General features: G+C 43.3%; 5 protein-coding genes and 2 long non-coding RNA genes across 9 annotated transcripts in view; 2 read left to right on the top strand and 5 right to left on the bottom strand.

The window, feature by feature from the left end:
* Window positions 1-1,063, bottom strand: part of homer2 (homer scaffold protein 2) — a 28,361-nt gene extending 27,298 nt beyond the window's left edge. Inside the window, exon 1 of one of the 2 annotated variants that reach the window (XM_079736536.1) lies at window positions 799-1,063. In XM_079736536.1, the coding sequence (XP_079592662.1) occupies window positions 799-803 (5 nt within the window). In that variant the 5' untranslated portion in view covers window positions 804-1,063. The remainder of the gene's footprint in view (window positions 1-798) is intronic. The other variant, XM_079736537.1, reaches the window with a different exon arrangement.
* Window positions 1,064-8,352: 7,289 nt separating this feature from the next.
* On the bottom strand, window positions 8,353-11,784 carry nob1 (NIN1 (RPN12) binding protein 1 homolog). Its single transcript, XM_079736576.1, has 9 exons — window positions 11,712-11,784; window positions 10,997-11,129; window positions 10,775-10,908; window positions 10,617-10,688; window positions 10,391-10,522; window positions 9,957-10,235; window positions 9,610-9,707; window positions 9,379-9,523; window positions 8,353-8,788 (listed from the first exon to the last, which is right to left on the bottom strand). The coding sequence occupies exons 1-9, from the start codon at window positions 11,778-11,780 to the stop codon at window positions 8,522-8,524; spliced, it is 1,329 nt and encodes a 442-aa protein (XP_079592702.1). The 5' UTR covers window positions 11,781-11,784; the 3' UTR covers window positions 8,353-8,521.
* Window positions 11,785-11,871: 87 nt separating this feature from the next.
* wdr59 (WD repeat domain 59) lies at window positions 11,872-31,819 on the top strand. Of its 2 annotated transcripts, none has more exons than XR_013811856.1 (26): window positions 11,872-11,929; window positions 12,243-12,292; window positions 12,686-12,821; window positions 12,980-13,065; window positions 13,184-13,264; window positions 13,359-13,396; window positions 13,578-13,666; window positions 13,751-13,867; window positions 13,970-14,047; window positions 14,222-14,378; window positions 14,488-14,567; window positions 16,257-16,386; window positions 16,547-16,644; window positions 16,829-16,993; window positions 17,215-17,310; window positions 18,643-18,747; window positions 23,502-23,623; window positions 24,006-24,159; window positions 26,821-26,954; window positions 27,486-27,567; window positions 29,580-29,692; window positions 29,819-29,957; window positions 30,218-30,299; window positions 30,492-30,618; window positions 30,749-30,863; window positions 31,160-31,295. XR_013811856.1 is itself a non-coding variant. In XM_079736271.1 (26 exons), exons 1-26 carry the CDS (start codon window positions 11,876-11,878, stop codon window positions 31,393-31,395), a joined length of 2,892 nt encoding a protein of 963 aa, XP_079592397.1. In that variant the 5' UTR covers window positions 11,872-11,875; the 3' UTR covers window positions 31,396-31,819. The 2 variants fall into 2 exon arrangements, 1 of the variants encoding a protein (XP_079592397.1); XM_079736271.1 differs by having other exon boundaries at window positions 30,721-30,863; window positions 31,160-31,819.
* Window positions 31,820-40,923: 9,104 nt separating this feature from the next.
* Window positions 40,924-59,621, bottom strand: dnaja2a (DnaJ heat shock protein family (Hsp40) member A2a). The gene is made up of 9 exons (XM_079736068.1): window positions 59,488-59,621; window positions 58,420-58,479; window positions 49,589-49,818; window positions 49,431-49,511; window positions 49,148-49,281; window positions 48,877-49,073; window positions 44,619-44,763; window positions 42,601-42,728; window positions 40,924-42,147 (listed from the first exon to the last, which is right to left on the bottom strand). The coding sequence occupies exons 1-9, from the start codon at window positions 59,563-59,565 to the stop codon at window positions 41,959-41,961; spliced, it is 1,242 nt and encodes a 413-aa protein (XP_079592194.1). The 5' UTR covers window positions 59,566-59,621; the 3' UTR covers window positions 40,924-41,958.
* Window positions 59,622-62,908: 3,287 nt separating this feature from the next.
* Window positions 62,909-66,699, bottom strand: LOC307076287 (uncharacterized protein). Its single transcript, XM_079737222.1, has 11 exons — window positions 66,640-66,699; window positions 65,200-65,251; window positions 65,024-65,074; window positions 64,850-64,894; window positions 64,695-64,759; window positions 64,512-64,592; window positions 64,260-64,326; window positions 63,941-64,094; window positions 63,743-63,853; window positions 63,440-63,559; window positions 62,909-62,972 (listed from the first exon to the last, which is right to left on the bottom strand). Exons 3-10 carry the CDS (start codon window positions 65,030-65,032, stop codon window positions 63,456-63,458), a joined length of 636 nt encoding a protein of 211 aa, XP_079593348.1. The 5' UTR covers window positions 65,033-65,074; window positions 65,200-65,251; window positions 66,640-66,699; the 3' UTR covers window positions 62,909-62,972; window positions 63,440-63,455.
* Window positions 66,700-90,295: 23,596 nt separating this feature from the next.
* LOC307075700 lies at window positions 90,296-92,670 on the top strand. The gene is made up of 5 exons (XR_013811863.1): window positions 90,296-90,366; window positions 90,955-91,102; window positions 91,206-91,454; window positions 91,567-91,837; window positions 92,164-92,670. It is a non-coding gene; the product is annotated as an uncharacterized lncRNA (long non-coding RNA).
* A 2,384-nt stretch (window positions 92,671-95,054) lies between these two features.
* On the bottom strand, window positions 95,055-97,083 carry LOC307076251. Its single transcript, XR_013811890.1, has 3 exons — window positions 97,029-97,083; window positions 96,742-96,902; window positions 95,055-95,149 (listed from the first exon to the last, which is right to left on the bottom strand). It is a non-coding gene; the product is annotated as an uncharacterized lncRNA (long non-coding RNA).
* Window positions 97,084-127,115: the final 30,032 nt, after the last annotated feature.

Below are 127,115 nucleotides of genomic sequence, written 5' to 3'. Positions count from 1 at the left end.
GGTGGTTTCACCTCCGAACCACAATCACACACGGAGCAGCGCTGCTCTGACAGACACACGCCCCAAGCGCTGCTCTGACAGACACCCCAGCCCTGGAATACGGCGGAATGTAATATTATAGGGCCTACTAATGAACACCATCCTAATTCGACTTAACTGAGCCCCACTCTTCCATACTTGAAAAGTCATAAATTGACAGAAGGCTACCGAGAACCACTAATACGAGGAAGGACTTAAGATGTGATTCACAGAAAGCCACAGCCCCCCACACGTGTATTAAAGTTACCCATGTATCAAGGTGATCCATGTATCAAAGTAATCCATGTTTTAAGTATTAAAGTGATCCATGTATTAAAGTGATCCATATATTAAGTATTAAAGTGATCCATATATTAAGTATTAAAGTGATCCATATATTAAGTATTAAAGTGATCCATATATTACGAATTAAAGTGATCCATCATGTATCAAAGTGATCCATGTATCAAAGTGATCTATGTATTAAAACTGATCCATGCATTAAAATGATCTATTTATTAAAGTGATCCATGTCTTAAGTATTAAAGTGATCCATATATTAAGTATTAAAGTGATCCATGTATCAAAGTGATCCATGTTTTAAAATGATCCGTATTAAAGTGATCCATGTATTAAAGTGATCCATGTATCAAAGTGATCCATATATTAAGCATTAAAGTGATCCATGTATTAAAGTGATCCATGTATCAAAGTGATCCATGTATTAAAGTGATCCATGTATCAAAGTGATCCATGTATCAAAGCGCGTCGTGGACTCACCCCATTGCGCGTACTTGAAGAACAGAACAGCTCCTTTCGCCCTGGCTATGCTATTTGGTTTTGTGTGAAAAATATCAGTTCAGAACATGAATTAAGTCCACTTGACGATCAGCTGGCAACAGACTTCATTCCTCGACCACAACCTCCAAACAAGTCCTTGGCACAGCGACGGCTGAAATAGGAGACGACTTGGTTAACTCGATCCACCGGTTCGTCAGGGTTCTTACGCGGAGATATGCGTCAAAACCATCCGTCTACTGCTCGGCTCGATGTACTAATACATGAAGTTAGTGAACGCGTTTCGTTCCGGCGGTGCAAGACTTGTTTCTCCAGCAGATTGCGATCATCTGAGGAGCGGAGAGAAGCGACAGCAGCGACACAGAGCGGTTCCACCTGCTCTGTTTCCACCCACACTTTGTCTGCTCTGTGAAGAGTTCATCCAACATCGCACTTCTATACAGCTGTACATCAACATAGAAATCCCAATCAAATACATTCCAATTAAAAATATATACATTCATTAATTCACCTTTGACTCGTGGCAAACGTAAGACACTTACATGTTTATTGCCCTTGATGTTTGATTAAGCAGTTGCACTTGTGCTGTTAGTAATGTTAAGGTTTTTAGTGCTGTTGAATCTGTTACTTCATATACAAACTAATGAAACGATCAGTGTCGCAACAGAAAGCCGTCGACCCTTCAAGCGTTGGAGAACATGCGCCCACGGAACCAATGTATGTGTCTTATTGTTCAGGCGGAGCGGGTTTAGTGGTGCACTTTTGTTACGCTGTTTGCCTCCCACCTTACTTTTCTAATTGGATTAAACGGGCAGGTGAGGATGGTGGTTTTCAATGCATCGCAACGTTCACCTGATCGGAAAAATAAATTAATTGATCAGTTAATTTGAACTGATTTCAGATCATCGTTACGCCGTAATGTGATTTAGTGTAGATCCACTCCGGTTGAGGTTAGGGTTCCTAACTACTAACTAAACTTACTAAATAACCCCAGCCCTAACCTCATGTCGCTGACCAGTGGTTCTTTATTTTGTACGCTTTTTTGTTGTCTTCCAGAATGACGGAGAACACGGAGCACAAACCTGATTATGAGGAGCGGTTTGCCCACAGATTCTCAGCCGACGACGCGATTTACCAGGAGTATCGGAGCCGGCCGGCAGACCCGCCGCCCATCGTGGAGAACTGGAGCTCTAGAGGCAGAGATCACAGGTAAATATCTGTCTTTCTTTGTCTCCATTACAACAGTGCAATTCAAGTAGGGTTCTCTATTGATCACAAAAGAGGAACACATTTGTTGAACCTTTCTTTCCATTGAGGTACTATAGTTAGTATAAACCTTCTGTAATTGCAATTACATATAGCCCACATTATAGGCCTGGAAGTTAACCTTAAACCCATTGATCAATTTGATATCATGCTTTATACCCGGAGATCAGGTCTTTCCTTATCTCGTTCTAGACACCGAGGAGGTGGTGGACGGGGAGGAGGAGGTCATGGCTGGCATGGAGATCGGGGTTGGGGAGGAGATCGGAGTTGGGGAGGCGATCATCGCAGGCAACAAGACCGTCGGGGACATGAGAGTGGCCACCAGTCAGGCCATCAGGGATACAACCCTTACAACCAGAGACCGTACCACAGCTATTAATCCCCAACTCCTTTTCTGGCACTAGAATGTACAGCGCAGTACAGAGTCCCGGTCCAATACCTCGCCCTCATAGTGAAGATAGAGGTTTAACAACTTGCAGGGGTTTGTCCTCTGCAGCAGAGAAGTTAGTTCATCATTAACAAGAAGAATGATTTACACTTAAGTCATACTCATACTGTTTATAGCTGCAGCTATTTTCTAATCTCCACCGGTAATCCAACCAATTATGGGAAGTAACCTGCATTTATGAAGGGGTGTGTTTTCCTTTGTTATATGAATAGGCACACTGTTAGAACTGAAAAAACGTAAAACATAGTATGTTTATAATGTAGCTATAGTTGCTACATCGTTTATACTTCATTTGTATTACTGAAATGTTCAGCCGGTCCGGATGCAGCTGCTGAATCCGACTGGCCACTGAAACTGTATTTTACTTGAGTGTTGTTACTTAAGTGTTATTTGAGTATTTCACTATAAGCTGCCCAAGTGTACATTGGTGGAGAAGCCTCTTCAATAAAAATATGTATTTCCTTTTTCTACTCAATATTTGAGAACAACATGATCAAAGGACAGATATTTAAATTGGTGAGTATGATTCCATTGATGGCTGAAATATGATTCACGGCTTGGTTAACTTTCTTTTATTGAAAGTTTTATTTGATCAGATTGGTTTCATAAGGACTGTTCAGTAGTAGTAAACGAGCTACAACACTGCATAAGAAATTATTGTTACGCATTAAGTCGGGCAGAGAAGCAAGACCAATGAGGCAACACCGATGTAAATTCAAATCAAACTTTATATATGGCCTTTTGTGCAAAATTGCAATACAAGGTGCTTAACAATAAAATAAATAAAACGGATAAAGAGAATGCTGAGCTAAATGGGTATGTCTTAAGGTGAAAGGTGTTCACAGATTGTGATGTCCTCAGCTCCTGTGCCAAGCTGTTCCAGAGGCAAGGACCATAGACACTAAAGGCCGCCTTTCCATTGGTCTTTGTCCTCACCCGTGGAACAACTCAAAGGCCAGTGCCAGATGACCTCAGTGATCTAAAGGGAGAATACATCAGAAGCATCTTTGACAAATATCCGGGCACTAGCCCATTGAGTGTTGTGAACATCAATAAGAGGATTTTAAAATCGATTCTAGAACTGATGGCCAACCAATGAAGGGACTTTAGCACAGGTGAGAAGTGGACTCTCCTGGTCTTGGTAAGTACACATGCTGCTGCATTCTGGGTGGTCTAGCTTATATAGAGCTTTCTGGGATTATATACTAATTATAGGAGTGGACCCTATCTGGTGGACTGGATTGATGATTACCTCACTGACAGGCCACAGTACGTCAGGCTGAAGGACACCACGTCTGACACTGGTCAGCAGCACTGGAGCCCCCCAGGGCACAGTGCTGGCCCCTCTTCTCTTCACCCTGTACACCTCAGACTTTTGTTACAACTTGGAGCTATGTCACATACAGAAGTACGCCGATGACACAGCCATCGTTGGGTGTATCAGGGGTGACAGAGAGGAGGAGTATCGGAGTCTGGTGGGGGACTTCGCTCTCTGGTGCCACACTAAAGCTCTACACCTCTAAGACGAAGGAGCTAGTCATTAACTTTGGGAGGTCCTGACCAAGACCGCGACCAGTCCTGCTAGAGGGAGCTGAGGTGGAGGCTGTAAAATCATACAAATATTATTATACAAATACCTTGGGGTGTGGCTGGATAATAAACTGGACTGGACAACACACACCAGCTACCTTAATGGGAAGACACAAAGCAGGTTGTACTTCCTTAGGAGATTGCGGTCCTTCAACATCTGCAGCAAACTGCTGTGGATGTTTTACAAGTCTGTGGTTGCCAGCGTCCTCTTCTACACTGTGGTGTGTTGGGGAGGCAGCATATACAAGAGGGACACCTCCAGACTGGATAAACTGATCAGGCGGGCCGGCTCTGTGGTCGGCATGAAGGTGGTCACTCACTTGTGACGGTGGCAGAGAGGACACTGGACAAACTACTGGACATTATTGACAATGCCAGCCATCCCCTGCACACCGTCGTCAGCAACCAGAGGAGCCTGTTCAGTGGAAGGCTGCTCCGTCCCATGGTTAGGACCAACAGACTGAAGAACTCCTTTGTCCCTCATGCCATCACACTCTACAACTCCTCACTCGGGGGGAGGAGGAGGAAATGGAGTAAAGAGGAGAGAAGGGAAGGGGTGGTGCACTGTGCAATAACAATAATCTAATCTACCCACATACATACCTGGACACTATTCTTCTTCTTTTTTTTGGTGCAATAACCTAATCCACCGCTTAATTTAACTGCTAATTTAATTTATTTAACTGCTAATTTCTGCGAATATCATTTTTATTTATTTATTTATCCACTGTATGACAACACAATGCCATATACAGCCATATATTTATCTATATTCATCCTCTATACAGTTCTCTACATTTATTTTCTTTAATTTTACTTGAATCCTGTTTTACCTCTATTCTTATCCTACTTTCAATATTAGCTAAGAGTTTATTGTTTTATCTTATATTGTGTTGTGTTTCTGTAAGCTACTGGAAATTCAATTTCCTTGAGGGAGTCATCCCAAAAGGATCAATAAAGCCAAGTCTAAGTCTAAGTCTTAAGTAGAACAGAAAGGAGAGCATTACAGAATTCAAGCCTGCTAGTGATACACTCATGTCAGTCTCTCAGTATCTGCCTGGGAGACAAAATGTTGCACTTAAGCAATATTTATAAGGTGATAGAAGGCTGTTTTAGTTACATTACTGATGTGAGATTCCAAAATCAATCAGGTCTACATTGACCTGCATCAGTTTTACTCACACCTTTGATCATTGACAAATTCCGTCAGAGTGACATATCTTGTTTTGAAGTTCATACCATGTTGTTGACCTGACTGGACTGCTGTCCATGAGAATTTTGGTGACCGCAATAAAGCATTACGCACGTAATGAAATCACAAAAAATCAATATTGTCCGGAAGGAAGTTATTGATTTTACTAACGACTTTTCACATCAACCAGCGTCATGGGCTTACATGCGCGATGCCCTTGTATAGACCAAGCTCTACAGAGTTCAAAATAGTCACTGCTGAAGCACAATCATTAGTATGCATTTTATTTTTATTAAACCTTTTCTTTGTTGCCATGGCAGAAACACGGTTACACGTTCAGCCTGGTGATATTAAAATAAATGAATGCTATGAAAATGATTGGAAGAAAAACCCTAACCTAAAATTTCTCTTCATAACCTGAGAGTTGAGAGAAATCATAAGTTAGGGTGTGTGCACACTTTCATTTAGTGTTTAGAAGATTCTGCTGCTGATATACATCTGCAGTACTGAGTACGATACTGTAAATCTGTAATACTGAGTACTGAACTGAGTACGATACTGTACATCTGCAGTACTGAGTACGGAACTGATTACGATACTGTACATCTGCAGTACTGAGTACTATACTGTACATCTGCAGTACTGAGTACTATACTGAGTATGATACTGTACATCTGCAGTACTGAGTACTATACTGTACATCTGCAGTACTTAGTAGGATACTGAGCTCAAAACTCAACATCCAGTAAATTCAGAGTTTAATGATCAGTAAAACTGGCCTTATGGTTGTTCAGCCAACCAAACATGTTCGCTGTGCTTCTTCTCAAACTGTCTAAGACCCACGCTACCCTGCACCAGGGCTTTTGCAGTGGTATGTGTTTATGTTTAAGATGGTTCAATCAAACCAAGAATAAACTAGGCCTTATGTATGTATGTACCAAATTTCTCCTGCAGGAATTAGCCATTTAGAAATGATGGCATTCAAATTGGGGGGGGGGGGGGGGGTTAAGTCAGAGAGATAATAAGAGAATATATGTCGAGAATATATGTGCTTGTGTGTGAAGGGGAGAGATAGAGCGGGAGAGAGATAAAGAGATACAGACAATGAGGATGGAGAGAGGGAGAGAGATAAAGAGATACATACAATGAGGATAGAGAAGGATGCATGGCAGAAGAAGGTTTTGGAACGAGTGTGTCCGGGTCCCCCGGGGTGTCCGGGTGTTTGTGACGATGCACTGTGACAGCACAGAGACTCTATGCTGGCAGGCATGTCCTCCATGATGAGCATCCATAACACATTCCTCCCTCTATCTCCCCAACACACGCACGCACGCACGCACGCACGCACGCACGCACACACACACACGACACACACACACACACACACACACACACACACACACACACACACATACACACACACACACACACAGCCTTTGTTCCCTGCAGCATTCTGCGACCTACATCTGGTGTTGGAGAGAGCAGAGGCTAAGGTTGGTTCCTGGCAGCTATCCAGCTAGCCAGAGAGCCATCCAGACAGACAGACAGCTATGCCTGATGGAGCACCCACTGGGTTAGGGTTAACCATTACGGTTAGGCTTACCTAACATGCTTGTGTTAGGTTACCCTTAAGGTAAACCTAATAGTAACATAACAAACCCAAAAGACGAATAATTATGCTAGTATCAACCCTAACCCTACTAGGCTGATACTAACCTATCTAGCCCTAAGGTGAATACTGACCTAACCAATCCTAAAGGTGGATACTAACCCTGGTACCAACCTAAGTAGCCCTATAAGGGTTAGCTAAGTGGAAGAGCAGAAACCCTGTTCTTACCTTAACACCTTAACACCATACACCTTAACACCATATCACCCTAACCCTTATAACCATATCACCCTAACCCTATTTCTAAATCCCTGAATCAGGTCACCAAACTAGAATATAGCAAACCATGTTGCAATCAATCCGAACCAACTCACTTTCAGGAAGACAGTAATAATACAGAATTATGCCACAGCAACCGTCAAAGGAGTGCAGATGCATATTATCCTCTACAGTGCAGAGTGAGGGGGTTTTCAGTAGGTGGTGGTCTGAAGTGGAGCATGCAGCCATTACTAATGCGTCTTCCACCTACCCACACACCTAACGACACACAACCCAGCCTCATGAACCACTCTGACACCCATCATGTGTGTCCGGGGCTTTAGAATGGTAATTGCTGTGATACTCAAAGGTGTTGCATATTTCTCTGTTGGTATTTAAGTATATGGAAAGAAAATCTGCCTTCAATCTTTCCATACAACCACATGCAGGGGAAGCTTTTAGTCATGTTTTACATAATCCCTGAAGAATCCATCGGAGGTAGTCAGTCTGTTCATATCCTCTTATTAGGGAGCATTCTCCAGATGACCTGGACTTATTCTAAGTCTGGTTCGGCCTTGGAGGCGTTGTGAGTGGGCAGTCCTTGACAGAAGCTCAGTGACTCACCCGGCCGCCTCCGTGACGACTCGTCCTCCGCTAGAACAAGCGCCTGGGCTGTCGTGTGGGAGCACCCTTCGCTCACCCTTGGTTTGTGCTCCAAAGTGGTTCCCGGTCGTAGAGAGCTCAGCAGTCTGACCGACCCAGAGGCTGTTCCCCATCCAGGGACCTGTAGCGAGCTCCTCCCCAAGCTGGCCCACACACAGGCTTTCTTATGCCCTTCTGGTTGGATGTCAACTGCATTTCATTGGTTCTGTACCTGTACTCTGCTAAAGGACAATAAAGTTGAATCTGATCTGAAAGCCTAACAACTCTTAACCTTAATCTGCAAATCTGTGTGTTGGTGTTCGAGATCATAATGAATCAGCCACTGTCAGGGTACATGAAGCCAAAAGGACAAATCTCTTTCGATGCATTGGTCACCACTTGCTTTCCATAGATATGCTCAAAGTTTGAGAATTGTTTTGTCACTTGAATCACAAGAATGGGAAATCATTGAAAGTTTTTGAGTGTTATTTGTAATTTTTTTAAGCAAATCGTTTTTTTTATTGTGGTTTGGGGCACATTTGAAAGCAATGTGTTTATTTCAAACAGGGTTATTGTTAATATAGTTACATTACACTGATAGACAGCCTACAAAATGTATTGCCATAGAATACGAAATCCTGTCAGCTTTAGAAACCTGCAAAATAAAGGTTGGTTTGAGGTCAGTTCTACACTACGTTCTTCACTTTTTCACAAATTTCTTGCGTGTAGCGTTGGGGTTGGTCCTCTGTCGGCCTCCGCCGCCCCGGCCGTCACTGATCTGCAGGTTGGCCGCCCGGCTGGTGATATCGTTCTCTCTGAAGGGGGAGCTGCCGCTGACGTAGTCGGGGTCGTACACGTTGGTCTTCTGCCGGGCTTTCCTGGAGAGCCTCTGCTGGGGGAAGCGCTGGTCCTCCACCAGGTGGGGGTTGTTGGCGTGTTTGCCTCCTCTGGGCAGCGGCAGAGCGTACTGCAAGGACAGCAGGCCGTCACTCACCAGCAGAGTGCACCGTGACGGTGTATGATGTACATATCTCAAGCAACAACGCATTTTGTAATAAGGCATGAATTAGATCTTTTAATGATTAATGATCGATTTGGAGGCGTATTCTACTGCGTTCCATTGTGTGTGGTCTAGGGTTAGGTCTTCTACTCTCAGGGTTAGGTCTTCTACTCTCAGGGTTAGGTCTTTTACTCTCACGGTTAGGTCTTCTACTCTCAGGGTTAGGTCTTCTACTCTCAGGGTTAGGTCTTTTACTCTCACGGTTAGGTCTTCTACTCTCAGGGTTAGGTCTTCTACTCTCAGGGTTAGGTCTTCTACTCTCAGGGTTAGGTCTTCTACTCTCAGGGTTAGGTCTTCTACTCTCAGGGTTAGGTCTTCTACTCTCAGGGTTAGGTATTCCACTCTCAGGGTTAGGGTTAGTTATTCTACTCTCAGGGTTAGGGTTAGGTATTCTAGGGATGGGTTAGGTCTTCTACTCTCAGGGTTAGGGTTAGGTCTTCTACTCTAAGGGTTAGCTCTTCTACTCTCAGGGTTAGGCTTAGGTCTTCCGCTCTTACCTTCAACCCCTTGGGGTTCAGGACTTTGGGGTTCCGGGAGAAATGCATCTGCGTGCTGCCGTCCTCGTTGATGGTAACTGCGATCTTCTTTAATGTCTTGTTTCCACAGTGAGGACAGAATGCCTTCGTCATGTTTGTTGTAGTTCTACAAAAAGAAAAATAAATAAACATCAGTGGGTTCCAAACCAGAATTGAATGATGAAATGTTTTAACAGACTGCTGCCTACTCACTTGAAGCAGGCGTGGCAGCGTAGGATGTAGTTTCTTGCTTGCTTTATCAGCATCCCGTTGACTGAGAGGACATGAAGGCCGATTTGAATGAGGACATTCTGGACATAATAGTAAACATATCAGTTAAGAACATTTCTCACTTAATATCGTACTGTTTATAAATACTGTCACTCTGCTATTATAACATGCAGAGTCACAGTCTGCATGAACGATATAGCTGATATAGCACATTTGATTATACAGTTGAATCTATAATCTGATACGGGGCATCCCATGGGGACTTTTACTTTGTAAACTATACGTAGTTCCCTTTTAAATCAATAATTTAGATATTACAATTAAATTACCTGCATGGCAAAGTCAGTGGTCAGACATCCCACTTTGATATCGGCGGGGGCCGTCCAGTCCCCCGACTCCAGCTGAACTTGCTTGAGGTTGCTAGGAGTTATCCATCCCTCACCATCGTCCTCCTCCACTTCCTCGTCCTCCTCCTCCTCCTCCTCTATTTCATCCTCTTCTGACAGCTCTCTGCCCTGCTCTCTTTCACAGTATTCAGTCTGCTGCAGTTCTTCCTCCCCTGCTCCGGGACGGTCGTCCGCTCCAGAGCTCCTGCGGTCCTCATCGTCCTGAGAAAAAAGCCTCCACATCAAACCAGAACATCAGCAGCATCGTTTGATCGCACTGGAAGAAATGGTTCCTTTAAAAAATAAAATGTAAAATCAGATAGTAGTTCTAGAGCTTTTAAATACTGATCACTGTGCATAATTTCTTAATTACTTACCAGCCATTCTAACAGGTCAGACACAATGCATGGCAGCGGGTCCCTCCAGAACTGGAAACTGTTAAACTCCCCATCCTCAGCGTGGAGAACAGAGTGCGAGCGTGCAGGCGTCTGTCTGACGTCTCCCGCCTTCTAAACACCAATAACAACAGAATAAGAGGGCATATACAGAAGGGCAGGAAATCCTAGCAGGGTCTGGTTTTACTTTCGGGGTTATAAGGTTTACTTTTGACGGGAAGTGGAAGCCAGCGACGTTGACTGGAGCCTCTGGGTGCCGCTGTGTGTTCTGAACATGCACCTGGAGTAGGAAATGTTTTCAAAAGTTCAGAATAACACCACAACGCTGTGTAAAATATGAGATGATATAGAAGCTGTTGCAGTTACCTTGACTTCTGGCTCCTTCTTCAGATGGTCGGAGCCGACCTGCTCTAGCTCTAGCTGGTAGGTCAGAGCGAGGACCTTGATGTCCGTGGCCGACAGGCTGCGGTAGTCCCCCGTCTTCTTGGAGAACTCAGTCACTAGGAGAAGAGACACGTTGTCGGGTCAATCCGGAACCAAAGACATGAAGGACCGTGTCACAATGTCAAAGCGTGTGGAAGTCTTTACCAAACCGGATGTGTTCAGGATACGGTTCTTTGAAGTTGAGCTGATATGGTAGGACAGACAGACTTCTTCTGGTGTTCTTATCTCTGATCTCCTCCACCACGTCCTTCAGGGTGTAGATTGTTGCTCCGATGTCCTGCAACAAATGAGAACATAATGTGGCCCATTAACTCTGCGTTGTAACACAGCATGATTCCTGCTAGTAGTGAGTTAACCTAACACTTATCTACTAGTAGTGGGTTAAACCTAACCCTGATCTACTTGTAGTGTGTTAACCTAACCCTGATCTAGTAGTAGTGAGTTAACCTAACCCTGATCTACTAGTAGTGGGTTAAACTAACCCTGATCTACTATTAGTGAGTTAACCTAACCCTTATCTACTAGTAGTGGGTTAACCTAACCTTGATCTACTAGTGGTGGGTTAACCCTAGCCCTGATCTACTAGTAGTGGGTTAACCTAACCCAGATCTACAAGTATTGAATTAACCTAACCCTGATCTACTAGTAGTACCCTAACATCGATCTATCAAGTGGTTTGGGTTAGGGTATAACTTATTAATTGTAGTGGTGAGCACTGCATGATCTACTAGTAATGGGTTAATCAACCCTTACCCCTATCTACTCGTAGTGGTAAATCCGGGAGGACGGGATTATGGGTTAGGGTCAGTTAGCTTTATTTACAGCATGCTTATTAGCAAATAAACAATCAAAGACTGACCTGAAGAGGAGCTTTCTTCAGAAACGCTCCTGCGTCAGCGACAACATGCTCCACGAAGGTAGCTGCCATCTTGGATCTGGGTCTGTTGCGAGAATCCAATCACAAGAGAGGCTGGACGTCACGTGTTCTGGCGCACGTCACTTGTTGTTGATGATGTGAGGAAGATGGCGGCCCGCTGGAGCAGCGAGAATGTGGTGGTTGAGTTTAGGGATGCCCAGGTATAATATAAAGATATAATGTGATACTGAAGCTTAATTTATTTGATGACTGACACTATTTGATGTCCCTTAGTGCTGCGGGCTGTCATTTACTGCAGCAGAGTTCACATTAAATGTACACCTTTAACTCAATGTGAAGATGATTACAGTCCACTGCTTTTAAGTTACACTACACACACACATGTGAATTGTATAATTGTAGACTTAAGTATGGATAAAACTAAAAGACTATGTGTAGATTTAAAGTTTGTAGGTCATATCTACACCTTGCCAGTTTTAGTTAAAATAAGATCTTGTTTTGGAAATTTTTCAGGCCACCGCGATGTCAGTGGACTGTCTGGGGCTCCACGCCGTGCTATCGGGGTAAGGGTCAGGGTCAACATGATGATGTCACACTGTTTTTAACACATAATACTAAGAAATATATCCATGGACATAACCCCGTGACAAAATACACCTATTTTAGATAAACAGTAATGGGTCCAAATATAATTGGTTGTAATTGGTATTCTTTGATGGAAGCCCAGCTTTGATTAGATTTACAATGAAGATACTCAACACTTTTAACTTTATAGTGTTGTTTCCATGTATCTATATATGCATCTATGATTTTACTTAACCAGGTACCAATAATAGATCAGATAACATAGTGTCAGATTACATATACAGTATAATATATATACTTTGTTTTCATAAACGTAGGTCTACTGTTCTGTTAATGTAAAGTTCTTCTTTTTTATTTTTGATTTGTCCCAGTCGGCGTTTCCTGTATGTGGTGAATCTGGAGAACCCGTCTGAAGCGCCGCGTAAGATCGGCCGTCAGAGCAAGTGGGACGTGGGCACGGTGCAGTGGAATCCCCACAGGGCTCAGTCCTGGGTTTTTGCTGCCTCTGTAAGTCTTGTACTCTTATTCAAAAACATGTAATGCATAATTATGTTCATGGTCTACACTGAACCACGCCCCCTGCAGATAACTGCTCCTGAGACAGATTGTGTTTAAAATTGATGTGTAATATATTCCTGTCACCGGGGTGGTGTCTCGGGCTGCAGAGTAACCAGCGGGTAGACCTTTATACGTGGAAAGATGGCTTTGGGGAGGTCCACGCATCTCTGCAGGGACACACGCGAGTCATCAGGTAACACCATCAAAAATCACTCAACACAACTTATTAAAAGTTCAAAATAATGAATGTAATTATCCGCAAATACACCTGCAAAGCATTTCAACAAATTCATTAATTTGTTTTAATTAAGTGACCTTGACTGGTCCTGGTTTGAAGCTGAGTACCTCGTGAGCAGCTCTGTGGACACCTATATCTACATCTGGGACACCAGGTAGGATGATCTAATGAAGCTACATTAGCACCTTGTTTACGTAAGACTCCAGCAATCCTTTTTTAATTTAATCCATCAATGTTTGATTTGACAGAGACCCCCGGAAGCCCCTGGTGGCACTCTCTGCAGTGGGTGAGTTCAGAAGGAGGAGGGGCTTAAGATGATCAACATTAATGTCAAACCGCATGAAGAGCATCCATCTTAAATAGTCACCTGGCATAACCTCCGGCAAAGGTGCAATAACTAAGTTTCAACAGGAGAGGGTGCTGTCCTGGCTATCCTCGAGCATACTTGAGCTTCTCTTGTCTTGTAGCCGGAGCTTCTCAGGTCAAATGGAACAGAAAGAACCAGAACGTCCTGGCCTCCAGTCATGACGGAGATGTCCGCATATGGGACAGAAGGGTGAGGGACAATCTGGATTTCTAAACACAGATGTTTTGAGACACAAAGAACAAGCAGTCTATTTATTAGGACTTGTTCTAGTAGAAACCCAACACAGCGGTGGAGTATGTAGCCGCCCATCTGTCCAAGATCCACGGGCTGGACTGGCACCCGGACAACGAGTACATCCTGGCCACGTCTAGTCAGGACAACTCTGTCAGGGTGAGAAGAACGCACCTTCTCCGACCCTGAATCGAACCCTACCGCGCACTTAGACCACAAACAACAACAATCACTGTTTCTATACCTGTCCCATGTCCCAAGTTCTGGGATTACAGACAGCCGAGAAAGTGCCTCAACATCTTATCGTGCCAGGTGCCGGTGTGGAAGGCACGATACACAGTGAGTAAATATTATATTGTAATAATAGTAAGAAATATAGTAATATACTACTACTATGACTATGTTAGAGCATACATCCCGTCATGGTTCAACATGACGGGATGTACGCTCTCTCTTTCTAACTAAACACCATCAGTGACCCTTCCCTTCTCGCTGCCTAACCCTCCATGCCAGCCCTTCTCCCACGGCCTGGTGACGGTCATGGTTCCCCAGCTGCGCCGGGAGAACAGCCTGCTGCTGTGGAGCACGCTGGACCTCAACAGCCCCGTCCACGCCTTTGTGGGCCACGACGATGTGGTCCTGGAGTTCCACTGGCGCCCGCAGAAAGAAGGTCCGACGCCCGTCTCCCTGTTAATAACCAGCTATATCTGAAATTCATCTTAGTTGCCTCACGCTGTGAAACACTGCGTAACGCTTCAATATCTCTCTGCTGCCCGCAGGCTCCAAGGACTGCCAGCTGGTCACCTGGTCCAGAGACCAGACCCTGAGGATATGGCGCGTGGATCCACAGCTGCAGAAGGTCAGTGCTTCTGGTTAGGGTTAGGGTCAGTGCTTCAGGTTAGGGTGAGGGCTTTAGGTCAGTGTTAGGATTAGGGCTTTAGGTCAGTGTTAGGGTTAGGGTGAGGGCTTTAGGTCAGTGTTAGGGTTAGGGTGATGGCTTTAGGTCAATGCTTCTGGTTAGGGTTAAGGTCAGTGCTTCAGGTTAGGGTGAGGGCTTTAGGTCAGTGTTAGGGTGAGGGCTTTAGGTCAGTGTTAGGGTGAGGGCTTTAGGTCAGTGTTAGGGTTAGAGTGAGGGCTTTAGGTCAGTGTTAGGGTTAGGGTGATGGCTTTAGGTCAGTGCTTCTGGTTAGGGTCAGTGCTTTAGGTTAGGGTGAGGGCTTTAGGCCAGTGTTAGGGTCAGGGCTTTAGGTCAGTGCTTCAGGTAATGGTTAGGGTCAGGGCTTTAGGTTAGGGCTAGGGCTTGAGGTCAGTGCTTCAGATTAGGGTTAGGGTCAGGGCTTTAGGGTCAGTGCTTCAGATTAGGGTTAGGGTCAGGGCTTTAGGGTCAGTGCTTCAGATAAGGGTTAGGGTTAGGGTCAGGGCTTTAGGCCAGTACTTCAGGTAAAGGTTAGGGTGAGGGCTTTAATTTTTTTTGTTATTTTTTTTTTTTAAAGGCTTTTGAATCTTGAATCTTAGGTCAGTGCTTCTGGTTAAGGTCAGGGTCAGTGCTTCAGGTTAGGGTGAGGGCTTTAGGTCAGCGTTAGGGTTAGGGTGATGGCTTTAGGTCAGTGCTTCTGGTTAGGGTTAGGGTCAGTGCATCAGGTTAGGGTGAGGGCTTTAGGCCAGTGTTAGGGTGAGGGCTTTAGGTCAGTGTTAGGGTTAGGGCTTTAGGTCAGTGTTAGGGTGAGGGCTTTAGGTCAGTGTTAGGGTTAGGGTGATGGCTTTAGGTCAGTGCTTCTGGTTAGGGTTAGGGTCAGTGCTTCTGGTTAGGGTTAGGGTCAGTGGTTAGGGTGAGGGCTTTGGGTTAGTGTTAAGGTGAGGGCTTTAGGTCAGTGTTAGGGTTAGGGTGAGGGCTTTAGGGTCAGTGTTAGGGTTAGGGTGAGGGCTTTAGGTCAGTGTTAGGGTTAGGGTGATGGCTTTAGGTCAATGCTTCTGGTTAGGGTTAAGGTCAGTGCTTCAGGTTAGGGTGAGGGCTTTAGGTCAGTGTTAGGGTGAGGGCTTTAGGTCAGTGTTAGGGTGAGGGCTTTAGGTCAGTGTTAGGGTGAGGGCTTTAGGTCAGTGTTAGGGTTAGGGTGAGGGCTTTAGGTCAGTGTTAGGGTTAGGGTGATGGCTTTAGGTCAGTGCTTCTGGTTAGGGTTAGGGTCAGTGCTTTAGGTTAGGGTCAGGGCTTTAGGTCAGTGCTTCAGGTAATGGTTAGGGTCAGGGCTTTAGGGTCAGTGCTTCAGATTAGGGTCAGGGTCAGGGCTTTAGGGTCAGTGCTTCAGATAAGGGTTAGGGTTAGGGTCAGGGCTTTAGGGTCAGTGCTTTAGAAAAGGGTTAGGGTCAGGGCTTTAGGGTGAGTGCTTCAGATTAGGGTTAGGGTCAGGGCTTTAGGCCAGTGCTTCCCAATACCCCAGCCTGCTCTGGTGCTCGCTTATGTTCTAATGGTAGCTGCTGCAAATACAGGCAGATGGGAATAACGCAGCACCAATTGATTGTCTGGTTTTTGGGACGACTGCCGCGGTTGCAGCTGTGTGCCAACAACACGGTGGAGGAGCTGCTGGAGGGCGTGTCCCTCAGCATGGAGCCGGAGAGGATCCAGTCCTCCCAGGACCTGGAGCCCCAGCAGAGCACAGCCCTCTCGGGTGAAGACCTGCATGGTGAGATCAGTATGGAGGAGCCTTGTGGAGGCTGTAGGTCAGCTAATGGGCCTGCTGGGTAATGTAGTCCGCTAGGAAGGTACTAGTAACATGTAGGCCAATCTCAATTCCCTGGTGAACCAGTAATAAACAATGCGCGTAATCCTCTAATCTCTCCAAGACTCGGAGCAGGCGGCCCTGGGCTCCAGCGGGGCGCCACAGACCCTGCAGCAGGAGTTCTCCTTGGTCAACCTGCAGATCAGGAACGTCAACGTGGAGGTAGGAGGGGGATGGGGTGAATCCACACCCATCAAGACAGCCTCCTTCTCATCATGTTCATGATATCAGATATTCCTATTTTCCTGATCTAAATAGGAAAATAGGAATATCTGAACCCGATGATGATGGTAATCGATACGACAGGGTTATATATATGATGATGACGGTTCTCCTGTGGGTCCAGATGGATGCTCTTAACCGGAGCTGCGTGGTCTCCGCCCACCTGGGCAGCCACCAGGTGCGGCTGGTGGTGAAGTTTCCCGCCCATTACCCCAACAACGCCGTGCCTACCTTCCAGTTCGTCTCCCCCACCAGCATCCCCTCTGCCATGAGGACCAAGATCCAGAAGGTACAGCCCCTCCTTCCTCAACCAGAGGCACAGCAGTACCCCTCAGACAGGAAAACTTCTTCTTGTGGTGATGGTCGTGGTGGTGGTCATGAGGATGATGATGGTGGGGGTGATGATGATGAAGGTTGTGGAGGGGATGATGACGATGTTGATGATGATGATGATGGGGAGTGAGGATGAGATGGACACTGTGTGCTGATAGTTTGAAACCTGTGTTGTAGATTCTGACGGACACGTCACTGCAGAAGGTAAAGAGGAACCAGAACTGTCTGGAGCCGTGTGTGCGACAGCTGATGTCCTGCCTAGAGTCGGACATGGTGAGGACCCCCTCTTGCTGCAAGCCTCCTCCAGCTTCACACATGTTGTCTCCCCCAGCCTCACAGCAAACACACATGTTGTCTCCTCCAGCCTCAGAGCAAACACACACATGTTGTCTCCTCCAGCCTCACAGCAAACACACATGTTGTCTCCTCCAGCCTCAGAGCAAACACACACATGTTGTCTCCCCTATCCTCAGAGCAAACACACACATGTTGTCTCCTCCAGCCTCACAGCAAACACACATGTTGTCTCCTCCAGCCTCACAGCAAACACACATGTTGTCTCCTCCAGCCTCACAGCAAACACACATGTTGTCTCCTCCAGCCTCAGAGCAAACACACACATGTTGTCTCCTCCAGCCTCACAGCAAACACACACGTTGTCTCCTCCAGCCTCAGAGCAAACACACACATGTTGTCTCCTCCAGCCTCACAGCAAACACACACGTTGTCTCCTCCAGCCTCAGAGCAAACACACATGTCTCCTCCAGCCTCAGAGCAAACACACACATGTTGTCTCCTCCAGCCTCACAGCAAACACACATGTTGTCTCCTCCAGCCTCACAGCAAACACACATGTTGTCTCCTCCAGCCTCACAGCAAACACACATGTTGTCTCCTCCAGCCTCACAGCAAACACACACATGTTGTCTCCTCCAGCCTCACAGCAAACACACACATGTTGTCTCCAGCCTCACAGCAAACACACACGTTTATGTACACACTATATATTATGTATGTAGTATGGGTGGGGTAAAAAAATGTCATATAACTTTATTGTTCCGAATAATACTACAATTCATGGACTAAATACGGTAATGTTTTTAAGATAAAAGTAATATTACTTTTATATAGATTAAAGATAACTTTATTGATCCCAGAGAAAATGATTTGTAACAGTTGCTTAGCTCAAGTCAGAAACATAAAAGTGAATCAAATAGAATGAAGACAACTAGCAATAGAAGTACAAAATACAGAATAAACTGACATTTTAAGGAAAGATATGCATATTAAAATGAAAGATATGCATATTAAAATGAAATCAATATGCATCTGACCAACAACAGAATGGAATAAAATACACATATACATATACATACGTCAATAGCTAACTATATGCAGTATATTACAGGTGTGTGATATGAATGACGTGAGGTTGTTTACAGTATGACATGAGATTGTTTAAGGTATTACATGAGGTTGTTTACGGTATGACGTGAGGTTGTTTACGGTACGACGTGAGAGTGTTTACAGTATGACATGAGGGTGGCTACAGTATGACATGAGGGTGTTTACGGTATGACATGAGGGTGTTTACGGTGTTCCTAGACCCAGGAGGACGGTCCGCCCGCCAACCCCTACGTCCTGTCGAACCCGGTGACCCCCGCCCTGCCCGCCTTTCCCAGGGTCACCAACACCTACGGATCCTACCAGGTGAGGGTCAGGGTCACTGACCCCACCACTGGTATACATGTTACTTGGTTGGGTCACTGAGCTCAACACTGGTATAAATGTTACTGGGTTAGGGTCACTGTCCCCAACACTGGTATAAATGTTATTGGGTTAGGGTCACTGACACAAACACTGGTATAAATGTTATTGGGTTAGGGTCACTGACCCAAACACTGGTATACATGTTACTGGGTTAGGGTCACTGACCTCATCACTGGTATACATGTTACTGGGTTAGGGTCACTGACCTCATCACTGGTATACATGTTACTGGGTTAGGGTCACTGACCCCACCACTGGTATACATGTTACTTGGTTGGGTCACTGAGCTCAACACTGGTATAAATGTTACTGGGTTAGGGTCACTGTCCCCAACACTGGTATAAATGTTATTGGGTTAGGGTCACTGACCCAAACACTGGTATACATGTTACTGGGTTAGGGTCACTGACCTCATCACTGGTATACATGTTACTGGGTTAGGGTCACTGACCCCACCACTGGTATACATGTTACTTGGTTGGGTCACTGAGCTCAACACTGGTATAAATGTTACTGGGTTAGGGTCACTGTCCCCAACACTGGTATAAATGTTATTGGGTTAGGGTCACTGACACAAACACTGGTATAAATGTTATTGGGTTAGGGTCACTGACCCAAACACTGGTATACATGTTACTGGGTTAGGGTCACTGACCTCATCACTGGTATACATGTTACTGGGTTAGGGTCACTGACCCCACCACTGGTATACATGTTACTTGGTTGGGTCACTGAGCTCAACACTGGTATAAATGTTACTGGGTTAGGGTCACTGTCCCCAACACTGGTATAAATGTTATTGGGTTAGGGCAGGGGTCGGCAACCTGCGGCTCCGGAGCCGCATGCGGCTCTTTAGCCCCTCAGCCGTGGCTCCCTGCAGTTTTCTTAAAAAAAAAAAAAAAAAAAATATTATATATATATTTTTATATATATCGTCAACTAAACGAGAGGTCGCAATGGATGCGCAATAGCGCTACCGTGAGGGGGGGAGTGAATGACAAAGCTTCGTTGATTTGCAGGTGGCTAATCCCAGTAGGAGTTAAATCTTTAACTGGCATCTGGCATCAGGAAGTAGCCTAGATGCTGCCATTGGCAGGAGGCGGGACATGCCAGTGAGCCGCCAATCAGCAGCATCCACCGTTGACAGCCAATTGCACGAACGAATACTGAGCGAGAAGGGTTTACAGCATTAAAGTTCGTAGTCAAAAAGTTATTTAGCTGTGTTGAATATTAAAGTTTCAGTACGTTATATTTTGATAATAAAGGTCCTTACAGTTTTTTCATTACTTGACTATTGTATCGCTATGCTATGCTATGCTATCTATTCCTTGTTTACATTGCTGGCCATGACCGATCACGTAGAACGTCAACGGTTGACGCTGCTGACTGGCTACTGTAGTCTACTGTAGGCTACTGTAGGCTATCCCTGATGCCACATGACAGCTAAAGATTTAACCATGTAACTCCCTCTCTGACTAATATTGAGTAAACTTACCATGGATAAATCCAAGAAAAGAAAAGTGGCAGAGGAAAATCGAGATTTTAATTCAGCGTGGACAGATTCATTTGCTTTCAGTACTACTGATGCAGGCTTAGCTATATGCTTGATATGTGGCGAGAAATTAGCCAATAACAAAAAATGTAATGTTGAAAGACATTTCCAGAACAAGCACTCCGCATTTGCTGAAAAGTACCAAGCAGGAGATGAAAGGAAAAGAGCGATTTCGGAACTGCTGCGGAAATGTGAGCAGAGTAAAATTACTTTTAAGAAATGGATCAAGTCTCCAAATTCAACAACTGCTGCTAGTTTTGCGGCAGCTCAGGAGATCGTCAGGTGCGGAAAGCCATTCACAGATGGAGAATACTTGAAAGAGACATTCATTAAAATATCAGAACATCTATTCTCGGACTTTAAAAACAAAACTGAAATTGTTCAGAAAATCAAAGATATGCCTCTCTCTGCAAAAACCGTAAAGGACAGGACCATTAAGATGTCAGAAAACATCACCAGTCAACAAATTAACGACATAAATTCAGCTCCAGCATTCTCCATCGCCTGTGATGAGTCCAGTGATGTGAACGACATTGAACAACTAGCGCTGTTATGCAAATACGTGAACTCTGACGGGCCGCAGGAAGAAATTATTGAGTTGATACCGCTCAAAGGCCAAACAGGGGGGAGGACATTTGTGAGGCTGTGGTGAATTGTTTAAAAGCCAAAGGAATAAATACCACCAACATGGTGTCAGTGGCTACTGATGGAGCACCTAGTATGAGAGGAACACAGAAGGGGTTTATTACTTTACTTCAGAAGTCGCTGGGTCGAGAGCTGCTGACGTTTCACTGCATCCTGCACCAAGAAGCACTGTGCGCTCAAACATTTCCCCCCGAATGCAAAGAGGTGATGGACCTTGTCATTCAGATAGTCAACAAAATAATGGCAAAAGGGTTAAACCACCGACAGTTCTGTTCATTGTTAGATGAAGTCGACAGCGCATATTCGGATCTCCTGCTGCATAACAAAGTCCGGTGGCTGTCCAGGGGAGAAGTGCTTAAACGGTTTGCGGCTTGTCTGGAACAAGTGAATACTTTCCTGGAAAGTAAGGGCCTCACCTATCCAGAACTGGAACACCCAGATTGGCTGGAAAAGCTGCACTTCATGGTGGATATGACAGGTCACCTTAACATGCTGAACAGAAGTCTCCAGGGAAAAGGAAGCACTGCCCTTCAGCTGCTGGAGTATGTTTTGGCGTTCGAGCGCAAGATGACAGTGTTTGCCAGAGATGTGGAGAAAGGTACGTTCTCTCACTTCCCCTCCCTGAGAGAGTTCAAAACGTCACACAACATCAATTGTGAGTACTTGCAGCACACGATCATTGCAATGCAAACTGCATTTGGACAAAGATTCAGTGAGTTCAGAAAGGAAAAAAGCACATTATCCTTCCCCGTCACACCCCTGGACATCGACCCGTCCATGCTGAACATGTCAGCATTCACTTTCGTGAGTCAACCCGATCTTGAAATTGAACTGGCTGACATAGCTGACAAAGAGGTATGGGTGTCCAAGTTCAAAAGTCTGACAGCTGATCTCGAAGACGTCGCCCGTCGGAAGGCTATTCTCGCTCGAGAACACAAATGGAGCGAAATAGAAAACCTTCTCAAACCCGACAAACTTGTGTTTGAGACATGGAATGCAATTCCCGAAACTTATCACAACATCAAGAAGTATGCCTTTGGAGTCCTGTCCATCTTTGGATCCACATACTTATGCGAGCAAATATTTTCTAACATGAACTATGTCAAATCAAAATATCGCTCACGCCTCACAGATGTCAGCCTGCAATCCTGCGTTAAGATGAAGGTCACGTCCTACAGCCCCGACATAGAAAAGCTCAGCAGTGATGTTCAGAAACAGAAATCACATTAAACAGGTGAGGACACTACAATTTAATAGGCTATTATTTTGCACCAAAAAATATATATTTTAGAAACTGAGCTGGTGTGTTATTTTGATTTTTGTTCAGATTCGATGGTTTATTGCTGTGGCCGAGGAAAAATCAAGAGGATGACAACAAACCTATGTTTACCTGTTTAGGTGTTCTTTATGTTTAGACTTATTATAGCCTACTCGTTCTATATGTTTGATTTATTTCAAAGTTATTTCTCCTCTTCATAAGAGTTTGAGGTTTTCCTGTTAGAACAGCAATCAAATGTTCTTCAACAGCTTTCTCTTTGTTGTTTTATAATTTCATGAATGCAACGAACTATGTTCTTTATGTTTAGACTTATTATACTCGTTCTATATGTTTGATTTATTTCAAAGTTATTTCTCCTCTTCATAAGAGTTTGAGGTTTTCCTGTTAGAACAGCAATAAAATGTTCTTCAACAGCTTTCTCTTTGTTGTTTTATAATTTCATGAATGCAACGAACTATGTTTTTTTTTACAGAGTGTCACAGGGAGGGGGTGAATTAAAAAGTTTGCGGCTCCAAACATTTTTTTTTTGCGGGAGATGGGCCAAAATGGCTCTTTTGATACAAAAGGTTGCCGACCCCTGGGTTAGGGTCACTGACACAAACACTGGTATAAATGTTATTGGGTTAGGGTCACTGACCCAAACACTGGTATACATGTTACTGGGTTAGGGTCACTGACCTCATCACTGGTATACATGTTACTGGGTTAGGGTCACTGACCCCACCACTGGTATACATGTTACTTGGTTGGGTCACTGAGCTCAACACTGGTATAAATGTTACTGGGTTAGAGTCACTGTCCCCAACACTGGTATAAATGTTATTGGGTTAGGGTCACTGACACAAACACTGGTATAAATGTTATTGGGTTAGGGTCACTGACCCAAACACTGGTATACATGTTACTGGGTTAGGGTCACTGACCTCATCACTGGTATACATGTTACTGGGTTAGGGTCACTGACCTCATCACTGGTATACATGTTACTGGGTTAGGGTCACTGACCTCAACACTAGTATACATGTTACTGGGTTAGGGTCACTGACCTCATCACTGGTATACATGTTACTGGGTTAGGGTCAATGACCCCAACACTGGTATACATGTTACTGGGTTAGGGTCACTGACCCTAGGGTCTCGAGGGTTAGATGATGGCGTAAGATAGAGGCTAGAGTTTAGAGGTGATAGCTCCGCCTCCTCCTGTCTGTCTGTCACCAGGACGCCAACATCCCCTTTCCCCGCACCTCTGGAGCGCGCTTCTGCGGTACTGGCTGCTTGGTCTACTTTACGCGACCAAACACCATGCACCGCTCGGTCCCGGCCTCCGAACCCACGCCCAGGTGAGGGGATCCCTGCATTCTCAGAGCCAATCATAAGATATTTACATTCTCAGAGCCAATCATAAGACACTTTACATACTCAGAGCCAATAATAAGACACTTTACATTTCCAGAGCCAATCATAAGACCCCTTACATTCTAAGAGCCAATCATAAGACACTTTACATACTCAGAGCCAGTCATAAGACACTTTACATTTTAAGAGCCAATCATAACACACTTTACATACTCAGAGCCAATAATAAGACACTTTATATTCCCAGAGCCAATCATAAGACCCCTTACATTCTAAGAGCCAATCATAAGACCCCTTACATTTTAAGAGCCAATCATCAGACACTTTACATCAGAAGGTGTTCCTCCTCCACTGTGTGCGCCCCAGGTCCCTGTCGGCGCTGTCTGCGTACCACAGCGGGGTGCTGACCCCCATGAAGATGCGCACAGAGTCCCAGAGCACCCTGAGGTTGTACAGCGGGAGCCCCACCCGCTCCGACAAGGACACCGTGTCCATCTCCTCCTTCTACTACAAGGAGCGGGTGAGACACACACACACACACAACTACAAGCACACACATGCACGCACACAAACACACGCACACAAACACACAAGCAAACACACGCATACAACTACACACACACATACACACACATACAGGCATGCACATATACGCACGCACGCACACGCACGCAAGCACGCACGCATGCATGCACATACACACGTACACACATACACACACTGGAAGTGTAGCGATGTGTGTGTAGCCTGCATTGAGCTGTTAGCTCAGTGAATGAGGTCACCTGCAGGGTTTGTCTTTGTGGTTTGTATGTTCCATCTGTGTACCCTCCTCATACTTTGTGTCTTCCTTCCCTGATTGGTCACCACCCTCCCAAATGGGCCAATCACTTGTCTCCTTTTGGTGCCTTGGTCCACTTCTACACCCCCGTTCACCCCCAATCAGAAGCCCCCAATGTCTGCCCTCCGCCGTTGGTCTGTCCAAACTATCCATGACTACCCGGTACTGATCCCTCCCTCTTCCCCTCCAACCCTAACCCTAACCCTATCCATGACTACCCGGTACTGATCCCTCCCTCCTCCCCACCCGATGTATCCTGCAGCCGCGCATGTCGGTCGACGGTAACAGCAACATTGTCCATGATTCATCTGACACACTGTTTGGTCTCCACGAACTAACAATCTTTCAATTTAATCTTATAGCACATCAATATAATCTACTAGCACGTCAATAGAATCTACTAGGCCAATATAATCTACTGTAACATCAATATAATCTACTAGCACAATATAATCTATTAGCACATCAATATAATCGATCACATCAATATAATCGACTAGCACAATGTAATCTACTATCACATTAATGTTATCTACTAGTACATCAACATAATCTACTAGCACATCAATATAATCTACTAGCACATCAATATAATCTACTGGCACATCAATATATTCTACTAGCACAATGTAATCTACTATCACATCAATATAATTACTAGCCCAATATAATCTACTGGCACATCAATATAATCTACTAGCACAATATAATCTAGTAGCACATCAATATAATCTACTAGTACATCTACATAATCTACTAGCACATCAACATAATCTACTAGCACATCAACATAATCTACTAGCACGTCAATATAATCTACTAGCACAGTATAATCTACTGGCAAATCAATATAATCTACTGGCAAATCAATATAATCTACTAGCACATCAATATAATATAGTAGCACATCAATATAATTACTGGCACATCAATATAATCTAGCACATTGGTTCTCAAAGTGTGGTGGCCTGCAGAAACATTCCTGGCGGCCCTCAATGACATACAGATGTAAGTAAAAAAAAAAATAATAATAATAATAATTAATTTAAACAAAAATAAATAAATATAAAGAGAAAAGTCGACTCTCTAGTTTTCAATTAAATCCTGTTACATTTGTTAGTTTTAATCCGACTGTACATTACTTTGAAAGGATGAGCCTCAGTTGTGATTTAGACCACACTTGACCTCACTCCCAGAGGTCCACGGTGCAATGTTTTTTCTCACCACTGGGATGCTGACGGCCAAATTTTTTTTCCTTTGGCGGCCCTCAGTCAAATTCTGGGTTCCAAAATTGGCCCTCAGATGCCAAAACTTTGAGAACCCCTGATCTAACACATCAATATAATCTACAAACACATCAATATAATCTATTAGCACATCAACATAATCTACTATTATATCAGTATAATCTGCCAGCACATCAACATAATCTACTATCATATCACTATAATCTACCAGCACATCAATATAATCTACTATCATATCAGTATAATCTACCAGCACATCAACAAAATCTAATATATCAGTTTAATCTACCAGCACATCAACATAATCTACTATCATGTCAGTATAATCTACCAGTACATCAACATAATCTACTATCATATCACTGTAATCTACCAGCACATCAACATAATCTACTTTTTTATCAGCATAATCTACCAGCACATCAACATAATCTACTATCATATCAGTATAATCTACCAGCACATCAACATTATCTACTATCATATAGGGCTGCTTGATTATGGAAAAAATCATAATCACGATTATTTTGTTCAATATTGAAATCATGATTATTCAAACGATTATTTTTTGAGTTTGAAAACATGATGTATTTATTCAGCATGTCTCTCTCAAAAATACTTTGTAACTGAGAACTTTGAAATTTCGCCTTAAAATAATGCACAAAATGGTCCAAAAGAAAATGTTCAAATCTAAAATAATGTACAGATATGTATCCAGCTGTTCTGCAATTTCTATAAATCATTTCGAAAAATGATCGAAAAATCGATTATGTTAATTCTGTAATCGTTTTGACGCTAAAATCGAAATCAAGATCGAAATTCGATTAATCGCCCAGCCCTACTATCATATCAGTTTAATCTACCAGCACATCAACATCATCTACTATCATATCACTATAATCGACCAGCACATTGACATAATCTACTGGCAGGAATAATAACAGCTTTGACTCCAGCCAGGTCTTCCTCCCAGCCGTGCTTGGCCGGCACACAGCCCTGTTTATCTGTTAGAAACCACTTTTAATCAAGTGGTGCTTGGTTCCTCCTCTGGGGGGCGCTGCCGTCTCCCCGCCTCTCTTTCGCTCCTGTCCGCTAGAAATCCCGGAGGTTCAAGACCAAGCGCGAGGGGAGCGACTCCAGCAACCGACCCATCAAGCTGGCGGGGAAGGTCATCATCCAGGAGATCTCCTGCCTGCTGCCAGTTCACCGAGCACTGGGAGAGAGCTACATGTGAGTGGTCTGCTGGTAACACTGGGAGAGAGCTACATGTGAGTGGTCTGCTGGGAGCACTGGGAGAGAGCTACATGTGAGAGGTCTGCTGGGAGCGCTAGTAGAGAGAGCTACAGTGAGTGGTCTGCTGGGAACACGGGGAGAGAGCTACATGTGAGTGGTCTGCTGGGAGAGCTGGGAGAGAGAGCTACAGTGAGTGGTCTGCTGGGAGCACTGGGAGAGAGAGCTACAGTGAGTGGTGTGCTGGGAGCACTGGGAGAGAGCTACATGTGAGTGGTCTGCTCTGAGGGGGACATGCTCATGACATGTTGACATGTTTTAAATCCAGTTGATAGAGGTATCTTAAGTCCTTTAAATAGGGGGTCATGCAGACTGGTTTGTAGCTGGAGCCAAACTCATGTGTTAACCTGCTTGGTGAAACCAGGCGTTAGATTCTAACGTGCGGCTCCACTTTCCCTGGGCCCCCGGGGTCCGTCTGTCACCACCGTGTCCATCTGTCCCTGCTCACCACCGTGTCCGTCCTCCTTCTAGTCTGAACGTGAGTGACATCCAGGACACGTGTCAGAAGAACGCTGCCGCCGCGCTGGTGGTGGGCCGACGGGACGTGGCCAAGGTGATCCCCGTCCCCTTAGACCACTGTGGCCCAGTGTAGACCCCTGTAGACCCTTATTGACCCCTGTACACTGCTATAGAGTTCTTTAGACGCCTATAGACCCCTGTAGACTACTCTAGACTACTTAGACCCCTATAGACACCTGTACACCCCTATTGACCACTGTAGACCACTGAAGAAACCTATAGACAACTGTAGACTACTATAGACCACTGTAGACCCCTAGACTGTAGATTGATTCAGGGTTAGAAGGCGTTGTCATCATGCTCTACATAGCTGATGTATACATCATAGATGTATATACTGTAGCTGGTGTGTATTCATCATAGATGGATAGATAGTGTGTATATATATATATATATATACAGTGGGGCAAAAAAGTATTTAGTCAGCCACCAATTGTGCAAGTTCTCCCACTTAAAAAGACGAGAGAGGCCTGTAATTTTCATCATAGGTAAACCTCAGCTATGAGAGACAAAATGAAAAAAAAATCCAGAAAATAACATTGTCTGACTTTTTAAGAATTTATTTGAAAATTATGGTGGAAAATAAGTATTTGGTCACCTACAAACCAGCAAGATTTCTGGCTGTCACAGACCTGTAACTTCTTCTTCTTTAAGAGGCTGTTTACCTGTATTAATGGCACCTGTTTGAACTCCTTATCAGTATAAAAGACACCTGTCCACAACCTCAAACAGTCACACTCCAAACTCCACTATGGCCAAGACCGAAGAGCTGTCAAAGGACACCAGAAACACAATTGTAGACGTGCACCAGGCTGGGAAGTCTGAATCTGCAATAGGTAAGCAGCTTGGTGTGAAGAAATCAACTGTGGGAGCAATTATTAGGAAATGGAATACATACAAGACCACTGATAATCTCCCTCGATCTGGGGCTCCACGCAAGATCTCACCCTGTGGGGTCAAAATGATCACAAGAACGGTGAACAAAAATCCCAGAACCACACGGGGGGACCTAGTGAATGACCTCCAGAGAGCTGGGACCAAAGTAACAAAGGCTACCATCACTAACACACTACGCCGCCAGGGACTCAAATCCTGCAGTGCCAGACGTGTCCCCCTGCTCAAGCCAGTGCATGTCCGGGCCCGTTTGAAGTTTGCTAGAGAGCATTTGGATGATCCAGAACAGGATTGGGAGAATGTCATATGGTCAGATGAGACCAAAATAGAACTTTTTGGTAAAAACTCAACTCGTCGTGTTTGGAGGAGAAAGAATGCTGAGTTGCATCCAAAGAACGCCATACCTACAGTGAAGCATGGGGGTGGAAACATCATGCTTTGGGGCTGTTTTTCTGCCAAGGGACCAGGACGTCTGATCCGTGTGACGGAAAGAATGAATGGGGCCATGTATCGTGAGATTTTGAGTGAAAACCTCCTTCCATCAGCAAGGGCACTGAAGATGAAACGTGGCTGGGTCTTTCAGCATGACAATGACCCCAAACACACCGCCCGGGCAACGAAGGAGTGGCTTCGTAAGAAGCATTTCAAGGTCCTGGAGTGGCCTAGCCAGTCTCCAGATCTCAACCCCATAGAAAATCTTTGGAGGGAGTTGAAAGTCTGTGTTGCCCAGCGAAGGCCCAAAAACATCACTGCTCTGGAGGAGATCTGCATGGAGGAATGGGCCAAAATACCAGCAGCAGTGTGTGAAAACCTTGTAAAGACTTACAGAAAACGTTTGACCTCTGTCATTGCCAACAAAGGGCATGTAACGAAGTATTGAGATGACCTTTTGTTATTGACCAAATACTTATTTTCCACCATAATTTGCAAATAAATTCTTTGAAAATCAGACAATGTGATTTTCTAGATTTTGTTTTTTCATTTTGTCTCTCATAGCTGAGGTATACCTATGATGAAAATTACAGGCCTCTCTCATCTTTTTAAGTGGGAGAACTTGCACAATTGGTGGCTGACTAAATACTTTTTTGCCCCACTGTATATATATATATATATATATATATAGCTGATTCCACTTCCTGTGTGCATCCACAGGTGTGGGCCCTGGCGTCCGCAGCCACCAGCCAGGACCTGGGACCGGACCCGGACCCGGACACCGACACCCCCTGGGCCAGGCACCCATTTGGACGACACCTGCTGGAGACTCTGTAGGTCAACCTGGAGAACATAGAGCACCTGGTTCATTCTGTCTCACCCTTTCCACGTTACACCCCCAGTCCAGCCGCCCTGCACTCACTCCTCCTGTCTCTCTCTCTTGCTCTCGCTCTCTCTAGTCTGGACCACTACAGCCAGATGAGTGACGTCCAGACCCTGGCCATGCTGTGCAGCGTGTTCAGAGCCCAGGGACCTCCGGACGCCCCCTGCGGTCAGCAGCCGCCTCGCTCCGCCCTCCTCCCCCACCACTCACGCTACGTAAGCCCTGCCTCCGCTGGCCTCCTAGCTTCTCATTGGTCAGTCTGTCATTGGTCAGGTTCTCATTGGTCATGTTCTCATTGGTCAGTCTAGACTACTTAGGTTGTTATTGGTCAGGTACTCATTGGTCAGGTTCTCATTGGTCAGGTTCTCATTGGTCATGTTCTCATTGGTCAGTCTGTTATTGGTCAGTCTGTCATTGGTCAGGTCGCTATTGGTCAGGTTTGGTGTGACAGACAGCTTGTGTTGACCCTCCCCAGCCCAGCTTCACGTCCAGCTCCCTGACCTCCGGCTCTTGCTCTAGTACGTCCGACTCCGTCCCCGTCGCCCCCTGGAACCCCGGTAGGACTCAGGGATTCAGGGGCTCAAGTTAACCCTAGCATGGGGTCGGGTGACCAGAGTGTACCCCCTTACCCCTAACCTTAGAGCATGGGGTCGGGGGAACCCTTACACTGGGAGTGTTGTTAGATGTTTGAATGGGGTCTACTAGATGGTTCCATGGTGATTTAATGGGATGTATTTCATGGCCCCTAGCAACGGGCCGGGACTCTGAGCATGGGGGTCCTTGGGGCGAGCCATCACCTGATGACTATCGCTACGGCAACCAGGCCTACTCGGACCCGCGAGAACGAGAACGGGAGCAGCACGACATGAACAAGAGGTGATCCCTTCCTTATTAACCCTCTGGTGAGGGCCCCGCGGGGTCCTTCACGCTGTGTCCTGGGAGCCCCGTGGGGTCCCTAACCCTGCGTTGTGACCCCAGGCTCCTGGACCCCACCCATGTGCTGCAGTTTGATGACTTTAAGAAGTGCTACGGGGAGATCCTGCACCGCTGGGGGCTGAAGGAGAAGAGGGCCGACGTGCTCAAGTTCACCTCCTGCCCTCCTGAATCACACAAGGGGATCGGTTAGTGTGCCATCTGAATGATACAAAACAAAAACACACAATAATGAGAAAAATACACACAAACCTACACAATTATGATAATAATAGTACCAATAATACACATAAACAATAATGCCACATTTACATAATACAGCCCATTACCAACAATATGATAATGGGCTGGATTTAATCTGGTTATGGGTTTGATATAATCTGGTGGTGTACTGGATACAATCCGGATATAATCTGGTGTTTTACTGGATATAATTTAGATATAATCAAACCTCCATGTCTGTTATCCTGGCCGCACGCTGCAGAGTTCGGGGTGTTCTGCTGCCACTGCCGCTCTCAGGCGCGCGGGACGCAGTGCGAGGTGTGCCGGCGGCTGACCTTCCAGTGCGCCGTCTGCCACGTGGCCGTGCGCGGAGCCTCCAACTTCTGCCTGAGCTGCGGCCACGGCGGCCACACCAGCCACATGATGGACTGGTTCAGCCGTCACGACCAGTGCCCTGCGGGCTGCGGCTGCCACTGCCTGCAGCAGAGCACCTACTAACCCTAACCCATCCAACCCTAACCCTTATAACCTGACCCTTACCCATCCAACCCAAACCCATCTAACCCTAATCCTTATAACCCAACTCTAACCCATCAAACCCTTGCCCTTTTAACATAACCCTAACCCATCTATCCCCCTCAGCCTAACTCGCAACCTTACCCGGCTAACCCTAACCATTTTAACCCTACCCCTTACCTCACCCAGTTAGCTTGGGATCTGTTTGATGAAGCAGGTCTTTCGGCCGTGTGCTTGCGAGCCGTATTATTGAAAAACACAAGATTGTAATTTCAGTTCTTTGAATATACTGTCACCCACAAATGAAAAGCTGAAGTTGGGCTGAGGTAAATGGAAAAAATAACTTAAAACTGTTTGTTCTATCTGTATATGGAAATGTTATATATGTAAAAACGACTTACTTTTACTGTCTTCTTTTTCACATTTAATTTACATAGTGATGTTTGATTTATCACCTTCGCTTGTGTGCCTCAAAAAACAAGTAGGCTCATTATACACCATTTCGGAGTGGATGACACGTTTATATATAACATTATAGGCCTATTTTACGTTTGGACGTTTTTTAGAGTTCAAAAGGCTAAATGGTCCCAATCCCAATGTCCAGACTCAGGGACTTTGCTGCGCGTTCTCGCGAAATTATTAAGGCTTCAGGGCTCTCCCAATGTCAAATTCCAAAGGGCTTGGGGGTTTGAGTCCACACTTACCGAGCCCTTTCCATGAGTCCGCATCAGTGCAGACATCACCTAAGGGAATTACCCACAGTTCAAAGCGTTGTGGGGTTTACCGCGGAGACCATAGGGAAATCCGGAAATTACATGGACATATTATAGAATGGACACCGGATTCCAAAATGGCGCCCATTCATTCCTATGTAAACTGCTTAATGGCGCAGGGCAACATCAAGGAGAGATATGCTTCCGTATCATGGGAGCCTAGCCACGCCCTAGTTCATGACGTACCGGATGCAGAAATATTCTTTTTTTAGCATTGTAGCATCATAAGCGAGAGGTCTGAGCGATCGCAGTCGCATTGTTTACCGACCATGGAAGTATAAGTTAACTTCATAAATATGAAAGATTGCTCCATATAACATTTAATACCAACAACATAGTAAATGTATGTTGGCCTAGAAAAAAATACAGTTCAATGTTATTGCTAAAGAAACAGATTCCATCCAACTATTTACGAAAAATGCAATCAATAATTTATATACAAATAAATGGTTACATATCGATCAGCAACGAGGTTGGAGTAGCCTACCCACATACATATTTGTAATAGGCCTACACCAACATTGTTAACTGTCATACATACAGTAGGACAACTCGGAGGAACGTGTTGGGTACATATGAGTGAATCAAAGTGTGGAAAACATCAAATGCGAGCAATAGGTAGAATAAAACAAGATTAAGTCATCCAATTTAAATAGTGTAGGACAATCGGGTAGAATAATGAAGGGAATTGTTATTATCAGAAACGGTTAACACAGAAGTGTTATTGAACAAGCAAATTTTAATATTGTGATTTTTCTTTTTACATCTATTTGGTTAAGGACAACAGATGGATTAGCGCTACATCTGGAAGGGATCCTACATGCTAGGTTCTCAATTTAGATTCAGACGTAGTGGGTTTACCCTTCAAATGCCACTACTACTGCTAACTAGCTAACGCTTTGATAAAATGTTAGCATTTGATATTATGATATTTTTGACTCTGATAAGTTACTTTTGGATTCGCCCCATCTTCCGCCCCCACGCACACACAGGGTTATCGCCCTGATGCCATTACACACACTTGGCTGCATGGGTAACTGGGACTGAAGACTCTGTCTCCATCCATCCACTTTGCAATCTACACCACCTTATGGGTGGGGACTGATTGTATCCCAGGCACGGCTTCCTGCAATAAGCCGGTATGGAAGGCTGGTTGGCCAGTGATGGGTAAGATCCCACCTTGACATCTGGGACAACCTAAGACAGGCACAGTCACTATTACTTGTCACTTATTACGAGTCACTGTGAGCACTGGCTCACTTGATCATGAAGTGACGAGCTGCAACCATCATAGGAAGAGCCGGTTGGTGGGAGGTGGAGGAGGAACAGGAGTCAGATATGTCAGCTCAGGCAGCGGAAGTGGTGGAATTGGAACGGGGCATGGCGCTTTTTCATTTATTTGACCTTTGCGGTATAGAGACCTACTGACGCATGTAACGTTTTCGGTATTGTGCATGACTTTGGGAACAGCGTGGTTTCAAGGCGGCTGATGGTCAACCCACTAATATTGACCTTTGGTTTTGGATATACTGACTTTGATTTCCCTTCCAAATAGATTGAATTCATTTAATATTAACATATATTTTATGTTTATAAATATACAATTATTTAGTTAGCCTCTAATATTTAGACCATGTAGCTTTTATTCAATTATTGTTATAACAAGATCTGTAGCCTAATTGACAGTTGAAAATCCACTTCCACCAATTTGTAAGTGTGGTTCAGGTATACCAGAAAATATTAAACTATGCATAATATAAAAACGATGTAAAGAATAAGGTTATGGGCCGAATTCGGTTAAAATTCAGCCTCTGCTGGCACACAACTAGATCGTCTCATTTCCTCGTTACACGCTTTAATTTAATTATATTTAAATTATTACGACCATGGAGTCCATCTCTATTTTCATAGAGATGGACACTGATGCACTATATATTTCTCTCCTATATAATGAATATATAAACATATGGGGCAAAAAAGTATTTAGTCAGCCACCAATTGTGCAAGTTCTCCCACTTAAAAAGACGAGAGAGGCCTGTAATTTTCATCATAGGTAAACCTCAGCTATAAAAAATCCAGAAAATCACATTGTCTGATTTTTTTAAGAATTTATTTGTAAATTACGGTGGAAAATAAGTATTTGGTCACCTACAAACCAGCAAGATTTCTGGCTGTCACAGACCTGTAACTTCTTCTTTAAGAGGCTCCTCTGTCCTCCACTTGTTACCTGTATTAATGGCACCTGTTTGAACTCCTTATCAGTATAAAAGACACCTGTCCACAACCTCAAACAGTCACACTCCAAACTCCACTATGGCTAAGACCAAAGAGCTGTCAAAGGACACCAGAAACACAATTGTAGACCTGCACCAGGCTGGGAAGTCTGAATCTGCAATAGGTAAGCAGCTTGGTGCGAAGAAATCAACTGCGGGAGCAATTATTAGGAAATGGAATACATACAAGACCACTGATAATCTCCCTCGATCTGGGGCTCCACGCAAGATCTCACCCTGTGGGGTCAAAATGATCACAAGAACAGTGAACAAAAATCCCAGAACCACACGGGGGGACCTAGTGAATGACCTCCAGAGAGCTGGGACCAAAGTAACAAAGGCTACCATCACTAACAAACTACGCCGCCAGGGACTCAAATCCTGCAGTGCCAGACGTGTCCCCCTGCTAAAGCCAGTGCATGTCCGGGCCCGTTTGAAGTTTGCTAGAGAGCATTTGGATGATCCAGAACAGGATTTGGAGAATGTCATATGGTCAGATGAAACCAAAATAGAACCTTTTGGTGAAAACTCAACTCGTCGTGTTTGGAAGAGAAAGAATGCTGAGTTGCATCCAAAGAACACCATACCTACAGTGAAGCATGGGGGTGGAAACATCATGCTTTGGGGCTGTTTTTCTGCCAAGGGACCAGGACGTCTGATCCGTGTGACGGAAAGAATAAGTGGGGCCATGTATCGTGAGATTTTGAGTGAAAACCTCCTTCCATCAGCAAGGACACTGAAGATGAAACGTGGCTGGTTATTTCAGCATGACAATGACCCCAAACACACCGCCCGGGCAACGAAGGAGTGGCTTCGTAAGAAGTATTTCAAGGTCCTGGAGTGGCCTTGTCAGTCTCCAGACTCCAACCCCATAGAAAATCTTTGGAGGGAGTTGAAAGTCTGTGTGGCCCAAAAACATCACTGCTCTAGAGGAGATCTGCATGGAGGAATGGGCCAAAATACCAGCAGCAGTGTGTGAAAACCTTGTAAAGACTTACAGAAAACGTTTGACCTCTGTCATTGCCAACAAAGGGCATGTAACAAAGTATTGAGATGACCTTTTGTTATTGACCAAATACTTATTTTCCACCATAATTTGCAAATAAATTCTTTAAAAATCAGACAATGTGATTTTCTAGATTTTTTTTTTCATTTTGTCTCTCATAGCTGAGGTATACCTATGATGAAAATTACAGGCCTCTCTCATCTTTTTAAGTGGGAGAACTTGCACAATTGGTCGCTGACTAAATACTTTTTTGCCCTACTGTATATTTTGAGAAACGCTCCAATCCAAAATGCATGGGTTTACATTTCGTTCTGTGGAGCACTGTTATTTTTATTTGTTTTCAGTTTTTGAGGAGGTGCTTCAAAAATGCTAATTTTTTTAAATATTGACATATATATAACTAGAGGGTGCACTGTACTATCTGCACTCACCCCTTCTAAAGCGAAGGCCCCCTCTCTCTCTCTCTCTCTCTCTCTCTCTCTCTCCCTCTCTCTCATTCTCTCTCGTTTTGTTTTGTGGAGCAGTTAATTGTCTGAAAAGTTTTCGAGGAGGTCTGCTTAAAAAAACTGAAATATTGACATATAACTAGAGGGCGCACTGTACTATCTGCCACACCCCTTCTGAAGCCTCTCTCTCTCTCTCTTTCTCTCTCTTTCATTCTCTCTCGTTTCGTTTTGTGGAGCATGGTAATTTTCAGTTTTTGAGGAGGTTTGCTTAAAAAATCGGAAATATTGACATATATATAACTAGAGGGTGCTATGTACTGTCTGTACTGCACACTCTCTCTCGTCTGAAAAATGCTCCCATTCAAAATGCATTGGTTTACATTTCGTTCTGTGTAGCACGGAAACAAAGGAGAAACGCTCCCATTCAGAATGCGTTGGTTAACACTTCGTTCTGGGTAGCAAGAAAAAAAGTCTGACAATCGTGCTCTGGGACACAATTCAATAGATTAACGTTCGTTTGCATGAGCACGAAATCGCGTGATACCGGGTTGTCCTTCCACAGGTCATGGCGTGTCCAAAAAAAAAAAAACTTTTAGTTATACTTATAATATTAAATGTGCAAACTGTAACTTAAATTAAATAAAATAAATGAACGGGGAAATCGCATCACTTTGGTTGTGCATGCATAGCAGGTTATGCTTGTTCAATGCTCATTGGTTGCTGAGTAAACTTGTTACATTTGATTCAACATAAGTTGAGCTGCAGCGCGCAGAATACTGGTTTGAATCGAAAATAATATGGTAGACAGTTTGTCCGCCTATGTCAAAGACAGTTAGCCTAATTATCAACAAAAAATGGTTTAACGAAATTTGCTTAGCCTTTACACGCAAATGCACAAGCGAGACAAGAGAGACAAGAGCAGCAGTAGGCCTACTCGTCGCCTGCAACTCTTCTGACGGTAAACCGTTTGTTCATTTCACTTCTTGAAGCCAGCCCTGGCTTTCTGTGTATGGCCTTGTGTCATTTCTGCCTGGTGGTGGCTCGTCCAATAGGCTACTTGCTGCCCGAATGCGTGCCGATAGTGTCAGCGGACCTGGGCCCCGTTTCCCGATAACGATGGATCCTCGCTTGTACGATCCATCGTAAAGTTCTTTGGAGCGTTTCCCGAAACTCCTCTTAACATGAACGCGCGTTCACTGCACTCACGACTTTCGTAGGATTGTAAATGCCTGACACGGTGCTGAAATGGGCTCCGTAGACGCAGGAATGTCGCAGGAAAATGGGGTTAAAAAGCGTTAAAATATCTCCCCATCAAGGCCAACAGCAGAGTAGCCTACGAAAAGAATAGACTGCAATAATATCAATGCTAAAGATATTAAAACACAATTGATTAGGTCTAGGCCGATATCAGTCCTAATCCTGAATGCCCTGTGCGTACAATAAACACGGCATTTTCCCCCCTGAAATAATTCCATATTACAAAAATCATAATTAGCTTGTGTGACAACTACATTTATCTTAATGTGCTGTTTTCTGAAACATGCTTTGCGCAGCAAAGAAAGCCGACTTTATCTGATTCCGGTTTCATTGATTGGCGCGCACTCTCTAGTCTAGAATATTAGTAGACTAAAAATGCAACGTTCCATTCATTCGTTATCATTCAAACGCAGAGCCTAGACATTGACACACGGCTATTGCTGACCCGATTAGGAGAGCTTGGTCTAGATCCTGCCCATATTGGGCAGGATGATGTATGCTTTAGCCTAGGTCTTTTTACACTGCCAAGCCGGTTCGGTCGCAGCTTGGCACGCCCGGCGATTTCACCTTCTTATCTCAAGTTTCATGTGTAAAACCGAGGGGGTCAAATCCCTCGTTCGTCAAGGCGCGGGCTTTCTTGGTTCACTGGAGAAGGCGGGGCTGCGCACGGAGTCTAGACCTTTTTAGAATAATTTGTATTATTGCAAACTCCCAAATGTTTTAATTTTTTTATGAATGAAGACATAAATCGCAACAAAAAACGCTTGAAGAAATTCTCCGACACCCGCTGGTCTCAGCACGATTCATGTCTACAGTAGCCTGTCTTCTGCCATTGATCAATATGAGGACATTTTAACCACGATGGTTGAATTAAAATCAGAGAGAGACAGCAAGTGCAGCTCGAAAGCGACCTCCCACACAAGAGCAATGGAATCATGATTTTATTTTATGCATTGTGACGTGGCGTTTGATCGGTACATTTCGGCTGCGCATATATTTTTGGAATTTTTAATTGCTGCAATAAATTATGTTGTTGATGTCTCTATCTTTGCGGTTTAAATCTAACAGTAGTCTATGAGTAATAATTCGGCAGTAACCACTGTTTTTGGCGAAATTGCGCCAGCTGGGCATTCCGTGGTATTGGATGTGTTTTAATAAAACACATCCAATTCATACTTTGCAGTCACGTAACTACCATGGCTACCTGGAGGGCAACAAACGCCGACAAAATGGCGACGAACCGCGGCCAGCCAGGGGAATTGCAGCCTTGTAGATTTCCAATATTACAATCAATCAACTATTTAGACCATATGTCACAATACGTTAAAATTAGATATCAAGAAAAGATAAAAATACTCGGAACTTTTGATCCATACACAGCACCCGCTGATGTGTTCATTGCTTTGAAGCTGGCAACGTCTCTACCAGACTTGGAGTTTGGAGATATTTACATTTATCTTATAGAGGTATAATTCGTCACCTTAAACCGCACAAAAAATGAAAGCCTACAAAAGTACGGATAGCTATCGTTTTTTCAAGAGTGGGTGGGTTAACAACGCTGTCGTATGGGAGGTGAAAAACAGGAATATCTTCATAATCAAAGCAAAGGTGAGTGTTACTATTTAGCTAGCTACGTGCAAAACATCAACAAATATTTTTTTTCAGAATCAAATAGCTTTTAAGTAGCTATTGTATTGACCAAGTATTGCGGTAGCGTCCACAAAAGTTACATATTCTCAAGCATTTGTGAAGTTCAAGCGCAGCGAAGCTTTTTGCTACACTCTTGAAATAAAACTTCTTAGGATCATTAAGTGACGCCTTCGCCATTGTTGCCATATTAGGCCAACACCCATGACGGCAGAGGGAGGGTTATTTTCATTTTGAAATAATCGTAATTATAATGTGTAATTAAACAATATATTACTTATGGCAAATTCTAGACATAATACAGTTTTAACATTGAACAAAATTCAACAAATTCCCTCTACCTATTTTCCTTTGGAAAAGAAGTTGACAATTATTGCAAAAGGGCTCTTCAAGATGCAGATAAAAACTGCAAAACAATGGACAATTTCTCTAGAAGTGTTACACTGTTAAATAGGCATTAATGCTTTTAGAAATGGATTTGTCTATTTAAGTGAAATCAAAATCATGTTTTTTAACTTATGGCCTTGATGCCCTGGCATGTGGCCTTTGTGCCCTCAAAAAACCTGCCCCGCTGCAGGCCAAGTGGCCTTGCCTCTAAAATCACGAAATTCCAGGCCTGGCAGCTACAAAAAGGCAATAAAATGACATCTGTTCCATCGTGTAATGAAGTCTTCATCTGAATACGTGTCTTTTTTTTTTCTATTTTAGGTACATCATTCTTACTGCTTGAATGAACCGCCTCTGACAGCTTGGGTTGCTGTGGAAAAGGAGGGACTGGTTCAATTTGGCCACTGCACCTGTATGGCCGGGTTAGGCAAAGTGTTCTCACATGTAGGTGCCATTCTGTACACATTGCAGGCAGCTGTCAACAAACTATGCAGCACTAATTGGACTGGCGAGGCCTGTACATGGAATGAGCCCAGTATAGCAGCCAGGAGAAAAGTGTACAGAGGGGAGCAAGATAGTTTTTTCTAATGCCCAGAGCAAGAGAGCAGCAGATGGATTTGGTGACCTTCCCCCTGCTAAAATTCCACCTCCAACTCCTGCTGAACGTACAGCACTGTACAACATGCTACACCTTTCTGAGAAGAGTGAGAAGGAACCAATAAGGAGTGCCATTCTAGCTTTAGTTCCTGGCCATGCACAGAAAGCAATGAATGAAGACTTTATTCCGGACTCAAAGCTACGAGCGTTTTCACAACGTTCGTTACCAACGATGCTTTCGTTGGTAACGGGAAACGGTCACACCGGGAAACGGTGTGAAAGCTGTACGATGCTTGTACGACGCACTTCACGATCCACTTAGGCTGACGATGCTTTCGGAAAACAGGGCCCTGTTCTGTTACTTATGTTGTCCAGGGGTGTTTTTGTTGATTGTGGAGGCTGTTGTCTAAGGTTTATAACCAGTGGCAGGCCTACTTAATGATTTTTTTTGAGGTGCATAACCTGTTGAGGTGAATAAACTATTTCTGACATATGTGTAGGTGGGTTAACTGCATTTATTTGCGTTTAGCCTCCACGATAGCCCTCCGCCTTTTATTTTCGTCTTCATGCGTGTGGCTGCGTAAACTGTGTGCATAGGGCTACTACCACATAGCCTCGACAACAAGAACATATTGTTGTTAAAAATAATGAATAATTAGCCTAATAAAGAAAAATGTGTCGTTTTTGATAGCATTTCTGCTGTTTGACTATGAGGTCACCACTGCGTTAAAATATTTCTCAAACGGCAGTGCCCCCCACGCTGGTGACCCATGCCCCTCCAGTAGATCTGCTCTGGCGCCGACTCTGGCTCCCTAACGGCTCTTCATATTACTAACACCTTTTATAATTCAGCCAAATGTAGCCTGTTCTGACTTATAATTAGTATGTGTAGGCCAATAATCACCTAAATTATTCAATACATCCTTTATACTGAAGTATTCAAAAGTAAAAATATATATTTTCTAATATCAATAAATCGGACTGAATTTAGTTGTACATTATATCTATAACGTAACAGTATATCATAAAGTGCTTTCTGGCTCCTCCAGTGGATCTACGGGTCATCTTTTCAGCGAGCGGTCTCATGTAGATGTTGAAAGTAATAAGTTGAAAAATCTGCAAAATTATGCTTGATATTTGAATTTTTTATTTAACAACTTCAATCTTATTTTTCCATAAGTTTGCAGCTTGAATAAAGTGTGTCCCACTGTTTAAATCCAGCGCAGGAACCAAAGGAGTCTTAACAAGCGAATGGTGTCCAATGTCCTGGGTCATCACATCCTAAAGCAGTGAACGCAGCAGCTGAAAAAGTACTGTTCAGTTCATCATATTATACACAACGTTTGAATTAAAACAATAGAAAGGAAATAACAGGTAAAAACAACCTACCAAGAAAACCAGTAAAAATCAAGCAGATATATAAACAATTTCTAACAATGGCTGGAGAGTGAATGAAACCATGAACCAAGTGAGTTAATGAATCCATGAAACAGTGAGTGAATGAAACCCCGAACCAGTGAGTGTCCAGCATCCTGGTCTTCATCTCACGGCTCAGCGGAGTCACGTTGAACAACAAATGACAACGTGAAAAGCCTTCTAAGACGGCCTGTTTCTCCTCGGGAGGAGGTTGAGGCGGAGGAGCAGGAGGAGGAGTAGTAACGGGAGGAGGAGGAGGAGCGGGGGATATGAGGTCAAGGTGGGGGTCTGGGGGGGCTTCCCGCTGAGGGGGAGGTATGATATGGTATAGGGGTCTAGAGGGTCCAGGAAGTCCAACCCTAGAAATATGCCCACTTGTTCGCTGTATTTTCTACAATATTTGACATTTAGTGGAAGAAAAGAAAACGTCCATTTTGTCACATGAAGGATTTACATGCGTTTGCTGTCACATGTCACATCAGGGCGGGGGGGGGGGGGGGGGGGAATCCAAAGACTCATTTATAAACATATGCAATGTATAAATGACCAGGTTTTACAGTCCACAGATAAATAAACAAACCAAGCCCAGAACACAAACCTCTCTTCACAAATCCCTTAATTTAGACTTTCACTTTCTGATTGCATGGGGAGAACTTCGTCAATCTGTCTGAGGAACCAACATGTTGGCTCCAGGTGGAACTCCTACAGGTTCTCCACAGGGTGTGAGTGTGACGGGGGCCGTCCTACTGGTGGGCACACTGCACCCCGGGGCCGTGGTGGCCCCCCTCCTCGTCAGAGCTGTCGTTGTAGGCCTCTCGCCGCCCGCCCCCCGAGGAGCCCTGGCCCGCGTCGTAGTCCTGCAGGTCCACCTCCTCCGTCTCGCCGCTGATCACCGGCTCCTCAGACCGCGAGGGCAGCAGGTCCTCCAGCTCCTGAGGAGAACACACCTCTGTCAGCTGAAGAGGCCTTCAGGGTCATGTAGCAGGGAACCGTAGCTACCCCTAACCCTACTGAACCTTTACTAATCAAACCCCTCATGTACACAACTACTAAACCTTTACTAATCAAACCCCTCATGTACAGGTCTAATAAACCTTTACCATCAAACCCCTCATTTACAGAGGCTGGAGAGCACTACTAAACCTTTACTAGTCTAACCCCTCATGTACAGAGGACTACTAAACCTCTTACTAAATTCCTCCTGGACATTAATCAACAAATGAATATGGAGGCTTTTCGTTTTTTTTCTGATCTGAACGGCCTCTCCATAACCTCTTAACCTTAACCTCAGCTCCTCTAACCCTAACCTCTAACCCCCAGCGCCTCTTACCCTAACCTCTAACCCTTAACCTCTAACCCTAACCTTCAGCACCCCTAACCCTTACCGTCAGCTTCTCCGGGCTGATCCAGTTGTTGCTGGGGAACTGGACGTCAAACTTGATGTAGAGGTCTCCCTTCTCGAAGGGGTTCCGATACTGGGGCATCCCCTCCCCCCGCACCACCCGCACCGAGCCTGGGGAGATGGAGGCACATTTAACACTGATGGAGTAAAACACCCCCCACTGGTGGTCGGTTGGAGTAAAACACCCAGTGCTTGACAGCGTGGATAAAGTCAAGTACATCTGTCCTTTTCAGTGTTTCCCATACATAGAACAATGTGTGGCGCAGCGCCACAGAGTCAACACTGAGTGGCACAAATTGATTCCGCTTCTTATTTTATTTTCTTTGTGATTTTTAAGCATAAATATCATTCCGTTCATTTATCTCCTCATAGCACTCTTTCTCCCTGACATTATCGTTCACACACGCATAATAGGGATGTAACGGTATGAAAATTTCTCAAACTCAGTCATTTTGACCAAAATTATCCCGGTTTTCGGTATTATCGCAGTATTTTTAAATACCCAAATGCCCATACTTCAGACTTAGTCTCTGGGATGGGAAACGATCGTTGAATTGTCGGAGTCACATAGAATATTGAATAATGAATGTGACTATCGTTATTTCTTACACGGCTCTTCTCAATGCTGAATGTTGAACGCTCCGGTCACTTGCATGGGCCTTCACAACTTCTGGTGGTGAATCATTTTTGCTAAGCATATAATGACCGCTGTCAAGGAAAGTTGATTTTTTTTTTCCTATCGTATCACTCCGCATGAAGTCCGGTAACTTATCAACCCCAGCGTCCTCGGTTGCTAAGCGACGTCAACGTCTTTGGCAGACCATTTCTCTGCTGATAAACACTACGAATGCTGGTAACAAATAAATTGTAAAAAGACACCGTGTGAAGTTATTTTTTTGACGTGTCTAGTTCACCATCATGCAGGCTGTGTTCAGTAAAATAAATAAATAGCTATCTGTTTTCGGCGCATGTAGGCCTAATCTGCCTAAGCCCACGTTGAAATAATTTTGATATTGAATGTTGATGGCGCAGTTGTTGAAATAAACAGATTGATTTCATACAAATCATAAAAGCCTCTCCCTGTGTCATTGTGTGTGCATCGTGCGTTCATGGGGGGGTTCTTGATTGACCGATTTTCGAATATTATTTGAATACTTCTCAGTGAATATTGAGTAGTATTTTTGCCAGAAATTCACATCCCTATTAGAAGGCTGATGGATGTCTTGAGTGCTATCGTCTCCTCCTTCCTCCATGATTCCAACTTCAACTTCATGATTCCAACTTCAAACTTAAAAACATTTTGTTGTTGGCTACACAGTGCGCCTGCACGGCAACTTCAGGAGACTCGGATGAAGTGCTGGGAAGGATTTAAGCACACGGTTTCCACACCGCGGGCGCGGTTATCCACCGAGATAATAATTTTATTTGAAATGAAAACAGCAATTGTTATTAACACATTTTTATCAAGGTTTACCGTTACACCGGTGACCGTTACATCCATAACGCACACGAACACGCACACACAGAGACAAGCGCACGCAGTGGTGCGCGGGTAGGCTACACTTATAAAAAATTGATTAGAACACTCCTCTCAACGCGCCTATTAAAGGGAAACCCAAAGCAGCGGGATATTTGGCACAGAGAAGACGGTCGGCGACCGTTTTACCAAGGTTTAGTATGATATACTGTGCTCAAAAACACCTGCCTGAAATTATTGTTCACTCAGATAAGATAATGTTAGCCCTTATGAATTCAACGTTATTGATATTGAACACCCTGCACCCTAAGTCAGCATAGATAACGTTGGTAACGCAGCAAACGATGTGATTAATATGAAATGCGGTTATAGTTGAGATAGGCTACGGTGTAAGACTGGGTACCCCCAGCCCATTCTGCGGCGATTTGAATTCGCTCTGCAGCTGGGGCTTGAGAACAATACACTGCCCACTATTGCCCTACTTCAAGAGTACAGCGCCCCCTACTGTGTTCTTCAGGACTCACCTGGCTCGATGACTTTGCCCGCTGGGTACTTGACGACAATCTGCCGTGCGTCCAGGTGCTTCAGGGTGAACTGGAAGCCACACAGCGCCTCCACCAGGCCGATCCGGTGAGTCATGTGCAGGTCGTTGGCTTCTCGCTTGTAGGTCTGCAGAGGAAACATCAGAGCACATTAAACCTCCCTCCAGCCATATTACTGCATTCATCATGTGACACCCCTAGACACATTCTGTTAACGACTTAAGGTAGGGCCACAGTGAACGCATTACGCGCCTAACCTGATGCTTGATCATTGTGTCACAAAAATGGTTCAACGCACCTTACGTGCTTACGCAGCTAGATGAGCCCGCCCAAAATGTATTTTCCCCCGCTACTTTTCTTTTGCTCCACAAACATGGCTGAGATCACCACCATCACTGCACTGTATTAGTTGTGGGACTTCGAGGTGAGTAGGAAACCCAAACGCCGCCGTGTTTGGGTGCATGATAGAGCTTACATCGGGCCCAGAAAATCAAGCTCCACCCGGCCCGAACCCGTGCATGTTCTGTCCGAGCCCCGCCCGGCCCGACACATTAACTAATTATGAGCCCGAGCCTGATTTCAACCCGACATTCTTTTTAATACACGTGTAACTTTGTACACATTTGTTACTTAGGCCTACTCTGCTGAATATATATGTAAGGGATAATGTATAGAACTTCGGTCATTATCAGGAAAATAAGCACCGACAGGGCGAACAGGACACCGACGCGCAGCGGAGGTGTCTTGCTTTGCGGCCGGTCGGCTCGGGCAGAGAATCTAAACTCTAGTGCATGAGATCCACCACCTCATCGTTTCAGCACACACTGAAATGATGACTTGGTCGTCCATGTTCTTTCTGCTGCTGTGCGACCTCGGCTCCGTCGCTCTGCCAGTGACATCGGGGTCAAGCTCAACGCTGATTGGCTATCGCGTCGAAGCGTCACGCGTAGGAGCGTAAAAAGTTCAATTTTTTGAACTCCGCGTGTTGGTGCGTAGGTGCGTTATTTAGGTGCGTAAAACGCGTCTTATGCGCCTAACGCTCTGCTTTAGCGTGTGTAACGGATCTACGCGCGAAAACCAATGGTTCCCAATGCAAAAATGCCAATTTTCTACGCCTAACGCGCGTAACGCGTTCAGTGTGGCCGTACCTTTAGTCTATTGGAACCATGGGAAGATAAATTAACCCAAGTAACCAGGTTACACTCGACTGACGCGTTACTTTAATGAATGATCTCAGCTTTATGTTTGGATCGTCTACATTAACCGCTCTGATCAGAACAGTGCAGAGCAGAACAGAACATTTCAGAGCAGAACTGTGAGAACTGTTTTTTTTCTATGAGCAATACCAATTCATAAATTTGGAAGAAAATGTCAGCCACTTGAAGGGGGGGGAGGGGGGTTCAATCCAATCCCATAATTAGCCTAACTGGTAGATGAGAGGCCATGCGAGAGACGTCAAAACACATTTTACTTCTTGTGCATTTTGCCATCCCAAAGTGTCAAACACGTGTATATAAATAAATAAATAAATATACATGAATCACAGCGCTCTTGATACAGACATAAGGCACCTCCTGGATTCATTCCTTTTATTTTATTTATCACTCACAATGACCAGTTGCCACGGAAACTGTTTGGTACACTTGAGCCTGTCAAGAGAAGCTGGGGCCTCCTGTCCCTGCTCTCCTGACAGCAGCAGGTGAGCAAACACAACACTACCCTTACAACACGCCTCTGAACAAACCTATTAAAAAGTAGAGCCCGACCGATAAAGGATTTTTAAGGCTGATACGATACAAATATTTGGTGTTGTAAAAATCTGATATTCCGATATATCGGCCAATATATATTTTAAAAAGAAATTCCAGAAATGCATAACAAAACGTAAACAGATTTCCCTAACATTAGTTATTTGTAGTTATGTATGAGTCCTCTCTAAAATAATAAGGTAGTGCAGTTTAAAAATAAAGTTTATTTTATTGTTTTATTGTAACAGAAAACAACAAAGAACATATTAAATGAGATATATTATGGTGTTTTCTCAACAAGTAAACATAGTATATGAGTTCTAGAAAACATCTTTTTAAGGCTGTTTGCTGAAAATAGCTTTTAGGAGATAAAATCTCACCTACCGCTATTCCCCTCTGTTTCAGTCCCTTCAGAATGTGCTGTTTCTGGTGTCTGTAGCTTTAATGCAAATGAGCTGCTACCCATTGAGCAATGAGCTGTCAGAGTCAACCACAGCATGGAGAAGTGATTGTTGCCGTTTGCGGACTCCTGCAGCACTATATCTATATAATATATAGGTATTTATATAATATTATATCTAATATCACGGCCAAAAGCTATGTGCGGCTTGGATAATATTATGAATCATAAAGACTGCGTCTCACGTCTCAGTGTGGTACTTCCACAACAAGTAAAGACTCGTAGTGGGGGTTATCTCGGCCATGGTTGAGGAGGAAGGGGAAGGGAACTTTTGCCTCTCCATTGCCTACTCCGGGGGCTGAGCTGCCGGTCTGCCGCTGAGCTCCCCCCGCCGGAGCTGTTGAGCTCATGCCGGAGTTGCCGGACAGCTCCCGGAGTACATCCGGCGGGTGTACTCCGGGAGCTGAGCCAGCGGAGAAAGGGTTTGTACTCCCGGAGCTGAGCTGCCGGGCTGCCGCCGAGCTCAACCCGTCCGCTGGTCCACAAAATCTTAGCTGTGCTCTGATTGGAGGGGGGTGGGGACATAGGACCCAATACAACACCCCAAATCCCAGGAAAAGTGTTGTTTGCATAATATGTCCCCTTTAAAGTTCTGATAAATAAAATGTATAAAAATACAAACTTAAGATTTGAAACTCAAAGTCCTTTGAACAAAAACACAATAACCAAAAAGACGATACTGATAGTTTGGAAAATGCATAATATCGGCCGGCCAATAACTCGGTCGGGCTTTATTCAAAAGGTTTCATCTTGAAACTTATAATTTTCTCTGCTTTACTTTTTAGTATGAGCATGGCCCATTTAATATGTGAGCCAAAGAGCTGAATGCAGTGCTGGATTGAGCCTATACTAGCTGGTGAGGCTCTGAACACTGGTCCAGGAGAGCGGACTGGTATTATAATGAGGCAGGGAACATGGGCACAGATCTGGGGTTCAGCATTCGACATAAATGCTCGATATTTAAAAAAAAAAGAAAAGAAGTTCTGATATGGATTTACCTAACAGCCAATCACACAGAAGAAATAAACCTCTACAAACATTTGAGATTGTTGCCTCCCTGCCAAAGGAGTTTGATCACTGATAAGATCTGTGAGTTAGTCACTCATTATTTTATGTAGCATAATTTCTGGTTTTACAATGTTTACATTTTGCACTTACGTAAGCACTACATAGTTCATATTTTATATATTACAGTTCAGTTCATGTGCCAGGAACTTTGTTCACCCACTTTTTTACTTTTTATGTATTGGTTGTGCCTCTACAAGATTTAAGACGTTTTCTGAAGCCCTGCCCAAGGAGTTTAATGTGACAGAAGTCAGAGCCTTTATTTTTATTTACATTATTTTCAATCGGTTACCTTATATTGTTCTGTTGGGGGCAGATAAAACATGTTTGTGAAGTTAAATGTTTATATTTAAATGTGATTAAATGTTCCCTTATCACAAATATGGTAATAAACAAAAGTGTATGGTTTAACTAATGAACACTGGTTTCTTCAGGCTTCAGCAGTATCAAAATTATATATCTTGATTAATGTCGATATCGAAAAAATAATCCTGATAATAATTTTTGCAATATCGCCCAGCCCTAGTTCAGCGCAGGGAATGCGTCTTTACGTCCAAGTCACAACACCCCCGCTACAGGGGAGGAGCTAAACATGGAGGGGGCCGTGGTATCCCCATGGTTAGGAGCCATGGTAACTATTTGATACTTTGTTCGTATCATAGTTGTGATTGAGCGTTATAAAGAGCGATGTATTAAATGAAAGGCTACACAAACCGTGACACACATACACACCCCTCGCCGCCTGAGTCCCTTCACTGTGACGTCAGAGTTTACTAAAATCCCTTCGACATCACGAAGACTACACACCCAGTGGTCCAGGCAGAGAGGGCCATTCCAGACGGAGACATAGGATTGTACTCTATTTTCTCTAAAAGACAGTAGATCCAGTTGGTGATAACATGGATGACCATGTTGAAGATCATATGAAACACGCTGGGGTTAGTTCTAGAAGATGTGCTCCACTGACCTCATGTTCCTTCTCCTGTAGGACCAGGACGATGTCTCCTGGCTCCACGCCCGGGGCCTGGTCTGCCTCCCCTCCGAAGGTGATCTTCTGGCCGTGCTTCATTCCCTTATCCACGTGCACCTCCAGGATCTTCACCTCCTTCACCACCTTCTTGCCCTCACACTTTTTACAGCGGTCTTTCTCGCTGATCACCTCTCCTAGGAACATGAGGGCAGACGGTGAGGCTCTGCTCCTGAGCCTGAGAACTCAGTGTGTCGGTCAGCGCGCCCACCTTCCCCGTTGCAGTCTGTGCACACAGACTGCATCTGTTGGACCATCCCGGGGGCCAGCTGTCTGATCATGATCCTCATCCCACGGCCCCGGCAGGTCCCACACTTCTGCACTGCCCCCGTCTTGCCTCCTTGCCTGCAGCGGCACAAACGTCACAACATGTGAGGAGAAGGTGCAGGTAGCCAGCGTGCTGTGATGCCACCTCAGTTTACTGCTGGATACACAGACCGCCACAGGAAGCTGCCGCTGGCAGGAAGAGGAAACCAAGCTCCTTCCAGACTCACCCGTTACAAGTGCTGCAGAGGACGTTCTTGCTAAGTTGTAGTTTAGTAGTTTTCCCGTTGTAAAGGTCTTCCAGGGTGACCCTGTGAAAAGAGAGCAGCATGTTGACTATTACTAGTACTGGTAAACCAGCGTTGTGGAGAGATGTCCCGGGCCTTACTTGAGGGGGTGCACCATGTCCTCCCCTCTCCTCCGGCCCCCGTTGCGGGAGCGACCCCCCTGACCCCCCATGAAGCCGAAGAGGCCGCCACCGAAGATGTGGGAGAAGATGTCGTCCATGCCGGCCCCGCCCCCACCGCCCTCCCGCAGGCCTTGCTCGCCGTAGCGGTCGTACAGCTCCTTTTTCTCAGGGTTGGTGAGCACCTCGTAGGCGAAGCTGATCTCTTTGAACTGGAAGAGACCAGGGGATTTAGTACAACTCATTCTGAATACGGAAACAACCAACCCAGACTACTATGCGTGAAGGGGCTTAGTTTAACTACGGTGTTAAGGGTTAGTTTAACCACTGTGTTAAGGGTTAGTTTAACCACTGTGTTAAAGGGTTAGTTTAACTACTGATTTATAGGGTTAGTTTAACTACTGATTTATAGGGTTAGTTTAACTACTGATTTATAGGGTTAGTATGACTACTGTTTTATAGGGTTAGTTTATCAGGAGACCAGCTGGGTTCCGGACTGGACCTAGCCTGTTCTTCAGCCCTAGTGTAAATAAAATAAAAGCTCAACTCAAAAGCACAGTTTTCGATCCAATTGACTCTTGGCTAAGGCGCTTCCTAGAACGACCTTTGAGCTATGACCAATTCTAGAAACAGGAGGCATATCCAGAGAAGATGGAATCTGGTACCTGATGCTTTGGACCATCTTAATGCCCTTCATCCACAATAATTCTGAAATTCAGAACTATTATTCTGGAAATGTGTGTATCTCGCTGGAATATCTCAAAGACATCAATTAAAACGCAATACTGACAGGCCGGGTGCTTCACAGGCTTAGCAACCGTAACCACAGGGGTCGGGACTTAGCAAAGATTCTCCTCGTCACTACACTGAAGTTGCAGGCGGTTACTGGATAACAGGACCTTTCTTGATCAGTAAATACCAGTGCAACTAGAGCCCGACTGATAAAGGATTTTTAAGGCCGATACAGATACAAAGAAATGGTGATTAAAAAATCTGATATGTTAAAAAATAACTTCCAGAAACGCGTAACAAAACAAACAGATTTCCCTAGCATTGGTTATTTGTAGTTATTTATGAGTCCTCACTATAATAATAAGGTAATGGAGTTTAAAAATAAACTTTATTTTATTATTGTCACAATAGAAAAGTGCGGAACCCGTAAAGGGACATGGTGTAAAACATTTTTTTTTAACGTTTCTCGTGAGCACGAGAAAGTATCTGGTGCTCACGAGAATTAGGCCTATCTCGTACGCATATCACTGGCTCTGTGCACACACACACATCGGCGTGTGTGTGTGTCGTCAGCGAGTGAGTGGACGAGAGAGGAGAGCGAGCTTATAAACGTGTTGTCTGATTACAGTTTAGTTCATTTTTCACAATTTACCAGCTGTCGTTTTGAAGAATAATCACTGCACTAGGGCTGAACGATTTGGGTAAATAATCGAATTACGATTATTTTGACCAATATTGCGAATTAATGCACGATTTTTATAATTTATTAAGTTCTTTATGTTGTGTATTATTCACTAAAAAATAAATAAATCATTCTTTAGTATGACCAACACAACATTGGAAGCAGTCAACATAAAAACTGCTCTTTCCTTTAGGCCAGGCCGATGTGTTGAGATTCATTTATATTATAAACTTCTTTATTTAACTATTGAATTGTAAAATGAATGAATCGTACTGATTTCCAGTCAGTAACGGTAACAAATCACTTTTTTCTTTTTATCGCGGCCTTTGCGATTTGCATACCGCATTCTATTACATCACGATTTCGATTTGAATTTGATTAATCGTTCAGCCCTACACCGCACCGGTCGTTTCAATGGGAATCGCGGTGGTCTATAATTTCAACATAAAGTGTACATATTTATAATTCGAAATCCGTCCCAGCCTTTATACCACAGATACTCTAGGGTCTATAGCATATAACTGCGTTGTCTGATTACAGTTTAATTCATTTTTCACAATTCACCAGCTCTCGTTTTGAAGAATAATCACCGCGCCATTTCAATGGGAAACGCAACGGTCTATACCAGGGGTCAGCAACCTTTTCAACATGCAGTGCCAGTTTGACATTTTCTCGTTAATGAGTGTGCCTTAAGCAACAATATATAAACAATTAAGCTGAATTATGACACAGCGACCAAAAACTTTTCCAGAAGACCTGGAATTGTACTATTTCCATATAGTCCACAATCATGCATCAACATTTTAAATGTTTTGTTATATGTTATATTTGCAACATGGGCTTACAAATTATAATTACATATGTCCCATCTTAAAACACCATTTTCAGAAACTCATTCAAAAACATATTTGCACTTTGGGAAATGTAAAAAAAACTAGAATATATGAGAATGTTGGAACCATCCACATCAATATCTTTAACACCTGTACAGCTTTGCAAAACCATGTGAAGGCGATGCATACAGGCCACTTGCAACAATATTAATTACAACATAGGTTTAAAAACTATTAATTGATCCCATTTCAGAACACTGCTTTCTGTAACTAATTTAAACATATGAACTGGGAGGAAATGCCCGAAACAGAATAAAGTGCAAAAAAGAATCGGTAGTAATGATTATGCTGCCGCATTCTGCTGTGAATTTTTTTTTTTTCAAGTGTGCCAAAGATTATGCTGCCCCGTGCCAGTGGTGGCATGCGTGCCTAGGGTTGCCGACCCCTGGTCTATACATTCAACATAAAGTGTACATATGCTTGGTCCCCTATTGTTTCTGTAAGGTTTTTTTTTTTTCCTCAAATTCTGTAAAAGTCATACTGCAGCCTATACCGTATTCCAATTCTTCAGCCTAATCCAATTCTTGAAATTTTCAGGTATGGTTACCAATAACCCCAACTATCCATAAACCCAAATTTGTGGTACTGCACCCAAAGGTGGCACTATTGTAAAGAATTATTTCTCCTCACCATATTGACCTGGACTCAAAATTCTTTCATAATATTAATCTCTAGAATAAGATGCATCTATAAAACCCCAGGTCTTATGCCCTAAAAATGTTTACTTTTCCCACAATTTCATATTAAAGCCAAACATGATAAAAAGATTCACAGGCTACAAAAATAATCAAAAATTCACCAAAATCGCCACATGAAATCTTTAGACCAAGCCTCACAAAAATCATCAAACAGAATTTGTTTTATTTAGTTCCATTTGAGAAATATTGGCCAATAAATTTGGAGCAGTAAGCTAGGGCTGCAACAACGAATCAATTACTAAAAGCGTTGGCAACGAATTTGGTCATCGATTTGTTTAGTCGCACGATTAATATGTCACTCATAAGCGCGGCACTGTTTACAGCCAGCCACCGACAGGTTGGTTCATGATTCATGCACGCTCAGCAAGCTTTAGTGTGAGCGACCACAGCTTGTATTTTGGTCATATGTTAACACTGGACTGTAGGCCTATATAAAAGTGTTGTACCATCACTGTCTTTGGGTTATTATCTCAGTATCCGTCGAGTCCAACCAAAAACTGTCAGCTGCTGCTGCTGCTGCAGACAGTGTGCAGCGTGCTGGGAGTCCGCACCGCGTGCATCAACAGTCATTCAAAGCAGCGGTAGTAATCACACAACCAGACGGTGTAGAAAGTCCCGTCAGTTAAAAATAGTAATCCAGTTTTCAAATCCATGTTAAAATCGACAGGATATAGAGCTAGTTAGCTTAAAAAAAAGTCGCAAACAATGTCAAATGTGATGTGTTCAGGTCGGCTCTGTAATACGATTGATGTGTCCCAATGCAACACACAAAAAAAGAAATTTGGGATTTTGGCGAAAACTTGTTTTCTCAGCAATATAAAATGGATAGTAAAGATGGAATTATGACCTGTTTAACGTCCTGTCTTGAGCTATGATCATCTTATCAGCAATTAAATCAATAATACAAGTTCTATTTCAACAAAATAGAAAAGTATCAATAGTGGTATCAATAAAGACTTGGATCGTTAAGGAGTCTCGAAAATGGTATCAATATTAATAAAAAATTAACGAACTCCTGTCAGCTGAGAGAAATTAAGATGATTACATTTATTTTTAACCGTTAGTATTTACCAGTTAAAGATCTTATCGATTAACCATGGACATCCCTTGTATACTGTATAAATGTATATCATACATTGTATGTTTTTTTTGTATTATCCCAGTAATGTTTTTTTATTGTATCATTTAATATTACTTTTAATAGTTCCAGGACGTTGGAGCAATAACCTGGTGATTTTACACTTCAGTGAATTTGAAGTAATGTTCAGTTTTTGAATAAAGATGAGGCAATAACAAATGTTTCTTTTTTTATCCGATTCATCGATAAATCGAAAATAATCGTTAGTTGCAGCCCTACAGTAAGCCCATTTTTCTTATATGACCATTTTGTTATTGTATAAAAAAAAATATTATTACTATTATAATTAGGTGGATACCAATACCCCCCACTACCCATAAACCCAAATTGTGGTACTGCACCCAAAGGTGGCACTATTTAAAAAAATTATGAACTAGCCTTATTTCTCCTTACCAGATTGACCTGGACTCAAAATTCTTTCATCATATTAATCTCTAAAATCAGATGCATCTTTTTCACCTTGGTCTTCCGCTCTAAAAATGTTTACTTTTCCCACAATTTCATAGTCCACACATCCACAGTCTCAACCCATTTTGCCTATATGACTATTTTGTTATTATATAACTACCATACGGCTATCATTAGGTGGATACCATTAACAGTGCACATTTTCAGATCTGTACTCTTTTAAGAAAGCCCTTAATTCTCTTGTGAAATATGTGCTTGGAGTTTTTTTGATGTGTGCTTATTAATAGACATTTTCACCATGTGAATGAGGCTTCATGCAGTTCAGGAATCCTGATTACAGCATTATGAACAAGCTGAACATGACATTCGGTCATTGCCACTCATTTAAGAAACAACACTGAACAGCACCTGAAATTCATCAGGCAATCAACATTCCGGCTCATTAGTTTCCAAGAATCTGACTGACAAGACACAGTATGGCATTAAGGGGAACTTCGTCGTTAACCATTTTTCCTTCATAATTAACTGTCATATTTATAGCTTATTTATGACATTCGGCCATTGCGCTGCAGCTCACCTGAAAGCCGAGGCACAGTAGTGCATTAAGTGAAACATATTTCCTTCATAAACATATGTCATATTTATATATCTTCCATTAGTGTGTTCTAGACTTTTAATTTTGCTCGGACCTAGTTAATCACCACTTGTGGTTATATTTATAATTTTGAATTCGGCGCAGCCTTTATACCACAGATACTATAGGGCATAGGTTCTCAAAGTGCGGCCCGCGGGCCAATGGCAGCCCACAGAAACATTCCTGGCAGCCCGCAATGACATACGTAAGTAAAAAAAAATAGAAAAAAAATATATAAAGAGAAAAGTCGACTCTCTCTAGCTTTCAATTAAATCCTGTTACATTTGTTAGTTTTAATCCGACTGTTCATTACTTTGAAAGGATGAACCTCAGTTTCAATGATTTAGACCTCACTTGACCCCACTCCCAGAGGTCCACGGTGCAATATTCTTTTTCACCACTAGGATGCTGACGGCGTTTCCCGCCTGATTTCTTTTTCTTTGGCGGCCCTCAGTCAAATTTTGGGTTCCTAAATTGGCCGTCAGCTGTCCAAACTTTGAGAACCCCTGCTATAGGGTATATAGCATATAACTGCGTTTTCTGATCACAATTGAATGTAAAAGAAAGCTGACAACATCGCAAACTAACACCGCAACTGCAAATTAAGGAGATAACCATGGAAACCGGTCAAACAAATTTTATTTTTGCGATCATTCTGCGCACCCATCTGCCGTGTTGATAAACAAATAATCCCCCTATACACATAGCCAAATCCCACTCCCCCTCCTTCTCGCTCTGCAGGCACACAAACAGCAACTAGAGGATATACATCGGTTGTGGATATTGGACCAATTTTTTCTCACCAGACCGATGCCGATATGTTAAAAAATGACAAACATCGGCCGACACCGATATTAATGTCGATATATCGAACATCCCTAATTGTTTGAGACCGGCCCCCGCCCGCACCCACAAAGTTCAGCACCAGATCCACCCCGTCACCCGTGATAATATCAAAATGAAATCCGCACCCGCCTGGACCCGTTAATATTTGGCCCGTTAGCCAATCTGTGCCCGCGATAAATCACACACAAGCTAAAATCAATCAAATATATGTGCTTTATTTTTAACTTGCACTATTGCAGCGCGTATACCCTCTTGCGCTCTGCCTCCAACTATGAGATGGTTAGTGTTACACCTTTCCTACTGTCGACTCCCAGACCGTAGTCGAGGAGCACAGGGGAGACGTTCCCTCCAGTGCCGATGCTCTCTCGGGGGCAACACCCTTCACTTTGACCGGCAGTGGGTTTGCTTATAGGTCGGAATATGGTCGGAATTTAGCGGCCACTGATTCTTTACAGGCTGGGTACTTTATTCTTCCATTATTCTACAGACCTGCAAACTGCTCAGAGTAAAGAAGGTGACACTGTCGGGGGAATCATCGGTCCAAGGACTGATTGGTGTTTCGAGATATAAGGCTACTCGAATTCTGAGCTACCCTGGACGGGATTTAGCGTGAATATTCATTACAGAGGTTGTAGCACACAATACAATGGAAAGATTTCAAATGACAGATTTGGATGCAAAGTGTAGCCCTTTATTATACAGAAATTTGCTGTTGGCGTATTAGCCTAGGACAACACCCTTACCAGATTATTTATCTAAATAGCCCTATGTTGTTAGAATTTACTAACTTTATGCAAGGTCTACGTTCGTGCAGTACTCGGTGTTGACTTTGTCCTAAAAATACAAAATTGTAAATTATATCACATCAAAAAAGCGGTAGCCTACGTTAGTTAAATAAAGCAAACAAATAGCTGTTGTTTTTGCTCCAAAAAGCTTGACTTACCTCGAATTTAACACAAAATAGTTCTTTCAAATTAGGGCTGTACGGTATGGACTAAAATGTATATCACGGTATGATTTGAGGCATAGACGGTAACGGGATTATATCACGGTATGTTAATTTTATCTTCTAACTTCAAAATAAATGCCTCTGAAGGGGTAAAATACTGGTAAGGCAGCAAAACTGCATAAAAAATTAAAATCTTTTCTCAAGTTACTTCCATCTCTGAAAAACACTAATGTTTAATAGTATGGATTTCTTTCTCCACTTGCGGCGTTTGTTATCTCATTCCACCGCTGGCATTTTGTCGTAAGGACTGGCCTTCAAAATGCGTGCGGAAGCAATGTCTGATTGCAGAGACAGCTTCACGCTACCAGCGTCTGTCTCGTACGGTGTGGAATGAGAGCTCATGAAGGGACTATTGCGCAAGCACGAAGGAGCGCTTGCTGCGCGCCTGCGTGCTTTCGCAATAGCATACTGCCTGAGAAGGCAGTATCGCTGTCAAATCTGTCTCTGGGAAAAGTAACGTGGCGCCGAATTGAAAAAGGAACTGTTTCGTTACGATATTTTCAGTAGTTGCGCGTAACTTAACTTTTATATGAAAAAGTATTTAGGCTACTGTATAACCGCGTTACTTTTTACACACAACACTGTCTACCGGTCACACGGTAACGTCAAAATCCATACCGTGGCGCAAATTCACACTGGTGTACTTTCTATACCGTTTATACCGTAGGCCTACACCCCTACTTCAAATTTACGTTAAGAGTTTCCATCAGACTCGCGCGGGAGCGAGGCGTCTCATCCAAAGGCGAGCTCAGTTGGCGCTGTGTGCTTTAAGATTCTGAAGCAAGTGCTGAGATTCCGATTAGCCCAGAGAAATGTCAATTATAACAATTATCCAATAATGTTTCATATGAAGGACAGCCTTCACTGCACACTGCATCCCCCCCCCACAAAAATGACCCAATTGACCAAGAAAACGGCGATTGTCGCCGAAAAGCGACAAGTTTGCAGGTGTGATTCTATTATCACAACCGGACTCGTTCATTACTTCACTAAACTGACCCGCACTCTAGTGTGATTAGCTGGTACAAGCCGTTTGGCACAGGGAAGGAATGATTTTCATAGTGATATCCCAAAGGGCGTGAGCACCCAGATATATTAAGGATAGATGAGCAACGTTTGCTACAGTCCACTTGGTAGGCTGGTAAACTGATCTATCCATCGTACATCTAGGTGGACACACTAACTTGTGACATCACTATTACTACCCAAACGGCTTGTACCAGCTAATCACACCCACACCTGGTGGCATTACATGAGCCCTTTAAAGTCAACGAGCCCAACTGTCACGTAACGGAGAGAAACAATCAATGCAAAAGGATGAAACCATATTAGTAAATATGAGATGAGGGTAATTTTAAAAAGTCAGTGGTATTCTGACCATACTAAACTGCTGACCATCATTACAGCTGATCATTATTATTTTTTCTCTACTTCAAATAAACCTTCTGAAAATACTCAAAACATATACAGGTCTATCACTAAAGTATTGATATATCCATTTCCTTTTTAGGTCTTAACCTCACAATCCCCTGTGAAGGAAAATCCATGCCTAACTTGTTGAAAATCCATGCCTTGTTGAAAAACGAATTTAAATTCCAGTTTAAATAAATCCACAAGGTTAGCTACCAACAGCTAGGGTTAGATACCGGTTAAACAAAGGGCGAGTGCACATACATCAATCACATCATAGCGACAAAGATGAGATAGATAATGTGGAAGATTATTATATACACTTATAAATAATATATATATATATATATACATTAGTGTTACCTTATCGCCAGCATTGGGGTTCTTGTCTGGGTGGTATTCTTTTGCCAATTTCCGATAAGCCTGGAATGCACCAAACAAGAAGGAAGCACCAAAAGTTAGCAAATCGGCTGGAGTTAAACCAACATATATGTGAGGTCAGAACCGGACCCTGGTAATGAGTGGAATTTAAAGCAACATGTATATCAGGTTGGAACCGGGCCGTGGTAATGAGTGGAGTTTAAAGCAACATGTATATCAGGTTAGAACCGGACCTTGGTAATAATGAGTTGGTTGGTAATGAGTGCTTCGTCTACAGCCATGCCGTAATCTTACCACCCCACAATCAACACATTGTTTAATGTTATTAAAGCCCTCAGGCGTTGTGTGAAGCTATGCAATACAGGCTGTAACTGATATCATATAAGACAGACTGTCTGTGACATCATATAAGACAGGCTGTCTGTGACATCATATAAGACAGGCCGTCTGTGACATCATATAAGACAGGCCGTCTGTGACATCATATAAGACAGGCCGTCTGTGACATCATGTAAGACAGGCTGTGTGTGACATCATGTAAGACAGGCTGTGTGTGACATCATGTAAGACAGGCTGTGTGTGACATCATGTAAGACAGGCTGTGTGTGACATCATATAAGACAGGCTGTGTGTGACATCATGTAAGATAGGCTGTCTGTGACATCATGTTAGACAGCGTGTTAAGTGTTCCCTCAACCCGGGAGCCTTGGCTGCGTGAGCTAACTGAATGAGCTAACTTAAGGTGACTTGTGTAGCTCATCAATATATATATATATATATATATATAGATATATATCTCAATTAAGACAAAAGGTATCAACTCATTTCAGCTGCCCTTGTTTTCTTGAGCGATAGAAGGACAAACCCCGACACTATCGTGATGATGATTTAAAACAGTAGGCCAGCTAGCCCACGTCGTGGCTAACGTTAGCCGCTAACTTTAGCGGCTAACGCTAGCTAGGTACGCATAGCAACGCACTTCCTGGTTGCCACCGAAACATAACCCAGATGAGTTGAGTTAATCTGATTTTTGGACGCTTGGTGATTTACCTTCTTCAGCTCGTTCTCGGTGGCCGTCGGGGTGACGCCGAGGATGTCATACAGTTTGGTATCCACCACATTCGCCATCGTTTGACTCGAGATGGACGTTCAGCAGGGAGGCGGAGGTGAAAGAAAAGAGCCGGTGGAAAATCTCTTCTTCTTAACGCTGTCGGCTTCCGTCGTATCACAGCACTGGGCGCTCGGTGCTGCCCCCAGCGGTACAGGTTAGCGGTACGTCGCTCGGGGCTGCAGCCAGCGGTACAGGTTGGCGGTGTGTCGCTCGGGGCTTGGTTGGGGGGGGTAAATGCGCGTGCATGTGTCGAACAGCGCGTGACACCTCATCATCCTAAAGCCGGCCACACACCGGCGCCTGAAGCGGCGCGCGCAGCAACGTTGTGATCCAAATAATGTGATAATCACATAATCAATAACAATCACCGCAAAGTAAACAATGAATCATCATAATAACCTTCTTCATTGTCATCATCGTCATCATAATCCTCATCATCATCGCAATCATCATTATAGATGACTTTTGGATTTGACTGTAGAAACTTTGGTCGTGTTTAATGCAGTGCTTCACGCAGCTTCAACGCAGCAACAGTGTAAATAACAATGGATCCCGAGTTCCTATACTAGGCATTATGATGGCGGTGCTCTGCGTAGTGCAGTGAAGTCTAGTTAGAGATGCGTGGATGAGCTGTAATGTCCTCCCGATTTGGAGTTGCGTGTTCCCCGTCCCAACAAAAAGCCTGTCGGCTCGCTAAAATGTCCAACCACTATGAAATGTCCCCTGTTATCAGCGAACATAGCCAACGTGGTCTTATTAAAGCCCGATCATTAACTTAAAGCCACATAGAAAGAATAACGCATCCAGCATATGATTTCAACAATGTGTGAGGGCATATGCAGCAGGGATGATCGCACAGTGCACGCTTATGGAAAACCAGCGGACGAGCGCTGGGCGGAGATTTCAGAAGCAGGGAGATTATAGAAAAATATAATTTGTCAGTTTGCCGTTTGGCTAGTCAATATGTTAACCTACTTACTATTTATTTATTTATTTATTTATTTATTTCAACCGCGACCCGCCAGCAATTCCTCCAAGCAAGGGCGTAGGAACCGGGGGGGGACGGAGGGGATGTGTCCCCTCCAATATTGGAGACAGGCGCATTTGTCCCACCTAAAAATTATACCTGGGGGAGAAAAATATTTTATTTTATTTTGAAAGCGCAACACAGCGTCTTGTCACCGCTTCTTATTCTAAAAAACTGGATGATTGAGCGTGCAATTAAAGAATTGATTTGATATTTATGAGTTCATTACTGCCATTCAAAATGTGTTTTCCTTTACATTTACAAATGTATCTTTTTAGTAGAATAAAATACATTTGTGAATTTTTTCAGTGTAGTTAATTTATGACATAGTTCTGTTCAAACCATTAACGGATCTGTCAGGTTTCCGATATGTGTCCCCCCCAATGTTAAACTCATTCCTACGCCCCTGCCTCCAAGAATTACTTTTTTTAGACGCAATCCACCCAACCCGTGTCCACGGTGTCGGCGGGTATGACCGCCAACCGCGCATCTCTACTAGTCTTTGCTTTACTAGTTAGTTCTTTACTAGTTAGTAAACACTGCCCGTGAGCTCCAGGGGGGGTATTCCATCAACCAAGCCAAAGGCAAAGCCGGGCTTATATCACTTAGCCTCGCTACTTTAAGATAGAGTTGCGTTTCATCAACGTGACTTAAGGGTTGTGCTAAGTAACCATGGCAATTTATCCGACCAAATGAACCTGGGGCCTCTACGAATAGTCAAATCTCCTAACCTTTATGTCTCCTTTCCTTAACCTTTGAGGAAAACGTCATCAGGTCAAGGAGAGATGAAAGGTGCTTCCTTTTGAACATATAAAGACAGCACTGTTTAAACTGAATTCGACTCCACCCTTCCTAACCGACGTCAATGCATGATGGCGGGTATTGCGGACCTCTAGCGTCTCTAGTGTTAAACTAAAATTTTCCGAAGATTGACTAAAACAAGCGCTCTTTGATCCATGCGTTCTTGTCGTATTGATTTCAATCAGGTTATCGCCAAAAGTGACCAATCCGGGGCATATAAAGACCGGGACCAGAAGATAATTACTTTCTCTCCATTGAAACCCATTAATATTTGTTGATCTCATAGGTCCCATAGGCTCTACCGGAAAGGGTGTGACTTCACCACTCTATTAAAGAAAGGACAGCGGACTAAATCATGGCCGCCCTTTCATTCCTGTGAAAACTGCTCAATGGCGCAGAGGAACATCAAGGAGATTGAGTGGGTAACGGCTGCGGCCTGCTGCAATACAATCGTCTGCAGCGGGAGGCGGGGCTTGACCGTCCAGCAGGTCAAGCCCCGCCCATGACACACGCGTCACACGCCAAGCTCTGCGTAGAAGTTCAGGGACAGTCGGGATTTCGGAAACTCAGTAGAAACAGCGCCTGGGGAGGATTTTCCCCTACTACTACCCTATAAAAACTGTCTTTGCAATGTCTTTTGCAGCGACATATTGTGTTTTTGCTATTAATAGATAGGTTTGTCATTGTTTGTCATTAACGGAAACCCGAGAACAGCAAAATGCAGAGGTGAGTGATTATTTTATAGGCTACATCAATTATATAGGCTATAAAAATTAGACTGTACAACAATCAAAGAAAGCATTATATAATTTTTCTATAATTTTACTATCTTCCAATGATGTAGGTCTGCATCAGTCTAAAAAACATACCTTGAAAAACTTTTTTTCACCCCTTCTCACCTATACAGCATCATGACCTGTATTGATGTGTCACTGCCTTTGTTACTGTATGTGCCCGTTTATGTGGAGTGTATTTTGGGACTTGTCCAGGTAATCAAGGGCAGTGGTTCTCAGTTGACTGGTTAAGTAAAAAAGTGCAACCCTTTTCATGGAATATCATAATGATAGATGATTGGAAAAAGCCAGTGATAGCAAATAATGCAAATCATTACCAAAAGAAATGTTTCAGTAGGTCAGGCAAAAAAAATAAAATATACATCTATATATATATATGTATACACACATAATATTGGTGCAGCATTCATGCAGACCAAGTTATTTCAATGCCTTTTTTCTTGATCCATAAAGATGTTATGAAGTGGATGATCCTGGTGGTTGTTCTGAATGGCCTCTCATCTTCAGTGTACATCTCTCCACCACCAAGTAGTTTTCCCAGTTTTTTTGCCTTGCATCCTTGTGTCTGATGCCACCTCACCAGCAGAATGAGAAAAGAAAACGACAATCTTGCCACCACAGACTGAAAAATCATCTGCAGCATCTAACTACAGATAAAATGACTCAAGGACTCAAGAAAATTGTTTTCATTTATTGGCCTGTTAAACATATCAACATATAACTGACCAATATAAGTAGTAGAAAACAAATAAATGAAGCATGAATGATGAGAGAGGGTCATGTCCTGTCATCTCTGTCCCTCCTGAAAGGAAAGCATAACATGTTACTCGATTTGCCGTAGCATATTCTTGAGCATGGTTGCACAGCACAGGCATCCTTGAGCATAGCTGCAGCAGGTTTGGCGACAGGCTCTGCCTTGGTTATTCGTTCCTTTAATGATCTGCTTTGCAGACCCATCCATCGGGAAACATAAAAACAGAGCCCACAGGTGGATGCTAGGTAGGAGGTGGGTTTCCAAAACCCCATAGGAGCAGCAGCAGCAAGATCTAAGCAGCAGCAGCATAGCCTGGGATGAGCAGGTAAGCTGGGGGGGGTTTAAATAGCACGCCTTATTTGAATGAGGAGCGCATGTGACTGATCAGTTCATCACGATGGGCGCAGCATGAGTCGTCTGCCTGAACTAGCCTTGCAGGCTTCGTATCATGAAGGATGAAAAAAATCAAATATTGTCAGAGCTTTGAAAAATGTTTTGAGATAAGACACACTCACCGATAAATTCACAACTCTACTCAGGGAAGCACATCTGGCAGAAGTTGGGGCAGAAGGCCGGGTGTGAGCTCTCGCTGTAAATCCCCTGCAGCTCCCCTCTCTTCCCCCTTCCTGCGTAGCCTGTGGGTAAATAAAAGATTTATTAATTTATTAAGAGTTATTTTTTGAGTCCCCACTTAATTTTTAGAATTTGGTGCTTATCTTGAATATCATTACTGACAATTTCAAATGTTTCAAAATGTGCTCTACTACAATCTCTGGAGGTAATAACAAAAATATCTATCATATTAACATTTTGCTTACCTGGAATGCAGTTTTTGTATGTAATGTTACACTCTCTGCACGTATCAAGTGAATACATTTTATAGTACTCAGCTCGATACCCTGCCGAGAACCTGCTCCAAGATGCCACACCTGTAAGACAATTTTGACCAATTCATTCAACTTGGAAAAAAGTGTGGTTTATGGGTATAACATGAGTTTGGTGTTTCAAAATCCTACTGTTCAGCCACAGAAAATGTGCCTTCCTCCTAAAAACCCTGGTGGACACCACTTCTCTGAAGTGGTGACAAACGAGGGAGAGGGTCAGGATGGCCACGTCTCCTTCACTGAGGACAACCAGTGCAAAAATATCCTCCAACACTAGAGGTGGCAACTGAAATAATGAACATTACATTTTTATATTTTCTTTTGGAAAAGACATTTATAGAACAATGCAAGACATTTATAAAACAATTTAAAGGGTGAGTAATTACTATTATGTGAATTTTTTACAGCTAGTTCAGATATTAAGTAGTGAGTAAAGTTATTAATGAAATACCATATCAATAGATATGTGGAGTGGCCGTTCTTCTACTGGCTGAGGTCCATGCAACCGTCTTCTCTTCCTACGTGGAAATTTTCATATTATTTCATATTATATTTTTATATTATATTTCATATTAATTATACTAGATCCTTCTAATATAACATTTTAAACTGAGAAACGTTTAACAAACAAAATTAGAAAGTACTGGACAAGAATTCACGGTTGGGTTCATACCCTGATTTAACAGTCACTTTTGTACAGTACCTTTCCTTTTTGGCCTCGAACTCAGGCAGCTGATGGGCTGGGGCTGTGAAGGATTGTGGGGGATGGAGGGAGTTCTTCTTCCTAAAAGAAAATATTCAGATATCAGACCAGTGAAAAACAACCCTCCCAAAAGAAAAGATTAAAAAAAAGAAGAAATTAATAAATACATGAATAAAAACACACATGCATTGCTGGATGTTCTCCAGGAGGAGCTGGCACCACCACCTCCTCAGATGTGGCATATCTCCCTATTAGATGATGCAGACAGATATGTCATTGCAATTCCAAACCTTAAATACAGTATGGCCATTAGTAACTCACACTTAAATATTTCTCACCTGGGAGAAGTCAAAGTGCCACTCCAGTGCCATGTATAGTGCATACTGCAATCCAAAAAGTCATTATTATTCAAAGTATGACTATCGTATTAGTTTTTTCTTGGGGCCTGTGTACGCTATAAGTGTTGATGATGAGGTGCAAAATCCCACCACTTCATTAACTTCAGAACTCACCATTAGCATGAAGACACCACAGTCAAGGGTTGCTCCTTGTGTTGGGACATTCTGAAAAAGAAAAAATAATAATAATTAGATTACATATTAATTCATTTATTTAAATAAATTAAATAGTAAAATGTAAATACATAGCACATTTCACAGGGCATATCAAATTTAATAACAGCCCTAACCTTTTTATTGACAAATGTCCATGGTCCAGGTATTACTTGTTTTGCAATTGAGCTACGAAAAAACATAAAGCAACAGACAACACACCATGAAATAAAAAAACTATGGAAATACTATGCAAGACCTTATGTTAGGATGTGACATGATATTTGTGGGCAATATTTTAAACACATGACTCCAAACTTAGTCTTCCATTTATAATTTTGGAACAAGATAAGATAAGAGTGACTTGATTACTCCCCAAACAGAAATTCAGTTGTCTTGCAGCTCATCTACCATTTGCAAGGGAATTAAAAAGCCTGATGGCTGTGGGTATGATGGATCTATCAATCTCTCAGTCATGCAACAAAGACAGAGGAGCCACTCACAGCTGTTTTTTTTGTCAATCAAGATGTTTGTTATGAAATGGTTGATCTAAGATGTAAGAGTAGCCTCTACCATCCTTAGTGTACATCTCCACCGCATTACTAGTGAATCCATCACGGACAATTGATGAAATGCTCCTGATATGATTGTCAGTGCCTCAGGATTTTTGTCTGTATCCTAGCAATAACTTAAGAGTACATGGAACCTCAGCATTACATATGTATAGATATTTATATGTTTTGAATAAATTGACATCTGCAATGACTATTGATCATCTTTTTTTCTGTGTCAACAGTAGGTCTGCAGATTGCCACCACAAATAAAATGAGCACATCACCAGACAGATAAATCATGTACAATACAGTCTATGAGCGCTCCCTTACAACACTGCACAAGAATTATGTAACTCTACTAGGAACAGTGAACGGTTCCCAAAACATGCAACTCTAATAGGAACAGTGAACGGTTCCTAAAATATGCAACTCTAATAGGAACAGTGAACGGTTCCTAAAATATGCAACTCTAATAGGAACAGTGAACGGTTCCCAAAATATGCAAATCTAATAGGACCGGTGAACGGTTCCCAAAATATGCTACTCTAATAGGAACAGTGAACGGTTCCCAAAATATGCTACTCTAATAGGAACAGTGAACGGTTCCCAAAATATGCAACTCTAATAGGAACAGTGAACGGTTCCCAAAATATGCTACTCTAATAGGAACAGTGAACGGTTCCTGAACTTCAGACGCAGTGACTGGAAACCTGAGCATTGATAAATAGTTCAAATCTCCAAAACCCGTAGGCTTGGTAGAGTCAAGCACACATATCTTCCGTTGTTTAGGCTGGAGGGTCTGTAAAATATTTAATAACACGGCAATGGAAGCACATTTTTAATTATGACATCTGCATAAGCACAGCTTTCATATTAACACAGTCGTGATAAAAACTGACCAACTCTTATGCTTTTGTGTGGCTGTCCAGTGGAATAAAAAGATGTTAAGATGTGACAATTTGATAAAATAGTACAAATTTATTATGAATACATGCACTCTGATCTAACACCTTTAACACTTACGCCTAGTATCCAGTGTCCCGGTATCCATATTGGGAATAAGATGCAGTCTTTGGAGGCTGCGTCAACCCTCATCATCGCCATGACAACAACAGCTTGTAGTTTATGACTTGATTTGATTTGATTAAGATCCCCATTTGCTGCTACACCTGGTAGCAGCTACTCTTTCTGGGGTTCATAAGACATTTAAAACACCTAACCTTAGTCACAGGTGATCAATATGTACACGTTCAATACAATAAAAGTGTAGGTACAACAGATAGATCACTTCATTGTTTATTTAGGCAAAGTAAAAACTTACTGGCCGTGCAAGAAGAGGTATCGCAGTGAAGGGTTGTTTCCACGTGGAAATGACATAGCCATCTACAGCAAAAACGGCCTTTCCCTGTAAAGCAAAGAGGACAAGTTTCTATTATGTATCTTTAAAAAAGTATATTCACTTATCAAATATTGTACTACATAACAAAAAAAAACATGCATACCCTGGATCCTGCAATTTGTGACACCAGCCACAAACAGCAGTTGATGATCTGTAACAGAAGAACATTGTATTGTTTGATGAATTATAGACCATTACACCTGGAAGACAGTCAAATAACTCAAAAAAGTGTACTAACATTTGCCTCCACTTCTCTGTTTAACCCAAGTCCCAGGAAGTCCAGCCTTCTTAAAACAAAGGGGCCCACAACACCTTTTTGGATATCCAACACATTGTTGAGCTGAAAAATGACAGCATGAATAGCACCAGATGGCAAATCATAAAACAATTTCAGAATTACTTTATTACAATTAAACAATAAACACTTTGTTTAATGTAGTATATATGAAATACATATGGATACCTATAGAACCTGGCCTTCATTCTTACCTGGATGTCCGTCACACTGCTTCCAACAGTTGTGTGGAGCATGTGCTTGATGCCAACACAATTTTCATTGCACAATTGAAAACGACCTGCAAAATAAGCCCAATTACCTGAATGGCAGCATAATACATGTAGGAACAATCTACATTTGTTACAAAATGCATTAATATCCATACTTAGTATGGGGATGGAAGTGGTCATGCTCTCAGAGGCACCCAACGGTGTGATGATGGGAGCAGCCGACTGTGTAGTGATGAGAGCAGCCGACGGTGTCGGAGCAGTCAGTGGCCTGGTCATGGGAGCAGCCGACTGTGTAGTGATGAGAGCAGCCGACGGTGTCGGAGCAGTCAGTGGCCTGGTCATGGGAGCAGCCGACTGTATTGTGATGAGAGCAGCTGATGGTGTGGCCGTGGCTGTTGCTGTTGATAGTCAAGGGAAACAATTGAGATCACACCAGTATGCATTTACCTATACTGTACTAACTGGATTAAAAATACTTAAAGCCACGATGTACTGTGCAACTACATACCTGCAACTGTTTGCCCATTTGAGTTCAACTGTATTTCCAGTTGACTCCCCAATGTTTTCTTCATGTCATCAATCCTTTTTGCATTGCGTCGATTGTTGTAATGTTGCAAAAGGTTTCTCATTAGGAATATATGGTTAGAGGGTGTCATCATATTTAAAAAATGATTATTCTTCCTCATTCCACTGAAGAGCTGCTCTGCGCATTGGCTATTGACCCAGCCACATAACTCAGAAACAAGGTCTATTTTCCGCAACACATCCTTTTTGTCCTTTGTGTTTGCCTCATGGAAGCGGTCGTAAAGAGCATAATGTTCTTTAGATCCAGTCAGAGGGTGTCCGCCTTCATCTGGTACTGGCTTCTTTGATGCTAGCCATGGCAAGCTGACTTTCACATGACCTGCAGAGGCCAATCTGATATTCTCCTCAGTAGCATCCATCAGTCTACCTTCGTGAGGACTGAAAGGCAATGACTGTGGTTTCCTAATGTTTGTATGTGTTGCAAGTCCTCTTGCGAAGTCATACAAAGTCACATTGGGGAAGTGTTTCATCGATAGCAGCAAATCAGCGAAGTCTCGAGGGCTCTCAGCTCTCAAGTTAAACTTCACACCATATACAACAGCGCAGGGGCACGTGACAACAGCCCATCCACCTTTTGAAAGAAGGTTATCATCATTAGGAGTATATTCAAAGTAAAAACTAATTCAATACTGATGGAAATACTTGTGAAAATGAATCAACTCACCAGAGGCCCCCCAGACCTTTGAAAACACTTTATCATAAGTTGAGCGATCCTGCATTTCTTTTCTCAACCTCATAACTAGGTCCATCCTGGAGCCCTTGGAGTCTATGCCACATTCCTTGCAAAGACTACGCACAGCTCCCATCTAAGATGTTTAATAGAAGATATTATGGTCCTTATCGATTCAACAATGAGCTTACCTATTTAAAAAATATGTTACAGTATGAATACCTTAAGTTTGAGAATCTCATCAGTGAGTCTTTCCTCTGTAATCAAGAACTCCGCTGCTTCATTTGGGTGACTTGATTGATGGATTTTGTTGAATTCAGTGTTCAAGACCACATCTGAGCCTCTCGTTTGTGGACCAATCCATGGTGCCCAATTATGGAAACTGGGTCGTACCACAAAAGGGTTCTGCCTGTTGCCTGCAGGAACATTTTAGAAAATGTAAGTACATACTGCATGACCAAGACACTTGACCTCACTCTCAATAGCTTTATTTCAATAATCTGGATTATGGCAGTGAAAAAAGGGGAAAGGAAAAACACTCAGGGTGTCAACACCGGTAACATAAGATTAAATTTAAACTAATCAATTAACCGTTATGTCTTTATGGGGTTAATTAAGCTTCAAATTAACTAGGTAAAATATGAACTAAAGAAAATGGTTACCAGATCTGCCACCCCATGTTAAGGAAAAGAGAGAGTAAAAGGGGTGCTGTCTTGAGTGTAGGTGTGTTAAATCAAAAAATCTAAGGGTGAAACAACCAACCAACCAGAGAGAAAGAAAGAAAATAGGAAGTGATGTGGGGAAAAAGGAAGTGGATAAGCAGAAAAATCTTCACAGCATACTTACTTGGCACCAGTCCACGACTGACCATTTCCAGGGACACTGACTCCCAGAACTCCTCCACATTTACTTTTCCATCATAATCAGGGGGCGGTTGCTCAATGCTGCTTACTAGAAATAAAAACCAGAACAACAAATTCCAAGTGTAATAAATAGTTATAGGCAAACAGTGTCCATGAAGTTCAAGTTTAAACAACTTTATTAGCCCCCAGGGGGCAATCTGTTCTGATGTAAAAAAAAAAACAACAACAAAAAAACAAACACCAACAACAACCATGGCATGACAACAAGCCTCAGATGACAGACAGGAGTACAAACTTCATTAAAATGTCGGGAATGAAAAATAGAGACGAGGATGTAAAGTGTTTGCTTACCAGGCATACTGAAAACCCCTTTCTTATGAAGATCCATGACAACTGTGACAGGATGGTAACCACATGACACACATGAATAGGTATATGTGTGATCTGTCATGGCTTCATAATGGAGGTATGCATTCAAAATCCTCTGTTTGGACGGGAAGGATTTTCCACAGGTCCTTTCCAGCACATCTACTGCGCTTCCAATGGACTGGTGGGTCTATAAAAAGTAATTTCAAATGTAAAACAAATCAGTCTTTTATTAGTTTGTTAAGGCTTCTGAAATAATTTTACTTTGTACAAATGTTTTCTACCTGGAGAGAGTTTTGAAGGAATACACAAACATGCAATGACAGAATAGTATGGTCATCAAAGTTATGCACTCCATCCCTCCACTCCTGGTAGCGGTAGACCATACCACAGGTAGAGCAATGCTTGCAGTATGTGGATATTCCTAGATAGAAAAACAAAACACACAAGCATAAAAAATGTGAATCTGTCAGCATAGTTTCAATCAGTTTGAATTATACATGTTTGCTGCATGCTGTGGACAACATGTAATATTAAAATTCATTACTATAAATGTTTCAGGCTGTTTCAGCCAATTTGTACATTTTTCACAAAAACTGTAATATACACCTATTTGCGCTGCTTTTAACATCACACAGGGTTATGTAAGCCACAACCGTCAAATATGCATTGGTTTATGAAAAACAAGGAAGAGGAGAATAAAACCTTCTATTATTTCAGTCACAGTCACAATTCTGGCTTGGGAGGTGATAAGTTGCGGTTCTCCAAGTTGTGGCAGGCCTGTGCACTCTGTGCAGTTGTTCTCATTTGGAATCAAATGTTGTGGAAAGTCATTTTTTGACTTTAGAAGATCGGGAGGCAGATCAGCAGGGATTTTCTTCCGGAAGATGTATCTGACCATTTTGGTCAACACTGGATCCTCAGGTGGATACTGCGCTTGTTCCTGTGTCAGTTGTTCCACATCCTCGGTAGCATTTTCGATTGATTCATTGGCTTCAACATCAGGGATATTCTTAAAAAGGTTTGGGGTTATTTGAAACAAATGCCACTTGGCAATGCATTTATGGGTGCATGTCTGCCTTGGCTTTGCACATGGGCAGCACCATTCAACTTTGTTGCTGTCATATGACACCATCACACGTCCTGATCTACTATAGTAAGAAATGCGCGGCTCATATACAGAAACGAAGATTTTGCTGCATGGTCCTCCAATATTAACCAGACACGACAGAGGCACGACCTTATTGTTTGCTTCTGTTTGTAGTTGCTGGCATGTTTGTTTTTTGGCCACACCAAACCACCTTTCCTGGACCATTTGGTTTAAAATGTTTTCCTCAAGTGCAATGGTGTCACTACCAGGTGGGCAATATGTGAGTGACCGCAGGTGATCACATTCAAATGCCAAACAATTGCTTCTTTCAGCAAACTCAGCATTGGCCTTGCACAAGTCCAATTCACACCTAACTTGTAGGTTTGTGCCAGATGTTTTTTTAATTACATGAATTGGATTGCTTGGACCAGTGAATGTTTTTTTAACAGCAAAAATACCATTTTGTGGGTCAATACACTGACAGCTTAAATGGCGTTCAGCGGTGATGTCTTTTTTCCCAGGGTGTTTCCTCTTAATATGCACCCTCAAATTGCGTCTGTTGAGTTGAAGGCCACAGTGTACACACTTGATCTTAAACTGCTTTTGTCCACGCACATGTATTTGTGGCTGATCAGCGGGAGCTGGGGCTGCTACCGGGCTCTCAGTGACAGTGGGTGCTATTGGGCTCTGAGCAACAGTGGCTGCTAGAGGGCTCTCAGTGACAGTGGGTGCTATTGGGCTCTGAGCAACAGTGGCTGCTACAGGGCTCTCAGTGACAGTGGGTGCTACGGGGCTCTCAGTGACAGTGGCTGCTATTGGGCTCTCAGTGACAGTGGCTGCTATTGGGCTCTCAGTGACAGTGGCTGCTATTGGGCTCTCCGTGACAGTGGCTGCTATTGGGCTCTCAGTGACAGTGGCTGCTATTGGGCTCTCAGTGACAGTGGCTGCTATTGGGCTCTCAGTGACAGTGGGTGCTATTGGGCTCTCAGTGACAGTGGCTGCTATTGGGCTCTCAGTGACAGTGGCTGCTATTGGGCTCTCAGTGACAGTGGGTGCTATTGGGCTCTCCGTGACAGTGGGTGCTACGGGGCTCTCAGTGACAGTGGGTGCTACGGGGCTCTCCGTGACAGTGGGTGCTACGGGGCTCTCCGTGACAGTGGGTGCTACGGGGCTCTCCGTGACAGTGGGTGCTACGGGGCCCTCCGTGACAGTGGGTGCTACGGGGCTCTCCGTGACAGTGGCTGCTACGGGGCTCTCCGTGACAGTGGCTGCTACGGGGCTCTCAGTGACAGTGGCTGCTACGGGGCTCTCCGTGACAGTGGCTGCTATTGGGCTCTCCGTGACAGTGGCTGCTACGGGGCTCTCAGTGACAGTGGCTGCTACGGGGCTCTCAGTGACAGTGGCTGCTATTGGGCTCTCAGTGACAGTGGCTGCTACAGGGCTCTCCGTGACAGTGGGTGCTACGGGGCTCTCCGTGACAGTGGGTGCTACGGGGCTCACGGTGGATGTTTTTTGGCTCTTGGGAACAGATCTTACAGAACAGACTTTCAAGTGAGCAATGAAATGGTTCCTTCTTATGATAGTTGTCTCACAGGTGAGGCAGTGAAAATGGTGAGTGTCTCTGCATTTAAAGCTGCATTTGCAGATACGGTATTCTGCAAAACAAAATATTTATTACATTAGAGTTATTGACAGCCTAACACAAGTACAGTATGTGCTTCTGTAGACCACACAAAGAGTGACAATACCTCCGTGGCGGACTGCTGCATCTAAATGGTTTTTCATATGGTTTTTCATACTGTGACGCTGTCTTGTCTTAAGGGAACAACAAAGACAGTTATATGATTCCCCTGAGGGAAAAACTGGCTCCTCGCTGGCTCGGAAATGGGTCGGATGCTGAACAAAAACAGAAGACCAAGTGACCATTAGATTCAAGATACACAAGGCATATTAGCATTAATATTATTATAAGTCTCAAGTCTTTAAAAGTATATCTATAAAAGTCATATGTCTCTTCTAGTTGTAATGAGCCTTCTCTCATATGCCTTTTTTCCTAAGAATACTGCACAGCTATATCTTAAGAAAAATTCAAAGCATTTACTGTGGTATTGTCACTCCTTTATCTATTAGCATATAGTATCAGTGCTGATTAGTTGTTTGCTGCATATATGATCGCTTTAAACAGGCTATTGCAATGCAATATGAAGAAAACACACAATGAATGTTTCCTTTAAAGGAAACTGTATTATTGATCATGAACATACAGTTACAGAATAGCTTGCCCCCTATTGTACAGGCTTAGTGGGAAAGAACAAATACAGAAAATGGTGCACCTCACCCAGTCAAATATATTGTAATTAACATCATTGCAACAGGGTATCTGCAAGGTTTCAGCAAGTCAAATGTAAGACTTTTTAAGACCTTTTTAATACCACCTTGAATGAAATTTAAGACCTAAAACACGCGATGGTGGGGGTTGGCAACAGACGCGAGCCAACTCCGGAAACGGACGTCTTCCAGCCAACTGTCCTTGAATTTGCACCTACCCATTTTCGCAGACTAGCTAGCAAGCACGCAGATAATCGTTTATATATGCAGCTAGCAAGAAAGAAGCCTCTCTACATGTCCTTCCTGAAAAGTCCCACGAGAAAAATTAAAAAATATAGTCCTGCCCCGACAAATTTAAGACCTTGAGCAACAGTATTTAAGACCAGCATATGACATTTGTAACAAATTTAAGACTTTTTAAGGATGCGCGGACACCCTGTGCAATTAGTGCAAAACATCCCACTAGAGACATTTCACTGCATGTCAGACGTTTCAAATGAAAACATAGTGATTGTTCACGAGTCGAGTCGAGAGATGTGAATAAAGTTTTTCATTTAATGCATTTATTGTAGCAACGTAATTTCACTCACCGACATCATTTCTCCTTGATGAAATCTACCTATTTAATACTTGCAAAAACACAATATCCTCCATCCTGAGTTTCCGAAATCCCGACTGTCCCTGAACTTCTACGCAGAGCTTGGCATGTGACGCGTGTGTCATGGGCGGGGCAAGCGTGTGTCATGGGCGGGGCTTGACCTGCTGGACGGTCAAGCCCCGCCTCCCATTGCATTGCAGCAGGCCGCAGCCGTTAGTACTTGAGGAGATTTGCTACCGCATCATGGGCGCCTAGCCACTCCCTTGTGCATGACGTGCCGGATGCAGAAATATTCTCCTTAACTAGCATTGTTAGCATTGTAGCATCATCAGCAAGAGGTCTGAGCGAGCACAGTCGCATTGCTTACCGATCATGGAAGTATAAGATAATAACCCCCCCCCCCCTGCCATCTGGACAACAATTAGTATTTAACAATTATTTTGACGGGCCGAAACAACATTTGTTTCACTACGACTCCTTTCAGCTGCCCACTCCTCCTTCTCCTGCAAAAAATACATAAATAAGATAAAACGCTTGAGGTGGCGTTTTGAAAAGAGAAAACTTACATTTTATTAGTACATGGTATAAAGATAATTATGAGCCTTTGATTGATATCCAGAATTTTTTTGCGGAGACACATTCCTGTTCCCCAAATTGTATTGGAGTGAACGGGGATATCTACTTCTGGGACTCCATGAATGGAGGGACCCGTCCACAGCTAAAACAGCTGCAATACCAGGCTTGGCCGCTGTCAGTGGCCAAGCCACGGCCGCTTGGGCCACCCAACCAACCTCAAAAAAAAAGAAAAGAAAAAAAAAGAAAAGATCATATTGTAGTGGACATTATGGAAACAATTCCCCATACTGTGTGTTACATTTATTTCCCTTGATATATATTCCCTTATTATCCTTGTTATGCTTATCATCAGTCGTGCGTTCTGCACGACATGTTATTGTGTTCCAATATAAGGGACGCTGTCTCTTTAAGGAAGCGGACCTGTTTTGGTTGTGATGACAACGGCGCGGTTTGTTTATTCCGGTTTTGTGAGCAACAATAAATGACACGCCGTTGCGTTGTCAACGTGAGAAATCGCTTCTTTTATCAAATCACGATTTCCACACTGGTGACCCCGACGTTTGTCTGCTGGACGCATTCCAGTGACACACCGAACAACTATGTCGACGAATGCTGTTTCATTGAAACTCCCGGAGTTCTGGGAGTCGTCGGCTTCTGCTTGGTTCGCGCAGACTGAGGCACAGTTCGCGTTGCGTGAAATTACCGCGGACATCACCAAATACTACTATGTAGTGTCGGCCCTCGGCAGTTCAACAGCAACAAGAGTGGTTAGTCTCCTGAAACAGCCCCCTGCAGAGAATAAGTATACAGCAGTCAAGGCTCACCTGCTGAAGACTTTTGAACTTTCTGATGCTGAGAGGGCTAGCCGGCTATTTTCTCTGCAAGGCTTGGGCGACAGCAAACCGTCTGAACTTATGGACAGGATGTTGGATCTGCATGGAGAGCACAGGCCTGATTTCCTCTTCGTCCAGCTCTTCCTGCGTCAACTCCCGTCTCAGGTACGGGCTGCTTTGGCCAACACTGCCATCACTGATTGCCGCGCGCTGGCAGAGGAGGCTGACAGGTTTTTTCTGGCTGTTCAACACCCTGGCATGACTGCTGCTGCGCTCCATCCTGCGTACGCCATTGCAACCAACTCGGCCCAAGTCCATCACACCGCCGCCCCGCTCCCTGGTGACTCAGCGCTCACTGCAGTGGCTACAGTTTCGCACCGGCAACGTTCTGACACAAGCCTGTGTTTTTACCACGCTAAATTCGGCTCCAGGGCCAAGAAATGCCTACCACCTTGCAGCTTCAGGGGGACGGGAAACGCCAGGGCCGGCGCTCAGTAGTGGCTTTGAGTGTCGGCCGCACTGGCAGGCTGCTGTTCATCCAGGACACCATCTCCGGGCGCCGTTTCCTGTGTGACACCGGCGCACAGAGGAGCATTCTGCCTGCATTACCACTGGACATCCTGGCGGATGGATTTGGCCCCCCCCTGGAGGCTGCTAATGGTAGCCCCATACGCACTTATGGCACTCGACACGTTGCACTATGTTTTGGCGGTCAGCGGTTTAGCTGGGACTTTATCACAGCCAAAGTGGCTGTCCCCCTCCTGGGTGCGGACTTTCTATGCGCTTATGGGCTGCTGGTGGATGTCAAAAACCGTCGTTTGATTGACGCTACCACGTTTTCTTCATACACCTGCGCTCTCAGTGGTTTGGACTCCATCAGACTGTCTAGCGTGCTCTCGCAGGCCGACGAGTTTCATCGCCTGCTCGCAGAGTTTCCAGTGCTCACACAGCCCACCTTTTCTTCATCTACGGCCAAGCATGGAGTGGAGCACCACATCGCCACTGGCCATGTGGCGATGTGGCCCGCCTGGCCCGCCTGTCTACGCCCGGGCACGACGACTAGACCCAGCCAAGCTGGCCATTGCCAGGGCTGAGTTTGACAGCATGGAACGCCTTGGCATCATCCGCCGCTCCAGCAGCCCGTGGGCTTCGCCTCTCCACATGGTTCCAAAGCCCGCCGGCGGGTGGCGCCCCTGCGGCGATTACCGCAGGCTTAACGACGCTACAACGCCAGATCGCTATCCAGTGCCTCATATCCAGGATTTTTCAGCACACCTGGCTGGCAAAGTTCTTTTTTCGAAGGTGGACCTCGTCCGTGGATACCACCAGGTTCCTGTCCAACAGCTCGATGTGCCCAAAACAGCAGTGATCACCCCTTTTGGACTGTTTGAGTTCTTGAGGATGCCTTTCGGCCTGAAAAACGCCGCCCAGTCATTCCAGCGCCTCATGGACTCTGTACTACGTGATCTGCCTTTCCTGTTTGTGTACCTGGACGACATCCTCGTGGCCAGTACCTCCAAAACCGAACACCTGGCCCACCTGCGGATCCTCTTCGAGCGTCTCAGCCAGCACGGACTTATCATCAACCCAGCTAAGTGCCAGTTTGGGTTGACCACCATCGACTTCCTGGGACATCGAGTCACCAAGGGCGGGGCCGTGCCACTCCCATCTAAGGTTGACGCGATCTCGAACTTCCCACGGCCCGTCACAGTGAGGTCCCTGCAGGAGTTCCTGGGAATGGTGAACTTTTACCACCGCTTCATTCCCAGAGCTGCTGCAATCATGTGCCCCCTGCATGAGGCCTTGAGGGGGAAAATACCAAAACATCTGGTGGATTGGTCCTCGGAGAGAGACAAAGCGTTCATGGATGCAAAGGCCGCGTTGGCCAAAGCGACGATGCTGGCACACCCATCACCTGATGCGCCCATTGCCATCACAACAGACGCTTCGGACTATGCAGTGGGCGGTGTGCACGAGCAGTGGGTGGATGGTGCCTGGCAACCGCTTGCTTTCTTTAGCCGCCAGCTACGCCCGCCTGAACGCAAGTACAGCACGTTTGACCGGGAGCTGCTTGCACTTCACCTTGCCATCCGACATTTCCGTTCACTGCTAGAGGGTCGACAGTTTACAGCTTTTGTCAACCACAAACCCCTAACGTTCGCCATGGCTAAGGTGTCTGAGCCGTGGTCTGCCCGCCAACAGCGACAACTCTCTTACATCTCAGAGTTCACCACAGACGTTCAACACGTTGCAGGCAAAGCCAACCTTGTCGCAGACTGCCTCTCTTGCACCGTTGTGGGGGCCGTCCACCTGGGGCTTGACTACGCCCACATGGCAGCCGATCAGGCCACGGACCTGGATGTACAGGCACTCAAGACTGCTGCCACTGGACTGCAGTTGTCGGAGATCGCTTTTGGCAATGGCGGCACCATGCTGCTTTGTGACGTCGCCACTGGACAGCCACGGCCCGTCGTTCCCTCGGCATGGAGACGACGTGTTTTTGACGCTGTGCACAGCCTTTCCCACCCGGGTAGGAAACCATCTCAGAGGTTGGTGGCGGCCAAGTTTGTCTGGCATGGCCTCAAGAAGGATGTGCGTGACTGGGCAGACTCTTGTGTGGAGTGTCAGCGATCAAAAATTCACCGCCACACCAAGGCTCCGCTGGCGCATTTCCCGGTGCCGGAGCGAAGATTCGACCACGTCAACGTGGATCTCGTGGGTCCTCTTCCTTCCTCCCTGGGTTTCACTTACCTCCTCACCATGGTGGATAGGACCACTCGATGGCCGGAGGCTGTCCCATTGACATCAGGGACGACTGCTGAGATGGCGCGGGCGTTCATCGGTACCTGGGTTGCCCGGTTTGGCACCCCATCTGACTTGTCTTCGGACCGGGGCTCACAGTTTACCTCTGAGCTCTGGAACGCCATTGCGGACAGCCTGGGTGTGAAACTTCACCGCACCACTGCATATCACCCCCAGGCTAACGGACTTTGCGAGCGTTTTCATCGTGCTATGAAGGCCTCTCTTCGAGCCAGCCTCAAGGACAGTGGCTGGGTTGACAGGCTCCCTTGGGTCATGCTGGGCCTGAGGGCTGCCCCTAAGGAGGACCTACAGTCCTCATCAGCGGAGCTGGTGTATGGCCAGCCATTGCGGGTTCCAGGGGATTTCGTTCCTGACTCTACAATTCCCTGGTCCTCAGCCCATCAGCGGACAGTGCTTCAGGATAGGGCTAGGCTTTTCGCGCCTGTGCCTACTTCACGCCACAGCCTCCCACAATCCTACACGCCCCCACGTCTTTCGTCAGCGGAGTACGTCTTCATCCGTCATGACGCACACCGGGGGCCGCTGCAGCCTCCTTACGACGGCCCGTTCCGTGTTTTGGAGACGGGGGTAAAGCACTTTGTGGTGGACATTGGCGGTAGGGCAGAGCGCATTTATGTGGACCGCCTTAAGCCAGCTCATCTGGATGTGGACAAGCCTGTTGGGCTTGCCCAGCCTCCAAAGCGTGGGCGCCCTCCGGTGCGGCCCAAGTCCCTGAGGGTGGAGCATAGGTTTTCCTCACACCGCCATTCTCCCTCCCGCCCCAATGCCTCAGAGGCGCCGCCGCCGTGCGCAGGGGCCTCGACCCACGCCCAAGTGCAGAGGAGTCGTTGTGGCCGAATTGTTCGCCCTCCTCCTCGCTGACTTTGGATTGTTTTTGTTATGGTGAATTCTTGGGGGACGTATGTAGTGGACATTATGGAAACAATTCCCCATACTGTGTGTTACATTTATTTCCCTTGATATATATTCCCTTATTATCCTTGTTATGCTTATCATCAGTCGTGCGTTCTGCACGACATGTTATTGTGTTCCAATATAAGGGACGCTGTCTCTTTAAGGAAGCGGACCTGTTTTGGTTGTGATGACAACGGCGCGGTTTGTTTATTCCGGTTTTGTGAGCAACAATAAATGACACGCCGTTGCGTTGTCAACGTGAGAAATCGCTTCTTTTATCAAATCACGATTTCCACAATATATATATATTTTTTAATACACAAACGACGAAGCAAGATGAGTCTGCACGCGAAAATAAAATAAAGGGTAAGGAAAAGGGTTAGGGAATAAAGTTACCCAAGCGGCTCAAATAAAAGAAAAAAGTTAAAAGACGCCGGTAAGTATTTGGCAACACTGCCAAAGATTACACACTTTTTACGTCTACTGTTAGGGATACAGACAGGAACAACAACGTCCAAAGCGTTGAACATGCCACTACAGCAGCAGCAGCAGCAGCTAGCTGAAGACCTGTGAGAAGATGTCAATAAGTAGGACTCTGTGTCAGAAGCGTGTGATGTGGAGAACAATCTATCTTTTCTCTCTCATACTCTCTCTCTCTCTCTCTCTCTCTCTCTCTCTCTCTCTCTCTCTCTCTCTCTCTCTCTCTCTCTCTCTCTCTCATACAAAGGTTTGTTTGTAGAATGTTTGAAATGTTCAATTCCAACTGTAAAGTCAATTCACTTACAATATCCTGTATCTTGTACCTGGGTTTGTTTGCAGAATGATTGAAATGTCAATCTCAAGTGCAATGCAAATTGCAACCTCACTCACACATACAAAATAAATTATTCATCTTGGCCATTTTTGTGTATATGGCTGTTTGTGATGTTTTGATAAGTATATGAATGTTTGTGGGGGTTTACCCTAACTACTTGTCTTACTGGTTATATCGATATTGATTTGATCTCAAAAAAATAATAATAAACAGTGCTAATTTTCCTGGCATTGTGGCAAAGACAGGTGTTATCTGAAACCTTATTCTCTTTGGGTTCCATTGTAGTGCTACACTTTGTGTGTTCTCTGCTTCCCATCTTCATTTTGCAGACATGGGGGACTCGAGTCACATGACTTGGCTCGAGTCCAACTCGAGTCACAAATTTGAGGACTCGAGACTTGCTTGACTGACACTGATAAAAGACTCGACTTGACTTAGACTTGAGACAGATGACTCAAAATGACTTTTTTTTAAATTAGATTAAGTTAGAAATGATGTTGTATTTATATATATATATATTTATTAGTTTATTTTGAAACATGATCGGGTGATTTTACAGTGCAATGAATGCACGCATCTCGGGTGATTGCGCTCTGCACGGACAAACTGCCGCTGCGTGAGCAGGTCATAACAGGAGCAGCAGTCACGAGGCGGAAAGACCAAAAATAATTCAATTTGGGTTCAAGGATTACATTGTCGATGACAGTAAGAAAAAGAGGACAGCGGTATGCAAGGTCTGCAGCTCAAAAATCAGTGACACGATCGTCACAACATCCAACTTCATCCGTCACTACAAAACCCACAAAAAAAGGTAAGCTACGTGACTGCGTCTTTTAGCTAGCTGTAACGGCTGTTAGAAAGCTAAGTTTGCTAACACTAACATAGCTTAAACTTAACTTGGCTAGAACGCTACCTAATGTATATGTCTTCTCAATAAAATGCGAAGTAAAAGTGTCTTTAGCTAACTTATTGGCTGGTGAAATGGTTCAGACGTTAACTAGAAAGGTAACGTTTGCTAACATGAATTCCAACACAGTAGTTTATTAAGCTAACATTACGTTGAAGGTATGCATAACATCAGTGGCGCAAAAAGTGATTATGCACTATATGCGACGCATAGGGGCTAGAAGCAGTGGGGGGGAGGAATTATTTGGAGAAGGCTTTTTTCTGTATTTAACAGCGTTTGTGTAAATGATATGATCAATAACAGAGGCACGCCACTGATTAGGCGCCCCCGCTCCTTCGCCTCCTCGCCTCCACAATGGAGCGTGTGACAGGGACCTAAAGGTGGAGAGTCAGAAAAGAAAGCTCTCTGGGGTAGAAAACGGAAGGAGAAAGATTGCCTATGAATGAAAAATAGCTCTTCAACGTGGTTGAATAAATAAATACACAGATCCAACTGTTGTTTTATATGGCCGATTGTATTGATTTATGCACGCTGATAACAGCCGCGACTCGCGGATTGTCTTTGCAGATTAACATCACCTCAAGTTTTTGAGAGAGAGAGTGTGTGTGAGCGAGAGCTTGAGATAAACTATGGGTGAATAGAGTGTATTTCTATGTGTTTGATTGATGGTTGTATAGCAATGATAATGAAAATCCTGTTTGCCACAATCTTTATAGTTTATTGTAAGGGAATTTGGTGTGATAGATTTGAGGCTCTATTTTATTTTCTGTCTTATTCACTTGAAAAAAAGTTGTATCAACAAGCTGGTTTTTGCCATTTAACCGTTTTCTAAGCTGTTTAACGTTTTTCTTGGTAAATACCTACAAACTTTCTATGGGTAAAGTCAAGATGTTCTGATGATCAAATTCATAGTCAAGTTTTTTCCTGAAAGTTTCTGAAAGCCATGAAATGTAGGCCTTGTTAAGAGTCACTTAATAGCATACATATACACAATAATGATCATCAGCTTTGTAAATGTTTAATTTTGAATATGTATTATAAGCTATTAATACATTATTACCTTACATTGTAAAGAAAGAAAGGAGTGAAGAATATTGATTTTGTTAATATTATAAATTTATCCTAAAGTCAATATTTTCTAGGAAAACTCAGTTTTTGTCAATAGTGGACAACAAGTACTCTCCAGTCAGTCGAAGAACAATTGCTTCAAAGATTGACAGTCTGGTGGAAGATAGACAAATCAAGCTAAAAATTGAACTAGCAATGGCAGATAATGTGTCAGTGACTGTAGACATATGGTTAGACAGCAGGATGAGAGGCTTTCTTGGAGTCACAGGACATTGGATCAACATCGAAGATGACAGTCTTCAGTTGAAATCTCAGTTGCTCGCATGCAACCGCTTCAGAGGTTCCCATACAGGGGAAAGAATTTGTGAAGAGTTTGAGCAAATATGCGAAGAATATGAAATCAAAAAAAGGTCGACCACATCATCTGTGACAATGCTGCAAACATGAAAAAGGCATTCTGTACATGTTTTTCTGGACAGGAAGATGAAGATGATGACCTTGATGATTTCAACATTTGGAACGACCTGACTGTGAAAGAGCAGGAGAGGGTTGAAAATGTCTTGAGTGCAAAGTCCCAGACAAGACTTCAATGTTTTGCATTACCATCCAAGGCCTCATCCAGGGGCAGGAAGTTGACCTGGAGCAGCAGGTTCCGGTGAACAACACGTTCATTTACCTCCTGATCCCTGATCCTGTAGACATGCAGCTCAGGTTTCGAGGCCACCACGGTGTAAACAACAGGCACCCACTTGTCAGAAAGCTTACATTTCCCCCTAAAGCCTTTGTTTGCCAGCAGCACCTGGTCACCGAGAGACAGAGGCTGAGCTTTGACCCGTTTGTTGTACTGGTCACACTGATGTCTCCGCTCAGCCGTGCAGTTCTTCTGAGCCAGTTCCATTGCACAGTGCAGGTCTACCAAAAGGGACTTCACGTAGGCATCGTAGTCACACACAGTCACATCATGGAGTACGTTCTTGAAGAGAAGGTCAACCGGCAGCCTAGGGACCCTCCCGAACATCAAATAGAAAGGTGCAAACCCGGTGGTCTCATGAACAGTGCAGTTGTATACAAAGGTCATGGTCTGGATCATCTGTGGCCATTTCTGTTTGGAACGAAGGTGTAGAGATCTCAACATGTTGCCCAGGGTGCGGTTAAACCTCTGTACCTCCGTTCCCCATAGGATGATATGGTGAGGTAAGTGACTTGTCAACCCCTGACAACTTCAAGAGCTCAGCAATCAGCTCACTTTCAAAGTTTGCCCCCTGGTCGTAATGGAGGCGCTGAGGGAAGCCATATATGCAGAAAAAGCTGTCCCACAGCTTCTTGGCTACCCTCTTGGCGGTCTGGTCCTGACAGGGGAAAGCATGTGCCAGCTTCGTGAACTGATCGGTGATCACAAGAACATCCACAGACTTGTTTTTACTGTCTTCAGCCGACCAAAAGTCCACACACACGAGTTCCAGAGGACCGGTGGTCTTAATGCTCTCTAGTGGGGCCCTTGCAGAAGGCTCAGGCGAGCCAGAGAATGTATGCAGGGCTGACCTTAATGACCAGCGCGATCATGAACACCAAACAATGCATCTGCCTTCAAGGTCTCAGGTACAACAAATTGAAACCTCTTCTGCTTGGTCAATGGGTCCTTTGTGACTCTATAGAGGATGTCGTTCAGGAGTGTAAGTCTATCCCACTGCTTAAAGACTCTCAGATTGCAGCGTTCACGTCTGGAGGGCCTGCGTTTCCTGCCAACATAGTGAGCAACCCTTGAGACTGGGTCCTGTTGCTGGTGTGACCGAAGGTCAGTGAGAGACAGGGAAGGCAACACGTCCTGGCCAGGAGGTTCCAAGGTGCTGAGGTGGTCAGCAAGAGAGGCTGCACGCTGCCTAGGAGCAGAGTCCCACTCGTCCAAAGAGGACAGAAGAGAGGAGACTTCGTCTTCAGACAGTGAACGATCAATGGCAGCAGAGGTAGAGAGACCTCCCAGTGACTGTGGCTGGCAGGTGAGGTGGAAGGTGTCCTGCACAGATCCATCATTGACATCGCAGGCCTGATCCAGCAGCCCAGAGTAAGGTTCACATAGCAACTGCTCCCTCAAAGGGCTCCCTACTGAGAGCATCCGCCACCACATTCAACCAGCCGGGAATGTGTTTGATCTCAAAGGAATACAGAGCCAGTTCGCTGCTCACAGGCATCAAGCTTTGGCTTGGTCAAGATGTACGTGAGAGGAATGTTGTCCGACCAGACAGTGAATCTGTGGCCCTTGAGCCAGTGGCTGAACTTATCACAAACCGCCCACTTAAGAGCCAAGAACTCTAGCCTGTGTGATAGTTGGCTTGACTGCGACTGAGAGATTTGCTTGCAAAAGCGATGGGTCTTGCTCTCTCCTCGCCAGCAGGCACCTGGGACAGGACAGCACCCAGACCATCAAGGGAAGCATCAGTAGAGAGGATGAAAGGCCTATCAAAGTCTGGATTTGCCAGCACCACACTGTTGAGGAGTGCGCTTTTCAGATCTTCAAATGCTTTCTCACAGGCAGGGGTCCAATCCTGAGGAGTCAGTTCTTGGAAGGTTCCAGCTCTCCGCCGACCAAAAGAGCCTTTAGCACTCCTCTTTTGCCCTGCGGTCAAGGTGTAGAGTGGCTTTGCGATGGAAGAGCAGCCAGGAATGAAATGTTGATAATACAACACCATCCCAAGGAAAGATTTGACCTCCCGCTGAGATGGAGTGCAGTCACCATCAGTCATGAGGTCCCCCTTGCTGAAAGCTGAGATGACCTTCACTTTCTCCTGGTCGACTGAGACACCACTGCTGTCCACCATGTGGCCAAGAAACTTCACAGACTTCCGAAGAAAGTGGCACTTCTTCTGTGCCAACTTCAGGTTGTTGGTTCTGAGACGTGAGAAGACCGTCTCCAGTCGTTTCAGGGCTTCCTCCTCAGATGGAGCAAAGACGAGTAGGTCATCCAGGTAACAGAGCAGACTGGAAAAGTTCCAGTCACCGAAGACACTGATCATCATCCGCATAAAGGATGCGGGACTGTTGCACAGGCCTTGGGGAAGCCTGTTGTACTCGTACAGGCCCAAGGGTGTCGTAAAGGCTGTGTACCGCCTGTCAGACTCATGGAGGGGGATGTTGTAAAACCCCGAAGTGAGATCCATGGTGCTGAAAAAGGCCGTTTCCACCAAGGGCGGCAAGGCAGTCGGCTTGGTGGGGCAGCGGGTGGGCATCCTTGAGGGTCTTGGCATTAAGCCAGCGAAAGTTAGTGCAGATCCTCAAGTCTCCTGACTTCTTCCAGACCAGGACCAGCGGCGAAGCATATTCACTGACTGACTTACTGATGATACCTTTCAACAGCATCTCAGACATCACCTCTCTCAGTTTATGATAGTGAGCTGGAGGCTCACGCCGATAGGGTAGCCGGAAGGGGCGATCATCAGTAAGGTGAATCCGATGTACAAACTCCTCCGCCTCCCCACAGTCCAGTTTATCCTTGGAGAAGACATCCTGATAGGTGATCACAAGGTCAGCCAGACGTTGTTTCCATTCATTGGACACTTCACAGCCTTCAAGGTTGACATCTGCCAATCCACAGTCCTTAAGCCGCTGAAAGGAGGCAGAAGAGGCATCTGAGTTGGAGACAGGGTCAGCTGCCTGACCAGCCTGTGGCCTACACACACCCTGGGAGATAGGAAGGTCCTCCACAGCGACACAAGGAAAGACATCCGCCACTTTTGCATTGCGGCGCAGTGTCACAGGTCTCTTAGTTGGGTTGAGGATCTTCATCGGGACCCAGCGATCTCCCCACATGGGTGCCACAACCCGTCCGACAATGATGCCTCTAGGCGCGGAACGGGAGGAGGTGGGCTCCACGACGACAGTGCTCCCAGGTGACACAGGAGCACTACTTGGCAACTTTCTCCACACCAGATACTCCTGCTGTGGTGCAAGGATGACAAACTGACGTAGTCTAACGGTGCCAACCTTGTCAGGCAGTTCAGGACCAGACCAACGGGTGATGCAACTGAGCAACTGAAGAAACTGCTCACACTCGGGGTCTGAGGTGTCAGAGCAGATGAGCTCCCAATACTTCTCATCAGACTTCATCCTCTGTATCATGGGCCTGATAACATTGCTTCCAATGATAAGCTCGTCCCTCTGCCCTGGAACAAGGAAAGTTGGCACAATTAATTTGGATCCATAAATCTCAATGCTGAGGTCGTAGATACATCTGGGTTGTGTCGTAAGGCCACCACAGCCAACAAGGACCACCTTTTTGGGCACAGGCTGAGGACTCGGGAGAACACAAGCGATTTTAAGCTTGGACTCTGCCTCCACACTGAGTGTGCATGACATGCTGCCTGAATCAAGCATCCCTCTCAATGTAGACTGGCCCCCGATGGACACAGGAGCATAAAACAGGTCACTAGCTCCTTCCACTCTCTGTGACCCCACAACAATCACTGTTTCGTCATCAGGAAGACTACTACAGCAGTTCACATAGGTTGATTGCAAATCCTGTTCTTTACTGAGGGTCTCACCAGCACTGCCCATGTTACCCCTCTCACTACATGGGTGGGCTAGTTTAAATCAGCATTGGAGGGAGAAGGGGGTGGCATGGCTGGGGAACGGGAGGCCCGTGGGCACTCATGTCTTATATGACCAGGACTGGAGCAGTTGAGGCACAATCTGTAAATTCTACAGTGAGCATAGGTTGAATGGTCCCTGGATCCACAAACTCTGCACGTAAAGGGCTCAGAACCTTGCTGGTGATGGGGCCGGCCAGCCTGCCGGTGGACTGGCTGACGGTTCCCTGGACTTTGACTGGTTGCAAGGGAAGCGTTGAACAAGGACAGAACCTTGTCAAACATAGCCACGACCTGTTGAACACCAGGGTCTGTAGCTGGTGGGTCAGTGGCAGCAGGAGCTGGATCAGAGACTGCAGCAGGAGGTGGGGACAAGGAAGCAGGCTCATGTTGGCCCAGCAACACGTTACCCGACCGAGGGTGACTGCAGGCCAGGGTAGAAGTTTGAGACACACCAGAATCAATATGCTGAAAGGAATCAGTCACAGGGCTCTGACTGTAAGCTGACAAACCCACTGTGTGTCAGGACTGGGCTGCTGTCTTCCTCACAGTTCTCACGCGACTATCCAGACGCTCCTGAACCTCAGCTGCGGTCCACCGCTCAGGTGCCTTCAGCTGGAATGACATGGCAAGACTGGGGTCGGGACAGTGATTAATGAACATCATGACCACTTCAGCACTGGGGTCCTCTTCAGACCTGCCTCGCCTCCGGAGACACTCGTCATGGACTTGTTCAGGCGAATCCAATAGTCCATAGCACCCTCATCAGCATGGGGAATTGTGCTATAGAAGTCTTTCATGGGCAAGTTGGAGAATGACAGCTCACTAAAGTTACCCTTCAATATGTCGAACACAGCCGTGGGTAGGTCAGTCGCACTCAGTTCAGGGCGGCTGCGGAGCGACACCTTCACCACGTCCCTAGCTTTGCCTGTTAGTCTTGACATTATCAGGTCAAACATTTCAGCATGAGTATCACATCTAACCCTATTCAGGTAACATCTCATCACGTCCTCCCATTCATGAACAGAGAACGCATCATGATGCGTTCTCTGTTCATGCATCATCATGATCACCCCTGAAGAAAGGCGGGGCCTTGGCGTCAGACTGCACAACGACCTTCAACTGTGATAAATCAGCATGACTGGATGACTGACTCGTAGGAGACTGAGGCTGAACGATACTGGGCCCGCGCATAGTGCTAAGGCTGGCTGAGATGTTATCACCAATCTGTTTAGCCAAATCTGTAATCATATCCCCAAAAGACTCAACAGAGATGACTTGTGTAGGCTTCTGGTCTGACTGAATAATTGGCGTGGAAGTTGCGGTGGGGGCCAATGGTGGGTCAACAAATGACTGATCAACTGTGTAGTTGAGAACACTGGAGGGGACACAGACCTACCCCTGCCAAAACACAGTGAAGATATCTGCTTGCCCCTCCCCACCCCAAAGGTGACACCCCGCCCACGACCAGCTATAGTATGCACCTCAAAAGTATCTTCCCCAGACATTACAAAGGAAGAGCAATACTGGCAGAAACAGAAGAAAAAAAACACCTTCAACTGAAAACACACTATAAACAGCTATGTACAATTTAACAATATGAGCCTAGCATGGCATAGTACAAAAACCCCATAAGGCAACTAAAACTATATGTGCATAACCACCTATATGGGATGACAGGGAAATGTTGCAACACTGATGTAAAACAAATAGGCCAACAAATAGTTGACAAATAAAAATGATTAATTAACCCGTCTTCATTAGGATCATTATGTCTCCTTAATCCATATACAGCACAGTTTATACCTAATTTTTCCCTTCAAGACCAAAGCGTCTCTTTAACCCTCTGATTGCCCAGCGCGCGTGCGCACTCGGGAGAGAGCACAGTTCCCCGCAGCCACAGAGCGTGGGGAGCAGGAGAGAGGAGCCTGGTGTCAGCAGGTGTACCCCGAGGATCAGACGAGCACTGATCGGAGATGCAACTGGTCGTCACAGCACCAAGTGTAACCGGCTGAATCTGCGTTGTGTTTTCAATGAAAGACGTGACCCACGATCTCTGTCCGGACTCGGGAACTCCGACGTCCATTTATTGGTTGCTCTCTCTCTCTCTCTCTCTCTCTCTCTCTCTCTCTCTCTCTCTCTCTTCCCAAGGGAACCAGAACATAGGGCAGATACATACAACATAACAAAAATTATTAAATAATAATAATTAATTTCATAATAAAAATTATTGAAATCAAAGAAATAAAAGACATACCTGAAGATAAACATGCACAAACAGCTTCCTCTTAGTAAGTGCCCTTGACAATCCTCCAACTCCTCTACGAAGCACACAGAGGGGGAGGGGAACTAGCATGAGTACACGAGGGTCAGGTGCATGCTAGGACATCGCAACAAAATACAAAGTTCCCCAAAACACTGCAATCTATGCATGAATATTTACCCAAGACTTCAACCAAACAATGTATAATCAGAATAACTAATTTAAAGAATGATAAACTATAAGATGGTCAAAGATTTGATCATAAAATAAATGTACACACCTCTTCCCAAGGGAACCAGAACAAAGGGAAGAGGGCAGGGGCACGGGAAACTTATGGGGTTCTCGGAAATGTGGGCGGGAGCACGGATTCCTGTCTAACAGGAATCCGTAAATATTATATATATATATATATATATATATATATATATATATATATATATATATAGGCCTATATACATATGGAGGACTAAAAGTGCCAAAATTAAATAAATAAATACACCATTAAATAAATAAATACACCATTAAATAATTCCTTAAATGTGTCATTAATTAAATAAAATTTGAATTAAATACATAAATGTTTTATTAAATGTGTCATTAATTCATTAAAATTGGAATTAAATACTATTTAATTAATTGACATTTACATTTCATGATTTACATTTACATTTCATGATTTACATTTACATTTCATGATCCTGTGTTTCAGTGCTTCATGAAATGTAAAACTGTCAAACTCGCCCATCAAAATCGGTGGGTGGGGCTAACGCTAATCGAGTCTGATCCATTGCTTTGGTCTGAAGTAGAGTGCTTGGATAAAGAAAATGGAGCACTCCATACCAGTAGGTGGCGGTAATGCAGAAGAAGAAGAGGAATTGTTAAACTGTCAAACTGATTTGAACTTAAACTTTATCTAGAGTGTGAAGAAGAAGAAGAAGATGATGATGATGGAGGATCTTCATGAACTTTCTAGGGAGTTGGTGAGAGACGTTTTAGATTTAGCAGAGGATGTGGAAGCAGGACCTGCTGACCCAGAGCATGTAGCGAGTAAAGCAGAGGAATTTATTGAAGTTCTTGGAGTTATTTCCGCACTTTCTGACCAAGATATTGATTATAGAGTGACTGCAAATTTAGAAGAAGTAGTCCACCGCTTCTCTGGTACCAGGGAGCATCAGGCCCAACACACACAGGGACCGGGGCGTTTGGCGTTTGACATACCGAGTGCAGTTCTGGAGCATCAAGTTCTTAGTGGCTTACCCGCGGGTCAAATTGCAGCGATGTTCGGAGTGTCAAAGAGGACCATCAGGAGGCGCATGAAACAAAACGGTTTAAGGTATTTACACTTTTTTTTTCTTTTTTTTAATTCAGTTTAGGGATTGCTGGTCTCATCCACTCAGAAAGGATATTATGTTTAAGGTAACATTACTTGATGTTGATATTTTGTTTGTGCAGAAAGACATACCTCTATTCAGCTGTGAGTGATGAGGAGTTAGACCGTATTGTAAGTGAAATTCACAGAAGACATCCAAACACCGGCTACAAGCTAATGCGCGGTCATCTGAATGCAAGAGGTGTGCGTGTTCCAAGTGAGTATATTAATATGAGCATTATTTACATTTATTTTTAATACAGAGCTCTGCCCTTTGAAAGGTGAAGGAAGTCCGCTTATGGAAAGACGTTGCGAGGGGTCTAGCTGCAGACCTCCAGTGTCAGATGATTAGTTGTATTTATGTTATGACGCAAGCTTTATTAGACATTCATACAGCGTTATTTTTTGTTCATTTATATCTTCTTTCTTTGACCTGGTTCTCACGGGTTGATGATCATTAAAGCCCTGTATTTAAAATCAAGACCTGGCTTATCACTGGAGGAGCGATAACACAAATACAGTTGTAACAAGTATCCTAGCCGTAGCGAAAACCGGACTTCCTTTGGACCACAGTGGTCGCCATGACAACGGGACAACAAACCTAATTAACATGACATGCAACGCAAATAAACACACCTCGCTTACTGCATACAACCCAGGGGGAATGAGTCTTCTTAAACAAAAAATCATTCAAAAATCCAAAATAGAAAATACACACGTCATGTCTTTCATTATGACACCACTATTTCCTCAAAATAAGTAGCCGGTGTGTGTGTGGTTATTCGTTTTATTTTCCTCCCCTCAGTCTCAAGACTGCAAGAGTCTTTACGCAGAGTCGATGCAGAGGGAGTCTACATGAGACGTCTAAGGCTGCGTGTATTAAGACGACGACAGTATTCTGTTCCTGGCCCAAACTCTTTGTGGCATATAGATGGCCACCATAAGCTCATCAGGTCAGTGATATAAGTAGATAAACAATGCATCTTTCTAGATGTTTCATTAGAATTGCTTTACAATAAAGTTGTTATTTTTCATGTGTTCACAATTGGCTGACAGGTGGAGATTTGTTGTCCATGGTGGGGTGGATGGATTCAGTCGTTTAGTGGTCTACCTGACTGTGGCTGGCAATAATCGTGCTCAGACGGTCTTACAGAGCTTTATTGCCGCTGCCGAGCAGTATGGGCTGCCATCAAGGGTACGGTCTGATAAAGGGGGGGAGAATGCAGATGTAGCAGAATTCATGATCAGAAGCAGAGGTACCGACAGGAATTCACACATCACAGGCAGAAGTGTCCACAATCAGCGGTAAATAAATATGTTTGACAACTAGGCTCACAAAACAAACGTACCAGTTTAATGTACTTCTTTAGCATATGTCACGTAAATTAACAATTTGTCAATTTTATCCTAAACACAGAATAGAGAGGATGTGGAGAGATGTTTATGAACATGCCCTGGACCTCTTCTATCAGATTTTCACTTCATTGCAAGATCAGGGAACACTGAATCCAGACAATGAAGTCCATCTTTTCGCACTGCACCGGATCTTCCTTCCACTAATTCAGCAAAGCCTCGACTCTTTCCGAGATGCTTGGAACTTTCATGGTCTTAGAACTGAAAGGAATCAGTCGCCACAGCAACTCTGGAGAAGATACAGAGAGCAAGGCCCTATGGAGGATCCTACTGAGGTTAAAGAACAATCAACTTTGAACACTTCACTGTCTGTTTCCCCAAAGGAATAATGGGACAAGATATTGTGCTAAACGTGCTACTTTAAATGAAAGATAGGTTATAGTTTCTTCAGTCTCCTGAGCTTTCAAAGATCAACCTCTGAGCTGTAATTTTTACGGTGCATACTATGCACAACTGTATTATTTTACAAAACAACAATTGAATAGGCAACATTTAATTTCTCACGACTTGGTGACCAAAAATAACAATCTTAACTACCTTGTGTAATGACATGTCAAACTAGTTTTAAGTACAAGATTGATCATGCTTGTCCTCCATTCAGGTTCCTGAAGAGTATGGGATCGACTGGAACGGACCTCACAGTCTTCATGGAGGCACTGTGTCAGTCCCTGAGGTTCAGCTGGCCCGTGAGCTCTCAGATGAAGAGGTTGCCATTTTGCCAGCTCCAGGAGTTTCTTTAACTGATGCACTTAGATTATACGTAGAGACTGTGCAAGTTTTATCAAGAATCATAGCAGACTGATGTCCAACCCAGTGTTTTATTTGTTTATTAGTTTTCAAAGACACTGAACTTGTGTCAATTGACCTGACCTACTTAACAGTGCATTCAATGACATCTGTCTGAAAAAATTAAACAAGTCCAAATCCAGTCTGTGCACTATTTATGGCAGAGACAAGTGCTTCCTCAAAATCCATGTAGGTTTTGAAATGAGCTGGCAGCTTTAGTGTTTCGAAGCATGTGGAGGACGTAGGAAGGGTTCCCCCAGAAATCTCCACTCTCAGTTTGGGAGGAAGCATCTCCCAGCCAACCCAGAATGTCAACAGCTGGGCCAGGGTACCTGATGAAGCTAAAAGTCATAAAATGGATTCAAGACATTTAGTTCTAATTGATCACATCTATCCATGAGACATAGAAGCATTTGTAAAGAGAGCAATGCATTAGCCAAATAAGGTGTTTATACCTGTTTCAATGAACAACCTTAGAAAGCCAGTGACGCGGCATGTGGACTCTAAGTCAAAGTCTTCATCATCACTGTCCTCAACTGGCCATGTGATTTTTTGTAGGAGCATCTTAAAGAATACACAAATTGTAATTATTTTAAAAGGGAGAATTTATTTTGGTGAAGGAATATGCAGATCACATTCTTGGTAAAAGGAAAAATAACCAGCTCAGTCATTGAAAATACATGTAAATTCATCAAGTAAAGTGACAAATATAACTAAATTACTGACTTACCTGGGGTGTGAACTGCATTTCAGCCATTTTGGGGAAAATAAGTGGGACAACATCTGGCCTAGATGTCAGCAGGGGCCATACCATCACATCTTTCAGTCCCTTTCTCAACTGTTTGATCTGGCGCATGGTCCTCCCAATGACCTAAGAGACAGAACCGACCCATATTACAGTCCAAATCCTCAACCCAAATTTTACAAAAGTTGGCATAGTAGGGAAAATGTTCATAAAAGCACAATAAAGTGCTTTATAAAATCCATTCAAACTCTAGTACAGAATATAGCAACCCTTTACAAGACATTTACACATTTTAAAATAATGTATGCCACTATTTACATGTGTATTTTCCCTTCATTTTGCAACAAATCACATTCTACCTGGATGACAAGTTAAAGAGTGCTAGTTGTCCTGTCTACAGTCCCAGTTTGCCTGTGATTGAGAATATGCGGTGCTTCATGCACACTTGACAAAAATGTTCTGCTTAAGACATAACTAATGGATAAATGGGGGAATTCCACTTTCTAAATTTCAGCAACTTGTGTCTATTGCGAATGTTTAAAAACTGTAAATGAAAGAAGTTAACAGTGGTGAACTCTTGACTGTATCACCTTTTTAAAGTAGATTATCAAAAAGCAAATTCACATAACCAGACATGTGTTGTTAAGCTGCTCTCAATTTACTGTAGTGTGATTTTTTAAAACTGTATATACATTAAATGGTGGTTTTGAAGAACTAACATGACAATAGGCAAAGACTAAATATCATTAAGTATTCATAGCATGAATTTCACCACTGAAATTTGGCCTTTTCCATCTCTGCCAGTGATAACATAACAAGCCAGAGTTTACAACACTTATAATTATAACTATAATTTCAACAACTACAGCAATGAATTATGTGACTTAACCAGCAGGAACTCACTGCATGGAGTAGAAGTTTGTTATGTAGCCATCTCCGATTTGTTTTGGTGACTGCTGGAAGATCCCAAGACATGGAAAGATCTGAAACTGTGTCCTTCTGTTCTGGTGTGAGTTCTTCTTGTTCAAGCTAGAATCAAGACCGTACAAGTTATTATATTTGCCCAAACAATATTTTTTGCAAGACAAAGTTTCTTATATGTTACATACCAGTTTTATGATACTCCTGATGTGCAGATCAGGACAGTCTTCTGTAACAACAGTTGCCATTTCAGGATCCCCATTGAACAGTACATGAATCACAGCAGGACTTAATCCTGTGACATGGGGACCGTCATGCAGAAAGCTGTGGGCCAACATCCTTCCTGCAACCCGGAAGAGATTGCTTTCAATGAGTGCCTCTGATGCTGCTGGAACAAGATGGTCAGGTTCACCCTCAAACAGCAGTGTTCGGCCTATTCCTCCTGTAAAATATCAAGAGAGCAGGGGATAAAGTCACAACAATTAAACCACTTAAATACATTTTTAAAAGTACATATTAACCTTCAAATAGTAAGAGACTTACCAAGATCTAGACTGAATCCAAATTGGAGTTTGGATATCACCGTTGTCAGAAAGTACCTCATCACTCCCTCTCCGACAGCAGCATCACCTGAAATAAAATACTGAGAATAACACAGTGGAAAAACAGTGGCTGACTAATACAGGTAACTGGATAAGTTAACATTTAACAAGCAAGGGAAAAAATAGTCAATATTCTATTGGCTGTAATTCTAGAATAGCATCCTTAATATTGATTCTTTCAGATTACAGGAGAATATTGTGCATGGTATATTTTCATTAGTGGTCATCAATTATATAGTTGTTTGGATTCCATTCTCCCATTTAACAATTCCATATAAGATACTTGAGTGGTATAAACTTTACTTATACATTTATTTTACAAACTTTATATTACTTACCAACAAGAGTACAAAGAAGTGGACATGCCCATTCTTGCTGCTGTTTATAGAACAAGAGAAGTTCCCGTTCCCTGTCCTCTTCAGAGTCCCTTACATCCATCTTCATTCGAAGTGGTGTCCCAGATGCATGTTCCTTCAGCAGATTCTCTTTGAAAACTTTGGCAGCTTGAGACGGTTCTTCAATAAGCTTCCATTCTAAACAAACAACAACAATAATGTTATCTATTCCAGAGAGACATCCAAGACAACAGCAAAACAGCATTCTGAACAAAATTTAAATATAGGAACAGTTAGAAAATATAACCCAGTTGCATGTTATTAACCTGTTAAGCCCTAGGCCTATTTCACAGGCCTCCTGCCCGAAATGACATGCCCAAAATGAATAGAGTATGCCTCCACAACTACAAGGGCTATATGAATAAAGTTGGTTTCAAAAAGAAGGTAACACCTGTGAGGGGACTGCAGAAGTGTCAGAATCAATATAGATGTTACTGTGTCAGAGTAAATTCTGCTAGAACATAGTAAGAAATGTCAATTTTAAATTTTCGCCTAGAGAAAACACATTACTTAGAGTGAATACCACCTTGAAACTATGGGATAGTAGCCCAGAACCTTTAGGGAAACATATAACAACATCTAATGAGTACCCTGTTCCAGGATAAATGCTAATAAAGTGAATAAAGTGATTTTAGAGAGGTTTTAGTACAGGTAGGTCCAGGCGGACTAAATGGTGCCATTTGGGCACTTTTGGGCACCATTTGACCTTTCTAAGGTACCAGACTGTAAATCTAATTTTATTTCACTGACATATCACTATAGGTATTCATTCCATCCAAATTCAACATTTTTGACTTGTTTTGAAAATTCACCCAGGGCTCTATACATTTTTCCAGTCAAAGTAAACCATACAATCGAAATGAAGTTTGACTCCAACTGGAGCAGATATATTTGGGAAATACATATAATAAAACCAAACTGTAAAATCAAAGGTAAAAACACAGCTAAAAACTACAATCACTAGGGATAAATATATATATATATATATATATAAACACGCTGGCAGCAACTTTGAACAACTATAACTAACTAACTATAAACACTAAGGGCTGTCATGCCACTGCTGGATATACCCAAGATATCGTGGGTATGCATTGGTCAATTTGGATGATTGACACCTCTATCGAACCGTAAGAGCCAATAGGGTCGAGGGAACGTCAAATCGAGGGACCCGAATCCATGTAAAAAAAACACCATTCGCCATTCAAAAGTATCACACTGTATAACGTTTTTGATTTGTTTTGTTTATTTTGCTCTTCTTTGGTTGCTAGTTCGGTGAGTTTTCGTCGTAGAGTGATGGGAGTGATATCATTGGAATTCGTGGAGCCTCAGCTTTCATATGACCTATAGTTTGTGTGGGTGGCATGGAGTAGCGAAATCGGCGACGGCCAGTATGCGCGCATGCACGTTTTGCGTGTTTTGCTACGGGCTCATTTAGTTGCTTGTTGTTAGAATTGTGTTTTGTTTAGGTAAAAATGGTTATCATGGGCTTTTAGCCGAGCTTCTTCCCGTTACGTGGGTATGCAACATGGACATGTTGGAGCATGGTGGTGCTGTTTACAGCTGTTTACAGCACACGTTGGTGCAGCTGCCCCCGCCCCCGGGGGCGCTCGGGTTTAAGAGGTTAATTGTCTGTAACTGTATTATCTTATCTAATTATATCGTGTTATTTTTCTATTGACTTTGTTTCAGTTGCTCAGTTATAGCAACCCTATCGTGATGACACAAACCGCTGTCTGCTTCTTTACTATCCAGCTCCTCGTTGACCATCACTGCTGGCACTTCTGCACTTTCAGCTGATGTTCCAGGCCTCACTGGAACACTGTCACTGACGGTCTCACTATCACTTTGGCCTCCCTCTTGTTCTTTCTCTGATTCCTGCATGGGTGTCCTTAAAGTTAACAAAATTTAAATTATGGTCATACTCCCTTATTTGTGTGCACAAGACTCTTAAGAGAGACATTTTCCCAAAGAAAAATTAATATGCGACCCTTGCATTGCTTTAGGAAGTACATACCCATTGCAGCTCAATCTGTGCAGCTTCATCTCTGAAAAGGGAACCTCCTTCTGACAGGTGATGCAGGGGATGACTGGACCAGAGGCAGAACTTGAGCTCTCCTAACAACAACAAATAGCGTTTAATTAATGATTGAAAGTCACCAGTAAGCTTTGTTTTGATTATGTATTGAACTAGGTCTCTGTAAATGTATGTACACAATCGAAGGGTAGATCCTGTTGAAGCGGACGAATGAAGATTGTAGCCTGTCCAATCATCGAAGCTGGATCCTTTAGATAGGCAAGCGTGTATCCAGTGCTGGGACACTGAAGCAATGCCAGATTTCGACTCCGTGTAGATCCTGCAATTTTTAAAAATTCGAAGCCTCCCCCTTCTTGGAGCTTCGGAAATACTTCCATCAACTTGTTTGTTATGACCATGGGATCGCTGTCATTCCCTGGAGAAAAAAAAAAAAATCATAACTCATATTGACTCAAATAAGCCTGTGATAACTATTATTCACACTATGAAAATCAATTAAGTTTGAGTCAAATATGAACAGGAAATATTTATAACTATAAAAAGAAATGCTGAGTAGAACTGCAAATCATTTCAACGAGCCGGACAGTACAAACTTATTTTGGTTTTGGTAAATGCCTAGTTTCGCACTGACCTGAAAATGTCACTTTGTGCTCTCCAAGTCCTGAAGTATGAAGGTCCGCTTTAAGCTGTACGCTTGGGACTTTATCCGCCTTGTGGTCAGCCAAACAACACACAGTGTGTGTATGGGTCATTCTACGAGACGGGTGCCTTTTCCACTTTGTAATTTTCATTTTTTTTTTCAAGGAAAAACTGTTTTTTAAACACTCACATTATGAAAGACAAAGAAGACCTTCAAAAAAACATGTTTGCCCACCTCAGGTATTAAATCCCTACAAATTATATCTATTTTATTACATCCCGGCAGTTGTTTTTTTACCACCCCGTAACGGACAAGATACACACCATTTAAAACATAAATCATGAAACAATTTTCAAAAATGTCATATTTTCCTATCAGAATAATGTCCTTTTTTTGATACTGAAAGATAAAGGCTTGTTGTCTTATTGTAGTTTTTCATGATATAGATTATTTCCCTTGAGATATGAATTTCGCCAATCAATGGCTTACATTTTTGAACAATATATGCTTTTATACTTCCCATAGTCAAATAAAAGTAGCATGTATTAATTGATCCACATAAAGACATCACTATCCCACATTTATTTATAAGGCATTTCATTGCCTTTCAATGTTTTTTTAAATAAAAAGAGACCGTTATGGGGTGGTAAGTCATGTTACAGGGTGGTAAGTCATGTTACGGGGTGGTTGACTTTGACTATTCCTATGTAATATATTGTGTTTTTACCAACAACATTATTAATTTGGAGTATACATGTGAACATGGGATGACTTAATAATGCAATATCCAAGTTATATATAAAGGTACAACTTGGTGACACTTCATTATAGATGGCACTGGGGGAATCTGATTTTGCATCTGCTGCACTGCATGATCCACAGCTTCCGCCGGAATAAAGAACAACTTAATGCTTGTGGTTGTGTTTGAGAGGGCCAAGAATAATGTGTATGCATCAGGGATGTCACTGCCAGTGTTGACCAACTGGTCTGCCGTTCTTTTCAAGGCTCCTCCCACGCCATCAGGAGCCCCCTTCCCATGACTGGCTTCAAAAAAGTTCCACGTACCACCTTTCAGCCCTCTTCTTGCAAGCTCAGTACTGAAAAGGTACAGATTCCTTTTCTGTTTATATTGAGTGCATGGCCCATCACTAAGAAAATGAAGGACAGACACCAGAGGGTAATTCGTTTGCACATGATCCAGCACTGGAGCCATGTGTTCCCATATAGCCGGAGGACCCTTTTGTTTCGAGGGTGACACAGAGCAAAAGGGCACGACCTCTTTGTCTCCACCTAGATAGAGCACACCAGTGTGTAGCGTGGCCTGATTTTGCGAGGCGCCAAAGCGAACAGACTGGATCTCTGAGCTGTATTTGCAAGAGTAATTCTCAGAAAAGTCAATGTGAATTATTGCCTCTTCTTTTGTCAGGTTTTCTTTTAACTTTCTGCAGTAAGAGTACTGCTGAATTATGTTAAAAGTGTGCCTCTTGAATTTGTGTAGAAAGGCATGGAACAAATCCACCAGATTTCCTTGGGAATCTTCCACCAGCTTCTTCAATGTGTACCTAACAGTGGTTCCATCCTTCATGTCCTCTCTTTCTTTCTGAGCTGTGGCCCACTGAGGGAAGGTAACTGTCTTCACAGCATCAAACTGAGGGAGCTGGATAATTTTGTTTTTGCATTCCACACACTCATCGTACATGCAGGCCTTGTTAGAGAAATCACATGTAATCATCTTGGTTAAACTCTCAAGATTGGTTGTCTCAATTAGTTTCGAGTGATACATCTTCATGACCACAAATTCAAGATTCTCATGAATCTTGCACAAACACGTTTCACGATCTGACAGAGTGGGATGTACAACCCAAAATGGACGCAGTCTACAGAAAAGGGAGTAGGAAATGAAGTGCTCCTGTTCTGCAACGAATTTTCTGTGCAGGTTCTTCATTGTATCCATTAGAAACCTCTTTTGTTTTTTCACCTTGCCTCGGGTGATGGTTTGCTTGCGTCCAGTAGTTATCCGGCTGACATCGTCTCTTCTGTAAAAGGAATGCACCTCTGCTTTCAAGCCAGGACGAAGTCTACTAGTGGGTTTTCTTGTGGTGCTGCTGATGGTTTCACCTTGGAGAAAGCGGCGCTTTTTTGAAAATCCTAGTAGCTTTTCTGCAAATGTTTGGAGTCGGTATCTCTTCACAATCCCTCCAACAGTTACCTTTGCGATAAGCTGTTTTTCGCGTTCTTTTCTTGCTGTCTTGTACTTGTTTTTGATATCTTCTATTAAAGCTTCATGGTAGAGGAGTTTTTTCCTGATTGTTGGTGTTAATCTTCCACTTTTTGTCAATTGTTGCACTTTTGAGCGTGGAGACTCACTTTTATTTGATCGTTTGTATTTTTTTCTGTATTTATCTGAACGCTTCCTCTCCTTCTCCAGCAATTTTGTTAATTTCTCTACTTCTTTCTTGAGGCGATCTTTATTCTTCCTCCACAGCCGCTTCCCTGCTTCATGTTGCCCAAAAAATAGCAAATTCAGTATGTCAGTCAATATACATGGTGGCTTTTTATCTAGGCTACTCTCCACTTATATTCCCTATAACTGAATGCTACCTTGAAGGTCCTGCCTGCTGCCTGTCTGCAGATCCTGGCTGTACATTCTCTGGGCTTTCAGGAGGGGTATGGAAAGCCCCCAACATTGCCTTTTTCTGCTTTCTCCTTCCATTCTGTTCCCTCCACTTCTTTCTTAGCTCTCTCTGGTCTCTTTCATTTAAGTTTTAAACTAACTTCTTCTGCCCTCCTTCTACATCTCGTCTCCATCTCTGCTGCTCACTCTCTAGGTACATCTGCCTCCTCTCTTGATCTGCGTCCCGGCGGGCACGGAATCGTCTTTGTCTTTCTGCATTACTTAGTGGAGCCATGATAATCTGCAAATTATGTAATGTAATTATTCTTTATAATATATTATTATAATATATAATATGATATAAATGATATAAACAATGAATTTTCATATTTAAATGGCAAAAATAACCCCTCTACAACTCCCTTTACCACCCCGTAACAATATACAGTGTTACGGGGTGGTATGTTACGGGGTGGTAAATTTCACCTTAAAATGGCTGCCGCTTACCATGTGGTCAACTAGCTGAGCTAGCAACTACACTAATCAGACTTAAATATAATTTTCTAAACATTACAACTGGATTTAAAAAAAAATTTAAACAGTTTCCCTATCTATTATGCGTTACGGGGCTGTAAGACTAAGCTTGACGGACCCTGTCTAACACACAAAAACAGCAAATAAACAATTTAAAATAATGTGGGAACTTGCCTGCTCTTGACCTTGACTCCTGCAAGGGTTCGAATGATGTCGCTTCCTCTCTCTGATATCATTTAAAGCAACAGTGCATTCTTAATAGGCAGAAACTGTAAGCGTTACGGGGTTGTAAGACAAAATGGGGACATGACTTTTAATGACTTTATAATGACTTTTTTTGCATATAATAATGTTTTATTTTGAATAAATCTATTGTATAGTGTCAGGGGCATAACTTTAATCCTTAGTATAATAAAGGTTTTGTTTAGAAATAATATTTTTTAGTTAAAAAGGTTAATGCAAATTCCATGTTGGTCATTGCGGACATGGCAAAACCAGCCATATCCTTACTAATAATGTCTAAAAAGTGTTTGTTTTAATTTTGCAATGTTATTTAAACATTAATCATGTAATTAAAAACAGTACCATTTACAACCTTGAACTTTTGGAACACATTTTGACAATGTTTTACATCCTTTGAAGATCATGAAATGCTGTGGACTCAAATGGCACCCGTTTCGTAGAATGACCCGTATAGCTTCTTCGACTCACTTGGACTTGAGCTGGTCGTCTCGTGATATTTCTTCTGGCTCCGCCGTTATACGGCGCAAAGAGCCTTGCTACCTCAGCTGCAACATAGATAAAAATGGTCACCAGACAGCTAAAGCAGCCTCAACTTCTATCTTGGGATGCTACACCGGAGCTAGGGGGTTCTATAGCCCAAATAGACCCGAGCACGTTCTGTATTATGTAATATTATGAGCCCGAGCCCGATTTCAACCCGACATTTTTTTAATACATGTGTAACTTTGTACACATTAGTTACGTAGGCCTACTCTGCTAAATATATATGTAAGGAATAATGAATCTAGAACGCCGGTCATCATTGGGAAAATAATCCCCGACAGGGCGAACAGGACACCGTGCAGCGGAGGTGTCTTGCTTCGCCCTGAAGGGGCTTATTTTCGATAATGACCGGCGACGTTCTATACATTATCCCGCTTATTACACAATCCACAGCTACTTGCCAAAACGAAAAAATAACTTCACATGGTGTGTCTTTTTACAAATTATTCGTTACCAGCATTCGTAGTGTTGATCAGCAGTGAAATAGTCCGCCAAAGACGTTGACGTCGCTTAGCAACCGAAGACGCTGGGGTTGAAGTTACCGGACCACTACCCATGCAAGTGAACGGAGCGTTCCACGGCATTGAGAAGACCCGTGCAATAAAGGCCTATAATATTTCTGTTTATGGCATAGATTTCTCCTCAGATTAGGCCAAAAAAGCAATGATTAAAAAAAAACACAAACGCTCGATCAAAGGCCCGGCCCGACCCGGCTCGAGGATAGGGAAATATAGGGTCGGGTTAATCAAAACCCTCATAGTTTTACATTAATTGGCTAAACAAATGTTTAGCTAATCAAATTGTGCAGAGAAATTACCAGGATAGCGCCCACCAATTTGGGCCGCTATTTAACAGTGGAACAGGTATCAAATGGGTTTCCCGTAACCAGACGTCCTCTTCCAGTAATGGTGGAAGTAATGGTCCAGTAATGGTTCCCCTGTCTTCCAGACAGGGGAACATAGGACCCTTTTTCAGAAAAAAGGGTCCTATGTTCCCCGGTCACATACATATCGGGGAACATAGGACCCTTTTTGGGAAAAGCGGGGAACATATGACCCTTTTTTTTAAAAAAAAAAGGGTCCTATGTTCCCCTGTCTCATACAAAGCGGGGAACATAGGACCCGGGGAACATAGGACCCGGGGAACATAGACACGCTCCCGCCAAAAATCAGCTCACACTATTTAGCCGATTAGCGAACTAGTTTTATGCTCCCACCATTAACAACGAACGTATTACACACGAAGCAAATTTAGCTAGCCCTTGCTGTGATTAGTAGCACACCCGGCTAACATGCAATTACTTAGCTTACCTTGGACGGGTGTACGTAATGGAGCAGCAGGTGTCTGCTGTGACTGAGCCGTCGGAGCCGGAGGAGTTCTGCTCAGAGCCTCTTCTATTAAATTAGCGGCTTCTCGCAGCAGCTCCGGGCAGCTTTTAGACATTTTGTAAACCGAATGTGTTCACTCGCTCTGCGTCAATGCATTATCTGGAATTGATTTGCCTTGACTTGATGCGTAGGGTAACCAATCAGGCGTTAGGATCCGCCTACCAACTTTGATGGGCGAGTTTGACAGTTTGACATTTCATGAAGCACTGCAACACAGGATCATGAAATGTAAATGTAAATCCTGAAATGTAAATGTAAATCATGAAATGTAAATGTAAATCATGAAATGTAAATGTAAATTAATTAAATAGTATTTAATTAATGAATTAATGACACATTTAATAAAACATTTATGTATTTAATTCCAATTTTAATTAATTAATGACACATTTAAGGAATTATTTAATGTGGTTATTTAATAAGGTGTCTGACTTGTTGATTATTTATGAAAATAGACATTTTGAAATGAAAGCTACATTTGGAATAGTTTATTTAGCTTATTATACAATACTGTTTATGCTGAGACTGCTTAGATTTTTGTTACCGTTCTGCAGGCTTTGTGCACCGCCCGGCCAGTGTGTGTTTGTCAGGTGAAAACTAAATGTCAAGGGACAGAGGCAGTGGTTGAAAAAAGTCTTTCGACCACTTATTACATTAACTCGTTTCTCATAATGGTTTATTCGTTTCCCAGTATAATTTCCTTAATTTAGAAGACAGTTTTGTTCATTTTTGATTTTTAAAATAGATACAATATATTTTTTGAAGAGACCCGAGTCGTGCTGGGCCCAGCACAGTGCCATAATTAACACAGATGGAGGATAAGGCACTCGCGATTATAGATGAGATCTCCTGTGATGGGATCCCGGGGGGCATCGACCTTAGAAGAGGGGGCGCTGGACGCTCTCAGGCCAGGGGATCCCCATCCCCAGCTTTGAGGATCTCCCAGGACAGGCCGGCAGCTACCTCTTAGCCACTCAGAGCCTAATTGTTTGTCAATTTGCAAATTTCACAAATTGCTTACAGAATTGTGCTTGCATTTGTAGTGGTGTGATGTGTTGCGCTATATTATGAACAAGGCTGTGAAGCGCAGACTTGTATTTTGAAGGGTAGCGTTTTTGCTGTCATATTTTTCTTTATTCCTTTGAGTGTTATTATAGTATGAGGAAATTGTGCACTTGTAAATGTTCATGTTAATGTTTTGAGCATGTGTCAGGGGAAATGTCGGATGACCGGAAGTATAGCGAGTATTTTATTTTCTAAACCTGCAGTTACCCCGTAGCGTTGGGTTCTACATCCTCTTTCCTGTGATTTTTCCCAGAAAGGTACGCAGTTCTGCCGCTCTCCCTATTTTCATTGTTTTTTGTTGTAAAACTGAATATAAGTTACTTAAAAATATTTGTAAAGCTGGTGTAGTCAGTGTTAATTTGTAGAACTGTTATTTAATTTCATGCATAAACTTGCTAATTGGAGAAGTTGTGTGGTCTGTGTACTGCAAGGCTGCTACGTAGCTTGCCACGCTAGAGTTTACTGTTTATTAGTTGTTAACAGGCGACAGGTAGTGACTTTTCTCATGGTGTTAAAGAGCACAAAGAGCGTGTATGAGAACTGTTAACACCTGTAAATCTTTCTTCTCCATAATGCAGGTATGTGTAACGGGGGGATTAGGCAGAACCCAAGTGCACAGACTGACAATGGTGACAGGGCAGTTCAAAGGTTTATTGATTGCACCGATGATCAGGATCGAGCAGGCGGAGTAAACGGGGGCAAGAGTTCGGGGACTGGCAGGCAATCAGGTAGACTGGGGGTACCGTAACCGGCGGGTAGTCAGACAGGTGGGGACTCGATCACTGGCGGGTGATCAGGCAGGCAAGGGCTCGTCGGCGGGCGGGTAGTCGGGCAGGCGAGAGGTCGATATCAGGAGGGCAGACAGGCAGGCGAGGAGCCGGAAACAGGGGAGCAGACAGGCCGGCAGGGACTCGACAACCAGTCCATGCCCCTGGGTGGTCAGACAGGCAAGGGTTCGGTAACAGGCAGGATCAGCGTTGGAGAAACAGTTCTGGAGTTGCGGGAAAGCTCTGTGAGTAACGAGAGACTGAGTAGAGAGAGAGGATTGATATAGAGGGAGCACAGGTGAAGGTGGTTGAGCTACTGAGGTGAGATCAGTGTGGCAGGCAGGTGAACTTGAAAAATCATGAGCGGACCATGACAGGTATGTGAGTTTATTCAAGTTACTATTATTATTATTATTATTATTTATTTTTGATAGAAATTCTTTTAAGTTGATTTAATTTGCATTTTATTTACTTTTGTTTATGCTTTTGTACATACTATGCTCTTTCCTCTGTGACCTTTCCCAGAAACAGCACAGAGAGCATGTATGAGAAAACTGAACACCTGTGAATGTTTTTTATCCATAATGCAGGCATAAATCCCCTGGAATAAATCCTGTTGATATCATTCAGGAGTGTGTCTTTACCAGTGTTGGGAACTTTACTTTAAAAAAGTAATTAGTTATGGTTGCTCACTACATGTTCCAAAAAGTAACTGAGTTAGTAACTGAATTACTCTATAATAAAAGTAACTAGTTAACACGGTAAGTAACTATTTGCGTTACTGTAAAAAAAAGTTGCTATATGTCAAAGGATTTAGATTTTTCTGAGCAGTTGTAACCCAGGTTTACATGACACCTTTTCATTTAATTCGATTTAAATCACAACCCCTTTTAAAAATTTGTTACTAATCAGTAAAAAAAATGCATGGCTTGTGTATTGTCGTTCTAAATAGTGCCACAGAATGAGATAAAGATATATATTGGGAAAATATTGCAAATGAATGCATTTAAATTATTGAATCTAAATAGTATGGCGTGATTTGTTAAACCACCTGTAACTCAACAAAGTCGCATGGCAACTGTTTTGGCTTAGTTATCAGATATTAGACCCGCCTCTTTTTAGCGTCAGCAGATAGCAGTTACGGAGATTCGTCCTTTTCGGGACGAGCCACAGATGAGATTTGACGATAGACTATTGTTTTTTATAGTAACCTAAAGAAGAGAGATTCCCCCGCCACTAAAAGTCCCGAAAAGCCTGTGCAGTAAATCGAAACCCTTGGCCGGGTTTTTTTTGTTGTGTGGATTGAGATTGGATCCTGGATCGTCTGCATCCTGCTCGCCCTCCCTGGAGGTCGGCAGCGGTGTACAGACTGGCGAGCTACCCCCATCGGAGCGATCCTTTTGAACCCTGAACGGAAGGAGCAGGTGTTGTTGTTTCTGCAGTGTGGTAGGGGCAAGAGACTTTGATTTATTTATTTATTTATTTTAATCGCACGGACCAAACCGGAGTGGTTTTCCACATGGTCTGAGTGAAGCTAGATCTTTGGACTAGGCTGTTCTAAATTTTGCTGTGTACTGTTTGTTTTGTTGAGACGTGTGATTCAGGGATGTTTTAATTTGGTCAGAGGTGTTTTAAATCCTGTTGTTTTGTGTTTTTCTTTTGTTTTTTTTGTTTTGTAAGGGTGGACTCTTTTCCAGAGTCTTTCTTTATTTTTCTTGAATAATTAGAGGCTTCCTCGTTGCAAAGTGGCCATAAACAATAAACCATATATATATATATCCATCCATTGCTTCCGTGTGTCATTCTTGTGCAGACATTACCATATCTCTCCTTACGAGCACTAGAATCTTCTGACGATCTGGCCCATAGACACCAGGTACTGGTTACACAGTTTTCACAAGTCAGTTGAAATTAGTAGAACATTCAGGTACTTGTACATAACCTTCGATATTTATTGCACATCAACAGATAACAAGAGATTTGTCCTGCACTTCAAGTATTATCTTTGTAACAAAAGTAAACAGTTAAACAATATAAAGTGTGTTTAAGGCTACGTTTACATGATGACGGTCTGAACAAAAGAGGAAATCTTTGTGCATACGGTGACGCAAAAGTGTGTGGAATTCCATTGGGCATGCATGTCAGGCGGCTAGGTGGTGCTGTGATACACTATCACACAACACCGCCATGTCTGAGCGCATGCGTAGAATCTTCCTTCTTCTCATCTGCGCCGCGAAAACCAAAACATAATTACAGATCCTTCTCTGTTCAGTTATACTATCTGTACATATCCTGTACATTTCATGGAAAGAGTCCTGTAAGTTTATTAGAGCTGCCAGAGCATCTTGACGGTCCGACAAATGGAAATAATCCAACATGTTTGTTTATTTCCCTGTACTGGCGCTGTATGTGACGTTAACGCGTACGCGAAGTGAGCAGATCTGAGCAGAGTTTTGCGTCTTGGCAGTGTAGACGGAAACGCTACGGCGGAGCGTATTCAAGTTTTCCACTCTGGAGGGTGGTGTCAGATTATTGCGTTTTCAAGCCCCAAAAACGCTGTCACCGTCTAGACGAAAGGCACTTCAGATAAAATATTTTGTCGTTTTTACCCGCAAGCTTCCTCGTGTAAATGGGGCCTAACTCTTTAGCAAATTAAATCAAATCAAGTGTGTCTGTGTGTGTGTGTGTGTGTGTCCTGGCTTGTGTGTAAAAACACTGGCTCCGATTGGCGACCATGAAACATGACTCTGCCTTAGCCAATCATAATCGCTTATCTCGTTGTTAACCCACCCGGTCTCCTCACTAGCTGTTTGTGTGGAGCCAGGGGTGCGTTTGGATTCCGCAGTTTTTTCAATCAATTCATAGTAAAGCACCGCATTTAACGTTCAGTAACGGTAACGGCGTTGTAATGACGGGAACAGTAATTAGTTAGATTACCCCGTTACTGAAAAAATAACGGCGTTACCTAACGCCGTTCTTTTAAACGACCTTATTACAAACACTGGTCTTTACCTAAAAAATAACACAACGCAGAATTAGACCCTCTACACATTGACACTATCAATCTGTCAATGTGGCAGTTCCATGCCCAACGGGGATTTCTAAATGGAACAGTAGCGGCGACTAGCGTCAGGAACTGAACCATCACTATGGTTCAGCTCCATCACCATCTCTATGGTTCAGCTAAGAAGATTATTGCGTTTTCAAGCCCCAAAAACGCTGTCACCGTCTAAACGAAAGGCACTTCAGATAAAATAACAAGGCGAGGTAAGCTCGACTCGTTTCCAATAATTTCAAAAACTCACAACTTCCAAAAAATATTGTATTTATTTTACAAATCAAAAATGAACAGAACTGTCTTCTAAATAAAATAAATTATATTGGAAGCAGGTTATTATACTGGGAAACGAAGAAACCATTATAAGAAAGGAGTGAACCTAGAGTGGTCGAAAGACTTTTTTCAACCACCTAAATAAACTATTCAAAATGTAGCTTTCTTTTCAAAATGTATATTTTTCTATATATTTTTTTAAATCAGTGTAGGCTATGCTATGTTTGCCCATGGTTAAATAAATGTTTAGGCCTACTAGAAGGATTTCAAGTAATGTTTTATTCGCAAAGCCTGCAATATTTTTTAGAACGCTGTCATGCACCTGCGCATGAAATGAAAACTCGATGTCTGAGCAATCGATTTCAGCACGCTCTTTCTGGACAGCGCCGTTTACGAACGACCTAAGGAGTGTTCCCTAAGAAGACTCCTAAGAAAACGTTCGGGAACCGCGCCTATAGAGGTAAACAACTTTGATAAGTCTAAACATATGAGTCTTCGTAGCGAGCTGAGAGACAACATTATCGGGAAACCGGGCCCAGACGTCTCGCTGATGATGCTACAATGCTAACAATGCTAGTTAACGAGAATATTTCTGCATCCGGCACGTCATGCACAAGGGTGTGGCTAGGCGCCCATGATGCGGAAGCAAATCTCTTGATGTTTTTTTATTTATTTTTTATTGAACAAGACAAAACAATAATTATGCAATACAACTTCTGGTAGGGGACAAACAATCCGATACAAATACAAAAAGAAAAACAAAATAATGAAGGCCTAGGGGGATCCACAGCAAGACAAATTTCAAATAAATAATCTTATAAATCAACAAAAATTACAAGACAACCAAGTTTTAACATGGAGCAGGGACGTCAAGGTCCTAAAATGACTGATCTTCAAAATAACAAAATGTTAGAAAAATCTACATTTTTTTTGCAATCCTGCTAGAGTGTATTTTTTTACGTCAAGAAAAACAGCCTAAAATCATTTAAAAAACAGTTGAAGGAGGGTTTACTATTTCTCCACTTGCAGCAACGAAGATGATTTTTTTACCCGAAAGTAAAATAATATTAATCATGTCAGACACAGATGCATTCAAATTATCCATTAAAAAGAAAACGTGAGAGATATCAAATGTTGGAATGTCATGTACTGTCATGTAGTAATAGCCAATTTCTTATGTCAGACCAAAAAGCTTGGGACAAGGGGCATAAAAAAAACTTAAGTTCTAAAGTTTCTTCACACTCACCGTAAAAATTACAGGGGTCAACTTCACAACTAAACCTTTTATGAAGAAATGCGGCTGTTGGATAAACATTATTAATAATCTTATAATGAGTTTCTTTAACTTTAGGAGAGACGGGCCATTTAATAAATTTGTAAAATGCTTTATGTGTAATAGATAAGACTGCTGAATCTGGGACCTTGATAGTGCCTCTCTGTGATAGTCATGATATATCCTAGATTTTAAAACAATGCCAATTAACTTGTTGTTAAAATTCCTATCAGACAAATTTAATTTTCCGATAACTAAACTTGGTAATACCGCCTTAACATTTGAGTACAATAAGATATTTTTAATCAGAATAATCAAATGTAATGGAATTGCTTTACAAAACCTTTTGAATTCTCGCTGACAGCAAGGGAAGTTATATTTAAGTATAAAAGTATGATAATCCAGAATGTTACCATTACAATCCAATAAATCAGTTGCAAACAATGCCTCTCAAACCAATCATTTTTAATTATCGATTTTCTATTAATAAGAATGGCTCTATTATTCCATATAGTTGGGCAGTGGGGAGAAGAATTATGGGTTAACATCATCTTCCAGAATAAGAGAATTTGCCTGTGGAAATTAGATAGCTTAATGGGAATTTTGCCGACCTCAAAATCGCATTTTAAAAGAAAGTCTAGGGGAGACCGGATGTGCTTTGCCGTGTGAAGACGTGCGTGCGGAGGCTCCGTGTAAAAGTTGTCAAAAAATATTAATATCGCCATACTGTTATCAGTTTGGGGGAGTGAACGAATACTGTTTTGTTCGGGTACTAGCAAGTGCGCTTTCAGTACATTTTTAGACCGAAAAATGACGACTCGAACGAGTCGAACGGGTGGAGAGAAGCAGCAGGTGGCTAGCGGCGTAGCCTACTTAGCTAGCAGGGACAGTGTTAGCCCATCACAAGCCGACGGAATACCTCAGTGGGCTCAGGACATGATGTCCGAGATTAAAAAAGCCAACGTTGCGGTTACGAAATACAGAGAGGAGACAAAGACTGAGATCGCAAATTGTAAGGAAGAGATAGAAAAAGGAAGAAAAGTGATGACAACCGAGTTGGAAAAATGGACCAAAAGTTTGGAAGAGAGCACGAGAGCCCAATCTGAGTTGCTACGCGGGGAGGTGAAGCTGGTTGCTGATAAAACCAGAAGTCTGGCTGATAGGATGGACAAACGAAAAAATGAGGTAGATGAAACGTTAAATGATCAGTCCGACACCATAACCGACATGGGGACAAGACTGAAAGAAATGGAGAGGGAGATACTGAAGCTGAGAGGACGCAGTGAGGATCTCGAGGCGCGATCACGGCGCAACAACATACGTGTCGTGGGGGTAAAAGAAGGGGCCGAGGCAGGCAAAAAGCCGTCTGAGTTTATGGCGGGCTTACTGAAAGAAAAGTTGGGTCTAGCGGCGGCACCGACGCTGGACCGTGCACACCGGGCACTCGGCGCGAGACGAGACGGGAACGGAGGCCCACCGAGAGCATTTGTAGTGAGATGTCATTACTACACTGAGAGAGAGGAGATACTGAAGAGGGCGAGAGAAATGGAGAGAACACCCGAGGGTCGGAGCGGAGGGATTCACATCTTCCCGGACTTCACCCAGGACGTAAACAGTAAGAGAGCAGCCTTCAGGGAAGCAAGAAGCCTCCTGCGGACCTGCACGGGCAAGGGCGTAACCATGGTTTAGACATTGGGGGGGTCCAATTTTTTATTATTATTTGTTAAGTGCATTGCCTACAATTCTATATTTATATATGAAAATGTGGACATTTAGAACATAGTTTCGAGGACTACATTGATTATTTGAATTCACATCTAAAGGAATAGTGTAATCATGTAATGTCTGCCCCGCCCCCCCCCCCCCCCCCACACACACACACACACACATACACACACACACTTTGTTTTGGTTAGTTGCTTACTGACCTTAAACACACCTACCAATTACAATTATGCTCTTCCAGTAGTACTGTAGCAAAAAGGATAGCTTCCAATGGAAAAATACCACAAACCCAAAGCATGTTTTTTTAATGTTATTTTAATTAGGACAACTACTGATGTACTTTTGTGATGTACAGACTTTAACAAAAAAATTTGCTGAGGACTTTTAATTCCAGGGACTTGCACAAAGCATGAAACTTAAAATCTTGATTTTTACTATAAAAAGCAAGTCTGATTATTTACACTGAAAATTATTTACATTGACTGGAACACAGAAGAGAAATGAACATGGGATGTCTATGTAGGTGTAAAAGTGCTACAGCCAAAGGAAAGGCAGCATAGGACTGAGATGGAAAAGTATTAACTAAATAAATGACCCAAAAACCTGGAGGCGTTCATTATTAAGCTCAACTAAGCTCTGACAGATCTGTTTCCTGTCCAAAGCATCCAACTTTTCCTGATGAACATGGCAAATGGCAACGTTGTTCAGCCGGGTCTGCGTCATCATGGTTCTCAGCCATGTCTTCAGCCGTCTCAAGGCGCTGAAACTTCGCTCTGCCTTTGCTGAGGAGGCAGGAACAACCATCAGCAGCCTCAAAAGGATCTCGACTTGCTTGAAAAGATGTCGCACCTCTGGCACCATTTCCCGGAAAGTGTCTGCTACCTCTGAGGAAGTTGTACAAGTGTAGTTGGCCTGGAACATTTTCAGCTGCACTTCTAAAGCCATGGCATCCAACTCTGGGTATTCATCCACAACTGCATCAATGTTCCCAGAGATGAGTACATCCTCTAATTTTTGCAGTCTTTGAAGCCCGTCCTGGCTGAAGCGCTCATTGCATTGCACCACAGCAGTGTCCAAGGTATTGTAGTACTGCATTCTGTAGTACGCTTGGGCAGTGGAGTGAGAATGTGATGTGGCTGGACCAGTGAAGCGCTTCGGAGGCTGCCGCACATGAGGCATCTTGATTGGCTGCAGATTAAGAGATGTGACAATCTGAGAACCTCTGGAGTACAGCCAGTCAAAGTGCACTTCAGATCTTTTGGCCTGGAGGCCTCTTTTCACATGGTCTACAGCAGCCAGCATCCCTGATGTAGTTTGGCTTCTCTGCTGCAGAGAAATGTTCAGCTCCTCCATGACAGCCATGACATCTTCTGCCAGAATGATGCCGAGAATGGTATTGCCCCTCAAAAAGCTTTTGTGAAGGCCACTGGCTCTTGCAGACATTTCCATCGTGGTGGATTGAGACATCTCTTCTGTGGCTGTGAGCACAGATTCATATTGTGAGAGGACAGAGCGCATGGCTGGCGTTCGGACTGTCCATCTGGTGGGGCAGAGAGGCTTCAAAGATGTATGCGTAGCTGTTCGATCTGACTTTGCTACAGCTGTGAAGATAGCCTTGAACTTCCCAGACTGATTGAATAAAACGCCCAACTCATGCACTAACTGCATTGCATCTCTTATAACGGGGGCGGATACACAGGCAGCTTGGGTGATCAAATTGACACAGTGTGGCCCACAATGAACATATACTGCAAGAGGCTGCTCTTTCTTGATATGAGCCTGCACACCTTGCATCCTGCCAGACATATTGGCTGCCCCATCGTAGGTTTGACCTCGTAGCTGTGAAAGTGGGAGATTTAGGCGAATCAAAACATCTTTAGCTACACTAGCTATGTTTTCTCCAGTTGTGGATGTGACCTGATACAGGCCTATGAATTCCTCTCTGGGCTGCAAGTTTTTGTCAACAAAGCGCAGACAGAAGGACTCTTGCTCAACTCCTGCTGCATCCTGTGTCCCATCAATTATAAGGGAAAACTGAACCACTGGCAATGAGTGGATTTCCTGTGTTATTTCGCGTACAATTGTGTTGCTGACAATTTGAAGGACCTCATTCTGAATTTTGGGGCTGGTGAAATTGTTGTGCCGCTGAAGCCAGCTTGAAAGTTCTTCATCACCCTCTGCCTAGTACTTAATTAACTGGTGGAAGTTGCCCTCTTTGTTGTCATGCCCCCTTAAAGCATTGCCCTGTCTGGCCAAGCACATCACCCCCCCCCACAATCTTCAAGAAACTATTCCTGGCCACCTGCTGCTGCTTTTGCAACTGAGAGGAAAGTTGAGTACTGACAGGCTGTTTTTGGTGCAAATATGTTGTCACCGCTGCTGAATGGCAATCGCTGTCTTCATGTTCAGAGAACCTTTGGAGAGCTTTTTTCCAATTACTGAAACCAGTGTTGATAAAAGCACCATCAGCCTTACTGGCTAAAGCGGATTTCTGTTCTCCAAAATATTTGGAACAATAAAAACAAAGCACACCTTTCAGTGAGGGACTGTAGTGAAGCCATTTGTACTGCCTAAACCAACTGTCCTGAAATTTGAGCGTTTTATTTTTCAGGGACTGAGTTTCGATAAAGCGGGTATTGGGCTGGTGTGGGCAGGTACCAAGCTCCTCCTTATGCTGATCTAAACCACTGCCTCCTCTGCCTGGCTCTGTCTCTCTTTCCCTGTCAGTCTCCTGAAATATAACGTGTAGCGTTGGAATTACCTGTATATTTTCACTTATCATACACAAGATGCAGGTACCTGTAATGCCTTACTTAGCTTCATACTTAAAATGACTGTCTTTGTGCAATACTAAATTGCATTATATTTCACATTCATTCCTCACCTGATCATCTGCATGTCCAGAGCATACCCCTGTCTGGCCACTGCTTTCAGCCTGCCTCTCTGCCTCCCTGTCTGTCTGTGCTGCCTGCATTGTGACCACATGTCATTATGTTATCAGAAGAACAGTGGCTGACCTTCGTGATCATTTTGGTCTATATACTCTGCTTGTATTAGAAGTAGGCTACTTTTATGTATTGCTGACATGTAGGCCCAGTTTATAAACAATGTTGTAAGGCTGTCTAGTCTCACATTCAAAATTCTCACCTTATCACCTGCATGTCCAGTAGGGCTTTGACTTTTGCCCAAAAATCATATTCGAATTTCGTTTGTTTATTAATATTAATATTCGAATATATTCGAATATTTATTAATAATATTTTGACCATTAAATGCCTTCAGTAATACCTGGGCTGAATCCGAATACTTAGTACATACTATTTATGTTCAGTGTCTATGTCTACTACTTGACGGTCTACAGCTATGCGTAGAACGCCTAGAATGGTCTTCTACAGCTATGCGTAGAACGCCTCTTGCGTGTTCCAACGGTTTATTATGTTTCTAATAAATCCCTGTCTAATCAATACTTCATTCACTGCCTCTTCCGTGGTCGTTACAATATTATGAATAGACTGCATCGGGTTCTCCGACGTCTCTCCCTCTTGGCCTGCCCATAAAAGGTTCGAATATTAAGGGCTGCCTAATATTCGTTCGAATTTTGATTTATTTTTTTGATATTCGAATTATATTCGAATCACGAAGTTCGAAGTCAAAGCCCTAATGTCCAGAGCATGTCCCTGTCTGGCCACTGCTTTCAGCATGCCTGTCTCTCTCCCTGTCTCTCTGTGGTGCCTGCATTGTGACCCCACGTCATTTTATCAGAAAAAACAGCGACTCATATTTTAATTAGGCTACTCGTTTTATTTACTCACACATTTAGCTCGGTATCAAGCTACTAATTGTCTGGAGAAAAAAAAAACGTGTACGCTCGGCTGCTGGTCCAGTTTTATCCGCTTTTTAAGTAACCTTAAATTGTCCGTTACCTCCTCTCCAACACGTTAAATAACGTTACTTACATTCAAATGACTCACCTGATCACCTGCATGTTCAGAGCACGTCCCTGTCTGGCCACTGCTTTCAGCATGCCTGTCTAGGCTGTCTCTCTCCTTCTCTCTCTGTGCTGCCTGCATCGTAACCATGTCATTTTATCAAAAGAACAGCGACTGACCTTCATGAGCTATATTTAATATTCTGCTTTTACGAGGCTACTCGTTTTATTTGCTTACTCAAAGCTCGGTATCAAGTTACTTACTGTCTGAAAAAAACTCCGTATGCTTGGCTGTTGGTCCAGTTTCTTCTGCTTTTTACGTACCGGTAACCTCAAATCCTCCATTACTCTTTACTTTCTTGGCTCTCACTGAAGAAAGAGTGTGGGGTAACCATGACAACGCAGAAAGTCGCGAGGTGGTTTCAAACTAAATCGCACAAGTGTACAATTAGGAGGGGGGATTCTTAACAAACGGAAATAAATTGAAAATAAATAAGACATAACAAGAGACCGATCCATTGACAGGGTTCATAAAAAGAGAACATGTCATATATTTTACATTTTATCCTGCTGTATATTGGGGGGGACAGGTTAGTATTTTCTCAACATTGGGGGGGACACGACCCCCCCAAAGAATGCGTGGTTACGCCGTTGTGCACGGGGGTCAGATACGGGCTAGGTTACCCGGCAACACTGGTGATTACGCCGGAAGGAGGACAGACGAAAAGCTTCGAGAACCCAAAAGACGCCGTGGACTACATCAAGAAGAAATTGAGCCCCGGGTGAGACCTATGGACGGATCTGATTCTGGCTGAGTAGATATTATACATGCTTACACTGTTGAATTGGTTGGGGGATTAATGTAGGCAGGATATTGTTCACCAGTCCTGACAACATTGACAAAATATTTGGCTTCAGTGTATATTTAAAGAGAAGTTATGTATACATATTTATAATCCTCATCTTTCTACAAGCTACTGTTGTCCTCCCTCATATTACTGTTTTACTCTATTCAAGGTTGAGGGTTGAATGTTCCCCCTTGACTATTGTTGCCTACCCTTTATGGTATTGATTTTTGTTTTTATTTCACTGCTTTACCCTATTCAAGACCTCATTGTGGAGAGCTCCCCCTTTTTGTTTTTCCCATTAGGTGAATAAGTTAAAAGGATGATATTATACTTTTCAGACTAAGAGCGATATGCACGGAGCTGCACACGGTAGGCTTGGTGTGCAGGAGATGGTGGACCGGTTGGCCACGAGAGAGCTCGCTAAAGAGCATTATATTTGGGTTAGTGTTTATATATGTTATGTGTTATGTATTGGCTGTGTCTGCGTGTGTGATGCCCCCCCCTTCCTTTCCAGACCCCCTCCTTTTAACTTTTTTGCTTTTGTTGCCAAAGGCCACAGTCTTCTGACATGGCACCAAACATGGATTCGAGCAGAATGGCCACAAAACTGATGAGCTGGAATGTAAGGGCGATCAATAATCCAGCTAAACGGAGTAAGGTATTTTCACATTTGAGAGACCAGGGAGTAGAGATAGTATACCTACAGGAGACACATTTGTTGAACAGGGACCACCTCAAGCTCTGTAGGGGGGGATTTTATCAGGTTTATCACTCGGATTTCAATAGTAAGGGTCGGGGAGTGGTCATCCTCATACACAGGAATGTACAATTTGTAGAAACAACCACTATAAAAGATAAACATGGTCGGTATGTTATTGTAGTTGGAAAATTATTCAATATGCCAGTGGTTCTGGCAAACATATATGCACCCAATTGGGATAATGTTCAATTTTTTAAGGACCTATTCTCATTATTACCAAATTTGGATACTCATAATCTGATTTTAGGGGGAGACTTGAATTGTGTCCTAGATTCAACTCTGGACCGCTCTAGTCCAACACCCAGTGTACTGAGCAAATCAACGCAATGCATTAACTCCTTCTGTAAGGTATATGGTATATTTGATCCATGGAGATACGTAAACCCAACCTCCAGGCAGTACTCTTTTTATTCCCCACCACATCGGACGTATACTAGGATTGACTACTTCTTATTAGACAATAAACTGACCCCTATAGTAACAGGTATAGAATACTCTGGTATAGTAATATCCGACCACAGCCCAGTCATATTGAAACTTCAGTTTCCAGAGAACACGCCACCTCAGAGAATGTGGCGCCTTAATAACAGGCTATTGGCAGATGATAATTTTACCAAATTTATAAACTCGCAAATAGTTTTTTTTCTACAAGCTTAATGACACCCCCGACATAAGCAGTGCCATTTTGTGGGAATCCTTAAAAGCTTATATTCGAGGACAAATAATTTCATACAATGCTGGTGAAAGGAAAAGAAAGATGAAACGTACCACAGAATTAACAAAGGCAAAAAAAGAAGTTGACCTGGCAAATTCTAAGGCTCCCTCTGAGGAGCTACACAAAAAACGTATTTTGTTCCAAACTGAATATGATATCTTAATAAATCAGCGTGAGGAGGATCTATATCTTAGGTCGAGACAGGATTTCTATGAACATGGTGAGCGTGCAGGTAAGCTCCTCAGCCACCAGCTGAAGCAGTCAGCAGCCGCTGGTATGATAGTGGAGATAGGGGATAACCTGGGGAATAAGATTATAGATCAGAAAGGTATTAACAACCAATTTAAGTCATTTTATAAGGATCTTTATACTTCAGAAGTAAATGACAGGGGGCGAGTGAAGGATTTTTTTGGTAATCTGGAAATGCCATCCTTAGAGAGGGCAGATAGGGATAGATTAGAGGGTCCCCTGACTGCAAGGGAGATAGAGAATGCGATTCGAAACATGAAGACAGGCAAAGCGCCGGGCCCTGATGGGTTCCCGAGGGAATTTTATAAAACATTTGCCTCTAAACTGATACCCCTGCTCTGTAGAGTATATGAGGAGGTCCTTGACAGAAAAACTTTACCTCAAACAATGTCACAGGCTATGATCTCTGTGCTCCTTAAGAAAAATAAAGATCCACTTAAGTGTGGATCATACCGCCCGGTGAGTCTACTTGGATGTGATTATAAGATATTGACCAAGGTACTGGCAGCTAGGATTGGGCCTGTTATAAGTAAGATAATACATCCTGACCAGACAGGGTTTGTTGCTGGCAGACAACTTTCCAGTAATCTTCGTCGCCTTTTTAATGTGATATACACGGCCGAGGATAACATTGAGCCCGAGATTGTGATATCCTTAGATACCCACAAAGCCTTTGATAGAATAGAGTATCTCTATTTGTTCACGGCCCTTGAGAGATTCGGATTTGGTCCTAATTTTCGTTTGTGGATTGAGATAATATATGCGAACCCCCAGGCTATGGTAAGATCAAATAGTATAATATCTGATCCTTTTCCTCTGTTTCGGGGAACAAGACAGGGGTGCCCCTTGTCACCCCTGCTCTTTGATGTGGCAATTGAGCCCCTTGCAATAATGCTGAGGAATGCTGCTGGACTGGGGGGAATACGCAGGGGGATGCAAAACCATAAACTTTCTCTATACGCTGACGACCTCCTCCTTTTCCTGTCGAACCCTGTCACAAGCATCCCGGTGGCTCTGGATATTATCAAAGACTTTGGGAGGGTTTCGGGTTATAAAATTAACCTGGAAAAAAGTGTTATTTTCCCAATTAATAAACAGGCGAGGAGACTATCATTCCAGGCCTATCCTTTTACAACAAACAAAGATAAATTCACCTATTTAGGTGTTACTGTAACAAATAAATACAAAGACTTATTTAATTATAACTTTAAAGTAACATTGGACGAGGCAAAATTAGATATGGAAAGGTGGTCATCTCTCCCAATATCATTAGCAGGGAAGATAAATTCTGTTAAAATGACTGTAATGCCACGGTTCCTGTTTTTATTCCAGGCAATACCAATTTTCATTCCTAAATCTTTTTTTTAAAGAACTGAATAAATGTACATCTACCTTTTATTTGGAAAAAAACAGTCCCCCGGATAAGAAGAGAGTTCCTAGAGAGGCAGAGAGAAGAGGGCGGCCTGGCCCTACCAAATTATATTCATTATTATTGGGCGGCTAACCTGCATAAGCTGTTGTTTTGGGTCTCACAGTTAAATGATGATGAAACCCCAGTGTGGGTACATATGGAAAGATATGCATCTAGCCCGGTATCCCTACGCTCCCTGGTCTGTGCTCCTCTGCCCTTAAGCAAACACCATTACACAAACAACCCTGTCGTATGTGACTCTATCAAAATCTGGGTCCAATTCAGAACTCATTTTAAAAACAGAAACGCCCTCCTGTCTGATCCCGTTTATGGCAATCACTTGTTTTCTCCGGCCCTTGGGGGAGCAGCGTTTAGGGAATGGTATAGAGCTGGGGTGGAATGTGTTAAAAATCTGTTTAAAGATGGTGTATTTATGTCTGCTGCTCAGCTGGAGAAGGAATATGGAATCCCCTTAAGGACTAACTACTTCAGATACTTTCAGATTCGAGATTTTGTGAAAAAGACATTCTCCTCATCCCTTGAATTACCACAGAGTGGGTGGATAGATGGGCTATTGGACATGGACCCGACTCTTAAAGGGACAGTTTCTATGCTTTATGTGAATATCCAGAGGGTGGCTTCCCCATCCCTTGATTACATAAAAAGCAAATGGGAGGAAGAATTAGAGTTGGACATATCGGATGATGAATGGAGATGGGCAGTAGAACTAATACATTCTTCTTCTATATGTGTTAGACATGGATTAATACAGTTTAAGGTGTTACACAGACTTCATTTCACGAGGGACAAACTGGCAAGAATTTACCAGGGAGCTGATCCGACTTGCCCTAGATGTAAACAGGTGCCAGCCAACATATGCCATATGTTCTGGTCTTGTCCCAGGCTCAAAGAGTTTTGGACCAACATTTTTGAAACCTTCTCATCCATCTACGACAAAAATATAGAGCCCAGCCCTCTGGCAGCCATTTTTGGTGTGGCACCAGGGGAAACACAATTGACGATTGCTCAAAGGAAAGCAATAGCATTCTCTTCATTGTTGGCCAGGAGACTGATCTTATTTAACTGGATAAAGGCAGCACCGCCAACACACAAACGGTGGGTAGAGGAGGTGATGGCACACCTAAAATTAGAACATCTTAGATTTACTTTGCAGGGCAACACTAAGAGATATTCTAAGGTCTGGCAGCCTTTTATTTCCTATTTTGAACGTGAGTTTTCATCTGCTCCAACATAATTGGCAGCTTCTCAACCCCCCCCCCCCCCCCTTTTTTTTATTTTTTTTTTTTATTAATTTTTTTTTATTTTCTTTTCTTTTATTTTATTTATTTATTTTTGGTGGTGGGTATGTCTGATGTCTAGTAGTAGGATCTGTCTTGTTATTGTTCTGTCTGTGTACTGTCCTGTACTTGCGCTGTATGTTTTGAGTCCTACTATTTTGTTTTGTATGGGATGTCTGATGTTTGAATATGAAAATCAATAAAAACACTTTGATTATTATTAAAAGAAAGTCTAAACCACCCAATTTGTTAAACAAAGATCTTGGAACATGAAACCACGTTGAATTTGTCTGAGACAAGTAAGTTTTAATCCAATTTATCCTAAAGGTACTATCCTAAAAGTATCTTGTTAGCCAGTGACTAAGGGATTTTTTTCACATGTTATACGATTTGAAACATTAATGTCTTCTCTTCTAATAAGGTTTTAAGATAATATTATTCCTAAGTATTTCACCTCAGATTCAACTCTAATTGAAGCAATAACAAGTAACGAGTCGTCACTTGTATGAATGGGGAGAAGTTCACATTTTTTTATATTAAGTGAGTCCTGAAAAAATGTATTTAGGGATTTATCTACCATTGATTTGTCTTTTAAAAATATGGATGTATCATCTGCGAATTGACTTATTTTAAATTCCTTATTGAAAAAAGTAATACCTGCTATTTCCGTGGTATGATTGAAAATAACTCTTAGCAGTTGGGTTGCCAATTTATAAAGCTTTTGGGAAATAGGGCAACCCTGTCGGATGCCTCGCAGTACTTCAAACCTAGGGGGTAAATCCAGGGTTCAGGGAAACAAAACTGTTTATATCAGTATAATACATCTTAATAACATTACGAAAATTTTCCCCGAAGCCCAAAAAGTGTAATCCTTCCAACAAAAAAGGATGTTCAACACAATCATAGGCCTTGTAAAAATCGAGCACATAGCCATCCGTATTAATGAAGACCTTATAATCTAATTTATCAAGTATCAACCTGGTATGGTTATGGATACTTCTACCCTTCACAAAAGCTGATTGGCTTTCATCAATTAATTTTGGCAAACCGTCATCCAATCGGTTTGAATACATGTGTGCCAACAATTTATAATCATTTCATAATAAAGTTATTGCCTCCAATTATCCAGTGAAAGTTTATCCTTGTTGGGCTTCGGAATTGTATTGTGTGTAATAAGTCCCTGTTTCATAGTAGGAGATAAGTCTGTCGAAATACAATTTGTTAAGGCATTATACAATAGTATTCTGATTTCTTTCCAAAAAAATATGTAAAACTCAATGGTTAATCCGTCCAGTCCTGGTGACTTCCCCTTAGACATCCGCCTTATTGCACCATCCAATTCTTCAATTCTGAGTTTATCCTCCATCAACTGCTTGAAGTCCTCATCCATCGTTTTTACACATTCCTTAATTTTCCCAAAAAAATAAAGACAGTTATCCTCTTAAAATTATGATTTGTTTAAGTTGCTATAGAAAACTCTTATTTCCTCACTAATTTGATCTTGACTGTCTATGTTAACACCATTAATATTTAAATTCTGAATTTTCTTCTTGGTTTGTCGTTGTTTCCATTTAAAGAAATAGGAAGAATTCTTTTCGCCTTCTTCTAACCAACGAGCTCTTGAGCGTATATAAGCTCCTTTTGCTTTTTCCAAATATAAATGATCTAGTTCAGTTTGAAGGCTATTTAATTTGACATGTTCTGCTACAGATAAATCCACTATTTGACAGAGTTTGTTTATTTCACTAATCATTTCCTGTTGCTTTTGATTTTAGAAACATGCTTACTTCTTTTAATGGCAGACTCTTTAGTTTTAAATTCAAACCACTCCCATTTGATCAAAGGTGACAGTTTCATTTCAGAAATTAATAAAACCAAATTTTTAACCTTTTTGCAAAAGTCAGTATTTTCCAGAAGACTATTATTAAACTTCCATATGGGAATAAGATTTGACTCACAACGATGAAACTGAAAAGACAGTGTAATTGCACAATGGTCAGTTAAAGGTGATGCTAAGATTTCACATTTAGAAACAGCATTTATCAGGTTGTTTGAGATTAAGCAGTAATCCAGCCTTGAGCGTTGACCATTGTTAGATGCATTGAACCATGTAAATTGTTTTCTAGTTGGGTTTTTCATTCTCCAGTAATCTAATAGATTGGCCTTTGTCATCAGTTCAAGTATTGTTCATCAAATGCGTGGCACTGTCTCGTTGAAGGTAGGCACTCTAACCAAATATCAAGGACCGGGTTGAAATCCCCCCCAATAATTACTAATAATTACTGTCTGTTGAATAAAGTGTAACCTTGTAGACAATTGGGCCCTGTTTATTATAATTATTATTTATTATCATTTACTATCATTATTTTATTTCCATATAATATATACTTATTTCTCGATTTCCCCTTTCTGTTCCATTCCCTGCATTCACATATCGTTTACCTGTTGGTTAATTAAGCTGTCCATTAGGTGATTGAGTATACTGGAGTCTAATTGGCTGTATCTAAGGATGCAGACCTACGATTGGGTAGAGGGAAGTAAGCCCCGCCTTTTCACGTAGCTGTCGTCGATGCGCAGCCACAAACGAGCAGACGAGAGACAAGCAGAGAAAACTAGCAGAAGTCGTAAAACTAGTATAACTGTAGAAACTGTGTTTATAAAATTATATAAAGCAGTGGAAGTTGAAGGAAACGGAACCAAAGTGAGACCGAATTGATGAGCGTCGGGAGTTTTATTATTTTCGGCGGAGTCTTGAAACCGCTTAGAGATTGGATCGAATTCCCCTTGACGAAGGGGTGGCGAGCTAGTGACGAAAACACCTCCTTATCCCAAGGAGTGGATCGGATGACCTGTATGAGAAGCATCACCTCCCATCAGGTGAACACGTTCTGAAGCGCACACGTGACCATTGACTAACTTTTTGACTTACGACCTGACATTTTGACTTGAAGTACATTGAACCAAAGAACACTTGCAAGGATTTTATTTTGTTTTATTTTATTTTTCCTTATGGACAATCCGCAGCCATTTATTGATGTTTAAAAGAAATTGTTTTGAATTGTTCTAATGTTACCGGATATTGATTATTATTGAAAATTGAATATTACTGATTGCACTTCAATCTATTTTTTTATTTTTCTAAAAGCAAATACAATTCATCTAAACGTAATCAGTGGCTCCAGTTGATCATTGTGTGTGTCCTTTTATTCTTCCCTCCGTACAAACCTGGTAACTAGCCCACATCTGAATATATTCTATTGCCCATTGGGGTTACAAAAGCATTTTCCATTCCTCTATACACCTGTTTAGAGATGAGAATAGATTTTTGTTCTGTATTTTTCTGTTACCATATGCACATAATAAAATGTGGTTTATTCCATTAATTTCTGCTGAAACCATTAGTGTCAGTCTCGGCCCTTTGCTCCTTACAGAAAGGAAAAATAGCCTTACGTTTTACATTATTTTTTAACCCCCTAGCATTTAATGAAATAAAGGACAACATTTAGGTATCAGGCCTAGTTAATAGCCTTAAAATAATGTACCAAAAGAGTGTAACGATGCGCAGGAATGAGTAACGTAGTCCTTATCCTATATGTTTAGTGCAAAAAACCCTCATCATAGAGGGAAAGAAAAAGACCTAAAGATAAACAGCTATTGTAGCAAAGGTCTAATATGAGAACAACATTGACCTATTATAACTCATACTATCGTATTTCTCCGGTGTTAAACTTTTATAAACTTACTAATAGTAACCTTTCGTGTCAAAAAGCAGAAAACATGACCAGTTATAGAAACCAGTACAACATAAACTTATGACCCTTATTATGAACATCTTTTCAAAAAACAAAAAGAAGCATTCAGTCTCAGTCGAACACTGGCGTGCAAGAAAAAGGATATTGGCTGTAACAGCGTCACATTAACCGTATGTTCTAATCATAACATCGGTTTATTTACCCTGGAATCTACAATATAATAATTAACGAACAAAGGGCGCCAGACGTCATCCCGCACCACTCTCATTCCGAACTGGATGATGATCACTCTCGGTGTGTTGTTGGAGGTAGCGTTATCACCTTTTCTTCCCAGCCGGTGAAGGGTGTCTACGGTGTCTCACAGCCGCTCCACAGACATAGGGACAACTCTAGTAAGTATGCCGAGAACGATTTCTCCCGTGTCCTCTCCATCCTTCTCTGTGAGACCAATCATCCTCAGGTTCCATCTTCGTTTGTAGCGGGTTTGCGCTGCATGAGCTTCTTTCAACAGGTTATTTTCTCTGTGAAGGATGTCGATCTTTTTCTGTAGCACGCAGATTTCCTCTTTGTTTTCTTTGGTTGCCATTGTGTTAGCTTCAATACGTCTGTCAAAACTCTTCAAAAGTTCAATCTGTTCGTCCATTTTCCTGGTCAGAGGAATTGCATGCATACATGCCTGCACTGCATGTAAAATTGCAGCATTAGTGTTTCCGTCTTCCCTTCCGCTTTGGCCTCTGTTTTTTGGGATTCGGCTCTTTTATTGGCGAGCGTTGTTTGTTCAGTTTGTTTTCTTTTGAAGCATTTGCATCTGCACATACTTCTTCATCGATGTCGATATCGTCCCATGCCTCGTGGAGAGCAACCAAGCTGTAGTCGTGTTCAACCATGCTAACGGTCAAATTTGCCTCTCAAACAAAGAAAAGTTACAAAAAGAGAAAGCTCAACTTCTTTCTGTTTTTTGTCACTGTATTAGACACAAAGTTAAATAGCTGTATAGCAGAGGGTTTTTACACTGTTTAATCACGGTTCAAGGACTGAATAAAGAACATGAACCCGGAGCCTGCAAAAGTGCTGCCTCTCACTCTGCCATCTTGAAACCCCTCTCCAATCTCTGTGATGTTCCTCTGCGCCATTGAGCAGTTTTCATATGAATGAATGGGCAGCTATGTTTTAGTCCACTATCCGTTCTTTAATAGGTCCATGGTTGCCCTGCGCCATTGAGCAGTTTTCGGAATGAATGGGCGGCCATGTTTAAGTCCACTGTCCTTTCTTTAATAGGTCCATGCTCCACTCCCTAGTGCATGACGTTCCGGATGGAGAAATATTCTCGTTAACTAGCATTGTGGGCATTGTAGCATCATAAGCGAGAGGTCTAAGCGAGCACAGTCGCATTGTTTACCGACCATGGAAGTATAAGTTAATAACCCCCCTGACGATTCGCTATATGTGATCTTTAAATTAAAATCCTCCTGCCATCCGGTTTTAAGTTTGGATTGTCGGACGGTCAGAGTGAGAGTTGAGGAGGATCGGAGGGTTCGGGGGGGGCGATGGGGGATGAGGAGGTCAGACAGGTAGGGCGGGGCCAGGCGGTGGAGAGCTTTGAACGTCAGGAGGAGGATTTAGAAATTGATACGTTGTTTTATGGGGAGCCAGTGGAGAGTGAAGAGAACGAGAGTGATGTGTTCACGAGACTGGGTGTGAGTGAGAAGGCGCGCAGCAGAGTTTTGGACCGTTTTGGAGTCTGGAGGGAATGAGAGGTGATGCCAGTGAGTTGCAATAGTCTAGACGGGATGAGATGAAGGCGTGGATAAGGGATTCAGCAGCAGGGGGGGACAGGCAGTGTCTGATTTTGGAGATGCGGCAGAGGTGGAAGTAGGAGGTCTTGACAATGGAGCTGACATGGGGACCAAAGGAGAGGGTTGGGTCCAGGATGTCTCAAAGATTTCTGGCCAGGGGGGAGGGAGTGATGGTCGACGTGTCGATGGTGAGTGAGATGGGTCCAGTTTTTTTGAGAGTGGATTTGCTGCCTATGAGGAGGAGCTCTGTTTTGTCACTATTGAGTGTGAGGGAGTTGTGGGTCAGCCATGTTTTTATTGTAGAGATGCAGGTTTCGAGTTGGGTGAGGGGAGGATTTTGGGTGGGTTGGGTGGTGATGTAGATCTGGGTGTCGTCGGCGTAGCAGTGGAAGTTCAGGTTGAGGTTGCAGATGATGTCACCAAGGGGGAACAGGTAGCAGATGAAAAGAAGGGGGCCGAGGACTGAGCCCTTAGGGACCCCCAGCGTGACAGGAGAGAGGTGGGATGCTGGGTGGCCAGAGAGGGAGACGAACTGTTGCCTGTCGGTGAGGTAGGAGGTGAGCCAAGTAATAGCAGAATGTTGAGGGCACCGGAGTCTGCAGAGGTGAGGAAATCGTTTGTGACTTTGACCAGGGCAATTTCGGTGCTGTGAAGTGGGCGGAAGCCAGACTGAAAGAGGTTCATAGAGGTCGGTGAGGTGGGGGATGAGGACAGGGAGGCAAGCCTTGGTTAGAGTTGTTGGGAGGGGGTCTAGACAGCAGGCGATTGTATTGGATGCAGTGATGATGTCCAAGATGTTGGAGGAGTCAACAGGGGAGAAGGCAGTGAGGGAAGGGGAGGGCGGGGGGTCAGGGAGGGGGGGGACAGGAATGGTGGGGGTGGAGGGGTTACTGAGGGCGGCAGTCAGGGAGCTGTTTGTTTGGGAGATTTTATTGTTAAAGGCGAGCAGGAAAGAGTTACAGAGGTCAGGTGAGGAGGGTTGATTGATGTCCGGCGGCTGGAGGAGTTTGTTGACGGTGGAGAACAGGACGCGAGGATTCCGGTTTGTGCTGTTGATGAGGGTGGAGGAGTGGGCGGATTTAGCAGCTTTGAGAGCGTCGCGGTAGCAGGAGATGTGAAGTTTGTAGGCTTCGGCGTGAACGGTGAGGCGGGTTTGTTTGTAAAGTCGTTGAGTTGGCGGCCAGTC

Source organism: Pollachius pollachius (genome assembly GCF_949987615.1).
Source record: "Pollachius pollachius genome assembly, chromosome: 5".
Classification (NCBI taxonomy): Eukaryota; Metazoa; Chordata; class Actinopteri; order Gadiformes; family Gadidae; genus Pollachius; species Pollachius pollachius.
This window is presented reverse-complemented; position numbering and strand designations above follow the sequence as displayed.

Excerpts from the sequence above, each read along its gene's own strand:
- wdr59 (XM_079736271.1), top strand. The coding sequence starts at position 11,876 with ATGGCGGCCCGCTGGAGCAGCGAGAATGTGGTGGTTGAGTTTAGGGAT. Across the intron at positions 16,994-17,214 it reads TGAGGACCAAGATCCAGAAG|ATTCTGACGGACACGTCACT; the intron begins GTACAGCCCCTC and ends CCTGTGTTGTAG. Across the intron at positions 30,619-30,720 it reads CAGCACGACATGAACAAGAG|GCTCCTGGACCCCACCCATG; the intron begins GTGATCCCTTCC and ends TTGTGACCCCAG.
- LOC307076287 (XM_079737222.1), bottom strand. Across the intron at positions 64,593-64,694 it reads GAGAACATCCAGCAATGCAT|GAAGAAGAACTCCCTCCATC; the intron begins GTGTGTTTTTAT and ends ATTTTCTTTTAG. Across the intron at positions 63,560-63,742 it reads ATACAAAAACTGCATTCCAG|GCTACGCAGGAAGGGGGAAG; the intron begins GTAAGCAAAATG and ends ATTTACCCACAG.
- nob1 (XM_079736576.1), bottom strand. The coding sequence starts at position 11,780 with ATGGCAGCTACCTTCGTGGAGCATGTTGTCGCTGACGCAGGAGCGTTT. Across the intron at positions 11,130-11,711 it reads TGAAGAAAGCTCCTCTTCAG|GACATCGGAGCAACAATCTA; the intron begins GTCAGTCTTTGA and ends CATTTGTTGCAG. Across the intron at positions 10,909-10,996 it reads TCCTGAACACATCCGGTTTG|TGACTGAGTTCTCCAAGAAG; the intron begins GTAAAGACTTCC and ends CTCTTCTCCTAG.
- dnaja2a (XM_079736068.1), bottom strand. The coding sequence starts at position 59,565 with ATGGCGAATGTGGTGGATACCAAACTGTATGACATCCTCGGCGTCACC. Across the intron at positions 49,819-58,419 it reads ACCCCAATGCTGGCGATAAG|TTCAAAGAGATCAGCTTCGC; the intron begins GTAACACTAATG and ends GGTCTCTTCCAG. Across the intron at positions 49,282-49,430 it reads CTCTGCAGCACTTGTAACGG|GCAAGGAGGCAAGACGGGGG; the intron begins GTGAGTCTGGAA and ends GTGCCGCTGCAG.